The 143,265-nt window shown below is 45.9% G+C and overlaps 2 protein-coding genes and 2 long non-coding RNA genes across 11 annotated transcripts in view; 1 reads left to right on the top strand and 3 right to left on the bottom strand.

Annotated features, from left to right (window-relative positions):
* Positions 1 to 36,889: 36,889 nt before the first annotated feature.
* On the bottom strand, positions 36,890 to 106,098 carry LOC134508478 (uncharacterized). 3 transcript variants are annotated; one of them, XR_010069061.1, is made up of 10 exons: positions 105,836 to 106,098; positions 103,747 to 104,269; positions 76,841 to 76,915; positions 74,692 to 74,945; positions 73,123 to 73,372; positions 71,424 to 71,631; positions 46,843 to 46,947; positions 45,355 to 45,433; positions 42,279 to 42,402; positions 36,890 to 39,839 (listed from the first exon to the last, which is right to left on the bottom strand). It is a non-coding gene; the product is annotated as an uncharacterized LOC134508478 (long non-coding RNA). The 3 variants fall into 3 exon arrangements; XR_010069062.1 differs by having other exon boundaries at positions 36,890 to 39,708; XR_010069063.1 differs by lacking the exons at positions 103,747 to 104,269; positions 105,836 to 106,098 and adding an exon at positions 77,019 to 77,360 and having other exon boundaries at positions 76,841 to 76,919.
* On the bottom strand, positions 89,674 to 102,427 carry LOC134508479 (uncharacterized). The gene is made up of 3 exons (XR_010069064.1): positions 101,487 to 102,427; positions 99,390 to 99,435; positions 89,674 to 92,669 (listed from the first exon to the last, which is right to left on the bottom strand). It is a non-coding gene; the product is annotated as an uncharacterized LOC134508479 (long non-coding RNA).
* A 1,544-nt stretch (positions 106,099 to 107,642) lies between the features above and the next one.
* On the top strand, positions 107,643 to 119,830 carry NR2F1 (nuclear receptor subfamily 2 group F member 1). 5 transcript variants are annotated; one of them, XM_063320183.1, is made up of 4 exons: positions 107,643 to 108,495; positions 111,651 to 112,178; positions 117,269 to 117,456; positions 117,541 to 119,830. In XM_063320183.1, the coding sequence occupies exons 1-4, from the start codon at positions 108,042 to 108,044 to the stop codon at positions 117,547 to 117,549; spliced, it is 1,179 nt and encodes a 392-aa protein (XP_063176253.1). In that variant the 5' UTR covers positions 107,643 to 108,041; the 3' UTR covers positions 117,550 to 119,830. The 5 variants fall into 5 exon arrangements, with proteins under 5 accessions (XP_063176253.1, XP_063176252.1, XP_063176257.1 ...); XM_063320187.1 differs by lacking the exon at positions 107,643 to 108,495 and adding exons at positions 108,545 to 110,018; positions 110,578 to 110,692 and having other exon boundaries at positions 117,269 to 119,830; XM_063320182.1 differs by having other exon boundaries at positions 107,645 to 108,495; positions 117,269 to 119,830.
* Positions 119,831 to 141,426: 21,596 nt separating this feature from the next.
* Positions 141,427 to 143,265, bottom strand: part of ARB2A (ARB2 cotranscriptional regulator A) — a 272,034-nt gene continuing 270,195 nt past the window's right edge. Inside the window, exon 11 of one of the 2 annotated variants that reach the window (XM_063320923.1) lies at positions 141,427 to 143,265. This exon is cut by the window's right edge and continues 159 nt beyond it. The gene's annotated coding sequence lies outside the window, so the exon portion shown is untranslated. The other variant, XM_063320921.1, reaches the window with a different exon arrangement.

The raw sequence follows: 143,265 nt of genomic DNA, 5'->3' as shown, positions 1-143,265 counted from the left end.
GAAGCAACAGCATACACTGTGAAACACAGACTGTAAATATAAGCAGTGAACTCAGGCAGAGGTTGAACGTATGAAACAAATGCCGCATGATTTGGAATTCTCCCCAATTTAGCAAATAAAAGTAGTAATAATTTCCAAAGAAATACAAGAACATGTATATCAAAACTGAACTAGTGGTGTTTTGGCATGTGGGCCATAAAACTGTTATAAAGCAAGGTAATGGAGTCTCAAACTAACATCCCATACCTAAAAGCCTCGCAGGACCTACAGGATGATTTTTGGAGTACTTTCTGGTCTTTCATAGGTCCCTGAGTCTTTTTACCTCCCAGAAACACAATTGTGAGTCGTTTATATTTCTGCTTAATGTTATTCTGAATATACACAGAGGCAGTACTACTCAGAATGAGAGAACATCTTAAGATATTATGTTGTTACTGCATTATATTTTTCTTAGGTTACCAAGTGCTCTTTTAGAAAATGTTCTAAATAATTATGCTTCATTTTGCAAAATAAAAATAGCATCTTGCTTTCAGTTGCTATGATTTCTTTCAAGAGAAGAAGCTGTTTTGTAGTAGTCGGTGAACAAAGAGCTTTGCAGGTGAGCTGATTACTCTCTTACTTAATTTTTAAGATGTGCTTCTACCAGCCCTGGACTGACGTGCTAAAAACCACTGGCCTGGTTATGCCCAAATCTCACTGACAAATGACCTGAAATTGTATACCAAAATAATGCCGCACACCGTAGGATGCCTCTTCTTGGAGGTTCTTGCATTTTGTAGGGTTTGGCACTGAAACGCTCTTTTCCTGGCAAATTTGCTATGGTCTCATAGGGTAGATTTGGGGGGGTCTGGCTGCCACTAAGCTGCAGATTCTGCAAACAACTGTGTTGGAAGAGTTTCCCATAGCACAGTGCAATGTGTAGTACGTGCCCTGTAGATTTGCCTAATTGTGTGTCTTACCTGTGTGTCCCACACCTCTCTGGTGCCCGGTCCTTTATACTATCCTCCTGTGAAGTCCAAAAAGACTTCCCTGATTCTCAGTGGTCTGCCTGGGACTGTCGAGGAAGAATGCCTTACAAATTAAGCTGTCCCTTGTGCAATTTCTCCTTTGCTAACAACTCGAGACTCTATGTCAGATATGGTTCCTGCTTGCTAGTGCTAGTATTTTCTCTAAGGAAAGCAGGTTTGGATACCTAAGCCAGGTACCTCACTTGGCTTCCAACAGGCAGGCTTCAAAAAAGGTGAAATTTTAATCTCTATAATTATTGATTTAATTTAAGGTGATGCATTTGACTAAATTACAGACGAAGCTTGCAGCAGGATAACTTCGGTACTTCATCTTTGGTGATGGAAGCCTTTAACATTAAATGACATGGTTTGTAAACTGAAAATTGATCCTTATTTTATACCATGCAGTGCGCAAAGAGAACCATTTGGCTACCAGGTAAAATTTACCTCTGTAAGCTAGGTGGAACTTGTTTTTTCCCTAATCCTTGTTTATGCTAGACTTTTGAGGATTACTCGTTAAAACGCATGCTTCCTTTGGAAACACGAGAGTTTTATTTGTCATTGAGCATCACTTCTCCAAGAATCTGTTGAGGGAATTTTTCCCTGGACCACCTGAAATACAGAACAAGGCACTCAAAAACCTGCAGCAGCACTTTTAAACCCGAGCTATTCTTGTTTTCTCGGCGCTAACACAAAGTTGTGCTGAGGAAGATCTAAAACAAAGGGATAGCTTAAAAATATTCTCAAGCATGAGACATGGAACTGAATGCACTTAAAAAGAAATGAATCACAGAGCAAAACTCCTGCCTACATTTCTCAGCCTAGGAAAGTTACTGTGATTCAATTCCTATTCTACAAGCTGGCTCAGCTCTGACCTTGACCCCTTTATCTGAAGCTTTAAGAAGTGAATGCATCTAGAGTGGATGTGGCTTTCTGCTGGCCTGGTAAATTAGACATAACCCCCCAAAATATATTCAGGCACATATTTAGATAGATGCAGAAACAGACAGATGGCTGTAACTTAGCCTATGATCAAAAAGAAAAAAAGAAACACTCTCAAAAAAAAAAAAAATTTGTTAACAATTTCTTCCCCACTATTATTTCTAGCAAATTCTTATTCTATACATTCAGTATTCCACAATCTTCAAATATGATTACAATTTATTAATAATTAATTGATTCTTAATTCTTTTGCGTCTTCTGGCATTCATAATATCCTGAACAATAATGATATAATCGTGGCCTGGAAGCAAAGAAGACAATCTCTAATTAAAAAATGTTTTATTTTAAATTTTAAAACTATCATTTCTTCAAATGAGAGATCTTTGCTCACTGCTGAAGACACTCCATGGTAGCACGCGTTATTTTTAATCAAGCTACCCCTTTATAGTTGCATGATAATCTTCCGGCTCTTACACCGTGAAAAAGGACCATAACATCAGCATTTAGAGGCTGCGCTTTGTCTTCATTTATACGTTTCACCTTTGAATATTTACTTGACAGCCTACTTGAATTCAAATATACCTGCAGTTGGGGAAAATAAAGTGTGCCATATAACTCAAGCCAGCCATGATTTGTGGAAAATTTACATGAGCAGATTGACATAATTTATGTTCCAAGTTTAACCCGGAGTCAAGAAACAGCAGGTATGAGTCACCCACTATTTGCCTGCGTGTGGTAATGCTCAGCGCAGAAGACATGATCCCAGAAGGAGTTTTCTCTTTTGATGTTGCTTTTTGACCTCGCGGAGTGTGTGAAACTAAATCCTTTATAAAATACGGCGAATCTATAAAGACTTCTGAGTGTATTTTATATGTGTCCAGTTGGTGTTTGACAAGCAGACTATATTTCCCTCCCTGTTTAAAAACTGCTGAAAGAGCTTACACAACGGAAACTCCGTTGGAGGGGAGCACATCACCCTGTCAAGGTCTGTGTGTATATATTAAGAAAGAAGGCAGCTTTCTGGCAAAAAGTCCCTATTCTCCGCCAGTCCTTCTGTTAACTTTTAAGCGGACACCCCTGGTAGAGCAGAGCAAACCCCACGCGCAGCAGGGGATGGACGACCATAGGCACTGCCTTCTGAGTTGACCGTTCTCCAAGTGATACAAGTATCACTTAGGACATGAGGGTTTCCAAAACCATCTCCTTGTGCCCTGTTATCGTACGTGTTCCTGTCAATGACCATGGCAGCAAGCATTTAAAAGGAAACAGGCAACTTTCAAGATTAATTGTTAATTAATACCCACATCCTAGATACTTTTAGCAATTTTTTGTTGTCTTTCTTTCGCTTTTCCTCCCCATGAAACCATTGATAGCGTGATGTCAGTGATGACAACCAATGCCAGGCCGAGTTTGTATTTTTACCTCAATTATGGTGCATTTTTAATTATTATTTCTACGTTGAGGAGTGTCAAACACACAATCTGGCGTCATACTTGCAGAAGTGTTTTTGAAAGGCGGTAAGGCTTTTGAAACGGGATGCCTAAATATGAATTTAGATGGCTATTTTCGACATGCAAATTTGGGAAGCAGTGGCGGGAGGCGGGGTATGTATTCTCCTCACAGTGCACAAGCTCAGCCAGCTCAAGGAGCAGAGGAGATGGGGATTACCAAAGTGCATAAGGAATCAGAGGAGGAAGATTATTCATATGCCTATAGACTTGTAATAAGTAAGTACAGCCTGTTCCTGTTTAAAAAGAAGAATCAGTTCATCTTTCCTTTTTTTTTTTCTTTTTTTTTTTTTCCCCTGGATGTGTTTGTGAAAATCATAATGTGGGTAATGTCACTGCCGACACAATGCCGGCATCACTCTTTTGTGAGTTCTTCAGACCCAAAGGCACATTAGCATTTCAGTATGTTGCATTCAGATTAGATCTGCAGAATTATTTCTTATTACAGTGCACTAACTAAAGTATCGCCTTGGAGTTTTGAATCCTCCGAACTCGCGGGCTGTTGGCACACCCTGACCATTTGCTGCTCTGACTTTCATTTTCCACCGCGAGCTGCGCTCACTTAAGTGCTGCCAAGGTTCTTCAAAGCGTCTGAATGAAACTCTTCATAAAACAAACAAAAAATCCATTACCAGCCGCCACCAAATGCTGAGGGCTTGACAAACAGCCAACCTGGAAACCTGGAGGAGGTTCGCCGGGCCGAAGAGCGGCTCCTGCGAAGGTCCTTGCTTACTTTAGTGACGTCCCTGCGCGCTGCGGCATCACCCGTTTGGAAGCCCGGGATCAACCTGGCTGCTAATTAAAGTAGAGCATCAATCCTGTGTGTTTTAGGAGGGATTTGTAAATCCTCGAGCTGTCAGCCCGCTCAAGATCTGAATGCATTATTATAATGATGTTTCAAGTTGTGTTGCCTGAGTCAGCCGCCTTGGCCCATCCGAGCTGCTGCTCCGCGCGGCTCCGGCTTAGAGGCACTTGCCACGGAAAGGCTCAGCAGCAGTTGCTCTTATCGCAGCATGCCCCAGCAGTAGTCACCCACCGCAGCCGCTCTGCTGAAAATTGAAGAGAGGAGCCCTGCGATAGGCAAGTCAGAATAAATTTTATATGTATTTAAAGCTGAAATTACAAACCCTCACATACATATGCAGAACCGTAAGATATTGACTAAGTAGATTAGTATTGGAAAGCGCCTTAATAAAAGAAATCTTTGGCAACTTATGTCGAGATGCTGCAGAAACCCACAGGGGTTAAAAACTTTTTAAAATTATTATTTAATAAGAAGACTGTAGCCTTTCCGAAGCAAGTACTCCCTCCTCACAAGACACACGGCTTCATCCATTTGGTTTTCACAATAACGCGGGCCTTCCCCTACACAAGGCTGTGTTAGTAACAGCTGGAATTGGGCAGTTTTTAGCAGCAGGACTAACTGGATGGCCACTGGTCTCCATCACTGTTAATGTTAAGGTTTCTTAATGTTAACTGATGCTGATGTTCAGTTTTGGGCTTCATGGCGCTGCAGTCTTGGCTCTGAAGCTGCAGCTGGTTTTCTCTTCCTGAAACGTAGAGGTGTTGGAGGCATCCCACCTTTCAAGCACGTTCAAGTTTACATCATTACCTGGCTGGAACTGGGCAGTTCTTAGCAGCAGGACTAACTGGGTGGCCACTGGTCTCCACTGTGTTTGCAAACACGCATTTCTTGGTCAGTACCAGGCTGTGCACGGGGTTGCCATCTTCCCTCTTGCTCGTTTAAGTCCAGGTGCCTCTCTGATTCCTCTTGTAGCACCACTACCTCACTCAGCTTGCAGACCCTGAAATATTGCCATAACACCATCTTTACCACGGGCCCTGCAGAAATGAGGTGGCCAAGTTTGGTCTTTGGGTAGGTAACGATGTAAACCTGAAGGTGGTTGAAAGATGGGACGCCTCCGATGCCTCTGGTTTTCGGGAAGAAAAAAACTGCCGCAGCTCCAGCCCCAAGACTGCAGCCCCATGAAACCCAAACCTGAACATTAGCAGCAGTTAGGGCTAGGGCAAGTCAACGCAATTTAAGTTTAATGGATGCTTCTATCTATCTCCCTGGTCTGCCATTGTGCAAAACCAAACTGCAGCAGGCTGAAGCAGAATAAAAAGCCAAGTCCCCCTTGCTGTATGCACAGCGCGAGCCTCCTTGAAGGTGGTAGGACTAATGGAGTGCGTAAGGTGAACAGAATGTAGCGCAAATATTTTGCTTTGCGTTACTTGCAAATACCATGTCATGAAAGGGGAATTTCACACCTCACATATTAATATCGTAGCCAAGAAATAAGAAATACATTTGCCTTCAGCAGACTCAGTTTTCCCAGTTGCTGGTTCAGCTGAATCTCCCCTAGAACAATATTTATATAGGCCCTACAGATGAAGAAATGTCTTATCCAGTCCGGATGTATGAATTTCAAGATGCCTTCAATACCCAAATCAAGCTGTGTGTCTTCACAAAGAAAACTATACTATTTATGATGGCATATATGTGGAATTTAAGGAACCTAGAGATTTGTATGAGGAAGTGAAATGTTGGTAACACCTCTTTTGGTCCTAGAAAGACGGATTGTATGCACAACAGATGTCTTTTCTGTGAAACATTGTTCAAAGGGGTATTGTACTACCGGTCCCTGTTCGGTTGCCTCCAGCTATCATCCTGGTGAACAGGAGAGAGGGCTGAGACGCAACTCAAGCATGTACACACCAGTACCAGATAAGTATTAATGGCACCAAACCTTCCTTCCGCGCCATGCAAAAAATAAGTGGTTTTATCACGTTATTTTAATAGGAAATTATCAATGACATTTGGGTTTGGGCTGTGCTAGGTAAGACACTGACATGCCCACACTCTCACATTTTCTTCCATACATTTTTCTTTTTTTTTTAAGATGTCACAAAAAATGATGTGTGTGTCAGAAAGTGGTTTTATCCTCATCCCCCAGAGATAAAAGAATTAAACCTTCCTTTAAGCACCAATGAAATCTGAAAGTGTAGGAAGAGAGATCCATTTGCTAAGAGTATATTTTCCATGTCAAAAGTTGTGTTAAAAAAATGTATGTATGTATATATTCAGCCCCACAAACCTTTGCAGATTTTTGTTACCCTGCAGTACATTGAAATATTAACAGAAATTGCCGCTGTCATTATTTCCTGTTAAAATGCTGTAAGGATGCTCATTCTCCTGGTGTTTTAGTGAACAGCAGAAGATTCTCCTCCTGGAAAGGAAAACGATTCTGTTTAGTTCTGTTAGTGTCCTAAGGGAATCATGCATAATATTCATTTCTTCTGGGAGACTTTTTAGATGCAAAAGGCCGGGCCTTGGCCACTGGGCAGTGATAGAGGGGCAGCACCGAGTCCAAGTGCCGTGTTTTATGCCACTTGCTACAGTAAAAGCATTTTTTTTTTGCCTGTAGAGCAGCTATTACACGCTGTAGAGAGTATAGAGACATACAAAGCTCTCTAGCTTACTTCCTGACACTCCTCCCTTCCATTTCAGCCTTTTTCAAATTGTTTTGATGAAAACCTATTTTATCCTGCTTGCAATTTTTGCAATTTTCCATACTTGAGAAGGGGCACTAGAGAATGAAATCCTACCAGGTTCATCTACAGATCAGGTACAATATTATGAGCTTCCTCATAATATTTTAATATTGACCTGGAACACACATTTCTGGGCAAGATTTTTCTCCTCTTAATACCTAAATTATTTCATCTCTTTTTGAACCTTTATGTAAAAATGTGAGGGTTTTAAAGTACTTTGCTGATTCCCTGAATGCAGGTCCCTGGAACTAGTAGTATTCGGCAGCCTTTCCTGGTAAGTGGCAATTTCCAGCACTGAACAATTTGTGATATAATTCCGGGCTGAAAGCAACCTCTACTGCCTGAGTCAACATAAAAATTTGACTGATAACACTTATTAAAAGGTAAATTGTCTGGGACTTAATTATATAATGTCTGTCTTTCCTCTTCCTGTTTGCTGTCAATTGTAATATGCTGAATTGTAAGGTTAGTGGGGTTTTTTTAAGTCCACTTTGAGGCTTTTGTAGTTTTTCTCATATTTATGCTAGCCTTTTCCCTTAATTATCTGTAAATTATTATTCTTGGCGAGGCTGCACTTTTCCATCATGAACTGTTTACCTTCCAAACAGGCTTTGCTTCCTCCTTATCTGTGCTGGCTCGTTGATACTTCCTACTCCAGCAGCTCTTTTCCTCCCCGCGTATTGTGCACGGACCTTCTCCTCCTCGCCAGCCATATCCTCACCTTCACAGCTCACTTCTCTCTCTCTTTCTCTCTCTTTTTCTGAATAACAGGCCATTTCCTCTCTCATTTCCTCCCACAGAAGATGTTTTTGGTCCCGTTCCCAAAAAAATCTCTGGCATTAAATAATGCCCATTCCTGTCTTTCCAGTGGGCAGGCTTCCAGATGTGCCTCATCTGGCCAGCAATCTGGGGGCAGGTCCGGCTCAGTACATCACGTTCACCGCTCGGTTGGCATTCCTGGCATCCCTGGGCAGTGGGGACAGGGCTGGTGGTGCTCGTCCCCTCCCAGTGACGGGCTCTCTGGTTCGTGTTTTCAAATCAATCGCAAGAAGTCTGTTGTGCTACAATATGAAACCAGGGCTTCCTCTTTTTTTTTTTTTTTTATTGCAAGTGAAAAGGCTATTAAACTGGGAAGGAAAGTGCTGACTCAGCTATATTTGCCCAGCTAAAATACATTTCTCAATTTATTGAATGGTAAATGTATTATCCAATTACCTTCATATCCTTAACAAAGTTACAGGTCACTTGGAAATAAGTTCAATGATTCTGGACAAAACCAAAAAGATCTCTGAAGTGGAGCATTCCTCATAGATAGAGCTAAAGGAGATTGTCTTTGAAAGCATATAACTTTGAAAGAAATTGTGTTTGCTCTGCTTCCTATTGTTTTAAGAAGCTCTGTTTTGGCTTTCATTTAAATGGCCGAAAGGAATAAATATTTCCTAAAAAGGAATTAGATAAAGTATTGTTTTTCTGAATTCTGATTTTGAATTTTTGTTTAAATGGCCATCTCACAGAAAGCATTTATGTTTTTTCTCTACTGATTTAAATTTGCTAATATATTTAATAATACTAATAGACAGTGACTAGGTAAATTAGCAAATAAAGAAAGCAAGGATCTCACACAGCGTAAAATGCACCTTTAACTTGACTGAAATGTTACTTACAGCGTTAAGCTGTTTTGATCTTCACCTTCAGGATGCCGACAACTGGAAGACTTGAGTGTATGAATAAATTATCATCAGGTAGACTTTTCTGTGAACTTCCAGTGCAGCAACAACTCCATCACAACTACGTCTGTACATGCTCGGAATAAAACACAGGGTGATTTGAGTTGGTTCTTCCCCAGAAAAAAAAAAAAAAAAAGGAACCCTTGACCCTCCCATTTACTGTTGGGTAAAGTTGGAGATCCAGTGGGAAAGTTTAGCACCAAGGGCAAGAGGTCCCATTGTGGAACACCATGCCCCTAAACTAAAGCCTTTCTGAGGAATAATGCAGTTTTAATGGTACCAAGAATTTGTAAAGAAATGTGCTGATAAAAGAGTAAGTTCATTAGGAGTTTGAGTCAGCTTCTACTATGCTAAAGGACAGGGGCGTTTTTTTGAGAAATGTTGTACTTCCGTCATATGGCCAGTGGGCTCTGCCCTCCAAGTCGTTAGGCACTGAATTAATTAATATTTCCTGGAATGAGACTTGGTCCTCAAATACCTTCAGAACATGGCTGCTTTAACTGAAAAAACAATTTTCAGATATCCCAATTAACGAGAGACCTGAGGTTAAAGCTCATTTACCAGATCTTACAATGTTTAAGTCTGAGTTGCAAGCAGCTCATTTTAATAGATAATGGAGAAACAAAGTCTGGTCAGGAGGCCAGCTTTGATCCTAGGCTAACTCAGACGAGTTGCACCCTCGTAAAACCAGGACAGCAGCAAGGTGCATCAGAGTCAGAGCCCGTGTTTCCATCAAACATCTTTTTAATTGAAAGAAGGGTTATTAAGCATTGGAACAGGCTGCTCAGGGAAGAGGTTGAGGCACCATCCCTGGAAGTATTTAAAAGACAGGTAGACATAGTGCTTAGAGATATAGCATAGTGATGGTTTTCGTCAGAGTTAGGTTGATGGTTGGACTCAGCAATCTGAAAGGTCCCTTCCAACCCTTCCAACCAAGCAATTCTATGATTCTACGATTCTAAGAGAAATGGCATATCAAAACAACATGAGTTCTGATGAGTGCTGGGTTCATGTTTCACCACCTGTTTTCTCACAGACAACACAGATTACCTTGTGTAGGTTTCTTTTTCTCCCCACAGTTTTGACAGTATCCTTCCCATGCATAAACCTTAGAACCAGCCTGAGAGCACTGAAACTCTATAGACAAACTTGCTCTAGAAGTGGGTCAGATTTGGGCCCATATTTTTTCCCCAACAGGGCATCCTACACTTTGCCAGGTGTAACGGCTAAGAAATAAACTAAGCAGAATCTCAGCAGGTTTGTACAGGCCAGCTGATATATTCATGCTGGCTCTGTGTTTAAATCTTGAACGAGGAAATATGTCTGGTGACATTTTTAAAAAATTATGAATATTTTTCCATCATTTTTCTGGCTTGCAAATTGCACTGAGGACCTTTACATCTGGATCTCCCATTACTTTTCTAATTCTTCCTGAAGACCTGGGTTTGAGGTCTTCGAGATATTCACGTGGCTTTAGCGAAGAAGTTGGTTTCACAAAGACTGCATAAAGTCCACCAGTGCCTACTGTGTCCCATTATTTCTAGGTGGATTTTGACCTCTTTTCTTTTTGTTCATAAGCAGCATTATGTAAAACAAATTATTTAGCATTGCAGATACTAGAATCACTTTTAAGCAGTGCCTTCACTTTCAAAACATGGTTTTTTTGGATGCTCAGTTAGTTACCTCAGCATATTTAGAAGGGTCTAAGCTAACTACCTAACTTACAAATTGAGAGGCAGTGATTTGCTTATACTTGTAAAAAACTTCTATCAGCATCATTTCCCATAGGAATAGTTAAAATGAGACAACTTCTGTGAAGTTATTTTCCACCTCTGCTTTCTGATTACATACAGGTCTAGTGTTCTGGCTGCTGTACTCACCTCTCTGAAAAACCTTGCCCTTGCTTTTGTTTTACACTTTCTAGGGCTGGATGCACTCATTTTAAGCATACTGGCCTCTATCTACTGCTAAAGAAGAGTGTTTGTGTCTCAGCAGCTGTTTAAACACGTATTTAATCTGTAAAATTCTGCATATCAGCCTTTTCTCTGTGACTCCTCCCCCTTTTTCCCTTATGCATTTAATATCCTCTCCTTTAAAGACTGTCAGATTCTACAAGCTGTTGGTGAGGAGAGGAAAGAGAGAAAGAGAGACCTTAAGACCTTATCCAAAATCTCTGAACAAGTTCTTTGAAGCTCCTTCTGTCATTTCAAGCCTATTCCTTCAACATGAGGTACCACCTACTCTTCAAGTCTACTATTGCTGCCTGCCTTCTCCAAATTACCCACCACGTCATTATTTCCCACCACTTGCTCATTGCCCCTAGATGTCCTTGCACCTATTGCCCTGTGCAGATTCAGGTCCCAATGGACTCGCAAACTTCACAGCATAGGAGGTTAAGAAGGATGGTGCCGACTCAAGCCATGTGCCATTCCTTCTCCAAGAGCAGCCAGAGTCCTACAGAAAGAGTCTAGCAGAGTATGGAGGGGCATCCTTCACGGAGTACACACAGAATCCAGCCTCCAGAATCACCTGGGTGACTCTGAGACCTGCATATTTCAACTTTGAATAGACATTATCAAGTCAATCCCCAGCAATTTTATCAAATTCTTCTCTGGCTTCTATTATACCCTTGGACTTCACAACACTCTGTGGCAACGAATTCCACAATTTTGTGATAAAGATGAATAATGTATAATTCAGATGCTTGAGTAGTTCCACTTTAACTAATAGTTTAACTATTCTTCCTTTTTCCTCCCACACAAACAATTCAAAAACTTTCACAGTAACATTTTTACAAATATAATTCCAAAGCATTATCACCACTCTTCTATGTGTCATCAAAACAAATCTTTTTTTTGATCCTCTTCAATGTACAAATTACACACAAAAAACATTTCTTTGTGTGAAATGTCGTAGGAAAAAATATATTTTAAAACTTTATTGGGCAATTTAAAAAGGGAAAATCCAAAGACAATAACCTAATGTTTTGGAGGACACATCTGTTTTCCTGTGCTCTAATTCAAGTGTCTCATTCAGATGTTTTTATCCCCATGACAGAGAGAAGATGCAAGAGTGGTTGTAGGGAAATACCTGGCTGTGTGGCAGTCCCACACACTTTGAGCAGTTCCATATGTAAGATCCAAGTTCTCATGATGCCAACACAAACCAACGGCTTTCAAGAGTTAGTCTAAAAATGAAAGGTTTGTGCAGGAGCCAGTGATGCATAGAAAACAACAAAACAGTAAGTAATCCCCATTATTACATTTCTAATTCTGGTATCTGCCATACCTCCTACTCTCAACAAAGGGGGATAAATCCATTATACATAAACCATCTGAAAAGGACAGAAAGGAAGAACACTGCCCGCTGACATTAAGGATGCATGAGAACAGGAGACAGATGAAATTGTCTGCTCAGGCCTTGATAGCGGCAAGACAGCCAAAGTTTCATGGAGTCTCAGAAATAGACAATTTACCTTGACAGTAGCTTCTACAAAATTCTAGGTTGTTTCTACACAATTCTGGGTTTAAGTCACGTCCTATAACATGCCGATTTTCTCTGCTTTTAGGCATTTTTATTTAATGTTATTGTACATGTTCTTACATTTAAAAGTTTTCTTCCTTTTTTGATCCATTGGTCTTTGTGCAGCACTGAACTGCAAGCAGTTTTGCATAAGGATGGGATGTTCTCTGGTTGCTGTAAGTTTTCTCCATTGCAGTTTCACTGGCAGGCCACTTCTTTACCTTAAGAGATTGACCGCCTCTGCACCATTTATTGATGTATACGCGTTTGTACTTTCTGTTCTGGAGTCCAGATCCTCTGCATCTGGTTCTTTATGCTTCATAAAGCAAATAAGAGTTTTGCCACTGACTCTGGGGAGAACGTGATCAATCATAGAACCATGGAATCATAGAATCATGTTATACCAGGTTGGAAGGGACCTCAAGGATCACTTGGTCCAACCTTTCTTGGCAAAAGCACAGTTTAGACAAGATCAAGATTTAATTAGTTTTCCCTCTAATATAATTGATCTTTTCAGTCTCCCCTCATACTGCCACATCATATCTTCCCAAATTTCTCATTATTCTCACCACAGCTTTGTTTCATTTAGCTACCTCTGTGATTAGTAGGAAAAAAAAAACATTTATATCTTGTGGGTGTTCAATAATTCAACATCAGCTGTTTTTCTGGAAGTATTATCACTTTGCTTTTATTTTGATCTTTGTCTGAACCCCTTTCCGAGATATTTTGGTGTTTTATTATCATAATTTTAGAGAGGAGAAACTCAGGCGCAGAAGAGTTATATGATTGATCCGAAGTTTCTCTGCAAGTCAGCAAATCAAATAGAAACAAATCCACTGCATCAGACTTACATCTTCTCTTATCTTTTAGAAACAGGACTAAGTTTCCTCAAATATTTTTTTCCTCCCACTTTATGGATAATAGGCACAAATGACATAGTTGGCAAAATCAACTAAGTTAATTTACAATTATGTACTAACCAAACCGACCTCTGACACTGGACTTTTTCTCCTCCCACCAAATGCACAGCGAGTTTTACCCCATGGCACTGTAGCAGCAAGGAATTGTGATGGAAGAAACCTGTCCTCTAATTTCAGGGTACCTTAAAAAAAATCAAGGAGTGTATTATGCCTTTTCGTGCACAAAGATGTGCACAAAACTTTTGTCTTTAGACTGCGTGTATCTTTTCAGTCTTAAAATTTAGAAAAGACGTATAATGTGGGCTTGGGGCAGGAGGTAATGAAGTGCTTGGATTGTGGTGGAATCATTTTCCTTATCACCAACTACAGAGTCACTCCATTAGTTAGCTGCCAGCAGGTCCAATCATGCTAAATCCATGTGTATTAATGGATTTGGAGTAAAGGGTCAGGAATGACAGAAATTCAGATTTCCTCTCTCCTACCCCCTCAGTGATTAGTGTGGATTTAGCACCTGCAAAAACACCCTTAGCTTTACACCAGCATGTCTCGGAGGACAGCGTGGCACAAAACGTGGGCAAGAAAAATTGCTTGGCCGTTTTGAACGGAATATGATTTCCAGGAGCATTATGCAGCTTATTGAAGTTTTCCTCTTTAGTTTTGCTCACAAATAGAGCAAATACAGCAAAAGAGGTAATAAGCAGCATCTGCTTGGCAGTTCTGCCACAGCTCTCTCCGCGGTGACAGACAACACCTGATAAACGTGTGGCTGATGGCACCATAATTGGGTACCAGCGCTGGTAGCAGCCATGGGATGCAACGAGTGGGAGCACAAAGCACGAGCCCTGGGAAATGGGACTAAGCTGTTCGTGATAAATCCACTGCACAGAAGAATTTGAAAGTATGCATGTAACTAAATATATTTTTAATCAAACCCCAGATGTTGTTCAGTATGGTCCAGGATTACAGCATGTTACAGATTCATTGACTTGGCCTCCATCCAGCGCCTGAGACAGCAGTGCCTGAGCACCGGTACGGGTAATCACGGACTTGGTTTCTCCTAAAAGGGGTTTGCTCCAGCTACAGTTCATAAAATTTCTACCAACGTGAGTTACTACCACCAGTATCTCAGATTTGGGACTAAATCCAAAAAAACCAAAATGTGTGATCATTGTTCTCTTTTAAACCACAGCCAGAGGAGAGGTGGTTTTCCCTCCTGTCTCTGCAATAGCTTGGCGATGGGGAGAGCCCACCCCATGTGAAATCTATCTTCTGCCCCTCGTGTTCAAAGCCCTCCTCCCTGAAAAAGTGCCTTATCTACCATACAAACCCTATTCAGAATATTTTCCTCCCTTCTTATTGGAGCAGGCCCATCACTGAGAATAAAATTCATCAAACGAGAGAGTTAGAGGCAAAGTGTGACAAAGAAAGCAAAGAGGAGAAATTAGAGACAGCCAAAAGAAGCTCACCCATTAGGAAGCTGTCTGGAAAGGATCCTGGTTCTGTCCCTCCTGTAAGGAGAATTTATTTCGTTTACATGAAACAGTTTGGGGATTACTATAACATAAGCATGAAATTGGCTCCAAGCTCCTCATCACTGTAAGAGCTGAGGAACTTGTGGGCAAAAATGAAAGCAAAATATTAGTCTCATTAGGAAAACATAACAAAGCAGTTACAATCAGATGCATCTAGCTTCAGCTGAACCGTTGGCGTCAATTTTGGGACAATCAGTTTGGATTTACGCACAAAGCTTAAATTGTAGATTTGCTGATTATGAGAGAATTGTAAACACAAATACAGAGAGATGTTGGTGGGCCACCAAAACACCTGTTCACCTCCTCACATTGTATTTTTTCAATTTATTGTGGTTCGTCAATCAGATCTTCACGGGTAGCTGCAATGGAGAGAGGAAAACTGCAAAAGGAAAGGGGAAGGAGAGGAAAGAAGCAGCATGCTGATAAATGCATTTTTATGGAAGACAAGAAACGATTATTTGAAAAGTCTTACAGTAGGATGCAATGCAATGGACTATGGATTACTGGGAAGGGAAATGGAAAGAGCAGTTAGGCGAGAATAAAGTAAAAAGGTTTGTAAACACCTCAAGTGCATCCCCAAAGTAGGACCAGCTATGATTATTCTATTTCTGTCTAACCTGCCCTTATGACCTCACCGTGTCATGGCTGTAGTATCTTCCCATAACCATCCTCCAAAAATACGGCCTCTTCCCAGTATCCAGACTGATTTCACCTTTCTGCAGCTGAAGCCAATAACTAATTGTTCTACCCTCTGTGTTCAGGAAAGACAAATCTCTTTGCTCTTTTGCACCAGGCTTTTCAGTAGAGGACGACTGTGACAGCGTCCCTTGGCAGTCCTCATTTCTACGGCCTGAACACCCTCGGTTCAGGGCTTCTTCATGGTTCGTGTTTCCCCAACCTTGTTCTTGCTCCTCTCCTCTGGACTTTCTCCAAAGGCCCTCAGTCACGTAGTGTCTGAAATGAGATAAAGGACGACAGCAGAAGCTTCATGAACGGCTTCATGGGAGGGAGCCCAGATATTTAAATCATTGGGTCACTCTCTGAAACCCAGCCTCCAAAGATTTGAGGTTCACTCATTACAATTCATGACAGAAAACTGAAAGGCTGAAGATAGAAAGCATTTATATGCCTGTGTATGTTCTGTCTGATACGCAACATACAGCTGTTCTGTTTTATGTCTGAAATAAGGGGAGAATCATCACAGAAGTACTCCCAGCAAGCATAATGAATTCCCTGACACAGTGGTGTTTTTTTTCCCTGACAAATAGGAATTTACTAAAAGATTGTTTATCAGTCTAAAAGAAAAAAAAAAAAGTCTAATTAATCTTACCAACACAAAAAGTCATCATGTTTGCATGAACTTTGCCAAGTCTGAATGGAACTACTGGTCCATAAAACCAGTTTAGCTGTTCAACAGAGGCCAGTTTAGGACTTTACACAGAGAAGCGTTGCCATGAAGGTAGACCTGAAGCAACAGAGTCCTCTGTCGCTGCTGCCTGTTAACTTTGCAGTCTGCTCTTCTTTGCTATCTATTTATTATTTACATGATCTGGATGGTCTCTTCTGAAGATCTTTGTGATAGTCTTTGTGACTTCTACCTCCTTAGAGAATTGTTTATCCATATTTTCTTCTCACATGTTGTGACTGGCTCTGCTTTCATAAGGTTATCTTTCATTTCAGAGACACAAATTTTCTGGTGTGCTTATTTCTGTGAAAAGCAAAACATGAAAAGTTCTTCTAAGCTGATGGCCCTTTCTTTGTGTAAAAAAATCCACCACAGTTGTTACTTTGTGTATCAAAAGGCTTTGATTTTAGTATAGTAACATAGGCACTGTCACCCAGTACAGAAGGGAAATTTAAAATTAAAGCACAAAAAGTAATATGGGCCCAAACCACCAGTGCAATGAAGCTTTCTTGCACTGAGCACAATTCCACTAAAGGTACAGTTGTTCTTGTTTAACTCAGTTTAGGAGGTATTATTTTGAGTGTAGTTAAACTATTATCACCTAAATTCAAATTAAGGTTCTCCGTACTGCAGAATTTTTAAGTGTGTGTCCATCCCACTTCAGGATAGCATTCAGTTCTAAGTACGTGTTTGAGTTTGAGTCTGCTTTGTCAAAGAGGTGGTTAACTCATGGACGCGTTTAAACTGAGGTTCAGTCCTGGCACTTCACGGAATAACAATGTGAAAATTTACAGGCTGAAACAAATCCCATGGAGTTTTAGTAGAAAATTTTCTCTTGACATCACTGTCTTGAGAAATCCTTTATGCACCTAAATATAGTCCCAAAGAGGTGGAAAGATAGCGATAGCTGATGAACATTATTTTCCAAACGCTAGTTTTCTTGTTTCAAATATAGATGTGCTATTGTTTCAGCCACTATCAAATCTGTGTTTTCCATCGTGATAGCATTAAGTGTTAATGTGGGAATAGTTAAAGGAACCACTTTTGTTTCCACAATTAGAAAGTTCCCAAAGGCAGATATAATCACTGTGGTCTTTTGGGGACTGATGTTGGAAACTAGTGAGGTCTGTGGCTTCTCTTGAAGTTGGACTCACAATATTGCAATATATCATAGCCAATTTATTCTTTTAACATCCTCCGAGATTCAGGAGAAGTTTTCTAAACACTGAAAACAGTAAGTAAAATTTCATTCCTAAAGTCTCTCTCATTGAAAATGATTTCCAGGAGTGTGGAAAACAGTGCACTTATTCCCACCAACAAATGAGCATATTTCTCTACTCATCATTTGAATATCTGAATATGTGAGTATGTAAGTGTCTGAGTACGAACCTCAAAATTCTGGGGTTTTAGGAAAAAGTTTTTGCGAGGCAATCAATCAAATACTTTGGGAGATTTTTTTCTTCTTTTTTCCTTGTTCCTAGGTGGCATGAAGAAGAAAAGGTGTGTGACAATTAATAACAAAGCAGAGAGCGAAAAGTTGTTTAAAACTGTTTAAAAACTTTAAAAAGTGGTTTAGAACGGGCTCTTTTGGCCCTGGTTTCCTGCTCAGCTGCAGAGCAGGAGCAGGTAGGTTCTTCCGCACTCGCAGACCGGTCCTTCCTGGAGCGTCCACTCCTTAACGGGGTGTCAGTCTCTCTTAATGAGTGAGATCTGAATGTACAATCCAAGCTCAGTTGACCCTTGGCTTCCCTCGCCATTAAACCATTCAGTTTCATGAAGTAGTGGTGGCTTTGAAACGTGTACCGCTGATCTTCGGGGACAGGGGAGAGCTCGTCAAACTCATTGCACTCGACAGCCTATTCTAATCGGAAAGTTGAAACGGAGTCTTGCCGCTGAATTGAAAAGTCTGTAAATTGCTGTCTAACAACACACAAATAAATAGACATATAAATAACTGATTTCTTCAGGCCCTCCAGTAAATCACTAACATGCCTTAATTTAATTTGCATGCTACTTTTCAGACTTCTCTTGATGAACCTCATCACAGACCGGGATTAAAAGGGACTGTTGGCAGAAGAGGGGAAAAAAAAAAAAAAAGGTTTCTTCAAGCAACTCAAAATGCAGGAAAAAATCTTGAAGTTTCATATCTGCAAGGTATGGCTGGTACTCGTGCGATGCTAAATCCAGCTGAAATAAGAGGCGCTCCTGAAAGTTTATTACCACTAAATGTTCTTTAAAAGCACGGGCTTATTACGTCAAGAGGCAGAAGAGGTGGAGATTAAATGAGGCATGTGGTCTCCTGGGTCTCCGAAGTTGAAGGGAAATGCCCTCATCCCATCAACCACCACCAGCAAAATACACCCACACAGAAAAAGAGGCTTTTTATTCTTGAGGTAAATATAGATCCAGTTTTCTCTTCATTGTTCAAAATGTGGGGGATTTTATAGCTTAGTGCTAGACAAGCTCAATACCTGACTGAAATAACCTTAGAGAAAGATACATATTGAGGGCTGAATTCAGACTGCTCTGTGAAAGTACATCTGTTTTATATGAGACACACAATCTGTCTCATTCCAACCTGCATTTCTGGGTCACTTGAGACATTTAAACTGCACTTATAATTAACAGCTATTTTTAAACAGCGAAAAAATAGAGCACTGGTAAGGTACAAAAGCATTAAAATTGCCCCAGTTTTGCTTTTCAATAGGACACACCACTGCAATATGCTTCAAGATCAAAGAGAGCTCAGAAAAAAGAGACAGGCCGATCAGTGGGGATAAATTGTTCCCATTATGATGGTGTAAGAATAGGGTTCTTTCAATTGAAACAATTTAATAACCACATTCATTACATTGGTGTCCACTTGGTTTTATCTGAGCAGTTTTTGCATAACTGGGGAGCAAGTTCAATTGAGCTTATTCTCTAGAAATTAAGATGTGCAGGGTTTGACATTCAGAAATTAGGCACTAATAGTCGGCAAAGCAGTTGTCTTGAGATTCCCCCTGGATGTAGCTGGATCTGCCTACCACTAATTATGTCAAATGCAAATGTATTCTCTAAAAGACACACCAAAAAATTTCATTAGCTCGTTTCCAGACAGCTAAGGTTATACCAGAGCAATGACAGCTATCAGAGCACAATCTTTTCCGCGTTTATAACGTCACTTTCACAAAAGCAGAAGTCAGGCAAGTGCAACGCTGCTGTTTGTAAACTTTTCCCCCCACCATCGACAGCAGAAGTGCTTTGAAGGGCCAGCCTTTAACAACCCTAAGCAAAACAACCGATGTCTCCAGGGTGACATTTCCAGCAACATTTTTATAAGGAACAGGAGAGTCATTGATAGATTTCCTTCTTCCTCCCAGTGCTGACTTCAGCAGCAGGCGCCCGTCTTTCGGCGGGGAGGAGAACGCCCCGCCAGCCGCCCAGGCTGAGGCTGATTGAGTTTACCTGTTCTCAGCCGTGCAGCAGAGCGCGATGCACGGGGAATATTGAAATATTGAAACACGACAAGAGTATTAAGAATGAATTGGCACAAATACTCGTGAGAAGAACCGAATCCAGCACTTGCGGAGGATGTATAAAGCCCACCTTATCTCCATTGCTGCCCGCTGACCTCACTGGTAAATTTAAGAGATGTTTTCCAGCATCCACAGGGTCTTTTCTTGTTTTCTTGCTGCTGCCAAACCAGGGAAGAGTAAAGGACTGCTCAAGCATGCGTTGGGTGGCAACTGCATAATAGCAGCTTTTCTTCCCTCTCCTTCTATCCCCTTCTTTTTTATCCAAAGACAAAGTGTAAAAACTGCAAAGTTACCCTTGCCTCGGTGAAAGCTTTGAAATGGATGGCTTTTCCAGAAGCAACAGTGCTTCTCTTCCTTGGCTATTTCCCCAGATGGGATTTGCAATATAAAACCATACATGGATCCGATATTGAGGAAAGGGAATAGACTTGTACAAATCACGGGGAAGATAAATACGCCATATAGATCAATAAATAAAAGCTAGTCCCCAAAAAATCAAACTCCGGCATTCCGGGCCAATTAAGATGTTATTTACTGCTTACGTGATTGCTAGTTTGACGGTCTCCTTATTCATTTTTACACTATAGGCATTTGTTTTGTTGAAAGATATATAACTGATTTGTAAATAGAAAATGATATAGATAGATTTTATGTCTCATAAAACTGTTAATCTGTGCTCCATATTAAATATATACTGTAGTATTTTTTTGTATTTAGACACAGCTCTAGTATAATTAAAATAAAGTATGCTGGCTTTATTTTTTCAGTAAGTCGTTTCCAAGCGTAGAGCTCAAATAACGGTGCAACTGCAGCATGAAATGTGGTTATAATAGCCTGAGACCACATTTCCTGAAACTAAAACATGGGAGATAATAGTGTGAAGGTACAAATTAAATGCAAATAAAACAGATTCCCCATTGTTGCTAATCCCCGGATTGGATTTCAGTGAGGAAATTAGCTGTAATATTTAACCTCTTTGTATAGTAATCATTGACATATTATCAGTTACATTTTCAGAGTTTACATAGGAATTATTGCACAGGAATTCGAGAAAGCTGCGCATCCACCTTTTACACCCTGAATGGACCCATTCTATAGTAAACAATATAACGACTTCTAACAGAGAGGCAGTCAGTCAGTTGTGATAAAAATAAATAAATAAATAAATAAATATGGATGGTAATGGATATGCATTTGGCTGCTATCAGTTGACTTTCTAGATGTATCCTAACTTAGACCTTGTCTTACATTAAATAAAGGTGCGCTGGTGCAACTGCTATTTTAAAATTAACTTATCAGTTTAATAACCTTATTAAGAACACATTTATTTAGATAAAAATTTAACAAAACTTAGTAATTAACCAAGTTCAGAAGTTAATATAAACCCAGAATAAATTTATTTAACAGTCCACGTGGAGCATTTGCATCATTTTAATGAAATAAATGCAAAATAAATTAGGTAAATGGATGCACATTTTATATAGGGCCAGCACTGTAATATTTGAGGAAAGCATCAGGATGTTTAAGAGTGTTACTCTGGTCTCTTGGAGATTTCATTTAGAACAACTTACATTAGAAAATACTTTACTTATGGCATTGCAGAACCACGTGATGTGATAAATTTGTAGCGTAGCTCGTGACTGTGAGTGGTTTGATGTACGGTTGGAAAATACGCTCCAGGGAACTGGGCAAATCGCTTTAGAGCGCCCCGTGTCAGACATCTACGTACTAACATTTGAATGGGCAATTTTTTTCCTGTGGCCTTTCAAATGGAATTACACAGCAAAAAATACTACAGGTTGCACTTTTCTTGCTTATGAACAAATCTCTATTTCATTTTTCCTGGTTGCTAGGTGTTTCCCGACTTTTTTTTTTGTGGTGGTTAGGTCATGTCTATGAAGTTCTGAAGTTTGACTTTGACCTGTTGCTCCAGCTCCGACATGTAGGCTCAGTTCTCACATTCTTAGGCTACAGGTGAGAGGTGAATCTCGCAAATAAGTGTTTCACCCTTAGCCGAACTAGTGCAAAAGCACATGAAATACTGCAAGATCTCATTAGAGTGAAGAAAATATTCTTAGAAGCATTTTAGTGAAAATTTTTCCATTCTGTTTCTCTCCTCTTCCTTGACACGCTAAAGATCCTAGATGATTAGGAGCTTAGTGAATTATCCAGTGTCATGTTTCCTCTGACAGAGAAGAAGGAATCTGGTCTAAATCCGCTAAAGTCAGTGTCTGCTGCCCTCGGTGTGATCAGACAACTCAAGACATCTGCCTCAGTTCATCTGAATATCGCAGTGTGAACTTTGGTAACTGAGAACAGGCAGTGACTGATAGATCCCCTTGCACTTCTCTTTTACACCACTCCGCGTTGTATTGTCTGCACAAACGCGGAGGCAGCTGCCTTGCAAGCTTTAGGTTAGGTCCCACAAAACAGACCTTGTCACATGAGCTGTGGCACAATGTGGCCATGATTATAGGCTTTGACTGACTACAAGATGTTGCCAAGGTTAATTAAGTGTCCCCCCCCCACTTCTGTTTCAGAAGGTTTTTACTCCAAATGTGGTGCGGATTTCACCATGCAAAAATATCTGTTTGAACTGCCTCTAAAATACAACGAGACTTTCATTTTTGGCCTTTCATCCGGAAAGAACAGCTAACACTATCATCTGAGGTAGGCAGGTGACATACAGAATGATAAATAAAAGCTACTCCTGAAACATCAAGCACTGGCATTCCAGGACATTAAAGATATTATTTGTTGCTCAAATGATTGCTAGCTAGAGCTTCCCTCTGACTTGCAAACCTACTGCAAGACCTTCCCAAGAAAATCACCGTATCAATGATGCCATTGTTATTCATATGAAGAAAATTCCCCACAGATAGATGAAAGCATGTGAATCCTGCACACAGTGAAAGCAGAAATAGTGGTTTAGCCGAAGAAAATGGCAGTGCCCAAACAAACAGGGTGTTCTCCTCCCTGAGGAAACGTATCTCAGCAGTCCCAGTGCCAGCCAAGATGACAAAGGAAGGACAAGGCTCGGGTCTACCCCAGGGATGCATGGCTCAGTCTCCTTGTCAGCTTGCTGTCAAAAGCTTCTCATACACCAGGACAGGTCCCAGACCACTTTGATGACAGAAATCTGTTAAATCACATGGTTCTAAAGTCTCCGTTCTGCTCCTCCACCCGTCTCGGTTTCTGACCGTGCTTGTGGGTCTGGCCCCGCTCCAGGGCTGCCCCATGAACTTCCAGCCCACAATCAAATTACCCACAAGCAGCCGACAGCAGAGGAGTGTTAGTCCTCGGTGCCATTGCCTCTCAGAAAAATTTCCCTTGCAATGGGTGTATCCGCACATTTTGGTCTTTTACCCAGATTCCAGTATACCCAGTAACCTTCAGGTTCACAAGGTGGATGCCAATGTGTCCTCTTCTTTCTTCTCACTCACCTCTTCCTTCCATAGGAGAGGATGCACCGTGCTTTTTACCGCTACTTTCATAGAGTGGTTTCTACAACCTGTTGTGGTGGGTTGTGTTCATGGACTTTTTTTTTAGATAGTGGTAATCATTTACACATTATTTCTATTCTGTGTGGTTGGTGCAATTGGTTAGAGAAGTATGGTTTTTTACATATTCTTTTATACCATCCTTTATAAATAAGCAGCCAAGTAGCCTGCGAAGTAGCAAGTGAAGTGGTTTTGAGTCAATTCAAGCCTAATCTTGCATTTTTACGGCAAATGATCTTGTGAGGCTGAAACTAGTCCATTTGCTGTGAGTGTTGCTTGACTTGGCTGAGAGAGGAAAAGAAGGTGAAGGGATCGTGGGCAAAACCAGTGATCCAGAAGTGATCCAGAAGTGATCCAGAAATAAATGGGAGCACATCTGGCAGCTGACTTGGATATTAACAAGTCAATGGGCTTATTGTGGGCTGGGAAAGCACCTGCCACATGCATTATTTGGATGTACCTGACCACGACGAGGTACAAGTACAAACAGTTTCTCGCTCTCTTTCTAGGTTCACAATCTCTTCCATACCCTTACCAATTCAGCTGCAATTAGCTAATGAGTTCAAAACTTATCAGGACATGTACACAGGCTTTCCATGACCAAAAAAGCTCTGTTTCTTGGAATCCACAGTAGAAAAAAAGCAACAAGAGGGATATTCTTACCAAATTGCCTTTATTTTTATAGGCAGCTGTGGCAGGGATAGAGGCAGGCTGCATCTCCAGCTCTCACAGAGGAGATTATACCAACCAGCCTCAACTTTACAGCCAACAGAAACTTTGTTTTAAAAGTCTGTGATTGGAGTTTCGGACTTGTAGCAAAGAGCTGTGTCATCGCATCCCGAAAGCCCAAGGAAAGTCGGTCTAAGTCACCTGACAATATATAAAAGCTAAATAAAGCTATAGTGTATACATATATAGTATATATAAATAAATGAAGTAATATATATTAAACACAAAATAAAAGTTTTGAATTTTTTTCTTTTAATTTTTTTTTTCCTTTTTTTTTTCTTCATCTTTTACTTCTGCCTCACTATCAAAGGCTACAAGTACCTCAGAACAAAGCTTTTCAATATTATTACTCGTCGTACCAAACTGACATGGACTTGAATCTCATTATCCTGACACATTGCTCTGCTGAACACGAGGGAGTTTGGCATTTGGATTGTCACCAACCTAGGGACAGAGGTTGTGAATGGAAATGTCCTCTTCACCACGCAATGTCAGCTTTGATGTTGTGGCTGTTCGATTTCTGTTTTATTTCTATATGATTTTGAACGGCTTTCAATGATAATTTGAAGACAGACTTGTCTACCTAAACCTAAATTATAGTGTCTTAATTTTTTCAAATGCCGTTAACATTATTCTTTTAGTTCAGTCCTGGTTTTGCAAAGCATTCGCAAGCCTTCTGCAAGGGAAAAGGTTTAACAAGGACAACAAATCCCCCAGGGAGGAAGAGTCACTTATGCAGCTTTCCACTGACCATGCTCCCTGCCTACTTGTAAGGGAAGTGTTTTTCAGGGAATAAGGGTGGAAAACAGCTATCCCAGCAGAGTAGAGGAATATGAACCAAAAAGACTGTCTGTGCATATAGGTACAGGGTTAAAAAAATAACGTTCTCTCGTATTTTAGAGCTTTGAGATGTCCAAACTGTACACTTCACTGTGGGACGAAGGATAGCCAAGCTAGTTTTTAGTGGAATAATTAATGAACCATCAACAGCCTATTCCCAGCAGCACCAACTAAGAAAAAACAGACTTGGCCAAGGTCCTTCCCACCCACGGCTCGTTGGAAGGGGCTTTACACCACATGGACCTGCAGGAGGATATCCTTAGAGCTTGTCTGCACTCCAGCTTAGACCCTGTCAAGCTTGTGTACCTCCAAGCCCTGCTGCAGTCTCCTGTAAATTAGGTGTGCGTGTTCCTTGCCCGGGGGGTGAATCCAGCCCTTTCAGAAAAGAGAAAAATGGGACAAAACAACATCCGTGCAAAAAGTTGAACCTGTGTGAACAAGTGAAAAGGCAATCGAGCAAGCATCAAGGCTTTGGTCACACAAAAAATCAGTTTCTGAGTTTTCATTTGTCACAAATAAATCTGCCGTACCTGAAACTCACTCTCTTTTTTCTTTTTCTGCCTTACATAGCTGCTTCCCCAGAAGGAGAAGACCTTCCAGTGGGGAACCAAAAATCAGTGACAATTCTGTGCATGCTTCAAAAATATTTACCTCCATTTTGGCCAAATATTTATGTATAAATAATGAGGGGACAAAGAATTCCTGCTGCCATAGCACTGAAATTCATGGAAAATATGTGACTGTAATTAGCTGTGCTGAAATACATGACTACGGTCAAGCTGCTTCCTATCCTTGCCTTCCTCTTCGGTGTTTGCACCTTTTGCATCTCCCCAGCACACAGCAAAGCAGGCCAGTCTGAGGTCTTCGAATTCGTGATTATCCATTCATTTTCATTTCAGAGCTCCAGGGTATCTACAAGCCCTTGGTTGTAGATACAGCTCTGAGTTTCCCATCAAAACCCTGTTCAGGCCAAAAAGCAGAAGGAAGTGGGGTTTGTAAAGAGGAGGAGGCATGCTATAAGGACAGGAGGACCATGTAGGATATCTTAATGACCCATTTCTCCCTCCTCCCATCAGACCTTTCCTGCTCCTGCTACAAGATCTACTAATTGGCCATGCAGAAAGCTAGGAATAACTAAGCCTGAATGCAGAAGACTGGAAAGCGTCATTAGGACTAAGTTCATCTCACTCCTTTGTTTCTTCAACTCTTATGCCTGTATTGGCAGTCTCATACAAAATGATCACTCACTTCTGGCCTTGTCCCTCCTTTGTTTCCTCTCGCAAGTTGGACACACTTTTTCTCTGTACAGTGGGTGCTTTTAAATTTCACAGTCCAAAACCTTCAGTATCTAGAAATCGGATAGCCCTCGTTCTTCCTGACCTCTCAATAGTCTCACCACCCATACATTATTTCAGTGTAGTTAAGTTTTCCACTGATTCTAGCATAAATTTGTGCAATACATTTTTAAAACCTTCTCCTTCTTCTGCTGTTTTATCTCTTTTGCTATGCCAAGGTTTGAAGCAGAGTGCTAAGAAGCATGACACCACTCCAGTGAAGCCTTCAGTTGTAAACTGAAGAGGTTTCTGAAGGGTAAATCATGGGGTTACCAGCTCTGCCAGCAACCCTGTGTTTAAGACTTAGTATGTAGAGTCAGTGCCAAAATGGTTAGCATTTTGCAAAACTGAGTTGTAGCCCAGTTGTTAGGAAAGCGTCCGCTACTTCACTTCATATCATTGATCAACCATAGATTTGCCAGTCTGGAAGCCATCCTGAAGGCATTTCTGTCTTGGTAGACCCCGGGAGACAGCTGCTCTGGCACTGCTGCTGTAGTACTGCCTACCACGACTGTGGCAAGGTTATACCTTCAGGAAAGGTTGTACCTTTGCTCTGAGAAGGTGCCAAGACCACAAATTATCGTCCAGGTGTCTTGTGGATCAAAGTTACTGAACACCTATCCATCGATCTCAAGAAGAGACAATGTTAGGCACTCTGTCTTAGAATCGGTGCAAAATAATCTCAAGGCCTGGGATAAATAGTTTTTTTGGTGGCATTCAATCATGAGGCTTTTAATGGAACTAGATAGAAGTGATATTGAACATACAATGCCAGACAGGCCACTGCATACGTGTTGTCACTATATCCGTGCATGTTGTATATGGGCATCTGGATACTGTACGTACTGTACTGTACGTAATTGTACTGTAATTTTTCTCTTATCAGTGCTCATTTTAGGTGGAAACACTCACTAATTTACATGGTAGACATGGGTTTTACTCCATTAGGTGGTTTAATCTGCCGAGATTGACTCACTCATATGCTGCAGTTTTTCTACCATTATGGACTCTTGGTATTAGCAGCTTTGGATCATTGGTCACTGCAGTTAATAGATAGATACCTATTCTTTAAGTTAGCGTTCAGAAACTTCTCCTTTTCAGAGCACTTTAAACCAAATTTCAGTTTTATAAGCTTTTTTTATTTGTTTAATTAACTTAAGAGTTGTTTTCAATAAAGCATTTTACAGGTGCCATTGTATAACAAAGTTGTTTAAGAGTATGGGAAAAATGCAGTACAAGAGAAATGCAAATCTGCATAAGCCTCATTGTGATTTAACCCTTTTAGAGCTGAGTATAGCATAAAGGGCTTGACTTTTTTTTTTCCCCCCTGCAAATGCATATAGACTGCACACAGACTGAACCCCTCGCTTACACCACAGCCTTGGCAATAATGTGTTCAGTTAATCTGCACAATGTAGAGTCATCCCCTCAAAAAAGTAATTCACTTCTTTAAAAACTAGGAGGAAAATAAATATGGTGCAGTAAAATTGTTGAGTAGAGGAATCTATCTGGACATTTCACAAAACATTTCATTATGCTGATAATTCCCAGAAGTGCTCTCAAGAGTGCTTTAAACTGAGGATTACTGCACTGGATCTGATGGACTTTTTTTGTAGCCCCTTTAAAAGGCAGTGAACCGTTTTTCTATTTTATTTAAATAATGCCCCTTAAAATGGATTTTTAGAGGTATAATAACTCCTTAAGAGTCAGTTATGCTAAACAGTTTCTCTTGATAGAAATGTTGTAAAACTCGTTAACTGCACAATTTCAGATGCCGGCTTGGTGAACACTAACTGACATGTGAATGGCCAGAGTTTGTAAAATAAATTGAAATAGTTGTTGTATCACACAGCTAGCAATGCACAAGCTGTAGGCCACAAGGGGCTCAAACCTGACAGAAAATTACTTCAAGATGAATGAAAAGTGCTTGTTTCTCTTTATTAGTTTTTAGAGAACAATGAAAATGTTGAATTGTTTACAGAAGGGTTGATTAAATGTGGTCAGTAGGGCCATGTCCCTACTGCTAACTGTTAGCCTTCCCAGCCCCCAGCCCCTTCCCTCCACCCCATGCATCTTCTTATAGACTATTATGGTCACACATCTGTGTGTGAAATGTGCTCATTTTGACATTCCTCTGCTGCTCTGAGCTGTTGAGGCCTTTGTTAGGTAAAACACTGTTGTCAAGCCTAACAAGCAGGTCATGCAATTTGCTGGACACTGCAGCAGAGAATAGCCTTGCTATGAATTGCTTCGGCATCTAACAATGCTCGGTTCAATATCGAAATACATATGTATTTCTTTCCCTTTGTTCAGCCCTGGTACTTTCAATATTTTGAAGAAATACATATTTTGCATTTGGGAGGGGCGTTGGGGGGGGGAACAAAACCAAAATGTGTTTGACATCACAGCACACTGTTTGGTTTATTCTTTTGTTGTTAAATTTATTACGATGGGAGGGGGGAAAAGAGACTTTAGCTGTCCTTTTGTGGCCTAAATTCACTTTCTACATGGTACTAAAGGCACAAAGAGGAGATGCATCGTGCCGTACCACATTCTACCAGATTATTTGGTCTGCTTTCAAAGCGATTCAAATTAAGGCCACTTTAGGAGAAGTGGTATTTGCACAAGATGGCAACAACAGAAAACATCCCTTTGAGGCAGTGACTTTAAAAACAACTTCTTAAAGATCAGGTTCATTTAGGAGCAATCAGGAGAGTTAAAACCGCTGGATATGTTACTATGGCTGTTGAACAAAATTGTCTTCTTTTTTTTCTCACCACCCTGTTCCACAGCCTTCATCCCTTCCCCCTCTTCCCCAGAAGAAAAATCAGCCACTAATGTGCAAGGGTTTGAATGCTATTTGTGGCAATCTGTCACTTTACATAGTGTTCCGCCCTGATGTGAAAGCAGGATTTTCTTTTTTTTCTATCTATCTGCAGAACATGCTTTTCCAGGCCTATTATGTGTATAAACAATGGCATATGTAATTACCTTTCTGGGGTGGCAATTATTTCTCTGCATCAACAACTGAAGTTAGGGCAATCCATCCCGCTGCCCCCCACCTCCAAATAAAGGATAGCCTAAATATCAAAAAAAAAAATAAAATCCCAAAACATTTGGGGATCAAATCAAGGCTGCTTGTGTCAGCCTGGGAAGGGACAGATACTATCACTGCAGCCTTTAAATGTCAGCATGATCTTTTTTTCCCTAGCAGTAATTGCTTTACATTTTGTTTCAGATTGAGTCATTTCAACCTTTGCCTACCAGCCAGTTTTTGCACCCCACCTCCTTACGCTGAAAACTTTTGCACTTTTGCTAGGGCGGATTTCCTTGGCAATTCTGTGGGTAAGGAAAATACCATACCTGTCATGTCAAAGCTGTTGGAGGGTGCGAAATGCTGACTTTCTTGTCTTGCTTGAAGCTAGGAGAGGTTACGCAGGGTGGTGGGTTGAGAGAGAGAGAGACGAAGGAGAGTTTTTCTTTTCTTTCTCCCATTACGTGGCCATCTTGCTGCGTGTGATTACAGCCCTGTGTTACTGAGGAACACCCATGCCTTCAGCTGGGCATCCACCGACTGATCTGTCATCGTTTCACTCTATCTGACAATTTAACCTACCCCAAGATTTCCACTATTGCTTTAAATCAAGGGTCTGACCCTACAAAGAGTTATGGCTTGGTCTGGGCTGAGAGTTTAGGTCAGATTACCCCAGACCGCTTAGCGACATTGCCCGAGGACGGTCCCATTCCAGCCCTGGGAATGGGAAGCATCCGACCCTGGGATGCTTCTTGCTGCCTCCGGGGAGAGCTGTGCGTGGGTAGAGCTGGCACGGGGACCAGAGCCCCAGTGGGTCCCGGTAGCCAGGAACTGTAGCTCATGTAATTCAGGCTCGTTAGAGCAGTCTCATGGTTAAGCAAAATACGGGTGCAGATACTGCCCAACCATATGTTGACAAAAGCAGTCTAAACTACCTTTTGTACCTGGATGTTGGGTCTAAAATTAAAGTCGTACAGTTGCTATGTCGTAAAGTCACGAAGTTGCTACGCGCACTTCTTTTTCAGTGTACATGAAAAATAAATTTACAAAATGCGAAGACTCTTTATCCGGGAACAACATATGCTTATAAATAAAAGGGTGTCTTGCATCCTTTCTCAAATAGGTTTAAGTGAGGACTTTCCTGTCTTAAATACACGCTTAATTCTCAGGAGTTAGGGCCAAACTGATGTTGATTCTTGCAAGGTCCTTTTGCTCCTGACAGCGTTGTCGTCAGTGTACCTAATAAGGTGCTCCTAATGCAGAAGTGGTTAAGTGAAAGGTGTTTTAACGACGGTTCCTTCATTCTCTTCCACATCCTATGCGCTGGGAGGCTAGCCGGTTCCCTGTCCTGCTTGAATGCCTTCCATGTGTCAAGTGCTTGTACAAATTGAAGGATGAAGGGAGGAACAGGACCAAGAAGGCGCATAAACAAAGCATAAACTCAAAGCCTCAGAGCAGTGTCCACTTGCTTATCTCATATATACAGGCATTCTATTGTTCACGAAGGTGTTAACTGGCACGCATCCTAGTTTTCTATTTATCTGTCAGAAAAGGCACTGCACGGATAGAGGAAAGCTGATGAACAGGTTAAAAATTTCCTTTCCTTCCTTTCTCCTCTCCAGTTCCTCCGCTGAAGGGATGGTGAGCAGCAAACATACGTAGTTAAACGCATTCTCCAGTCCAGGGACAACACCAGCATATTAATTGAACCAAATGCTGCAAGTAGCTTTCCCAAATTTATATCTGCTGGTGATGTCAACAGAGGGGAATAAGAATTAGTAGAAGTCTTTGGGTTTTGTCTGCCTGGTAATGGATAAAGAGAAATGAAAAGCTCCTACAAAATGGAAATCACAAACAGCTCTGCTGGGGAACACAAACACAGCTTTGAAACCTTTCTTTCTTTTGCTTTCAATAGCCGCGAACATAAATCACACAAGCCAAGCCAGGGGAAATATTATCCTGCCACCAGGATCTGTCTCTAACTCTCTTCCTCGCCAGTTTGAGTAGGTGGTTTTGGAGTTACCCCAAGTGCCGATTCCATCGTTGCTGAGAGTGTTAATGAGCTTTCTCCACAAGAAAACATTTTCCTTTGTCTCAGAGACAGTTCCGAGGGCCGTGCTCACCTCTGTGTCTGTGCAAATCGTGTCTTTATAAGGTCTGTTAATGGAAAGGGGGGAAAGGGTATGCCGTGAGTTTGCGGCATCACCCTAAGGTCGTGGTACTCTAAGCTGGTGTTACTTTACAGCTAATCTCCAATTCCAGCTTTCCTTTTCTACACCTCCTTTCCTACAAGGATCCACTTTGCTTGCGTAAATCAAGACCCTAGCCTCAACACACAATGGAAAAGTATTAATATACTTGTTTTCAGGTGAAAACACTGAAATGGAGAAAAAAGAAAATAACGTCCTCATCAAGAATACCAGAAAAATTGTTGCTAAAGCTGTAAATAGAACCACAGGCCCAGACTGCAACTAAATAGATCCCCTCCTTCTCTGTTTCATGCTTTTTTGGGTCAGGAATAATACCTAAAAGCAGCTGAGTTATACTGCTCATATACATTTAGTTAGACCTGTTTGCAGGGTCAGGAAACAGCTGTGAAGCCATCCTTCCCAGCAAAAATTTGTAAAAAAAAAAAAAAAAAATATTAATTTTGTTCTGCCTTGTTTTTTTGCTAAAAAATTTGATAAGAGAAAGAAAAAAACAAGCTCTTGGAGACTGGAGGAGCTTGGGTCCTGCCCGGCATGTTGTTTATTCTGAAACCCAACTGGGAACTTCAGGTTACGTCCCAGCTGACACAATCACTACTGAACTTTTTAACAGAAACGTCAGTCTGGTCGGGAGCTTTGTGTGCGCTACACAGCATTGTTAGCAGTCCTGGGTGAGGATGTGATGACTTCATCTTCCCTAATCCACCCCCCAAAATTGGGAGTGGCTCCAGGATTTTTTAGGTAGTGATGTTTTTTTCCCGGTTAAAGTACAATTACGAGGTTTTGTTTAGTGAATAGAGTAAATACAGTTTCTCACCCATTTTTACAGTTTGGGCTTCCAGAAAGCACCACAGATGACAGTAAAGCTGCCTTTCAGCAAGACACCAAGACTTCTCCTATTACGAAGCCCATAATAAGCACAGACATCTCACTGCTTTTATTTCAGCTCAGAGTATGTCCAGTTTGGCAGTCACTGAATTCAATCGTATCTGTTCAGACGATGGGTTTTGACGAACTGCATAAACCTGTCATTAAGGGGAGGACAGGTTATAGTCACTACTCAGGATGTCGCAGCTTTCATCCTTGTTTATTGCAGATGGGATAATGTAGCACAAGCAGAGGCAGAGAAGATGAAACTAAGGTTAGTTAAACACCGAGGTACTTTGTGATTAAAAAGAGTGATAGCGTCACGCCAACAGTTCAAAGGTTCAGCGTAAATATTGTTCATCTGTTTGGCTTTTCAGTTGTGACACTGGTTAGTGGAAAGATACCAAACTTCCATGTAAGACAAACTCTGATTTTACAGGGGAAAGCCACACACGTAAAAGTGGCCTCCGTTCCCTGATACGACAACAATTAAAAATTTAAACCTTTGACCTCTGTAAACATTTTTATTTCTGGTTTCCTTTGCCTGTGACCTGCAGGTGCTTTATGTCTTTCCACGGCCCTGTTACTCCAGTTTTCTTATCGGCAATCACTTACACAGTAATTCAAATCCAATTTCAATATTGACTAGTCGGTTGCAAGCTCTGTGTCAAACGCTGGTGCCCTAACGTGTTGTTTCCATTAAGAACTTAGGAAACATTAAGACTTAGGAAAGGGAAAGGAAAAAATATCTAGCAAGTGATGGCAGCGAGTCAGTTATGCTTGTGTTGCATGGTCCTCTGAGCTCACGTTAAACTCATATTGCTCCCGGTACTTAAACGGGAACATTTCTATTAAAAATTAAAACAGGTAAGGAGTGTCTACAGTCCACAACATAAATTTTATTATTTTTTTTCTCAGTCTGGCAGCAGATCACAGCTTTGTCCATCTGCGCAGAGCATGTGTCCCTCCTTGAATGATTCACCAGCATTCGCTAGGCCAACACTAATTAGCCTTCTTTGGGACCAGTCTTTACCGGCCTTTGCAGGAAAGCCCTGGATGACTCACGGAGGTCACTTGGACCCAGCGTTCAGCCAGCTGCGAGGATGGTGCCTGGAGGAGCTGCTTTGGTGATGCTACACAATGGTGCTTTACTTCGAGCAAGGGACCAGCCCTGACCAGGTCAAACTCAGAACCAAATACGTGATGATACGAGTGCACGGATGCCACTGGAGGGACATAAGGGATGAATTTTTACCCCTAAAGTTCAGCATCACTGCCAGCATGGCCTTAGCAGGACGATAAAGTGTCTCCAGTCAAATCCCTGTGTTGTGAGCTCTTGGACACGGAGAACAGATGTCTTGGTCCTGTGTTTGTACGGCACAGAGGGATGTTGGCCGCCGGCTGCCACACCGTGTTCCATTTCAAATATTTAAAGTAGCAGATGAACCCCCACTACTGAGTTTGCCAGTACTGCAGAGAGTTAACTGCTGACAACAGTCTACAGTCCATAATTAGGAACCTGTTCCACTGATGGCCTTAATTTCTGCTGTGGGGAGTAGCCAGGGTAAAGATCCACCACATCACCAGATTTTCTCCCTGCTTTTTTCTGTAGCTTTTTTTTTTGGTAAGGCAGACACTCTTGACTATCAGAGTTTACTCTGTGAGTTGGTGGGTGTACTCCTCTCTTCTGCTCTTGCAATCATTTTCCACCTCCCCAGAGGTGCCTTCAAAGAGAACATCCTTCTGCTTCTACATTACACGCCTCCTGGTGAACACTCTCTGGTGTGGATTTGAGGGATTTTGCGGGTATTTTCTTCTGCTTGCTCCCATTTTGGTTTGATGTGGGGGTTAAAAAAGAAGACTGTTCAGTCAGAAGATGACCAATGTACGGAAAACATCTCATGTTCTTGTGTTTAGTAGCATCAATGAAAGGAAAAAATGGTATGTCTTGTGTGCAACTGCTTGACAGGTGGCTAAGAAAATAACCTAATGCACTGATATCACTGGTAAAGAGAAATAATTGATTCTGTCAGGTTTGCAAAAAGTAGTCTGCTTTCCTTTCTACATGGGTATTTATCAGTGACCACCCAGGTTATTTGTGTGTCACTGATCTCACCTGAAAACACTGGATTCGTTCTTCTGCATCTGCAATTAAAATGCATTTATATTCATAATAACATGGGAAAAAATCAATCATCTGATTGATCTGGATTTTGTATGTATGTACACCAGATGGCCTGGCTGATGTTGTTAGGACAGGCTGACTTCCCTAAATTCCTGGACTACGGTTCTGCTACCTGTGAGGCAAATGCCACTCTCACTTTTGGAAGTCCTTGTGTGAAAGACAGCAGAACTCTGTCACTTTTCAAAGAGATTCTGTAATTAAACTTTATGTGTACCCAGAAAGCAGTACCTTTCTTCTTATATGAAAGTTCAGGTCCTCGTGGCATCTTATCATGATAGGCATTAAGAAAAATATACCAATATTGTGAGACCACAGCAAGCGCTTAGGTCTGTAGCTTTCCTGTTATCTGTCCCACTGATGTTTTAAAGACCTGTTCATCTGAAGTGAATCTGGGTGTAGCACCAGACAAATAAATATCCAGGACAATTTTTTGGATTATTTGAGTAGACAGCCTAGTAAACTGTGCTGCATCCTAAGGTTCGACATAGAATCATAGAATCACAGACTGGTTTGGGTTGGAGGGGACCTTAAAGGCCACCCAGTGCCAACCCCTGCCCTGGGCAGGGACACCTCCCACCAGCCCAGGTTGCTCCAAGCCCCGGCCAACCTGGCCTTGAACCCCTCCAGGGATGGGGCAGCCACAGCTTCTCTGGGCACCCTGGGCCAGGGGCTCACCCCCCTCACAGCAAACAATTTCTGCCTCACATCTCATCTCAATCAACAAGCAAATTTTAAAATCAAAATTATGAAGGAAGCAGTGATAATAATTGGTCACCCATTTGTCTGTCAGAGAAGACCTCCAGTCTCACCCATCTTTTTATTCTTTACTAAAAATGTACCCGGTGTCTCCACCGTCCCCAGATGCCATTTCCAGTTTACGAGGGCAGGGTTGGCGTCTCCTTCAGATACTGAAGTTGTGCCTAATTTTGTCCGGGGAGCAACCTGGACCCCTTGCAGATCTCCCTGCAACGCCACCAGCTCTGCCATACCCTGCGCAGCTCCCGGCATTGCTGCCCCGTCAATCCGCTCCTCGTCATGGGCGGGATGCTCAGCGTCCCGCTGACACCAGAAGCCGCAAAAACATCCTGGTGACAGCGATGGCTCGGCAGACGTGAGTGCTTTGCAGAGGATGAAAAAAAAAAAAGCAATTCTATTTAAGAAAATAACCGTTCATAATTGGGCCTCTGTCACTTTAAATTTTAATGGTAATAGTAGTACTGGAACTTTAAATTACAGCTTTCAGTGTCTTCACGCTGAATCTCTCAATTACTCTTCGTACCTCCCTTCCCGGCGCACGTGCACCGTGACATTGATATCGCCGCTCAAATCAAAATCCACGCCCAGGGGCCGGGCTGCGTGGGACGCCGCGCACGGGTCCTGCCTGCCTCCATCGCCAGTAACCGGTGTGCGGGGAGGCGTCACTCCCAGGCCTGGGCAAATCCTGGTAAGCCTCGTGCGAAAAAAAAAAAAAAAAAAAAATTAAAAATTTGCACATTTTTGTCACCCAGACGGTGTGCAGCCCACGCGCTCTCTCCCCGCGGGGTGGGCTGGGGGATGCCCCTGCAGGCACAGCCTTCGGTGCAAGGGGAGGCAGCCCCGGGAGAGGCGAGGCAACAAGTCAATAGTGAGTTTTGCGACTATTATGGGGGTGGCTGCTGAGGTTGCCCTTGCAGCCAGAGACAGCGAGGCGATCGGTGTCCCACAGCTGGGATGCGGCAGGAGCATAGGGAAAGGTTTTCCTCCAAAGACGGCAAAACCATATACAGAGCAACCCAAGAGAATTAGGGAAAAAAAAGGAAGAAGGGAGAAATTTTCAGGTGCGTTGCATTCCATGGCAGATTAAGTCCGTATTATGCATTTTGGCTGTCGTTACTGCAAGCTCTGTTCCATTATTTAACCGGCCGTCATGGTATTTGCGCATACCTGGTGCCCAGCCCCTTCACCAGCAGCCCCAGCCCTTAACCTAGAGACAAGCACGACGCTGGCGAGGGAAACGCTCAGCGCCGTGCGACCTGAAAATACGCTTTTAAACTCTAGAAGGGTAAAGGGGCTCGAAAACTATTGCCGCAAAACAGGTTGTGCGAGTAACCAGCTCTGAAAACTGCATGGGATTGCTGGTGAGGGAGCAGACAAATTTTGTGCCGGTTCCACCCTTGGCCAATGGGAGGTAGAGGTGGCTGAGCCTGCAGTTTACAATAAGTAGGACCACTTTGTCCTTCCAGTAACCCCCTCCAGATAACTGGAAATCTGCATACGATAGCTTAAAAGCGGCTCAGACAGGGCTCCTATCTATTCCCACTCCTAGCCTGGATGAAAAGCGCGAGGATGGAGGTCACATAAACTCACTCTGTTCGTGCAGTTCAGAGCTATTTGCATAATCCAAGCTTTCATTTTAAAACAAATTAAGTGCCTGGCACTTTATGGTTGTGAAGAAACCTCCCCGAGGTGTGAGTGAAGTACGGAGCCACTGAAAGCAAAGTCCACCCCGGGTCGAGTGGGAAATGGCAGTGCAGAGGAATGAATGCTTCATAATGTAAACAGAAGTGCAAGAGACGGGAAATTTTTCACATTTTATTAAATCAGACTTTTACAGTAGTTGTTGAAAGCAAAAAACACTGAATTATATTTAGATAATCGTTCCATAAATAATGTGTGTTTTCACAGCAGTCACAAAGTCTGGAATTTATGTGCTAATTACGGACCCCAAATCATCTCTGCACAGATTTGCAATTAAAACTGAAATATTTTCATATACAATGTGAGCCCTGTATTCATAGCAACAGCTAAGAGACATGCTGGTTACAGTTTGCTCAGTAAATCTGAATATTTTATGTTTGAACACAATTGTTTCACTATTGTTGTCCTTACGTTCGGTATTTCAAAAGCTGAAAGAGTTTAAATCCGAGTGCCACATTGCAGACTGCTATTCCTTTTAGAAAAAAATATTCTCTATATAGTAATGTATATACTGCAACAATCTAAGGGAACAAACGATCATTGAAAGACATAGAGAAAGCAAAATTCCTGTGTATGGTTATCTTCTTAATAAATATTGTAAAAACACATACTTTTAAGACCCTGCAGTGACAGCAAAGTGCAGGAAGAATGCAAAATTAGGGAGAACGTTGAATAATTCAGTAGCTTGTTATGTGATTAGATCCGATTGGCCCACGCTAAGATGCTGCCCATAAAAATGATTTCCCATGGTAGCATTGGTCTAGGGGTGGGGGGTTTATGATGTCCATAAAATGGAAGAACAAGGCTTACTGGAACTAATAATATCATGGCTGCGCAGAATGATTGATGATCTTTAAAAAGGCCCAGATTGGTTTCATCTTTCTTCAGATTTTATCACTCACTCTTTCTTAGTCACGTGCAATCACTGAGGCCAAGAGAGGTAACAAGTGTTTGATGTATGATACTTGAGCCACTTTTGTCAGAACTGCATTTATTTTAAACTGCTCTTGTATTTGATACTCCCAACATGTAGATGTTCTTTATGTTTATTTTTTCTCCAGCTGATGAGAACAGGCACTCCTGGGGTTGGGTCAAGAGGTAAACCAAGCTCGTGTTAGAGCCGCGGTGCCAAAAATCGCAGTAAAAATTAAACAGATCCTCCTTCCTTGCACGGGGACCGTTTCCATTACTGATTAAATGGATAAAGAGCTGCGCGGGGCTGACATCTTCTTGGGAGAACCTCATATCCTTTATTATTTGCAGTACGCACACACCTTTCAGAATGCTACTTACGCTTCTTGGAATATATTACCCGTTTCAATTTACTCTATCCTTCGCAATCTGCAGAGAGCCACAAAAGCTCCTTTTATGTCAGAAGAAATTTCAGATGAATAGGGGAAAAAATACTTAATTTAGCCAATTGGGAAAAAAAGGGTCATTTCCACTTGTTTCTGCAAGCTTACACATCTCCTCAAATACGACAAATCAAGCCAGATATCTTAATCATTTGTTGGAAACATCCTTATCAGTAACTTATTCGCAAAGACTGCAGATGTGTGAGCTGAAAAATGTTTGGCAGGGTCCCAAAGGGAAAAGAAAGAGTATTAAAGGGTTGATCAAACAGCAATATGTTGGAGTCCTGCTTATTTGGAGAACTTTCCGTTATCCCCGCTTGTTCTAGTTGGAAAAACAACAGATAAATCAGCAGGATGTCAGGTTTCTGAGACCCATCGCTGATGCAGATGTTTATGTTTGCATGCGTGGGTGTGATGACAAGACCGTAGGCGTACCTGTGCCACACCTGTGTGCTTCTGCACGGCCCCGCATACGGACACGCGGGTCCTCTCGCTCGCGATGATGCTGTCTCCTGTGGAGTTTAATGGTTTTCTGTTTTTGACAATTTAAGCACTGTCTCAACACTGTTTAACGAAATCAAAAGCGGGCCTTGGCAATTAATTTCTGCCGTCAATAGTATTCTCAAACTGGGCAACTCCCCTTGGAACGGGGAGCCGTAACAGCAAAGCCCGTGCGAGTGAAAGAGCAAGACAATTCATTAGACGACTCTGCAGCAGCTAAAAGTGGCGGGGGATGTCAGCCCGTGCTCCGGTGCTTCAATACTAATGAGAGTCATTGCATATTCATAACCCTAAATACAGTCAGCTTCTGATAAAAACTTTTGTCATCGAAGCTTCACAGCAAGAGCAAAGCATCGCACTCCTGGTGTCGTGGCACTTCCACCAAGCCAGCGCAAGAGCAAGATTGATTGTTTTGCAACGCAGGCTGACAGGGAACTAAGAGATACTGCCCCAAGGGTCCCGAAACTAAGCTTAGTTTGATTACAAGGCTCCAAGTAATCAAAGAAACAAAAGAGAGGGGGGGAAATGGGGAGAAGAATGTTGTTTTGTCTTGTTGGTGTGTTTCGGGCTTGGGTTTTTTTATTATTTTTTAAAGATAAAGGAGGCTCTAAAGATGTAGCTTTCTTTATTGAGTGTTGAGAGTAATTATCTGTTAGGCGTTTAAAACAGTTCATATCAATTTTTATCACGGAGGAAGAAGACCGGCAGGCGCTAGCAAACTTGTTCCCATGTTGTAGGAACACTGCTGCATGTCTTAATAGATACAAATCTCTAAAACTGTATGAAGTTTCACGTCAATATGAATAGCAAAGATTAGTGAACTCAACCTGTCAGATATTAAAATCAGCTCTGCCAAGTGTTGCGCTACCCAGAATTCACTTCTTGCGGGTTCCTTTTCGTTTTTGTTGTCAGCTCCGTCTTCTTCTCATCATTGTTGCTATTTTTATTATTAGTTTTGAGAAACTACCCATCTACTTTGCTGGCAGTCAAATCCTGAAGGTGCACAGCTCTGCTAGCCTTTGACCTTGCAATACCTGTCTGCTGGGGCAGCTGTTAGCATCCCCTGGAGTCAAAGAAGAGAAATGTGTGTTTCAGCACCCACTTTGAAAAAAGCCTTGAGCATTTTCTCACTCATAATGATGTCTTCAGCTGGAATGCCAGCACATTTCCACATCTTTTTGACAGGCAAGCAGACTATAAAATATACATAAAATTAAATAAAACAGGACATTAACACAAAGGTTTCAAAATCTGATTACAGTGCAGGGTTGGATTTTTTTTTTTATTTTTTTTTTTCAGCAATTATAAAACTGTGCGTTTGGGGGGTAAAAAAAAAAAAACCTGCGGGGCTCAAGAGAAATCATGAAGGATTAAGGATGGGGAGGTTTCTCTAAACTGTTAAATATCTCAGTCACATGTATACAGGCTTTGAAAATAGAGAAATCTTGTAGTTATGATTGATTGAGGTAACTGATTATCCACAGATATTTTAAGTGTTGAGACATTAAATTGTCAGCCATATCAGTTTGATTGCAGTAAAACATGAAAACATTGACTTTTGTCTAGTTAGAGAAATTTATTTTTCCCAGAATGACAATCCTTTAAGTAGAAACCAGGCAGCTTGCCAGCTCTCCATGTCATACATTGAAGTTTGCAAATGCAACCCATATTTTCAAATGTTTTTCAAGGTTCAGTGAATGGTGCATAGGTCTTTGGCAAATAGTCTTGTAATAAACAGATTTCCGTACACTGCTTCAATCTTCCTTAAGCCTGGTGTAGACTAGTATTTATTCATTACGAATAAATGAATGGCATAGACGGTGGCTTGAATTCAAGGTGTATACGTATTCAGAGCTCTTCACTTATGTAAAACATCTCTCTAAAAGAAACAGTAACCCTCCTTGGACTGAAGCTATAGGAACAAGTTTGATTAATATGTTTTACAAGCCTGAAGTAAATGCTCATCATAGCTGTCAGCAGGCTGACAGCTTTCAAAAAAGAGCCTTTGTTCCCGGAATGAGTAATTTGTGTGATCTTCTTTAAGATACCACACTCAAAACCTTAGAGGGAGAAGGTGTTACATTCAAGCGAATTCTACCCAGAATGTGATTGCTGTTAAGTCTGCTTTGTATTCCCGATCCTTGATATGCACACAGTATTTGACAGGGTAGCGACTTTTTTTTATTATTATTATTTGTTGCTCTTGCTTGTCAGAACACCACTGCTTTCTCGTTAGGCAGAGGTGTACTCAACGAGTTTTGTACCTACACGCACGGGAGAGCCACCATTACCCGATGCCCTGCATCCTTTTTGTGCTTGCTTGTGGATTAATAGGACATAGAGAATTACAGGACACCTTGGAATTTACATTTGGTTGACTGAAAGCGCAAGGAAGGAGGCCGAAACTTGGAAGACCACAGAGAGGGGACTGAGCCGTACCTTGAGAAGCAAAGGGGACAACTCTTCCCTCTTTTCTGGGGCGTTAAACATTTTCTCCTGGCTGGAGTGGTAACACCTCTGCCACAAAGAATTAGGCAGTGGCACGTTGTGCCTCCAGCGTTAACGAGCGAGTACCTCAAGAACATGTCAACTGATGAAAAATAAAACTGAGGTTACCCATTAGTGTGGGAAAATATTTCCTTCCTGACCTCTTCAGGCAAAAAGGTTACTGTACAGCACAAAGCATTAGGTTTGATTACTTTTAGCTAGACAAAATTTGCACTCGGTTGCATGATTTTGAAGTTGGAAAAGAGCATTTGGCTTAAACAGACCCATATTTATCTGTTTGTATGTGTAGCTACAGTGAATAATAACAGTGAACTAGTCCAACCCTTTTAAAAAATCCAGTCAAAATGTTTGATGTTGGTGCTGGATTCCAGTTTGATTTCAAGAGAGATAGAGGAATTATTCTTTATTTCTTTCCTTCCTTGTACCCTTCCATTTTTGTTCTGCGGGTCTGCGTAGAGCAGAGATGTTCTTTGCCATTTGCCTACCTCCATTCAACTAGTTCTCTCTTTTCCAGACTTCAGGTAATTCCAAGGTAAGTCAGTCTCAGACTGAGGTCCAGCCATTTACTTTGCAATCCGACATGCTAAATAAAACCTATGTCCAAGGCATGCCACCCCAGTGACAAAGGTGTCCTTCCCAAAGTGAGGTGAACGAACCTGGATGTGCTCCTACACCCAACAGGATGTGGGTAGTATGGCAATATGACACTGATGCCTGTATTATTAACAGGTTTAGAGCACACCAAAAAAAAAACCTTATTTAATTGCTGATTCAGTTATTGCTATTCTTTGAAATATGGGACTGCCTGAACTCAAGCTAGCTCCCTGCTCCTCACAAGCAGATCATGCGTGGGTCTCCACTGGCACTATCGACATCCTTGTAGGCTCTGTAGTCTGCTCCCACAGAACAAATCAGGAGAGTCAGGCTTAGTATCGGGAGCAGACAGAGCTTCAGCTTGCGCACAGACAGACAGAGAGGTCCCCGTGCAGTCTGTGACCCTACAAGGAGTTGGCAGAGACCATCAGAGCTGGACAACCATCTCAGTTGCCCCAACAGTTTCCACGGGCCAAATTAGTATGACAGCCCCTCAAAGCAACTCATTGACTTATTATAGCTGGCTCTTACCTTCTCCTTCCCAGTCAGCTGTATGGACACATCCAGAGTAAGACAGCAGAGGTGATTATCCATCCTCACCATTTGCTCGTACAATTTTAATTCACCTTCATGCTGAGGGGAGGAGATCGACGCACTACAAAAAATAAAATAATACCCAGTTTAATCCAAGGTAGGAGTCCATTCCTTCCTGCACAACAATTTATTTCCTTAAACACTCTATTTAGCTTATCCTTATCATAAGATTTTGGAAAGTCCAGAGGTTTCTTATTCCTTGCTCACCTTTACCTGTTTTGCCCTAATTCAGCTCCTGTTAGCAGAAGCAGAGTTGTTTTGGTTCTTATTCTCCTCCAAGTCCTACATTATCATCTCATTAGAAGAACTCAACAGTTTTCCCAGCACCAAAATGAGTCTCAAATTTCACACTATTTTTTAAAAGAAGCTCAAACCCCCAAAGTTAACAGTATTAGTGCCTTTAATCACTAAGAAGGGGGATGGGGGGGTGTTATATATTAATTACTATCTTAAAAAGACAATGCATATTCCCGTCTATACATATGGTACTCAATAATTTTCTCGATTCAGAATTCTGGAGGGAGATCATTCAGTCCTGGTAATTTGCTATTACTGAATTCCTCAAATTGCTCCATCGTTTTCATGCCATACATCAGCCTGTTAAGGCCACATTTTTATTTCCTGTGAAAAGTGACCTTGGAATAGAATTCGGAAACAAAAATACATTAAAAGAGTGGGGGAGCTGATTCACTAGAAAAAAGTTAAGTTCTTAGTATTGGTAAGTGTTGACAATGAGGAGATGTAATAAACATCTATAAATATTTGAGGGCTTTTAACAGTAATCATGGAGAAAAAAAATACTGACTTTGACATTAAAATATTTATCCTGATGTATCTGTCTTATTGGAGAAAATGGGCTCAGTATTTCAGATGCTGTAGTATGGTAATTGGTGTTAACTTTAAATCTTTAATCAAAACCACTGTAAGAGAGTCAACTGAGATAATGGGGTGAAAATATGAAAAAGAAAATAGCGGGTGATGTCTGGAAATTTTATTTGAAAACATAATCCGCTGAATTATGCTACCACATCCCAGATTAATTTGCAGATTCCCCATTAACTAGATAAAACTCCAGTGAAACGTATGGTCAGAAACAGCCTTCCTTTGACATGGCGATTAATGAAGTGGAGAAAGGAAGAAACGAAGGAATAGAGAAATTCAACATCCGACCTGGCTGTCCCCTCGCTTTAGCACGTGGTACTGTCTATACGTGTACTACTTGCACTGGTAATTAATTTCATAATATGATATCTGTTCTAGAGATCTCTGGCTATTTTTATTTCTTGTAGCTTCTTTGATCTTTTATTCTTAACTGCTCCTGGCCTGTCAGTGTATGCGCTAATCTATTTACGTTACCTGGCAAAGTTTCAAGTCTGAAATTTCTTTGAGTTCTTGAGGTCCCGCCTTAACTTTATACTTTCCTAAACTCAAATTAAAACAAATAAAGCTGAAGCAGGAGCGTTTCCAACTGCTTCAAGGGAAACATGAACGCCTAGGAGTTACGACCACTTACTCCACATGAATGGACCTCAGTTGGTTTAAAAACTGAAAGTTCCACGGAAAGGTGGACCCAAATGAGATTAAGTAATCACTGTTAAATCTGTGGTAGACCCATGTAATAGTTTCAAGTGTATTGATTGCAGATTTATTTCCTATTTCATTATTTGCACTCGTATACCTTGTATTTTGATGACACCAAGCTGAGTGATGCAGTTGACACACCTGAGGGATGGGACACCATCCAGAGGGACCGGGACAGGCTCAAGAAGTGGGCCTGGGTGAAGCTCATGAGGTTCAACAAGGTCAAGTGCAGGGTCCTGCACCTGGGTCAGGTCCCCCCGCTATCAATACGGGCTGCAGGATGAAGGGATGGAGAGCAGGCTTGCCAAGAAACACTTGGGGGTACTAGGAGGTGAAAAGCCGGACATGAGCTGTCAGTGTGCCATCACAGCCCAGAACCCCCCCGCAGCCTGGGCTGCATCCCCAGCAGCGTGGGCAGCAGGGCGAGGGGGGGATTCTGCCCCTCTGCCCCGCTCTGTAAGACCCCCCTGCAGTGCTGCCTCCAGCCCTGGGGCACCAACAGCAGAAGGACACGGAGCTGTTGGAGCAGGGCCAGAGGAGGCCCCGGAGATGCTGGGAGGGCTGGAGCCCCCCTGCTGTGGGGACAGGCTGAGAGAGCTGGGGGGGTTCAGCCTGGAGAAGAGAAGGCTCCGGGGAGACCTTCTTGTGGCCTTTCAGTGCTTAAAGGGGGCTTATATGAAAGACGGGGACAAACTTCTTAGCAGAACCTGTTGTGATAGGACAAGGGGTAATGGTTCTAAACTAAAAGAAGCTAGATTCAGACTAGATATAAGAAGTGTTTTATGCAGAGGGTGGTGAAGCACTGTCCCAGGCTGCCGAGAGAGGTGGGAGGTGCACCATGCCTGGAAACATTCCAGGTCAGGTTGGACGGGTCTCTGAACAACCTGGTCTGGTTGAAGATGTCCCTGCTCATTGCAGGGGCTTGGACTACATAACCTTTAAATGTCCCTTCCCACTGAAACTATTCTATGATTTTATCATTCTATGATTTTATCATTGTATGATTCTATATTTTATTATTTAGTTAAGGAAATGCCTTGTGCTACCATCATTTCCTCTACTTGTCATGACCTAATGTTAACCAGCTGGTGCTGTGAAAGTGTTGATCACTACCGAATAGCATACTTCTCATTTAAATAAGCATTGGCAAAAGGCCACGCTTTTGATTAATAGTCCTAAAGAGTTTTCCTTCTCAACTTCAGCTGGTCCACAGCGAGACATAACGTAACTTGCAGATCAGATCCCTCCTGAGTGGAGGAATCCACTTAGGGATCCTTTACTGCGGGTAATACCAAACCTGCAGCAGTGTCTGCACTGGTGCTGCCTGTGTCCCCAGCAAGTTTGGTCTCATTTCATTAAAATGGGTTTGGTCAATGTTTCAGAAGGATGTGTTTGAGTTTGCAACATTTTTTTATCCATCGGGTTTCCTTACCTCGTGCCTGGGAAGAAAGCAGCTGCCTACTCTCTGCTCATTTTGCTCTTGAACTCCGTAGGGTCGCAAACGTGGTCACCTAAAGGTATACAAGGAGTAGAGAGTTTCTATGGCCCTCATCTTATTTTGTGTGGCCACTCAATGACTGTTGTCTGACCCTGCGTTATCTCATGGTAATAGGACAAACTGTCAGTCTCTCATAGAAGATGCATGCTCAACAAAGATGAAAAAAATACTATGGACATTTCCCACAGGTTCTCTGGTTTCCACCGCTTAACAATTCTTTTTTTCTGTCTTTGAAAATGCAAATTGGCATCATTACATTTGGAAGGTATAAATTTAATTAATTTTTTATTTTGAAAAGAAATCAAGATTAAATAGTCTCTGAATTTAATCTTTTTGTCTTTCCCTGGATTTTCAGCAAGAAGTTAATGCTAACACTGAAACAAATAACATATTTCAGTACTTTCTTACCTATACCACTTTCAGTTATTTTTCCACCTTAAACATTATCACTGGTGTTAATTCTGTATTTTAAAAATTAAAGCATCCAGTGCATCAGAGAGGATAAATATTGCAGGTTTTAAAGCACAAAGAGGAATTTGGAAAAAAAAGAGAAAGCCAAGGTGGTGTATTTTTAATTCCTGTGGGATACTTGGATTTTAGGTGTAAAGCTGAGGGAATTATTCTCTCTCATAAACATTTCCTGAGTTAGTACTTTGGAATTCTGGCACATTCTTTTAGGTCTTTTGCTATTATTATTGTACTAATTGTGTGTGCAAACACATTAAATAAACTCACTGAGAACAATTTTCAGAAATAAAAATGTCTTCTTTTTTAATTTTTTTTTTTTCCTGTTCCAGACTTCATAGCTGGCCCCAGAAAATCATACAAGCCTTTCCCAGAGCCAAAACTCAGCCTCCCCTTTCCTTTGTCTCTGGTGTAACCTTTGCTGAAACAGCCAATTGATTAATATTTTCTTTGCTATCATTTTGTGCCTGCAACCAGTAGAGTGGCCCAGCAAACGGAGCAGGTAGACATGTAATCCAGTTATCGACTGGCACCGGGAATTAACCATTTGCTAATAGATGGGTTGTTCATATGGCACTTTATATTTAGTTTGTATTTTTGCAAAGTAAATATTTATACACATTGTTCATCTAATTTGGCTCATGTCTGTGTGTGTGTGAAATGTATGAAGGTTATTTATGGTCTGTGTCAAAAGGTTATGAACAAATTGAATTTATGGAGAGGGATCACCATTCCCTTGTGATCAGAGCAGTAGTTGTTTTTCAAGTGTCTCTAGAAAAAATAGCCTGTTTGGTGGTCACCAAAACCAACGGCTCTTATGTTTCTGGCAGTGGTTCTTTAAACTAAGCGAGGTTATCCGGCACTAACAGAAACTAGGAGATGTTGCAACATCAGTAATTAAGGGGAAGAAAGCTACCACAAGTTGCAGCACCACGCGTGAGCAGTGTTTCCACTTACCGGAGACAATCACCTGGAAATCTGCAGGTCTGTCCTTATCGTCTTGTTCTGCTGCAAGGAGCTCTTCATGGCTGGATGCGGCGTCCTACAATAAATGCTCCGATGCTGACATTTTGAGAGAGAGAGAGAGAGAGAAGTATTTGGTTCAGTAAGAGTCCTCCTCCTTCTGGGCCAATCCCTGGAGCGCATCCTTGAGCCAGGTAGAAGAGTTGTTGAGTAACACACAAAGTCACCTAACAGCACAACACAACGTTGGTTCCTGCAATTAATATAATCATCAATCTAAGGCAGAAAAGTAATAATTTTCTTCCACTCCTTTGGTATGCCAGGAAAACCACAGCGCCTCAGCAGACTACCAAACGCCATTGTAATGACTGATATTCATCAATGGAAGGAAATATGAATGTTAGAAATAACTGTACTTGTTGTACTAGATGTCTGGAAAGATAATCTTTGCCAAGGCGTGCACAAAGCCTTTTCTGCTTTTCCAGCCCATTCCAATAACTTTTTCTATATATTTGCATTAAATCATATTCTTCTACACTTCATGACTGGTCAAACGTGTTAAATCCATTTTCATATTAAAAGTTGCTTGCAAAGAAGTATCAGCATGTTTCCTCTGTATTTTTCTTACTAAATATTAGCAAGACTTCTGTAGGACGTGCTAGCAGCCTCTTGGTTTGTTACTGCAATTCTTGTTTATTAAATGTATTAAAATGCAGAAGAAAATTATCTATTTCAAAAATCCTTGTTAATTGTCATTTATTTAGGATTTTAACAGGGTTTCAACATTTTGCTATCAAAATTCTGGTGCTTCATTATATTTTGATATATGTATTTTTGCATAAATTCTGAAATTAAGTTAGAATGATTCCTATTCTTTTATGATCAAGACACATGCTTTTAACTAGCCCGTAACCTCATCTATTGCACAGCAATTACAGACGGTGCAACAGTTCAGTGTATTTACATAAGCTGATCAGACACAGTAAACAATCAGCAAAAAGTTTAATAACGCCAGATTAAATCTTGAAGTTATTAATTCATTTTTAGTCAGAACTTAACATGTATAAACATTCGGGGGAGTGATTGCAAAGAGTAGGTGATGACCTCAAGATTTCATCCAGCACTAATAGATTTAGTCTGAGGTTTCTTCTTTGCTGTTAGACACTAAACGATCCCATCATCAATTAATCTGAATGTTTGCTTTAATATAGTTCTTTTATGACTGAAGTTTGAAGATATTTCCTTGAACTAGAGATATTTTAGTGGTTTAATCTCATAATAAGTATTAAACATAACTTGACAATATAGATTATCAGACTGAATGGTTTTAATAAACTTAGAGTTAATTTGCTGAAAAATTATAATTACTTCTTTTTTAATCAGAGCTTGAGTTCATGAAGGGGGGAAATTAACTTTCTACATATGGCGAAATCCCTGTTTCTCCAATTCAGAGAAAATTCCTCTTCAGTGTAGTCTTGCCTGAGTGAGGGATGAATAGGGATTTGACTGTGGTAAATATAGTTCCCAGAAAAATTATGTCTTTTCCCAGTGTTACTATCAAGACAGTTACTATTCAACATTGTGCTTCGTTCTAAATTGGCTTTGCTGAAGCACGCTAATGTTTATAAACTATCAGTACCCAATTTGTCCTATTTGTAAAGAATGGGGCAAAAACACTTCCTGGTTATTATAAGTCAGTTTCTTTTTTTTTTTTTTTTAATTTTCCAAAGGTTATGACACCAGACTGTTTGTACCTCAGGTACCAGATGCATAAATGAACAAAATAGGAAAAGCAGGATTTTTTTTACTCTGAAGTTTATGCGACAAATTATTATTCAAGAGCAGAGATCTTCCATTGAAGAGTCTCCGAGACAAGAAATGTGATTTGATGCCAGGTCAAAAGAGTTGCTCATCAGAAGGCCCCAAGGATAATTTTTCTGACAGAAAACCTAAATTTATTTGAGGACTAGTGTCTATCACCATCTATTACATTTATCCCAGAGCTTTACGTGGAGGAATTTTTTCACAGAAAGCCATTAGTGATTTATATTATGAATATGAGTTTGATTATGATTAAAAATCTGTTTTCTTGTCTTTTTTGTTTCGGGGTTTTTTTTTAGCATATGAGGAGTAGATAAAGTCCATACTTGGTTATTTAACTCCGCTTACTCTAACGAGTAAGCCTGCAGACTGCAGGTGGATTGCAGAGGGGTTTTGGCAGGGTATTCAACATATTGAGAAAACCCATTTTTCCTGCTAATATTTTCCATTCTAAGTCAGTCTCACGCCAACGTTTGTGGTGACTGTCACAAAAATGCAGGGAATAGGCTGATGAGAGATCCTTTAGAAATCAAACCATACGAAGAATTTTATTAAAGTGCATTGTATACTGAGTCCAGTTCTCTATTGTTCCTCCCGTTACACAGCCGCTGCAATGTGGGTTTGAAATTACCAAAGCTGAACTTTGGTAATTTCTATGTCAACACGGTTATAATGAGTAATGGCTATGTCAACATGGGCAGCTTATCCCACGCTCCAACCCCAAACTGCTCACAACCCCACCCAGATGTCTCTCGGACCCTTAAAATGTGAAACTGATGTTTGAGCTCTGGCCCTCTGGGAGCCTTGGCTGGTCCTCAAGATCCGAGCCCTTGTGCTCTGCGTGGCATCCCCTGGCTGTCAAAAATTGCCAGGACTCAACGTCCAACTGAAGCAAGTCAACTGCCATTGCTGGGAGATGACGAATTGCCATTCCTTCTGGACAAAGAGATAAACTGTGTGCAAAAACAGCCCTCCCCTGGCATTGAACTGCCCCCTGCCCCTTCTTTCCATGGCTCGCAGCTGGCATAGGCAGCAGACGAAACTGCATTTAGATAGCGCACTGTTCACGAAAATTAAGTCCACGTTCTATAACAGTACTTCAGATTAATATTTTCCTTTTCCTAAAAGCCTGTCGTTTTAAAGTACCTCATATATATGTATATATGTAGAAGAGATCATATACATATATAATCTCCATGACTTAAAGTAAGAAATCGTATATATACATATATATGTGTGCATGCCTGTGTATGATCCCTCCTAATTTAAAGGACTATATGAAAGGCTTGTCAGCCTTTTGCTGCAGAGACAGCAGTGGGAGAGAAAGTGGCTTTTTAACACCTGGAATCTCACCCGCCATCTGGAGAGGCTCAACGCACCCACCGGAGATGTAAGGTTTGGACACAAATTTCTGGGGTGTGATCCCAGACCTCCAGCTCAATCAGTTAGAGGCATGTTGTGTAGTTTTAGCCAGCGTTTTACACCCATTTGGCATCGGTACGAACGCCTACGCAAGGTGCGGAGCAGTAGAGAATTAGTCCCACTGACCTTAATAAAAACCCGTGGAGGGGAAAAAAAAATTAATAGTTCGTTTGTGGAGCCCTAAGATAAGTAAGTTTTTTATAACTTAAAGATGTTCCGGGACGTGCCAGTATAAAACAAAAGAGCTCCAGTACAGAGAAGAGGAAAGTATACAACGCAAATAAAAACATATGGAGACTTTTAGAAACAAGCTCGAATTTGTCTTCTACAAACCCCCAAGCAGACGCTCCCCTGTCCTTCCCGCGGCTCGCGAGGAAAGGGTGGTTCTGGGTTTCCTCTCCAGATGGAGAGCTCAGCGGCGTATTCCCATTCCAGCACTTCTTCCAAAACTGCCGCGTTATCCCGCTTAGATCTCTAACACCTGCTACAAAATACTTCACACTTGTTCTGTCTCGCTCGAGGTAGAGGGAGGCAAAAAGGGCACCGGCACCATCAAAGGTTGTGCCCAATGCTGCAACTGATGCTTCCACAGTCCCCACTGCTCTTGCTTTGCTTGTGGATGGGTGTTTGTGTCACGGACACCATCCAAGGAACAGCGGCATCAGTACAGGTGCTGACAGCTCAAATTCGGTGTAAACGGAAGGACCCGTGGGATTCCTCTGGCCAGCCCTTCTTTTATGATTTTCTCTTTCACAATACGTGATGTTTTGGAGATGGAGTACTGCTGCTGTTGCACGCACATAGCCTGTGGCAATCGGTGATGAGGAAGCTTTTCCAAGCCTCACACAAGGAAATACATTAAAAATGTAAACCATGCTATCTGTCACATATTTGTGTGTTCAGGTGGCTTATTGGGATGTAGCCTATTGTGACACCACAAAATCTATTACATACATCTGTGGTTGTTTAATGTCATACAGCTTTCATTAAACATGTGTTGGCCGAGGTTCTCCTGTCTTGGTTCATGTAGAACACAAGTCTCAGTCTAGATCTTTCTTTGACCTACTCCTTGTCAAGAGTGGAAGAACCTGGAAGCTGTTTTAACCCACTTCAATTAACGGGGTCTCCAAAGGCCTATGGACAAGCTTGGAGTTGCCACAGCTTTATGTCTGTCCATGCGGGGACAAAACCAAGTGCTCCAGAAAGGTTCACCTTCAAAATATTGTGTGACAGAAAAGAAAGGGGCGTTACAGATGTTGAATATGCTGTCTGAGACCGTCCTCTGTGGACTGACCTCCACTGTGAGCACAGGTGGGAACACTGCAAGAGCAATGCAAAGGGTCTGGAGTGCCCCTTACATGCAACCTCGTTATCTTGAGCCATTAATTCAAGTATAAATTACAGTAACCAGTTTGGAGTGGAATAGTATGGGATGGAATGGAATGGGATGGAATGGAATGGAATGGAATGGAATGGAATGGAATGGAATGGAATGGAACGGAACAGAATAGATTTCACTTGGAAGGGACCTACAACAACCATCTAGTCCAACTGCCTGACCACTTCAGGACTGACCAAAAGTTAAAGCATGTTATTAAGGGCATTGTCCAAATGCCTCTGAAACACTGACAGGCTTGGGGCATTGATCACCTCAATAGGAAGCCTGTTCCAGTGCTTGACCACCGTCTTAGTAAAGAAATGCTTCCTAATGTCCAGTCTGAACCTGCCCTGACACAGCTTTGAACTGTTCCCGCGCATCCTGACCCTGGACCCCAGGCAGAAGACAGCAGCACCTCTATCTCCTCTTCACCTCCTCGGGAAGTTGTAGAGAGCAATGAGATCACCTCTCAGCCTCCTTCTCTCCAAACTAGACAAACCCAGTGTCCTCAGTCACTCCATGCCTTCCATCTCTTTCACCAGCTCTGTTGCCCAGCTTGGGGTATTCTGCATGGAGATCAGGGTCCAAGCTGCAATGCATGTGGTCTGTCTCAAACCAGTAGACCTATCACAACTGTAGACCAAGGAGGACCGTATTGGAGCTTGCCATCTCTTGTTGGCAGCCCCGTATCTATCTGTCCAAGGGTGGCTCCTTAAAAACGGACATTGACTTACTTACAGGGCCACAACAAAGTTGCTCTAAAGGTCAAGGATAAAGATGCAGTGTTGGATGTGATATGGTAACAGTTAATAATAGATCAAATAAAATAAAACAAGTTGGCCTCTTTTGCTGTCCAAAACTAACTTGGCCTCCTTTGCCCTCCAAAACTGAGACAATTGTTGGCAATAGATTCACCATACTAAGGCACAAATTTCCCAAAGGAGCCCAAGGGCCGTGCTCCTGCCTGCTATTCATGATGACCTGTACAATGACCTGTCACGTAGATTGGAGCAGCCACACAGCTGCCTGCCGCTCTCCGTGTCGGTGAGCACCACGTCCATCCTGGTGGCAGTTACTTACAGATGTCAGTGACGAGGAGTGGGTCCACCACAACTACGGATTAGCCTTCTGCATCCCAAAGTGAGGGTCACCTTCTCTACTCAGGGGTGAAAAAACACTGACGTGGACACGGAAGGTATTTTAGGATGCATGAGATAAGCACTTTAACCAAATAACACTGATTTGGGGAAATTAAACTCCGATATCGCTCCAATTTTCCTGAAAGATGGCTGTTTCCACATTAACTGTTTCTAGATATTGAACAAACCTTTATCCCATAAGAAATGTAATTAGTGTTACATTTTTCTACCCACTGTCACATGGAGCAATACAAAAACATGAACTGGTGTACCTTTTTTACATTAGATTTTTCAGTACTTCCAACACCCTACAGAAATTCTACTCACACAGTACAAAAAATTTCAAACAATGGTAATAGAGGGGGGAAAAAAAATCTGGTTTTCTTTTTTTTTTTCTAACTTGGTGTTAACTTAATGATATGTGACATTGCTATCAGTGCAGCGCAATAAAAATGAAATGGTACCCAATGTGCACAGACACTATGGAAATTTCAAATGACAACAGCAACAACAAAAATTATACTTTCCCTTTCCTTTCGTATGCCCTTTGCATTAACGTAAGGATATGTGACTTTGCTATCCATGCACTGCAATAAAAATGAAATTGGTGGCCAATGTGCCCAGACAGAGCCTTCAAATAAAACAAAAATAAAATTATACTCCTTTGCATCATGTAAAGGATACAGGACGCAAGGCACAAATTTCACTTTGCTGCCACATCACAAATAATATGCCAGCTGAGAACCTATATTTCTTTCTCATCATGAGGGAGAAAAAAAATGTACTTTGGAACAATATTTTTTTTTAATTTCTCTTCATTTTATAAACACTAAAAAACGTGTTTTAAAACAGTTTCTTATATTGGACTCATATTGTGTTTATACATTTCCTAAATGAATGCTTTTTTGGTAACATGTTTGTGTCTAACGTTACTCATATAAATAAAAATATACAGTCATTTTATGGGATAATAGGCAAACAGACATCTGCATGCAACATTTCCCTCATTAGATGTTATCATGTTAGCATATTTTTATGACTTTGCTGCAAAATACAATGTGCTGATTTGAAACCTTCTTAAATATAACTTATTATGTATGTTAACAACCCAAATGCTGTAGTTATGCTTGGAGAATTGTTTAATAAAGGAGTAGTTAACACTGCCGTAGCGCGAGGCGGTGTGACCTGGAGGAAGACGCCGGCGCCGGCGGCGGGAGCAAGAGCAGCAGCTCCTCGTCTGTGATTACTGAACTGATGATGGTCCACCAGTCCCTTCTTCACGACGAAGGGGCAGCCGGCTGGCTGTCCTCATTTGCAGCTGCTAAACCACGCTGCAAATAATTAGGCATGTATTAGATGCCTTAGCGTTATTTTTTCCACTTAGTAGTTTTCATCATTAACACAGGTTTTATCGAAAATAGCTGGCAGCAGGGAGAGTTGCCCAGAAGACCATAGGTTTTGAGAAAATGCTTCAAAACAACAACAGTGAGTGAAAAGCAGTGGTCTGGAGGGCTCAGTGTAAGGAACTTCCCCAATTTAATGGGGGCGGCTCCGTCTTTGGATGCTGCAAAGCGGTTGCTGTAATGGTTTAACGTGAGCACGACCATCACGGCTAAAAACCCTTCTTGGAAAAGGAGGAAGGGACGAAGAGTTCATCCACTGGCAACACCAGGCCAAGGAGCCAACAGCACATGAGCAGATGAGGGTATCTGCTGGTTTCAATTACACCGGGACGCATACAGCCAACAAAGCAGAAATCGAGGAGTCAGATGGGTTGATAATCTGGCCACAAAAACACACAAATGCACAAATGCTCGATCGCTGTCGCATCACGCTATGAAAGTACCAGGCAAGCCAAGCCGCCAAGAGCAGAAAGTAGTGAGGGAGAGATTTACGCGCTGGTCAGTCTGAGCAAAGCGTCTGCTCTGCTTTGAATGCGTTTTAAGGCTTTCTTCGCCGTGATTGTAAGAACAGAATGAATCCTCCAAACCATTAGTGCTTTCAGCTGGGTTTGATCAAATTGTTACACCCTCCATGCCCGGGCTCTGAAAGATGAATACATAATTGAGAAATTCTCTCTTCTAAAATATTTCTTAAATCCAACAACAAAAGGGTTTAATCAGAAAGTTACTCCCTTTTCAGGGATAGTTCTGCCATAGCTGTTTGGATGAAATGAGTGGAAATCGGAGCTACAGTCATTTAAATAATCTGTTAAAAAGCTATTACGTTTCCCTAATGCTAGTCATTTTTAAATGGTTCTTGGTTTGATTCATGAACAATACATGAACAGTACATGATTCACATGGGCAATTTTTATTAAGCACTTATACCAAAAAGAATGTCAGACCTGGTGAAATCCATTGTATATTGCAGCATTTTCATATATATTTTATTTTTTTTAAATAGCATGCATTAAGGTTCAACTTCTCATAGACCAAAGTTGACAGGGAAGTTGGGCCTGCCGCAGAAGATCAAGGAGCCAACAGAGGCTGAAAGATATTATATAGATAATTGTAAAGATCTTGCTGTACTTCAAGTGCTTTTGAAGTTCTGTAATGACTTTTTGCTATCAGACACTGTCAGGTTTAATTGAAGTCAAGGCTTGCTACTTAATCATGAGATCCATAAGTGTGTAAATATTAGTGCTGCTGCTAAGCAATGAATCGCCTTAGTATTAATTAGGAAAAAAAATACTTTGCACCGATTTAAGGGCACACAGTGGGCTGCCCTGAGAGGCACGTTAGTATATTTGCAGGGAGGATCATGCAACTTCAGGGAACTGGGAGGATCTATTGTTAGTTCCGTTTCCAACTGACTTAGTCCGGGGCTTGGGTAAGTTACTTGCCCTCCATACGACTGTTTCTCGGTTGTCCAAGCTGTAAGGTATGGGTTAGATAACTTATTACCCACCTGACTGGGATACTGCAAAGACTTAAAAATTTCACCATAATCTGAAAATTTCCTGTAGTTTACACTGTTCAAATATTCCTATAGTTTGAAGTCCAGCGTAGTGCGTAATGTGTGAGGATAAAGGCAGTGACCTAAGGTTTTACAACCCTGGTGGCAAATGTACCCGTACTTCCTATGCACAGCCAATGTGGGGATGATTTTAAAAGAAGAGTTATTGCTAATTGCCATTTTGAAACAAACAATATATTGCCAGTTGAGCAATATGATCAAAATCCAAAGCATTGTTTCTGCTGTGTTATAAAAGAAGTTGGATTATGCAATTTGGTGCCAAAGTGACTTAGATCTGCTTAAAGAGTTCTAAATTATGGTAAGCATTTAAACTGATAAGCAGAGATTTAATGTGGGCCACAATAGGATTAATGAATAAATATCAGGGTCTTATGTTACCTATTTACAACGACATTTAGAAGTAGCACTACAGCTGTGAGTTATACTCGGGGTACGCTTCATACTGGCAGTGAAGTGAAGTGCCTACAAAACCTCTTGCTTGAGCTGAGGAGCTCCCCGGACACAATTTTTCAGTTTTACAGATCATCTCATTAAAGTTCATCCACTTTTCAAAGTTTTGTGGAAACCTTAACACACTCTTTAGCACATGGCACTCATACAACTCTACTACCCGCCACATACCAAAGAGATGCCCTGGGGGAAAACAAATGGTGTGGCTAGGGATGCTAGGCAAAGTGTGCTTCTAGGACACATTAAATTTTAACGTGTCCCAGTTGTACTCCATTTTGGGAAATGATGCTTCTCTTATTGTCGAGTTACTCAGGCCCATAATCAGGTCCCTAATATGTTCAACAAAGCATCAGGATACATGAAATATCTTACCAGATAATCCTCTTTGGAATCCACAGTTCAGTTATTAAGTATTCCTTTCACTAATCTCTGTAATCCTCTGTTGATATAGGTCAGTAAAACAGTGGCTAAACCCCATATGATAAAACTAAGTCTAGATTTTTAAATCATTCATTTTACGGTTTTTATTATATTTTTCTCAGCTGTTCTTACTCCTGAAGGGATGTGACCAGGGCTACAGATGTGGCACATGGCAGCTCCCAGAAACCATGGGGAAGGTCTTTACACCAGTACGGCAGCCAAGAGTCCAGATCCACCAGCAAACTCGAGACGTATTCAGAAAATGCATGCGGAAGTCAAGACTGGGACTATGTGCTGTTTGATAGCTGAGATGACATTAGCTCACTGGTGTTCGCAGCCACTGGATTAGCAATCAGTGTTAAATCTTCACATGCAATGAAAGTTAACAATGCTGGTTTTATATTGTCCCCAAAAAAATCATCGAGTCTGTTTTCTCCTTTTGATTACAGTTCATTTAAGGGAAGAACGTTACTGCATGCTTTGAAAATGTTTTATGTGTCTTTGGCTGATAGAACACACAAAACGTTTGAATAGGCCCATTTATTTGAGCAGACGTATTAAATAATACTTTAAATGTGAACATGCGTGTCGTAAATTTTGTAGTCTCTTTAAAGTAGGATAAATCTGTGTATTTAAAATAGTCTTTCTTCAAAGCCATCTTTTTCTTTTTTTTTTTTTTCAAACAGTCATAAAGGAAACTCTGATTTGTGCTGCATGAACAATGCCAGCATCATCATTTTAATGTTATCCATATGGGCTTCTAATAATAGATAAGAGACTACATTTGTATTGTATGTCTTAGAGACATTTAAAATCTTGATAAGGAAAGGCTGATTTCATTGGCCCCACAGTTAAAGGAAAGCAGACCCTAATTAAAAGAATTCTGTTCTGAATTAACTAGTTTGACATGTGCTAATTGACAGTTCCTGTGAAATGGTTCTAATTAAAGTCAATATGTCTTTTTCAATTAAAAGGAAATTAAGAATATACTAATATACATTAACAACTTAATCTGCCTTCAATATCCCATACATCAGCTGCTTTTCTTCTAATGTTATTGGAGAACCATCTGACATGCATCTTCTACTGTTTGGTTATGGTATCTCATTATTACTCAACAAGAACGCAGGCAGTGGTGGATATCCCCTGGAGCAAGGCGAGAACTTGCCTGTGCTCCCTGCATGCAATTCCTTATCTCTTGCCCCATAGAAGGTAAAATCACCTTTCCACACATAAGAAAAAAAGACTTTTCTCATGACCAGAAACATCTCCTTATTAATTGCACACCAGGGCAAGTATTGGCAATTAGTCGGTGGATAGAAACTTTTAATAGAAGCCTTAGAAGTAACGGTGCACTGCTCAACTGTTCTTTCATTATTTGGCCCAAGGAAAGGCAGGGTTTTGACTTTTGGGAGACATCTCTCATGCTCTGTTTCAGAAGTAAATGCAGGGCAGAGTTCTCTGGTGGGAATGCTTTTAATTGTATATACAAGAAGAAAATGGAAAACATGCCTGCTTGGTAGAGCAGTGCTGAAAACCATCCCATTGTTGTTGCTGGAAATGTGACGTGGCTGTTTATAGCCGCAAAATTAAGTATTCAAATGTGCAGTTGACTTTTTGCTACCAATTCCTACTGCTACTGACTTTACTAACTAAAAAAGCTCCGTTAAAAATACCAGCCCCGTGCCGATAACATCACTATCTTGAACGTATGGTGAACTGTGCAGAAGATTAACATCTGCTTATGTGAACTTTGCCATTGATTTCTCATAGTTTTTATTTTCTTCTTTGGAAAATAATAATGAAAAACAGTTTCAGGGAGAGGAGAGTCACCAGGGGAACAAGCGGAGTAATTGACTTAAAAGGTAATTAGATAGCTGCTTTAAAAAAAAACTGCCTCATATAGGCTGTTAAGAACACAATCTCACTTCTATTATAAATTTCGTATTTCAAGGAACACTACTTCAGCTATGAATATTCACTCTGCTGAATTTATCATAAAGAGAATATATTATCTAGCCAGATTTTACCAAAGCTTGGCTTGGCTCCAGCAGTCTCTATTTTTTTCAAGTGACTCTTTTAAATCATAACAAAAACATGTTATCTTTTTTTCAGGAAGACGAAAATTCAGCAAATAATCAGTTACCTGTGACATTATGAGACAAATTAAGGGACAGAGAATAGATTTTTGTGGCTCCAGAAACTGAACCAGAAGGCTGCTGAGCATGCCGCTAAGATGCATATAAAATGCTCTGGGAGGATTTGGGAGTTGTGGTGAGGTGTTATTTTTTATTTTTGTTTGAGCTTGTTGGTTTTCCTGGTATTTGTTGAAATTTATATTCAGTTTAAGCAACAAATATCCAAAATATTTCATACTATTGAAATAGAAATGACCACGTTGTTTATTATGATCTGGTTCTGTTTAACAGAAAGAACACAGCCAGGTTTTCAGGACTGTGCGACCAGATTTCATATAGGCAGCTACTTAATTTTTGCAAAAGCAAATGTCAACAAAAGGTTTAAAACTTTGTCCCAACGCATCTACGATGCATCTTAAAATGCCCCATCTCAAAGCTAAAAACAACTCTCTTGACCAGCCCTCTTAAAACGCTACAGACCACCTACACGAAGGTTTGGACCTAGCAAGATACTTGGGATGAGCATCTCGATTCTCAGCCTGGACGAAGCTTTTTGGCTAAACATTATGAGACCAAGGGCTTCAGAAAGTTTCTTACCCCTCACTTGTGCTGCTGGTGGGTCCCTGTGATTCTAAAGGAAGATTTTAGAGGGCGAAAGAATTCAGAAAACCTGAGATTAAGAAAAGGAGCAGCTGAGATACTGACCTTGAAAAGTGGCTGTTTGGTTCTGCCAAATGGAGTGAAATGCCCAGCTCCCGGTGAGGACCTGGGATAAAGGGCCTGATGTGTTATTTCAATACAAAAACTCTCTTTGACCAAACCAGGTGTTAAACCAATCAGGTCCTAGAGACATCCTTGTCCGAAGGAAAAATAGTCGTACTTTCTCAACAGAAACTCAAATCGTACCTTAATTTTTTTCTTTTATCTTAAATGCAGAAGCTCCCACAGCAAAGCAGACTGGACTTTTTGATGCCGTATCTTTGTATCCATCGTAATCTTTTAATATCCCATTATATAAGCTGGGGACAGGATTTTCGAAGATCACTTATGTGCGTGCCTAGGACTGTATATGACTCACAGACCCCACTCTTTTCTCAGCATCAGATTTTTAACCATTGCCTCAGTGTGGTGCGGGTACAGACACACCGCTGAAGATGTTAAACATGTCCCTAGATTAGTAAATAAACAAATCTCTGGGAGACGGCAGAAATTCTGACTACTTGTATTCATTAAAATTCTATGGTACTTTGCACAAGAGGAATGCTAATCCCAGAGTCTAAACCAAGACCCACTCCCACAGGCCCTTAAAATGTACTTAAAATAGAGTAAGGCTACTTGCAAGGTTCGGTTTCTGGACCGAGGTGACTGCAGCCCAACAGTCTTCTGCCTGTCCTAAATGCTGCTTGTTTTTCCACTGGCTGCATTATTCTTTCCTCCCTCACCTCCTTCCACTGTGGCTTTGCTGTAAACTGCTAGGAAATTATTTCATATATTCCACACTTCAGCTGCATTTCACGCACAAGTGAGGGGACGAGGATAATGGTATGTGAAGCACTCAGAAAATTATTTTCCTCTTATTCCCCTTGCTAAGCCTGTTTCAGTATTTCAACTCCTTGGTTCAAAAGTGGGGAGAGAGGGGGAAAGAAGATGGAGCATAATTTAAAAAAACAGTTGGCTTGAATCTGAAAACACTTATGGATGAGTTTAGCTTGACTCATAAAGGTAGTCATATCGATTTGAAAAAGCCAGTTTGCTGGGGCATGTCACTGTAGTACCTTTCCAGGACACCTAAGAATCTTCTCTTAGTGACAGCTTTTGCAGTGATGTTGGTGCTGGTGGCTCTGGATTACTCCTTGCTCACACAGGTAGTCTCAAAAGTCAGGAAGCAGGTAGGAAGAGAAACTTCTTGTCCGTGTAAGGATCCTGCTTTATATAAATACTTCTCTATCAAATGAGGACTATCAATACTCTCAAGGAAAAGAAAAAGAAAAAAAAAAAAAAAAAGAAAAAAAATCACTGCATGAATCAGAGTAGTAAACTTGTGAATTACCTTCCTATGGATGAAGGTCTAGGTGCTTTTCAGTGGAGTCTGACAGCCCTGAAAGTCAAAAACACAATAAGACAAGGGGCGGGGCGGGGGGGGAAGCAAACAGTTCCTAGGAACCTTCCAGAATGCAGCTATCTTTGTCTTTGTATAAATAATTAGTGAAGCAGTCTTTCTGTTTATATCCAGCCTAGCTAGATAGAGCTGTTTGTGTGGGGAAAGAACTGCTGTGTTCTTGATGCAAGCCAAGCACATCCTATAAATTCTGGAGTCCAAGAAAAAATTTATCTTGGCAACAGGTCTGCTCGAGAAATCAGCATGTGGGACACGGGATGCTGTGGTCCATGTAAAAACCTCTGGTTAGCAAGTTTTTCCTCCTCAAGCATCTGTCCTTCTTGCCACTCTTCCTTCTTCCCCCCTCCCCTTTCACAGCACTTACTGTAGGCAGTCACATTTTCCTAGCCGTGAATGCTGCACGAGTTATACATCCTCCTAATACATACATTATGGAATGCGTTTGTTTTTGCTGTTAGAACAGATAAACATATTTTCAACATGGATGTGCTCATGAGCTGAAAAACAAAGTCATGTGGGGTGTTTTTAATATCTTGTTGGCTTCGCTATTGAGAGCATTTGGCCCCAGGCAGCCTTCATTTACATACCATGCCCCACATCTTTTCTATTATTGTTAATTGAATATTCACATTTCAGCGTTCCTGATCTTGACCCCTATTTGTTTCACACATTCTTTTGTACTCGGTGGCATTAATTTTTCTGGCATTATTGTTAATATCACCATGCAAATAATTATTTTGTTAAAGCCATCCCTTTCATTGACAGGAGAAAGGACTTAAAATCAGTAGCGTGTGTGTCTCCCGCTATTTCATACAGACAGGTAGAATAGTACAGAAAATAACCATGGCTAAGGAGGCGTACTAGATTCCATTTTAAGCTCCTACATTTAAGTATTCAAATTTTTCTAACCTTTGCTTTAAAACCTTCACATCTGGGGCTAAGTTTTGTGGTCTTCACCTTTGCTCCAAGGTGTCTCTTTTAAGTGAAAGCAAGAAGTTAATTAGAAGGATACGCCTTTTTATCAACCGCAACAAAAGTTTCATCCAAAACAACTGGCTGCAGAGAGTTGAAATATGGCACGGAGCAACTTTACAAGAATCTTTACTTCCGCTACAGCAGAGAAATCTAGCTTGAACTGTGCCTTGATCCAGATTTTGACGGCTGTATTCAGATCACATTGAGCGCACAGCCAGGGAAGACTGTGCCGAACACGTGCGGGGGGTGGTGAGACAGCTGCCGAATGGAAAATGGGCAGAAGTGGTTACAGGTCAGGGAGACAGTACCTGTCTTGATTACCCTCCGCAGCGTGCTCGAAGGATCAGAAGAGCTCCTTGTAAATGCAGCAAGGAGCAATCCCACTGGGATGCCCTTCAGAGTGTTCTGCAGCTCCTGGGAGGTATCCAAATGACCATCCAAAGTAAGGCGATGGATTGGATTCATAATACCTAGAACAATGGTTTATTCAACCTTTGCCCAACCTTCGTGGGCAGCAATGTGACTTTTCATGAGTCAAGGAGATGCAGAAAGCATTCAATTCTCCATGGGTTCATTCTGAGGCCTTCCAGACCTGCTCTAATCCAGACAACTAGCCGTAGACAGGCAGCACACCAGCGTTACTTCATGAGCCGAGAGACTCTGAATCCCCAAAGCAAAGTTTTTCTTCTAGGTCCTCCACATCCTCCAACATTTTTGCTTACACTCGGGGAAGGTGTATTTAAAAACTGAAACTGTAGGTGCATATGGACTTCATGACAGTTGGTAACCGACCAAGCTTACACTGGTGTTCGCGCTTTGGAAAATAGTGATCAGATAAAGTCACTAAAGTTCATCTCATGCACGATATGACAGGACGCTTTTATTCATGTCAAGCCCCAGTCTTCCTGCTTGTAATGCATGCCTGACTTGTCATACCAATGCACACCGACGGAACAGGGCTCACGTAGGTGCTTCCATCTATCCGTATGCCATATATTAAGGGAGTGAGATGTCTGATACATCTATAAAAAGAGAACATGCTGAAGTGCTGCAGAGAACAGTGAATGTGCCAGGGTCCACTAAAAGTATATGAAAAGTACCCTGTAGAGAGTACTCATACTTCCGATCACAGGTAATATTAAAATGGATAGCAGTGAAAGCAGACTGGTGCTGTAAAGCTCTCTAAAACATGTAGGTGCCTTTGTTCCGCTGTCACAGCAATTGCACCTCTGGCTAATGGTCTGGTAAATTTTTTGGGTGGCTGATTTAGCTTCCACACCCGTGACACCCAGAAAGGAGACCATGGTGGTGACCGAGACAGGAAAAATAGGCTGTAGATTTCAGGCACAGCTCAGTCTGTTCTGGAAGTCGAGGGGAGAGTTTCCACGGACTTCGAAGGGTGTTGGCTCAGCACCCACCGCACTGCGAGAGCAGGTCCCTGTGCAGCCAGACCCAGCCTACAAGTACCAATATCTCCAAATCTAAAACTAGAAATCCCATCTCCAGCACCGAAGTATAGCTGTTTTATGAGGTCACATCCATCTTTGTGCAAACTGAGCAGCATTCATGGAAACTGAATACTTCTGAAAATGGGTACCTACCGCCTGTGGCAGCACGTACACAAGCAAGTTTGGAAACTTCAGCATAAGGCAGCAAAGACAAAGGAAAAAAGACATACAAGAATTCAAGGGGAAGAATGGGTGTGCTGAAAGGATCACCTTTTCTGTAGGCATTGCCATTCTGCTGGCATAGTCCACCTCACGTATACTAAATACTGCTCGTTTTCCAACCTTTGTGAGATATTTATCTGCCTTCTTAGAGCTGTGGGAATACTGTAAGAATACACTGTTTTGGTGGAGAAACACCACACATCTATGAAGCTAAAAGTTAATATAATCTCAAAGACATCGGATTAAATGTTGCAGTGGAGCTTCATCATGTTCTTGTTTGGGTAGCTGAGTTAACTATTATGGCCTTGATCCATGAAATGCCTTCCCAAGCCAAAAAAGCAGCCCACTGACATCAGACTGTCTATGCACAGATCAGATTGCAAGACTGGAGCCCTGAAGTGGTCCTAAAACCAGGCCAGACGATGGTCTTACGTGAGACTTCTGACTCAGCCCAGTTGAAACCAATGGGGCCATTGGATGAAAAAAAAAAATTATTCACAAATGAGAATGAGGAATTTCCAGTCTGACCTTTCACGTTCCACATGGTTTGTGTATACGCTTATCAAAAATGCAATGTAATTTTATATTTTATAGTTTGAATCATGTAGAATCAGCATAATTTATGCAGGATCCCACATGCCTGTTAAGTAGTCAGAATGCTTTTCATGAAGAGGAAGCGTATATAAAGACAGATCTGAGATATCTATATGTGTATGCGTGCAGCGAGCAGATCAAATTTACTGAGAATAACTTACTGGAAAGAAACTCTCTAGCTGTGACATTTTACACCAGTTTTCAGAACACAAGAGGACAATTTTTATACGTATCAATAATTAAGACGGTTTTTGAAATTCATTTCGTCCCTTTTCCTGTTTTTTTGGGTAAACACGAAATTACAGTTTGCTGCGATGACGGGGAAGCGTTATCCTGCGGTTTCTGAAAGGCCAGGCTCAGCGACGTAAAGCAACACGGGAGCTTGTAGACGAGTTATGTTTGGGAGCGTGCGGTGAGCCGAGTGTGTGCCGGGAATGCCGAAGCAGGAACTGGCTGGGGTTGCAGCAGAGAGATGTTATGTCGTGTTTGTGTTTGAGGTGAGCCCTCCCAGCCCTTCCATTGCCACGGCCGTGACTAAAACACCTCCTTCTTGAGGCGAAGGCACGGTGTGCCCGCTCCGCAGGTAGCTGCCAGCCTTTCAGCCAGCTGGTTTGCAAGTTGAGAGAGGTTTTTGCCCTGCTTCCAGAATGTTTTTGCAGGTTTTTGCCCTGCTTTCAGCATGTGGGCGAAAGATCATGCTCTGGCAAATTGAACTGGAATGAAAACCAAGTCTTTTCTCTGTGTTTATATTATAGCTTCCTCCTTATCTCTGCATATACCGCACAAGTGACAGCTCCCAGATCTGGGATAGCCCTCGTGTCGAAGTTTTGTTTCTCACAAGGGACATGCTTGCATGTTTTGTTCTTGTTTCTTGAGAAAGGATCTACTTATTGCCCATGTGTTTAAAGTGTGCATGTCCATATATTCAATATTTCATATATTGAATATCATATATTCAGGCAAGAGCCAATGTACATTCATTGACGAAACATAAATCCCACTCTACAGAGTCTATGGAAAACATCTGCAGATTTTAATTAAACTCGTGCATTGCGACCAGGGCTACAGCCAAAATCTTATAAAGAGTGGTGAAAAAGCAGCAGACAGAGGTGTAGAGCAGAGCTATAGCCTAACAAATTAAAACGTCCTAAAAGCCTATATACAAAGCACATGCATGAGCAATTGCATTAGTACAGCCCAAATTGTACACGATGAAGAAAGCTCTCAGGGTTTTTGAAGAACAACGTTTTCAATCCTTTGCCAACATGTTGTCTGCAAATATCTCTATTTATTTTATGTACCTGCTATTTGGCATGGGATGATCTGCACAAATTATGTTGGCAAGAAAAAAAATAAAGGAATCAAGCTCAAAAAGTAATACTGATCTCCAATTAATTTTTAAGATTTGCACCAAACAAAATGGCAAAGTAATGAAGCAGAGCACAATGTTTTAGCTTCAGTGCTAAAATATGGATGCATGTGAAGTGTACGTTGTTATTATTATAGGGAGTCTTGTGATCCTTCTCTGTGTTTCTCTTTGCAGCCATAAGATGAGGGGGTGATCACCAGTGGGAAATGAACAGTCACTGCAGTATCGGATTGGGCTGGAATCTGTCATACTTGGAAACCAGTGCGAATAGCGTGGTCCTACACCCAGAATAAGAAAGGAACGTTAAAGTTCTGATTGGGTAAAATGATCCCCAGATAAGAATAAAGCAAGACCACACAGTTCTTGACATGCATTTAAATGTATTTCGACATTTCACATAGCTTAAGGTTCTATGTCCTATTAAAAATTTGCCGGTTTGGTTTTGTTTGTTTAAAAAAAAAAAAAGCTAGATTTTAAGAAAATAGCTGGATATTTGTGAATTGCTCAGGACTCTCCCTCAACATTCACTGATTTATTAGCAGTGATTAACAGTAAATCCAGTCTTACAAAGCCATGGTCCTCAGGAACTCAGTCCTTTGTATTGTACGGCCTTTGTTGTAAGTTGGGAGAAGGCACAGCCCTTTCCAGAATGCACCACACAAAAACAAGCCTTAGCACAATTAATTTTAGGTCAATACATTAACTACCTTTTCACTGATACCAGATTTGAGCTAGGATAACATGTATTAGTACAGGAAGAGGTTGTAATTGTTTAATTTGGAAAAAATAATTATACTTGATTGAGATACAGTTCTTTCAAAAGAGGTTAATGATATATTCCCTTTTCCCCCCCCCCTCCAAAGTGGCAAATTACAGAGTCGATTAATCAAAGCATAACTTAGGGTCACCTTGACACATACTTTTCTGTCAGCCTTGTTGATGTCAACAGATGCTACGAGTGCCTGCAGACCACCAGGTGATGCACAAGGCAGGTCAGAGATAAGCATTTTACTCTAAATTCCCTGTATGGTGTTGGCTGTTGGAGTGATAATTGTTCTTTGTGATCCTGTCACACAATAGACTTTCTAGCCAGGGCTAACCTTTCTTGTAAGGAAACCACAGTTTTAGCAACACTGGTTGACCACTTACCTCTTTATACGCCCTGTGTGGCCGTGTTGATTTGAGCCATTCTTGACCTCAGCTGCTTGAGACAAAGGACATGATGTCCAAATGAAGAAATTAGCAAATTTTGCTTGGAAAGCTTCCCCCACTTGCATCAAAGCAAAGTTTGCACCTGGCACCAACAGGGCCATAATTTCGCCTGGATTTGCCATTATTGACCTTTCCAGTGCTGTATGTTGATGCGCAGAAACAGTTAAAGTTATGTTTTCTCCTCAGAACGCATGTGCATATGGAAAAACACAGTTTGGTCATTTCCTACATACATTTATTAACCTTTGGCCACAAGTAAGGAACCTAAAAGAAGCTAGAAAGCATCCCAGCAAGTGTAGTATCTCTCCTCAGCCTCATCATAATATACCGAGCCCAGCCTAGTTTCTCGCCTTAGCATTCTTAGTACACCTAGTCCAGTCCTTTGGCAGAATTTCTAAGGATTTTCAGGAATACAGGATCAAGCTGTTCCCTGCAGCCTAAGGCCTTGTGCTGTCTCTCTCAGCTACTGTCATACATGAAATGATATCACAACCTTTTGAAACTTTTTCATGTCTTTTGGGAGATACGTAGGTACTTCCATAAAATGTTATAAAACTTACCTTTGTTTGACAGGGACGTTGTTTTATCCTGCTTATAGAAATATCTAGCTGTAAAAAATAAGCGGGACTCAACTCACTCACCTTTCACTGCCTAAAATTTAGTTTCTCTCATCTAGAAATATTTATTTCCCTACGTGAATATAAAAGGGCAGGAAACAAAGAGCAATACAGCAGAGTTGGTGTCTTGATTTCAGGTTGGGTACTCAACCAGCCCCTCTCTGCCTGAAAGAGATTTCCCCAGCTGGGCAGGATTAGCACAATGCATTGTAGGTGTCTCTCCTTTTCTCATTGCCATTTTGAAATGTTAATTTTTTTTCAAAGGTTTCAGGTGTAGAAGGCTTAGAATTAGAGAGCACTTTGGGAGATACAAGACAAGGGATGATCTACCTTCTACAATGTGTCTTGCTTCATGAAGAGGATGGAGGGAAGAAGGGTCACCATGGACCACGGCTCCTCTTTGGCCTTACAGCCTTGTGCGAGAAAGAGAGATGAAATCTGGAATGGAGGTTCACATCCTAACAATTTGATCAGTATGGAAGAGTGGGCTAAGGACAACCCTTGCTTTATTCTCTCAGCATCTTTAGGACCTCTCTGGAAACCAAAGTGACCAAGATTCCTCTTGGTCTGTTTTTCGAGACCTGTTCATCCCAAACCATTCATGTCTGTTTGTGCAAACCAACAAAGCTGTTGCCACCACATAGGGACCACACGTAAATTATATTCTGTACTCCCGGCATCAAGGTTGAAAAAATATTTTCACTCTTTCTCAACCAAAAAAAAAGTAATCCATCATTCATTAAAAAGTACCTGCTACAAATTACTTAGTTATAGGTTCCCTCCACAATATCTTTACTTGTGAATGTTTTAGAAGCAGAACCAGATTTTCAAAAAAGTCTAGGGGGATAAAAAATATATAAAGTAACCTAATTTTACAGTGTCTGGGGAAATCCTTAGCCCTGAGTTGATGCCTGTCTCTGCTCTGCCGCAACTCAGATCTGTACGTGTCTCCCTGAAGCTGACATCCAACCCTGTGTCTCCAAGAATGCGTAGCGCTGTCTTCCATGTTGACGCAGTTTTATAACTGACTCGGGGATTAGGACTGATCCGCTGATGTTTTGGGTGAATGACTGAACTATCAGTTTATGCAAAGCCTGGATGTATTCCCAAGCCGTCCCACCCTGCCTCGTTCCCTCTCACTTTCTGCCCCAGCTCACAAAAATATGGTCTCAGAGAAATCAAGCTGGTCTGGGACAAAGATGGAAAAGTCACCCAGAAAGGTGACCGCAGGCCTGGCTCCCAGGACTGCCCATGGACCAGCTCCAACCTTTTACTCCCGCAGCAAAACTACTAAATTACTCTGGTGGGCGAGGATCCGCTCCATCTGCAGCAGTTTTATGAAACTCTAGTACTGGAGAACATTTAATCAGTTGCATGCACTTACACACATAGGTTAATAAAGGAGGACAGATGAAGAGCCAGGCTGTAAATCAATGGCAGAGTTTGATTGATCTCTCTCACAGGAATATTGGCCACCTCTGCCGCTGGGATGCAAGCAGGGAGGTTCGCCCTGGGTGCTCACCCAGAAGTACATTTCACTGATCTGGGGGGAAAGGAGGGAAGCAGGGGGGAAAGGTCCTTTCTCACAGAGTTTTGCTTTGGCAGACAATTGTGGAAAACTATTAAAAGTGTCCTGTCAAAATATCCGAGTCCTACATTCACAGCAACAAGGCATATCCAACTGCATGTACAGGAAACCCTCCCTCACTCCATTCAGGCAAAAAATGGATGGGTTTTTTGCCAAGAAAATTGCAGGGAACGATGGGTTGTAGGCAACTAAAAATTTAGAAAACCATGAAGCATCAGGAAGTTATGGCCTGAAACTTTCTGATTTCCTCACCATGGTTAATGGTATCTGTATGGTTTTCCACACCTTTTTCCTCAGATTATTCAGAGTAGCGCTTCCATTGACAAAGTCACTAAGTGCCACGCAGGCCAACAGGCAACTTGAGGGCAAACAGCAAAACCTATCTTTTCTCATAAGCTTGCACGGGAGCATTTGAAATGTTGCTGCCTTTTTGTTGGGATGACTTTTGACTTCGCTGGTCTCAAGCGAGGGACACTACAAGTGTTATTAACAACAAGAGCAACAACAACACAGTCGCCTCTGAAGCAAAGGCGGTTCATGGTTCCACTACTGCTTATTTTACAAGAAGCTTGTTAATGGTTTTATTCATCATGCACTTTGGGCAAAAGGATAAATGCACACTTGTTTATAGGAAAAGTCAATCTCTGTCTATAATAGCTTGTATTTCACACACACAGAGACACACACATCAGAAAACAGCACGTATCTATGCTCAGTAACAACAACAACAATGGAAAAAATACTCATTTTGGAGGTAATCCAACCATTTCAAGCCGAGTTTCTTCATTCACTTCATTCTACCCAACTCATCCACAACACAGCCCCACTAACTCTAAGGGGACTGACTCTGCCGTAGGTGGGAGCAGCCCGCACACCGCGCTCCCCAGCCGCAGACACGGCCGCAACTGCGCCTGTCCCCAACAGACGTCAGGCTGACACCGGCTCAGCACACCAAAACTCACTGTATTCGTCAGAGTGAAGACCCAAGTACTTTTTAAGGCTTTTTTCGTGGCATAAGGATTATTCTTCCCGTCGGCACTTCTCACCTATGGGTCTCCTCTCTCTAGTTAACAGCAGGTGAGCCCCGCTCCTTAGGTGAGATGCTCAGCCTTCCAAAATGTTTATTTGCTTTCTCTGATTTTTGTTCCCCCAACTTCAAACTTGCTCAGTGAAAATAATGGACAGAGATCTGAAATGGAATAAGTAATTGCTTGATAGCTCCTTGCTAACTCTTTAAAGTGCTGTGCAGCTGCTGATGTATGTTTGTGCTGGCATCGCGGAGTGGAGCCCTGGGAATAAGGAATCCGATTTCAGAGAAACAAGAGCCAGCTTCAAAGAAATGAGCAACTCTCCCCAGCTGATAGAACTTTTGCTGAAGGAAAACAACAATGAAGTAAGAAACACGCCAGCAATATCTCCTGTTACTCCTCTGCAATCCTTTTCAAAACTTTCTTCTCATTTATCTGATTATGCACTTCCGTTTCTAAATTCTCCCTTGTGGTGGTTTTACCTTTTCTGTTAGTTTAGGTGTTTGATTGTAGATTTCGGTGTGAGACCACATTACTTCAAAGTGCATTATATTAGTTATTAAAGCCGGGGGGGGGAAACCTCCTGTAATTCCAATATATCCTTGGAGGTCTCTCCTGAATGGGAAACCAATTTGAGGTCTATTAGACAACTTTCTTTTTTTTAATATAAATTAAAGGGGTATTATCCTCTAATAATGAGCTAGTCCAGAGTTTTTGTTCACTGATGCTGTGGTATTTAAATATTACAGCTAATCTAGTTTGATCGTATTTAGCCAGGAATGAGCTGGTTGAAATAAACACTTTGGCCACCGAAGTATGTGCTCGGCATTTCACTAAAAGGCTGAAAAAAGCAGGGTGCAAGAGGGTGTGTTGAAAACTTAAATATTTTAAACTTTACTTTTGCAAACAAACAGGAGGGAAAGAAGAAGTCTTTGCATGGTCCAGCCCTCCTCCCATTTCACCTAATGCTGATTTGGCAGCTTACTTTAGGAAGAGTAAGTCCAGTTCCTTGCAGCTCCAGATCTAGTCACTCCTATGGTGAAAATTCACGGACTAAACAAAATCGATACACCTACACCAGTTACATCATTCCGATTTACACCAGCAGAAAAGCTGTTTGCAAGCAAACCTCTCAATGCACATTATTGACGTGCGATAACATCTCTGCCTTTCACTTGCAGAAGATTTTTCTTTTTTCTCTTAACTTTCCGAGCACAATTTCCTGACACTAATAGGTTGGGATATTTCCGTGGGAAGGCTCTGTGAAAGTTGTTCTTTAAGCAGGGAGAGAGCAGCACCGGTTTGTTTAGTTATTCTGAGTGTATGATGGATGAAATGTCAGAAATAATTCCACAGGCTGCTGATGTCTAATCCCAGGGGACAAATGCCTGCATTTGAAACCCCACTGCAGGTTTAATTTGCCCAAATGAATCCCCGTTGCAACACCTTTTGTTACTTTTGCAAACAGTAATAAAGTAATGCTGACAAATTGTAAACCAAGAGCAAAGGGACTCTGGAATTATTAAATATCACCCACAACTAAATGTATCTGGTAAATCTGTATCGGTAGAAAAAGCTTTAACTAGGAAATACTTTCTCTAGTCCCGATCACTTAAGGCATTGAACATTTTTGAACTGCAAAAACTTTAGCGGTACCTGAGGAGACTCGGGAGCCCAGTCGATGCTTAACCCATAAAGATGGTGGGATTGTTTCTCTGAATTTCAGAATGTGAGACGGTGGCACTGGCAGCAAGGTGAGACCTTTCTATGCTTTCACAGCAGCAAAACAACATATTCAGCCCAAACCGGAGGACCAGGTGGTCTTCCCGCTCCTAGGGTCACATTCAGGGGCTAGAAGGACAGCCTTCCTCAGTGGCCAGAGGGACCAGCCAAAAGAGATCAGAGAGAAAAGAAAATATATAAATTTGAATGCAATTATGATTGTACATTTGAGGCCCACTCCCACAGACAGTAAATAACTGCTAACTTAATATAATCTAAGAGTTAGTCTTCTCTTAACTTCTACAGCCTCCCAGAGACTAAAAACAATTATAAAACCTTGACGGTTATTTTAAGATCTACCTGTCCTTATTTATTTCCTAATAACTGAGCCCAAAGAAAGGAAGAAGAACCCAGACCCAATTTTCAGAAATGCTCTCTGATTTTCCAGACGCCACTGCGCACCTATAACCCACCGGGTGGAAAAAGACAGGTTTAACCTCAGCCCGCACGAAATGCACATGGGGAGAATTTGGTAGCCGTCTGTTTCTCTCACTGCATTATTGGCACACAACTACTCTGTAAGGACCTTTTCTGTCAGCCCGCTCCCACTGAAAGTAAGAGCAGACTTACAGTGGGAAATCAGCCCCTCACTGTTGTGCATTGACTCTTATGGAAAGGGCTCCGACATCTTCATTCCTAGATGGGTGGTCAGATTGTGCTTCTCCCTCTCCTTATTCACCAGGGCTGAATTTCACTTAGAGTGCAACAGCGCCAGTTTAAGAAGTATGCAAATATCATGTAAGTTTGCAAAATCACTATTCCTTGTACGCAATATAACAGCTGCTTCCCTGGAACAGCAGTAATGCAGAAGAGTGTACTGTATTTTTGCCATCCTCTTTTTGTTTTCTTTTTTCTGTAAGGATGGTGCATAAAGAACCTGGATAACAAGAGAGGTGCTTCACAAGGTCCTTGACTAGACAGAAGTTGGTACACAGGATTCACTTGGTATTAAGAGACACACTAGATTATAAGAGGGTTTGAGATCATATTCTACCCGCTGTAGCTTATGGGTATTTTTGTTATGCATATGGATGTCTAATCCTTTTTGAATCCTACTAATCTCTTGGCCTAAGTTATACCTAGTAGCAATAAGTTCAACAGGTTAATTACAGCTTTTGTTTAAAAAAGAAAGAGGGGTGGGGGGTGAAATCTTCCTTTGATTACATTCCCCCCTGCTTTCTGCTTCATTAAAATTTGTTTCTTGAGTGGATAAACAGAATAACCTGTTTTACCTACTCGGTATGATTCATTATCTTGAATAGTGCTAATATATTCCTTCTTACTCATTTTTGCCAATTGAAAAGTCCCAATCTCTTCAATTTCAATTCATACCACAACCTGTACATTTTATATTTTCATACTTGTACTTTTGAACTGATGCCGTGAAATGCCGAAGTTAAGAGTCAATAGCCTTGGTGACTATTAAGCAGGTATTCTTTATTGCAGCACTGGACGTGCAGGGGATTGCTCCACCTAATGTGCGCGCCGACTGATTTAGATGTACAGTTTAAACACATACTAAGTATGCATATTCACTAGTTTTCCAATAAATGATTACTTTATACTTTTATACTTGCCTTTTTGCAAGGCACGGTCCATGTTGTGTGGGTCAGCAGAAAGCAGTGAAACGATGCCACTGTGTCATCCCACTCCCCAGACTGTGTGCTCTGACATGAAACAGTCTTTAAATAAAAGACAGAAACAATCCTGGGAGCAGAGACTGGAACAGAAAGGATGCCCTGAGCCCTGGAGCCGTGCTCCCTTTCATCTTCGCTCGCTGGCCCGGTGAATCCTGAATCCTCCTCTTGACCACAGCCGTTTCCCTAAAGGGTGGGAAACACGGGTTTGAGCCGCCCGGGGCAGAAGGGGAAATGGGACCCACGTGTCCCTCTTCCTCTGTGACTGCTCTGACAATAAGGCTATTGCATTACATCAAGGAGGCAGGCACTATTGCTTTCTATCTCCTCTTCCCAAAGTATTTTAACAGAAAACAGTGATTCCCTTCTCAGCTCATTGGGAAACAAAGGAAAAAAGAATATAAGACCTACACTCATGAGGCTGTTGGGCTACCAAGTGAATAGATGCTTCTGTCAGCTGTTTTGAACCCAATTTGAGGTGCTGGGTTGGAAGCACAGGCTACTCATTCAGCATTTTGGATTGCTGGCCAGGAGCCAGCTGCAGCAATATCAGCCTTGGAGGCACTTCGGTCCAAGATCACCTTGGTGTCTTCAGAAGTCTGCGACCCAGAGCATGCCTGTCTCACACACCTGATGGGCTGAACCGTCTCCTGGACATCCCTGTCTGCTTCACCAGCAATAGAAGCAGTCTACTTCAGAAAAGGATGAAATTACGTAAAAATCCCATAATTCTGCGGGTTTCAAGGCAGTAGAGACAATCAAAGCCACAAAATCAAATTTGAGACCCTAGCAAGGACATACAGACCTGACTTTCCTTTTTTATATCGTTGGTTTGATGCAGTTTGGGTGCCACCAACATAGTTTTTAATCTGAGCATTTTCTGCTCACAGTGGAGCCTCTGCAGTTAGCTTTGCCTGACCATATTGCAGTTTAGCAGGAAATAAGACATACTTGTTTCATTTATTTGGCATGTAGAGTTCGGTTGTAACTATTTGTAATACTTCAACGCTTATTGCTAAACATTATGGCATATGTTTTGTTGGAGCGATGGCTTCGCAGGGAAACAGGTCGTATTACCTCATTCTTCGCTGCTGATGTCATCAGCCATGATAGCAATTTCACTGAGAAGATACAGTAAATGTGACAGGAACTTCTCAAACCATATCAAAACACCGCCACATCAAGCGAGGTAACACGTCTCTGGCAGTGGCTATCAACCAGTGTTTTGGATGACCCAAAGTTGTTTCCAAAACATCTCCCTCAGAAGCATAACTCTACAAACACCAAGAGAATTGGCTTTAGCTGAGTATTTATTCAGCTTTGTAGAGTTCTGCTGAATTCCAGTCCCCTTTTCTGATTTTATTTATGTTTTTAGTTGGACTTAATGTGCGTTTAGAGGAGTTAACTGGTCTGTGTCCTCACCTAGCTGGGAAGACCAAGCCCAAAAACAGGGTTTGGCGTTCAGTTGGAGGAACTGCATTGTGGCACCTGGGGAGCAGATTTACCTTTGTGCCTGCTATTGATGCTGCAAGCTGGGCAGGTGGGCAACAGCTCCTCTTTGTCACTCCTAAGGCATGCTGGTCTTGGCATCTGTGCAAAAAATCTGTGAATCGGGGTCTCTGCTGCTCTGCTTGAAAAGTAGAACAGAGGTTTGTTGTTCAGTGAAGAAGCTGTTGATCCTAAGTTCAATGTTTATACGCTAAACATCTTCGGTTGCCCCTCGTTGTTTCCAGTGACTTTTTTACACAAGGTGGAACTCCTTCCGTAGCAATGATGATCGATAAAGGCACGTTAGAAGAAAAGATGTGAGGAAATGAGTGTTAGACAGTTTGTTCTCGGCTTGCAGAGTTCTGTAAACTCCCACTGCTCCTATGTCTTCAAAGTCCCTTGCAAATGCTAAATAACTGTCACCCTGAGGTTATTTTTCCTATTGCTCTGAAATATTGGTTAGGAGTTGATTATTGCCCACCTCACAAAGGCACATCACTTAAGGCTTTAGCTACAAGCAGGCATGGTTTAAAATGCCTGATGGCATGGTCTGGAAGCCCAGCTACACTAAGGCTCTCGCAGCACAAGCTCTGGAGAAGCTGCTCCAGGGTTGGTAGCAGCAGGTGATCCTCAAGCATCTCCCTCGTGGGGAGTGAGGTGCTTTGGACCGTCTCAGGAGCACGGCCAGCATGTGTGCCAGAGTCAGGAGGAGTCAGACTTGTGGAGCACTTGAATCCCATCCCTGCACTCGGCTCATAATGCTTTCATGAAAAGTATGTTAAAAATGTCACTAGTGTTTAAATTTAACAAGCTCCATCACTTTCTAATGGTGCCATGCCTATGAATTACAGCATTAGTACTGCAACTATTACTTGCAAGGTTTACAAGCACATTATCTTTATTTTTCTTGTAATTACCCACAAATCTCCACTACCCTGGAGAACATAATCTACTGCAGAGTACTTCCTAATGGGACTTGTGTGCCAGAAAGGAAAATGCTTCTACAGCAGCAGAGAGCTGTGCTTTACTGTGAAGAAGACCACAATTGCAAATTAATCCTTTGAGTACCCCTGACATAACGTACAGATCCAGCAGAGCAAATAAATCTCATGTAGCTGACAAGCACTGCATTAGAGACCTCAACCCTGGCAACTGCTGGGGCCCCTTTCTGTTGATGACCATAAAGGACCAAGGGAACCCGTGGGCAACTTGAAGGAGGAATAACCACTTGCCCCCAGGTTCATCCGGAGCAGTTGGCTTGCTCCAGTCATCCTTGGGAAGTGCTATATATCTCCAAGGGATTGTTAATGAGGCATTTCGGATCCTGTAAGGACCCATAAAGTCAAAATATGCCGTTCAGTCACCCCATTGAAGGCACAGGCTAGCTTGACCCAAAAACTGGAGTCAAATTCTTCCGCGTTCCGACGCTGATATATTTCATCTCTTCACACTAAAAAAATGAACTAGAAAGAGATGCAAATTTTTATGATGCTAAGCATTTCGTTCACTTTCTTTCATAATATGCACCATGTCCTAGTACTTCAATACAAGTGCGACATATGCTGTTAGGTGGGCCCATTAATTACGGTATCTCACTAGACCTTTAAAATGAAAGCTACTGCCTCTGGTGGTTTAGGTGGAACAGAGATATATAACCTCCTAAAATATCTGCAGTAGCCCCAAGTTAACAGCCAGTATTTTTTAATCCTTTTAGTTATATTAATACCCCATTTTTTTCTGGAATGGAGTTTGCCAATATAATTTGCAATTATTACTTTGCATAATAAATTCATCATTTTGAGCTCCTGACTCTGAAAAGCAAATCACTCTGAATATATTATCCGTGGGAAATGAATTTGTTTGTGTGTTTCACCCAGATATATACAAAATATTCCTCCTCCTGGGGTGGAAGGGAAGGGTGGGATAGATTTTAATAAGACAGAAGAAGAATCGAGACAATTTTTGTAATAAAATCCTGCCTAAGCCGAGCTCTCGCAGTAACAAATCCCCTGGCAGGAGGCCTGTCGGTGGACTGTGTCCAAGACCTCAGCCTGAACGGCAGCCAGGGGCTCTGCAGAACAAGCCCAACGCGGCTTATCACCTTTCCCCTCTGACTCCTCACCCCGCTCAGGACCTCGGGCCAGAGCTGCTTCCCCCATCGCTCACCAGCAGCCCCTTTCTTCCCAGGGACCTGCGTCCGACGACGCATCCAGGTTGCCTGACCCCATCTCGTTGCTTTTCCTGCCTGCGAGACAGAAAGCAGGAAGGTCAGACGGGCTGGCAGTGGCAACGGGTCGCCAAACTGTCAGGCCGCGCTTAATCCACCGCCTACCGTAAACCCTACCTCAAGTTCTAGCGTGTAAAGGCGTCGGTAAGCCATAGCGGCTGAGTCCCGCACTCATCGGCTTGGTGCCACGTAGCGATGGATGTGGGTTTTTCCTGTTTACCTCCGCCTCACAAGTTAATTTCGGGAGCTGTGCTTTCCCTTTATTCTTCCCGAGGTTTAAAACTGCGCCGGCAGCTTCGTGCGCATTCTTTCCCTTATTAGTTCAGTTCCCAGGCTGACATTTTTGTCTCTGCTATAATTTTCATTTAAGCTAACAACTTACTTGCTGGGCTGCTCATTTGAGTCAATAGTCATGAGGGTTTGCCGAGAACGCTAGCCAGGAGGCAATTGCTTGATGTTGTTTTGTCGCTGCTGTTGTTTCAGAAAAAGAATATAATAATAATTAGAAACAGTGAGTCAGTGCGGGCGCTCTGGTGGTCAGATATCATTTCTTTCATGTTAACGCGAAACCACACAATGACTTTTATGGTGTATCAACATATTCTGCGGGTTGTATCCTGCAACGATTTGCAGGTCTTGCTATTTCATTTACTTAACTGCTGTTATGTGGAGTGAAAACTGGGGAAGAATTCGACCTTTTTAGCTCTATAAGCATTTCACGAGGAGCCTTAGAAATCTTTCCTATTCCTGTTCTAATTCCATCGCTTATTAAATGTTTGTATTCGGGCTTTTAATCTGACTTGATAAAATTATCCATGTGTCTTTTCTTCCCATCGATACCTTGGCACGGCAGACGGGCAGATCAGGGTACAACAGCAAGATCTTGAGTTGCACACAACGTTCATCTGCCGCTGTGCAGACCAGCGACGGTATGTGAATACAGCGTTCAGTAAGTGCATGAGAAAATATTTTTATTAGGTTTTTCTTTTTTTTGAGAGTCACAATGGACTACAGTCAGTTTTTCTTTTTTTTTTTTTTTTGTCCTTAAGAAATAAGACTGCCGCTTCCATATGTGATATTAAAAAGCTACTACCCCCGTATCTTTTACTTCTGTAGTCAATGCCGAGATCTCAGCCAAGGGCACAGACTAGGCATTTGCATGTCAAGATGAAAATAATCCATTTTGATCCTCTATAGAAAATGTGGTAATAGTGGAAGAAGCTCAGAAAACATTACCCATCTCTCTGTGCCATGGGAGTCTTGAGGGAATAGCATTCCAGAGAGGGGTGTGATGCTGCAGTGCAGTGCTGCCTAAAATGCTGGGAAGAGCACAAAGAGGAATTCAGACACAACAGAAGTTATCCTGACAAAAATTGCATCTATGCTGATGGGAAGGAGGGAGGGAGGGAGGAAAAAAAAAAAAAAAAAAAAGACAGAAAAAGAACTGCTGAAATAAAGGCTGGCTTCATCCCATCTAGTGGTAGCGTTTAACTGAGATGTCTAAACTCGGGGTGTTTGAGATGTCTAAACCAGGGATGTTTTGACCGTAGCTATTCAGTGGGGAGAGAGAGGATCACGAGATATTTATTAATGGTAGATGGCTTGAAATAAAACCAAGATTAAAACCAGATACTGAAGAGATCAATTTATATGTAGATTTGCAGCTGGGTATGCACTGCTGTGTTTGGCCATCAGATCTCTGCTTTTAAAACGTGTTACGTAGCCTGGGTGGACCTGGCTGGGGAGCATGCTTCTCAAGCCAAGCAGTGTGTGTGCCCATATGCCATAATACTCTTTTTTTGTGCCCTGGAGACAGACGCATTTCTCCATGGGGAGGACCACAGCCTCCACTGAAGCCCTGCAGAGCTCCTGCTTTCCAGAGCGGAGAGGCACGTCCAGCCTGAGGAGGCATCAGCGCGTACGACAGGCAGGGCTTCTGCCGGGAGACGCACCGGGAAGTGGGTTGTGTGAGAGCATCATCTTCATCCACCTCCTCACCTGTGGATATTTGTGGCTGGAAGAGTAACTTAGCCTTCAGCTCATTACAGGAGATGTTTAATTGCAGCCTTTGGCTGGGCCAGTGCAACAGGACAATCAGATTTTGAACCTGCACCGCTCTCCTGAGCCAGTTCCCCACAGGGCTCTCCTCAAGACTCAACACCAACTCTAGACTCCGGTCTTCACGGCCACCGCCGTCAACTGATGTCAGCTTCAAACACCGTATAGATAACGGGTACAGGTTGTGAAGTCCAAACATATACAAAGATCAAGTTGCAGGAACCCAGAAAGTGAAGCAGTAAAGAGAGAAGCAGCAATCGCTTCAGTCAAACCCTCATTTTGTACTGCCTCGTGTCTCCTCAGACCGTCAGCCTTTCCAGCTGAGGCCCTGCTACGCCTGCACATCGGCAAACGTCAACAATCCCGGTTTTAAACTTGGCCTATCAAGTTATCTATCAAGTGCCGGAGGAAATGCTCCCACACAGCTCCCTCCCACCCGAACAGCCAGCGCGCAGCGCCGGGTGCTCCTTCCTCACTTTCAGGTCCTGAGGAGATAAAAAGTCCCGCTGGACAGAAAAGAAAGAAAAAGCAACAAGAGGCCTGCAATTGGAAAAAGCAAGTAATAGGAAGTAAAAATTATGGAAGATAATGTGCAAGAAATCCACAAGTTTAGTAAGAAGTCTGTTGCAGACTAATTTTTAAATGGAAAAGTATTTGTGTGTATTAATGGGGTAACAATGCCGATGGACAGATATTGGGATTTATGTTTTTTGTTACCCTTTGGTTGCAATCCCCCTCATTTTAAACGTGCTCTTTATTTACTGCTAGGACCTTCAGAGCAAGCATACCCGATCTGTAGGGCTGAAATATGGGAGCCAGGAAAATTACTCTGTCTCTCTTTTTGCCTCTGTTAATCCTCAAGGATTCCTCTTACCAAACTCTCATTTCTTTTCTTATTCTTCTCCAGAGAGGAACTTCTCCCATGCTCTTCTTCCTCGGCTCACCTGAGAATTACCCAGGGTCCTAAGTGTTAAGATTGAGATCTTTTCTGCAGCAAAATCCTATTTAAATCTCCTGGATATTTGGTAGGAGGCAAAAGACTCAAAATCTGCAAAAATAATATGTGCTAAAATTTGCGGAAGGAATAAAATTAATGCATATGCCATGGCACTACCCTGTACTACTTCCCATCTGGGAGGAAAGAAATAGGCATTTCAGCTTAATAATATGCATGGTTCTCCCATTAGATTCCAGAATCTCTTAATGTAGATACACATCATTTTCTGGATATCAACAAACCACTTGAAGTATTATTTATACTCAAGGCTAGAATGATTGCCATGAGAATAATTGTGTAAAGGCTGGAATAGGAAAACAAAATTAACATTGCTGAATGGTATTCAGGCCTCAGTGATTTGGCAAACTTAGCAAAGATCACATGTCAGTTAAATGACAGATATGAGCCGTTGCAAAAAATATAGTGGTATTTCTTGAAAATATCTGATAGAGTAAAGGTTAATGTTATTAACATTCTGCTTGGTATGTAGTTGGTGTGAATGCAATATGTTCTTCATGATTTCTGTTTTCAAATATCAATGATACTTGATTTTTTTATTAATAGTGTGTAAGGATGTATTGATTTTTTTTCTTTGTAAAAATAATTAAAGCTGTTAAGCTTGGAAGAAAAAGATCTAAACAGATTAAATCCCAGCCTACATAACTGAGCCTACAAAACTAATGCTGCCATCAGTCATTGCAGTATTTTATTCTCCTTGGTTAAATTCAAATTCACTTTATGTTTTCCTCTCCGGGGTTTAAGCTGCTTTTTCCCAGTCGGCCTCTCCCCAGCTTCGCTGGGACGTTTTAGATCCCCCTTTGTACCCTGAACCAGTGCAAATCTTGTGAAACCAACACACATTCCAGAGAAAAAGGTGGTGTGCACCATCCTCCCAGCACCCATGGTTCATGGGCTGATTTATCCTGCTCTTCTTAAGGCTGCCATGCAGATTGCTTTAATTCCCAAACGATGCTTGTATAACTGTAAGGAATTCACGTGCAAGTGACATGCATGTGATAACCTCTCCGACATCGGTCATGTGGGTCAATCTGTCTTTACCAGGCTGCCTTGGTCCGTCTTTTAAACAAAAGCACCCACCCTCCTTCACCCCTTCCTGGTAGCTCAAGTCCTGCACCCTGCTTTTCACTCGCTTTCCTGCCTGTCTTCTCCCCAGTCTCAGTTTCATAGGCAATGGTTTCCTCTCACACACCCAGGAGGGAACTGCAAAGGGTGCCATAATTTCCATAAGTACTGATGACTCCAGAAATTCCTCCAGCATGCGAGCGTCTCCGGTTACTCATGCAGGGTTTCAGGAACACAAGTAAAAATATCTTGCCTGGTTTCCAGATATGTTTGAGCTATGCTCCTCTTACAAAGAGGTGGTGAGCTGGGAACATCGCATGTAAAGCCCTCTGCATGGTGAGGAAGAGGGAGATGGCCACCGAGAAGAAAGTGGTCACCAGAAAAGCTGCAACAATCAACTCCCAACCGATACTTCAGAGCAGTAGGAAAAATAACCTAGCAAAATTCATGCCACGCTGACAATTAGTGAGCTATAAACAAATGTAAGGACAAGGGGAGGATGCTGGGAAGGCCCACGCTCAACGTCCTAAACCAAAAGCATCAAAACGATTGATGCCTCAGCGCCGCTCAATGCATCGCTTGGGACAATGATCCCAACCCATGGGACACAGGCGTGCTGGAGGCTGACCTGGTGTTCCCGGGCACGTCAGGGGACACAGCGCTCTCAGACGCTTGAGGTGACACTTGGGCAGGCTTTCCCGTGGCCTTTCATGTTGCTCACCTTCGCCTGACAACGAGCAATGTGCAGTCTGTTGATCCGTAACGAGCACTTTTTACCCTTCGTGTTTGACCACATTACAAGGGGTGCCGTTGCACATCCCTTCCGTGGAAGATAGGCACGCGGCACAAAGGTAAGTGAATTTTCTATTCGAACCACTCCTTCAGCTTCTGACCCACCACCTCCTCCATTCTGACCAATCTCTTAATCCACTTGATTTTAAAACTACGCGGGCTTTGATTTTACCCCTTGCTCACCCTTTAAATCTCATTTCTTATCCCCTAACTCAATTAACACAGCTTAGTTAAAATTGTTACAAACATCTTTTGGGGGATTATCCCCTTAATCATAATTTTAAAATGAATGGAATATTCAATAATCTGTACTCATGATGTAATCAGAAATTAAAAAAAAAAATCCTATGAAAGCTATTTAATAATATTCTAAACTACTCAGCATTTAATTAAGGTTATTAGAACATTAGAAATGAGATAGAAAGATGAATAAGGAATAAATCTGAAGTCTTTAACCATTGTTTTTAAAATGAATGACCACATTAAGGTCTTCCCAAAACTAAAGTGGTAATACATCTTTTCTCCCACAAGATCCTGCTTTAGAAACGTGCTTCTGTGTTTGGGAGGGGAAAGGGAGGGGATTAAAGTCTTTGAAATTGTTCTATAAATAATGTGAACCCACTGAGTATCAGCCTGTCCCTTCACCGGAGCCAAAATAAGCACCCAAACACCAGGATCGCCTCCCTGAGCAGAAGAAAAATCCCTCCCCCTTTGCAAAACCGGGGGCTGCGTTGAGGACGTTGCGCATGGAAGATGCACTGTGTCGGCACCCATATCGGGGGACATCGCGTACCCCATGCCGCAGAGCCATCGATATATCGTGTACCCACAGCACCCCGGCCGTCCTGGCCACATCTGACATGCAGATGCGAGGCATAAATGCCATTTATAGAGGTTTCCACCTCGGGACACTCACACAGATTTCGAGCAGCCTCAGTCTGGTCTTCTTTTTTTTCTTTTCTTTTTTTTTTTTTTTTTAGTTTTTTTTAAATTTTGCTTCCCTGTAGCCCTTCGAAGGCGAAACGCACCTCGCGCTAAACCTACTCTAGGGGGATTTGGGATCTGATTGTGCATTTGTTCTACAAATAACTCCCACCCCAGTCTGCCAGTCATTCCCCTGCATAATTTCCACAAAAGCCTGAGGGAGTTTTTCGTGCAAGAGGACTTGAGGGTCAAGCGCACTTTAGAGGAGATTAATTTTACTTTTTTCCTTTTTTTTTCCTTTTTTTCTTTTTCCCCCCAAAGTAAACTTAAACAGCTTTAAAACTGTTCGGCCTTCCCAAGCTGAGATCAGAGCCCGGCACAAAAGGGTGAGTTGTGGCCCTGGGTTGTGGCATCTGAGGGTCATTTTTGGCGAGGAAAAGGACCGCTGACTGCTCTAAGCCCCCGTGCCGGGCTGTCCCCAAGGTCCGTGCCCGCAGACCCAGGGTCTGAGGCTCTTAAAATAATTTCCGCGAAGTCAAATGCTCAAAAGCTATGTCATCGCAGCGGATCGCACTCTGAGAATAGCAGGAAGGAATTACATTGCACGCTGTTAAAATGTTAGCAACCACATTTCATTTTTGAAAAGGCAATTTATTTGTCCTGAAATAAAGAGTTGATTATATCTCTTATTACTGTTACAAGAACTTGATATATCACAAAGTGGAAGAGTTACAACATGTACCAACTCTCAACCAGGAAAAATGAACCTGATTCATAATTCACTTTGAGAATGTCTAGTTAGTCAATCAAGTGATTTGTAATCATAAAGGCTGCCAGGAATTGAATGAATAATGGACCGTACTAAAATCCTCGGATTTTCTAGTATTCTTATTTCATTATGTGACTTTTATTGCTATTTCTGATAGTTGTCTCTCTTTCAGCAGAACAAATTAAACTATTCATATTTACTGGAAGGAATATATTTGACTGTTTAATGCGCATAATGAATACACAAATGGAGTGACCACCCTACGTAACAACCGAATGTGAGGTTTTTCTCCACAGAAGCTAAACCTTTAGGACGCGGAGCTTGGATAGAAACGGTCTTTCCCTCTACACCACCCCACCCCCCCGCCTCTGTTTTTCCTCTTGAAAGGATTTTTGGGGTAATCAATCCTAGCATACATCATATTGTTACAGTACATTTTCTCGAGTTGTTTTATAACTATGGAAATGACATAATTCACACAGCGTGGCATCTGTTAAAGAGCAACTGCCTCACCCTCTTTCTGTAGCTGAGAAGCATCTCTGCACCGTATGATTATCTAATAAGATGTGACCTCCAGTTCTGCATTTTTACTGGTAATCTGGCAGAATCAGATAGATAGCTGTAGACAGAACTGGAAACAAGAAACAACCACCCTAAATATGAAATTGTGCAGACGCTGTAGCTTAATATGTGTTAATTGTATTCAAAAGTGCAGATTTTTAATGTTTGGTTCCTTTTTCTTTCTCAGACTTTTGCTGCAAAACAAAACTTTTAAACCCCACAGCCAGCACTGCGCAGAAAGTCCCTTAATTGCAGATTTCTATTACACTGAAATTTTAACCCATTGTTTGCTATATTATTTATCATTATCTCGTGAGTTTCTAAGTATATGTTTTTGATATCCTCACAACTGAATCAGAAATGTGATTTTTGAATGATCGACGCACCCACGCCGTGAGCTACTTTATTCTTGGCATTTCCCCCTACCTACAGAGCAGGTCCTTGGACAGATTCTTATTTACATTTATACTGGTGTAATTTTATTTTGCATGGGGCCAGGGGGATGTATGGCAAAGAAAGAAGTGTTAAGTGATGAAATTAAATTTATTATATATTTTGGTGATATTTTAGCCAGAAGGATTTTAAGGATTTTACTGGCCCTTTATATGCCATCCAGATGTGAGGTTTAGACTTTCCCATTAAAACCAAAGGTTGTGACTTCATTAAAAAAGTAGACAGCACATGGACAAGGCTTCACCTAGCAGTGAAGCACAACCAGTCCGGGACCAGAATGCGGCAAGGGGAAAACAGTTATTTCAGGAGGCTTTGGATCAAGCTCGCAAATAAACCTGAATTTAGAAAAACAGGATGTAGTTAGCCAAACTGGAATACAGCCAGGATGCTGCTCCTACTGCTACAGGCGTTCTCATGCTATTTTATAACGATCGCAAGGGATCGCCACCTGCATTTTACACCTTCTCTAAAGCTGTTGTCATTTCAAAGGGATAATATCAAATCAGATGTAAACTACAATGGAAGTGTAACCGGTTGCAAAACTCATGTCTTGGGACATTTTTTTACTTCCAGTAAAAACACAGCATTCTGAACTTAAATCTGTGGAAATGCTCGTAGCCCAGGCAGGGTGCCACTGTGTCAGTGAATGAGAAAGGAAATCCGAAAACTGAAACGGCAAAAAGTGACCAGATAATTTTGTCTGTATTAATGAAGATGAGAAAAATGACAAAAAGCATAATAAAATACCGAAACACTTTTGTCTTTACCATTCAAATGCTAGGGAAAATCCCCAAAATATTGCTCAGAAGACAAAACACAGTTTTGATCGAGAAGTATCACAGTTAATTTCAACGCCATTTTCTGCCTGCTATCGTCATTTTAGAAAATGGCTTAGAACGGCCAAAAAATAAAATGCACAAGGTCAAAATGTAGCGTTAGTCCAGTATGCTGCATTGACTGGATATACACCCAGTGTTTTTCCCAACTAAAGCCACTGTCCATGTTTCTAGCTGAAGGGGGACCACAGCAGTTGGTCAACAAGGTTCATGTTGAGCTCTCTAGAAAAGGATGTCCAACAGGGATCATTTTCCAGTCATGAGCTCTTGCAGATGTCTTGTAGTTGTCATGTTAAAAATCAGTGGATCTGGGGATGAGGTTGCTGTGATTCCCTTCCACGGCTACCAACACGCACATACGGTTGGTTTACTAGTGATGGTCTTCTTGGTATCCTGGAATACAGCAAAGCTGAAAAGCTCCTCAGAGCCAGAACTGTATTTCTTTGACACTGTTTAACATAGTGTAAATTGAAATAAATGACTGGTGCGGCTAATTTTAATAGCTATGTAAAGCACTGGAACTATGTAGGATCCCCCCATTTTTAATACATTGCCTGTGATCATCGTAATGAGGCACTAGTGTGGTAAGCCATGTACTTTTAACTTTTTACTCACTTGGAAAAAAATGAAGTATCAACACAGCAATGGCTGTAAAATCTGATGCGAGAAATCCCCGCTCATTCATGTGGTGTTTTCATTCATGCCGTTTGTGGACAAGCAGAAATTTGTTATTATTAAACACCGACTTCTAGCTAAACAAATAGATTTAATTATGCTATACTTTCCATGTTTTTGCAAACTACAGAACTTTGATCTTCGATACAGCAGCACATACAGCAGGGAGGTGAATTTTACTGCTGCTGGTATAAAAGGCCCATAATAGCAGAGGTTAATGGGTGGGCAAGAGACCATACTTCCTTTCCAAATACTGTTCGGAAGTGCGTGAGCGTTTAACCACTTGAATGCCATTTCACACATTAAGCAACCTCAAATGCCTAGGTGAATTAAAAACAAATTAATTCCTGGCAAAGTTGCAATTAGCCCTCAGTGGACTTTCACCACACCCACAACATACCAGCTGTTGCTTATCCTTGTCTGCCTCGATGGAAAAAACCAAATTATTTACCAAGAAAACACGATTCTGGAGAAGTGATGTTGCCCAGTTTTTGGGTAGCTTGATGTGAAAATTTTTTTTCTAGGGGCCCTCATCTGGCCCTTTGAGCTGAATGACCTAGAGGTGAGCTGTGAGCAACGGGACGGATGCCCTCCAGCTCCTCGCCTCCAGCTTTCACGTGCCCAGCAGCTCTCTGCCTACCCTCGCATACTGCTGCGAGTGCATGGCCCTCAGCAACACCAGAAAAAAGAGCTGCTCCCCGCTGCTGAACACACCAAAAATAAACTGTGTCAGAGGTCTGACGGAGTGTTTACCTTTTCAGTCAGGATCTTCCCTTTAATACTATCCAGAAGTTGGGCTCAGGGCCTAGTAATTGTCTTATACAAAATATATATAAAGAGGTGGATCCAGGCTTAGCAAGAGGCAAATCCCCGTTGTGCCCATCAGAGGAGGCTGCTCTGTTTCTCTTCCCCGCGGGTCTGTTTTTCCCTATACCCGTCGATCCGGGCTGACCAAAGCCAATATTTGCATCTTCCAGAACTGCAGGGTTTCGGTGCTGCAGCAGCTCAGAGCGAAGTCCAAGACCCTCACGATTTGTCAGCAAGCAGGGTTAAACACAGCCAAAAATACCTTGTTTTAACCTGACTGAAAGATTTTATTTTAAAACAGCTGCTCTCGCCTTTGTCTTGCTTCTTTTATTAATATGAACTTGAAGTGATGGTTAATATTTCAGGACTGCTCTAGCAAAGCGTTTTGATGCTCCCCAGTTTAAAGGGATGGTGAAATTGATATATTCCTCAGAAACAATCTTCTGCCAAATCATCATTTTCTTTGGAAACTGCCCTGTAGGATAATTTTCGGCCAGTTCACAGCTTGGCCAGTTACCAGTACACTGTCTCTGCACCACCGCATGTGCCGTAGCTCCTTCTGCTGGACCTTTTAATGTTGGATAGAGGATTTCGAGAATCAGGCAGATCCAGCATGAGCTGCTGGGTCAGGGAACTACCATCAGAAATCTGCTTTGGGTGAAAACCTTGACCCTTTAAAAGACAGGGCTTACCACTCCACTGAGCAGTGTTTGTGCCTGCAGCCCCACCACAGGGACCACCCACCTGCCCGGACACTTAGCCCTGCAATACGTGTGCTGGCCACGACAATGCTCAGCTCAGCTGACAGGGTTTCATGTTAATAATCATAGACGCATGGAGTTGCCCAGGTTGGAAGGGACCTTTCAGATTGTTGAGTCCAACCATCAACCCAACACTGACAAAAACCATCACTAACCCATGTCCCTCAGCACCACGTCTGCCCAGCTTTTAAATACCTCCTGGGATGGTGACTCAACCCTTGTCTCTGACCTCCACACCCTTTCAAGCTGAGCCTGGATTCACGGGTCTGGAATGTCACCAGATGCCTCCCCTGGCCGGTACCACACAGGAGTGTGTTTTTAGCCATTTAAGGACCATTTGGCTTGGTTGTTGCAAGTTGCGGTTTTGGTAGTCCCTCTGCCCAAGGGGACTGGGGTCCACTTTTTCTGTTCCCTGGTGCCCCAGCAGGAAGCTCTGTCTCTATCTCTAGCAGGCTGCCTCTGCCCTCAGCAGCTGCTCTGGACACGGTCTGTGCCTCCCCAGAAGAACATGAACGTGTAACTTGCTGCAGCCCACCAAGACCAACAACCACCCAAAACGTTGCATGCAAGACCTTGCCCTCCAGCCACACACATGTCCCAGAGGGACAATTAATCAAAGTCTAATATTTTCGGTAGTGCACGGCTCTGTTCTATTCTGTGTGCTAACATGGACTGGGTATGACAGTCTCCAGGGGACACATCTCTCTGCAAGCTTTTCTCAGATAGTTCATCTCCTTGGTACAGGCCCCAGCCACAGCAGGGTGGTGTAAAAAGGCACCGGCTCCATCTCATCACGTGTTTGCTCTTCATCCAACCACCTTCAGCAGGCACCTAGCGCTGGCTGAAGGCTCCGTATGGGTGACCACGGGCCACGCTGCTGGTCAATGTCCCCTTCAGGCCACCCTGGGTGGCACACAGGCTCCAACCGAGTTTGTTCTGGGGGACGCACCTCTCCCCTTTCTTCCTATGGGGTGCTTGGGAGCCCACAGCACAGCCATTCCTCCTACCAGCAAGGGCTGGAAAGTTCAATATTTGACATCCAAATATTTGGGTGGATCGGGCTCCAAGAAACCATTACTGTTTAATATACAGGCTTAAACAATAAGCATTTATTTTCATTTATACAACTAAAATAAGTCTGTTTTCAGAAATGCACTGAACCCGCTGTTACATCTGTGGAATTCCTGTGTTATGAGAAGACTTAGACTAACACGAAAATAGGGTGTGATCAGAGTCAAGCCCTGTGTTTGTACCTCATCCAGCAAACCCTAGGACACAATCAACCTGTGTTTTCATAGCATGAAGTTTTCGTATTTTAATGGGAAGAAAGTTTGACAAACATACTGTTCGCCCCTGTTTCTTCTTTTTTCTCAGGTAAGGGGGTAAGGAAGGAAAATCTTGAGTGGAGTCTCTTCCAAATTAGCAAAGTGGGAATAGATATGCTAATGTACAGCCAGTGAGGATCCCATGGGGACTCAAAACCTCATGCGGGCAGAGCCGAAGCAATGCTCTGCTGTGTGCAAATCCAGCGTTGGCATGGGTCTGTGTTTTGCCCGAAGACGAGCCGATCCCAGGGTCACAGCTGGAAATTGTGTGTGGTCTGTGTGCAGCAGAACCTCGGGGTGAAGCATGCGGATTTCAGCTCATCTGCACTGTGGATGCCAGAAACAGGAACCGAGTTTTTAAAAGAGTGTCTTAGCAGAGCACAAATGGCTTTTTCCAGCTCTAGTCTGTTTTGCTCCCTGGTGGGGAGCGCTTCTTCACACAAACTTCTCCCGATCGATAGAGTGACAGCCCTAATGTATAGTTAGTGTATGTGTGAGGGTCATACAGCTGTCCCTTCAGTAGACATTAATCCTACATCCAGAACTATGCGAGAGGTTAATGTTTGCTAATCTAACAGACTCTGTTTCTCTCCAGTCCTGCAGGGATGAAAGGATGTGAGCTTCACTTAAGCTTTTTAAGTTTGGTCTGTGATGGATTCTGCCTGTTTTATTGCGAACGGGAGGGATGGGGGTGGAAATCTGTCTCCGCTCCTCGCCCAGACTTTCCAAGCCAAGAATATTGTTATCATTTATTTACCAAGAGCAAAACTTTCCTCAGTGCCTGGCGGAGGAGCAGAAGGATTCTCCTGTGCCAGCTGAAAAGGCGCAGGGAGGAGGAAGGGGCAGAGGGGATTGGGAGCGTGGTTTGCTGCCAGGCAGGACGAGCCCCGCGTTCAGAGCCAAGCCTCCCTGGGGCTCGGCTGCCCGGGCAGGAAAAATGTGAACGCTTGTTGCCTTTTGTGCCTTTCCTTTCAAAGTGGCTGGACAGTGGAAAACCATCAGGAGAGCAGGAATGCTGGGCAAAACGAGCCTGTGTTATGCCAGAAAGGGGGGGGGTCCCTGTTACAGCAGAGAAGCCTTTGAAGGGAAGATCGCAGCATTCCCCAGGACACCAGCGTTTTCCAGGCTGCCGTGCCTGGAGGCAGCCACCCTTGTCTCACTGCAGGCTAACCCACGCCACAGGCTTTCCCCGGACAACGCAGGGATTTCTAGGGATTCCCGGGAGCAAACACATAACCCTCTTTATGACTACTATTACAGCACCTTCAAAAATCGCATTAGGTGGAGAAGGGAAAAGTTAGACTCTGCACACCACAGAGGGATCTCACGCAAGTAAATACAAGAACATTGCTTAGGCAGGGCAAAGCGTATTTTCTGGCATGATATAAAGGAAATCATGCTGTGACCCAAGGACTGGTACTTGGATTCGACCTGAAATTACAGTAAATTAAAATAGGAAGTAGCAGGCTAACATCCTCCCGGAGAGCAGGGAAAAAGAAAATATAATAGGGCTGTAACTTCAGAATATCCTGGGTTTGCAATGCAGTGGATCTGTGGTATCCAGTACGATAAATTTACCTTCCCTTTGAAAGTAGCTATTGAGCTACTCTCATCGCAAGGCAGATACAGAGGTGAAATAAATGCTTCTCTACCCTCGCTGCTATCTAAAAGTGCTGTTTCGGCACGGCGCAGCTTTACAGAAGCCTGAGCTGGAAAGACATTAGCACATGACAACATCACTTTTTACTATAGGACTAATTGCACCTAAAGTTTAACTCGAGAACACTAAATCAATACAATTTTTTTAGCACTGCATTGTGGAAACAAATAGATTAGCACGGTTGACCCATGTCTGCTGTCGGTAAAGTGGGTCTGAAAAGAGCGGTTTTGTGGGCAGAAGAGGCTACCTACGGCGTGGGATCTCCTCGCCTTCCCTCGCCCTCCCACAACCTGCACCCCAAGGGGTGCCCGGCTCCCTTTTCCCACCACATCCCAGTGCTTCAAGGCCTGGTTATCCTGAAAGGGTGCAGACGGATTGGTCTGGGAGGGTCCACCCCCACGTCAGACGGGTGGCTCCGGGAGCTGACACAAACTGCATTTCTTCTCACTACCCCAGACAGGCAGATGGATCGATAATAGATTAGCTATAGGCGGCCCCGCGATTTTAAGAAAGAATGAACTGTGAGGTTTACTCAGTCCTTCTGTGATTCCTACCCCTCTTGTTGAGCATGAACAAAACATTTCTCCCCGACTGTCAAATGCCCACCCTTCACATGCAACTGCTTGTTGAAATTGCTCTTCAGGTTAAGCACACACACACCCCCCCAGGACTCTGCAACCTTTTTTTTTTGTAAAAGAGGAGTGGGGAGAGGAGAGAAGGTGGGCTCGCTTTAAGAATCAGTGGATTTACAGCACAACAAGGGAAAAACTTCTTTATGGCTTTCCTGGGACTTCAGGATTTTGTGTTTCTATTTTTACAAGAATGGGCTGATTTGTCTTAGGCTATTACTGTCTATTACTGCTGGAAGTCCCGGGGAAAGGTGGGAAGCAGAGAATTCTGGCAATCTGCCTAAAGAGAAATCAATGAAACAAATTAATCCTTCGCAGGCTGCAATGACACAGTAATCCATCATTCAGAGCTGCTTTTATACACCAAATCAGAGAGCAGAGGAAAGAGCCCTGGGGGACATCACAGACAACAACTTACAGCAACACTGGGAAAATACTAAGGAATCAGTTTATTTAAAGAGGATAGATTTCAGTTGATTGCCTATTTCGTTTTATAGAGATTTTTCTTCCACAGTGCTGCGAAGCTCTGGGCGGATGGCTCTATCTGCTGAACGCTGGCTCCCTGGATCCCCTCCGTGGGTTTACAGGAGGGCTGGAGGAGGAAAATTCGGGGGGGGGAGGGCAGGGGGAGGGGGTGGGAAATGAGTCTTTTTACCCGTGGTGGGCCAGTGGCTGATACTGGCTTTTGGAGGCGAGGAGGGAGGGGATGCTCCCAGAAGCCCCCTGCGGGCTTTGCAGAATCGGGACCTTCGGGCACCGGCTCCGTGGATCCGTCCCCCCCCCTCCCCCCCATCCTCACACACCCCCTGCGGTCACCTTTTGGGGAAACCCACTCAGCGGGAGCGGGGGGGGGAACGGATTTAAAACCATCGGGCCGTGCTTAAAAGTCACCTGGTGGTCCCCAGAGGGCTGGGCGGGGGGAGGCGAGCGAAGGGGCTTTTCGGGAGCATCCCCCGGGATGACCCCCTCCTTCCCCCGCCGGGACACCCCCGCGGCTGCGGGTTCTGCCCGCCCGCACAGAGCCCTGCCGAAAGCCGGGGAGGGGGCGAGGGGGGGATATCGGGCAGGAATGAGGGAACACGCTGGAAATCAGCGCGAAACGCCCGAAAACAGCAAAGCTGCCGCAACACGGACAGCGGGGTGCCATCAGGAGGCTTGGTTTATTTTATTTTTTTTACTCCCCCCCGTCTCTCCTCCGTCCCCCCGCTCTAAGGGCAAAAGGGGTAATTTTGGTAGCCCGCTTGCGTGTTGGTTTCGCCACCCTGGCACTTGGGAGGCATGTTTTCTTCTGGCTTTCCCCTACTTTGAAGAGATGGATAACGTAAGGACCTGGTGGTGCTGCTGGGGTCAGGAGAAGTATGCTAATTGGGGAGCCTAATTGCTTCAAGCAGTCATGCCTCTAAACATGGAGAGCGCCGTTGATGGAGTCAGTCTGTTCCTAATAAAATGAAGAAGCACTGAATTAAATTCCCAAGAAAGGGACTATAAAAGTTTCCACAGTGTAACTAAATGACTTCACCTATACTATTACCCCTCAGATGACATCTTGAAAGAAGGCAGACTCAATACAGCCTCCATATTCATAAATTGGCCGTGCTTAGGCCAGTAAATCTGGACTGATTTAAAAAGGCTTTTTCATCCTCCCAATCAAATGAAGTCATTGTTAATTAGATGTTTTCTGTTAACAATGTCGCTATTCCCTGAGTTACCTGCTCACACATTTAGTGAACTTCTTACAGCATATGGATCAGCAGATTTTTTTTTTTTTTTTTTTTTTTTTTTTTGCCGTGTCAGGCTGGAAGGTGGTTTCCCTCTTGTAACTCTCCTTTTCGGGGCAAATACCATTCATTCTGCTCCTGGCGGGATAAATGCCGCCTCTGGATGTTTTTAGAGGTCATTAATGTCCCTGGTGGGGCTGTGCGAAGGGGCAGCCTGGTTGTTTTCCTTGTTTTCCTGTTTTCTCTCCGGGAAAAGCCTGTCGGGGATCCCCATTGAGATGGCAAGCACTCCCGGACAGCCCAGGCGGGTTTCGGGGTGCCGATCGCCCGCAGCGGGTCACCGGAGCCCGCTTGACCTGCTTGGGACACCCGCCGAGAGGGGCACAGGCTTGCAGACAAGCGTGCGGCAGAGGGGAAAAAAGAAAAAGAAAAAGAAAAAAAAAAGATAGCATGCTCAAACTTCCCCCGGTAGCTCGGGATGTTTGCAAACAAAAGAAAACCCGCAGCTCCGGCTCCTCGGGCTCTCCCCCCTCGCAGTGAGAGGCATCTCGGGGCGCGTTTCGCTCAGTTTAAGTGTTTTTATGAGGTAGATGTTTTCTGCCCCTGGGAGGACCCTCGGGGATGCGACTTTTCCTCGCGTCCCCGCCAGCATCACCGGCGGGTCTCGGCGCTCGGTGAGCCCGCAGCGAAGCCCAGGCGTGATGAGAAGGCGGCGGGCGGCTTCCCACAGGTCGCGACGGGACAGGAGGTGTCCCCGGCGCGGAGGTGCGCGGTTGCTTACGCGGGTCTGCAGCGGGTCGCGGGAGGAGCCCGGAGATGCGCTGGGGAACACTCGGTTGAGCAGTCCCTTCCCCAGTCTGGCGGGAGGGAGCAGGGAAGGAAGCAGTCCTGCTTAATTAGGTATAGCAGGTGGGTTGGTGTGTTTTCTGTTGGGCTTTTTTTTTGTTTTGGTTTGGTTTTTTTTGCCAAGTGCTTTGCACCTAGACCGCTGACCTCTTCAGATTCCCGCCCCACCACCACCCCCCCCCGCAATCCTTTGTGCCATTTAAGCCCGTCTTCATCCTACTTAGACAGATTCAGCCGTGTGCTTCATGTGTCTCCCTCCCGCAATTGGCTCCAAATAAACGGATCACGAATGTAAAACTATCCCCCCAAGACATATGACTAAGAATTGTCAAGGAGACTTTGGTCCACTATCCATGTCTATTATGCCAGTCACTCATCATGATCCCTTGTGGTGTGTCATACGTCATCATGACACTGATCCATGACACAGTTTAATGCTATTCGGGGATGCTCCGGCATCGCACCAGCCGCCTGCCTCCACCCTGCACCTTTGTAACTCGCCGCAAACGCATCCCCGGCATCCTCGCCAATGGACCACCGCACGGCTTAAATTAAAAGCCACCATCCCAGGCGCTCTCCGGCCAAAAAGCGCGCTGCTCGGGGTTTCTAGCTGTTTCCCCGTTTAGGGGTTGTTTTTCCTGTCCTCCCCGCCTCGTTTTTCGCCTCGGGTCCCTCAGCGCTCCCAACCTCGGGCTGAAGGGCAGCCCCTGGACATGTCGGGGGGGGAGAGGGGGGGTGTCTCTGCGTGTTGCCGTGCGCTACACCCCGCGTTAGGCATTCAGTTCTCCTGACAAGACACCTAAAGAGATGCCCGTCCACACATGCTCTCGTTATTCCGCGCCTGGGCGAAAGGCAGCACCTCCGCGCCGGGTGCACGCAGGGGAGGCCAGCAGAGAGCGGTGGGGGAGGGGGGGCGGGGAGGGGGGGACGGGACAAGGACACCAGCCCGCCCCTTTCTGCCCCTCCGTGGGTCGTTAGCGTGGGGAGGGGACCCGCGGTCGGTGGCGGGGTCTCGGGGCCACCGTCCGACCCGCAGTTGGAGCATCATCCTGCGGGCTCCGGGCGAGGGTCTGCGGGGGGGAGGCAGACAATAGCGGCGGCTGTAACACCTGCGATCTATCACGGCGATGAAATATGTACAGTAATGTGGAGTAATTGCTCTTTCCGCTTCCAGAGGGAGCTCAAAGCTGGAAAATCAAGGTTAGAGTCTTCCAAACTGTAAACAATTTCCACAGGGCACATCCAAAGCGCACGCAGATAGACAGGGAGACAGACAGAGAGAGAGAGAGAGAGAGTTCCCCGTTTGTCTCAGAAGGGACTTTAAGATTCATTTAACATCGTGCGAAGGAGGGATAAAGACTCTGTCAACGTGTATTAATCTGTTGAGCTGCAGCACGGAACTGAGAAACTTTCACCTGTGCGCAGCGGGGAGAAACCCGAGGCAGGGTATGAGGGGAGCGGGGACACGGGGGCTGATGTACGGCCGGATCAGCGCCGCAATAATTAATTCACTGCAGACCACAGGGTTCCTTTAGTAGGTACATAAACTGCGGCTGTAAAGGGCGACGTGCTTGTGCGCACCTTCGCGCCGGGATCTCCCACGGCAGCGGGTCAGCGCCCGTGTCCCGCCTACCTGCGGGATTTCGGAGTTGGGTCTCGGGTGGCTCACCCGAGAGCCAGGTTGCGGGGTGGGATGAGGGTGGGCACACACCCACCTTTCCCTGCACCCACCTTCCCCCGCAAGTTTTCCCGCCGCTTAACTCTGCGCGCATCTGTATGGCATGTTTTATTGAGTGCGGGTAATCCCACCCGGCGGTTCACAGTTCGGTAACGGCTGACACTAAAAAAAAAAAATTTAATGCTGACTCGGGAAGTGGCGCGCACGCTAATTAGGAGGTTCGTCGAGGAGTAGGGACCCCTGGAAGAGCGGCTGGGATTTGGGTCTGGGGAGAGACGGTGCTTCCACGCTGCGCTGAGCTCGGCCGGTGCCCAACAGGTCAAAAAACATCCTCATCCTCCACCCCATGACACCCCCCCACCCGTGCCACCCACTCACTTTGCCCAACCTGAGCACACCCACTCACTCACTCACACGCCGTCCCTGTATCCCGCTCCGGTCCCCTGCAGCTTCCCTGCTCCGCATCTCCTCCCCCCCACCACCCCCCCGAAGCCTCTCTCTGCCCCGCCGCCCCCCGTCTCCATCCTCGTCACCCCCCGGCTCGGCTGCCAGGACCCCGAGGAGTGTCACAACCTGCGTATAAATCACCGGGAACAAGCCGCAGGTTCGTTTCCTTCGGGGAAAAATAAACAAGTAAAAATAAATAAATGAACCCAGCTTTATTGCTCTTTTAGCAGAGAGATGGCATGTCTCCGCTTATAAAAAGCGGGGGGGGGGGGGGGGGGGGGGAGAAGACAGTACATTAAAGAGTCACCACCGTCTCCCTGACAAGTCATTACGCCTTTATCCCCCACCAATTAACCACACCTCACGGGGCTGCGGCTAACAGCTAAATTGGGCTGAAAACTAAGGGATCCCCTCGAGTCCCGGCGTGTGCCCGGGATGGGGAGGTCCCTTCGGGCAGCCCCCCGGGAGCGGGGACGGGCGGCCGAGCAGCATCTTCTGACCAGGGATGCTCCTTCAGAGCGCGGTCAAAACTTTCTTATTTATTCTTTTTTTTTTTTTTTTTTTTTCCCCTAAACACCTAACCTCGCGGTGGAGCCCTGATCCATAGCACAGTCCAGCAAACAATTCTGTTTATCTCCTTTACAATAGCAATTTTATGCGGTACAATGCGACATATACAGCAATGAATATGCATAGAGAGCTGCGAGGGAACACGAATGCGTACGGTAAAATGCCACCTTCCCTACCTGTCCCTTTTCTTAGCTAGTTCGAACAAAAGGCACCCCGGATGCTTTTTGTGGCACTGAATTAATTCCAAATATTTGGTACACAAACTTAGCGAGCCTAAAGGAGATTAATTTTCCAGAGTAATCCAATTAAAAGATTTCTAAACTAATCTTTTTGCAAAAAAAAAAAAAAAAATAGTGCAAGGCTAAAGAGGAAACTCGTTTTTATGACAGTGATTTATTGCACCAGTTTGGTCTATAGAAAGAGGCTTTCCTTGCTTGGAGATGACCACTTTCTTCCCCCCCGCCGCACCCGAGGTTGCAAATATACCCTAGCATACATGTGGCTGAATCTGTTTATTTTATTTTATTGTTATTTTCTGGAAAGACTATCATCCGGGCGCGAATCTCTCCCTTAACGCGCCAAGGAAGGGAGTTTAGTCGCTTACAAGTACCCTAGACTTTTTAAAGTGCTAATAGATTTATGGTCTCTTTTCCGACGCCCATCCAGAGTAATTAGCACATATGTTCTAAATAGATGATAGTTTTGTGAGCAATAAAGCAATTACCCATCGCTGGAGCTGACAGTTCCTCCAACTAAACTCCAACCAGCAGCTAATTGGAAAAGTCATTTCAGCTCCATTGTCTGCAATTAGTCCTGCTAAACTATTACACCCAAACTACCTGGTTTGAGGTTTATTTATTCATTTCTATTTGCATTTACAAACGTTTACCAAGTCACGCTTAACTTTTCCAGGCGACGGGCGTCTCTGGGGCTGGGTTTTGGGGTGGGTTTGTTGTTTGTTTTTTGTTGGGGTTTTTTTTCTCCTTTCGCATCCAGGAGAGCCACGCTCCCATCTTGGCGCTGCTGGAGGGCTCAGCGGTTCACAAACATGTGTCCCCTTTGCTGAGCCGGGGTGATAAAACCCTATTTTCCCCACCAGAGCAGCCAAGCGGGCGGGCGAGGGCGGTGGGGAGGAAGGAGAAGGGTGATCCTGCTAAGAAAAGAAAAAAAAAAAAAAAAAGAAAAAAAAAACTAATTCCCCTTCCACCCGAGCTCCGCATTTAGGGACAGCCTGAATAACAACCCCCCCCAGCACCCTAAGTCGCTGGAGGAGCCCATGTGTGTCCCCCATCCAGCCCTGCCTGGGGACACGGTGCCCCCCTGCCTCTTCCCGTGGCATCGCAGGACGGGGAAAGGTCTGTGGGGTCGGGGGACCCCTTTTCTGTCATCCCCCCCCCGAAACTGCCTCCTCCTCCTCCAGGGTGAAAAAATTAAACAAGGCGGTGGGGGCTGAGGACTTGTGCACAGTGAGTGGAAAAAATGTGTTAAACATCAGTTTGACGCCCCACCGGAGCTTCAAAATATACACCGGCTGGATTCCTTCTACTTAATTTAATCTTTATTGGACTGGGTCTCTTCTCGTCATCTATTCACTAGAAGTCCCAGCAAAACGTACCACTGGAGAGAAGAGGGGAGGTGGGAGGGGGGGTGCGAAGGAGAGGGCTGTTTAGCCCTTCATTTGAACCGCAGACTTTAGCAGGTATTTAGCAGGGAGGCACTCCAAGGAGTTTGAAGTAGGTCTCTTAAGTCAAGACTTCTGGCCAGGGCTTGAGCTGGTCCTGGAGTGGAAAAGATTTGTGTGTTGGGATGGGAACTTGTAGCCTTAGCAACAAAGTAGTCACTTGAAGGAATTTACAGCGAAAGCATCCCAGACTGAGAAAGAAACGCCAATTTCTGAGCGGCGAGGAGGGAAGAGATAGTGCCCTGGCTTGAGCCTCTAGAACAAAGCTTTTTCTATTTGCCAGCGGCCCCCAGTTTTGTCCGCCTCTCTTTTCCCTTTCTTCCTTTTTTTTTTTCCTGCTTCAGCCTCCAAAAAAAAAAAAAAAACAAAAAAAAAAAAACAAAAAACACAAACCACCAACCTTGGCAAAATGACCCCAAAAAAACCCACGGGCACCGCCGCCAGCGCACCGCCCGGGCTCGGGCAACTGGCAAAGCGGAGTCGGTTGCCCACCCAAGGGATGGATGTAGCCCCCTTCCAAAAGCCACCCTCTGCTCGGCGGCCGGGGCTGCCTCTTAGCCCTGGCACCCTCGATAACTGCAAATTACCAAAATCCCGGTGTCTGACGGTGAGAGGCAAAATCACGTCGGGCCGCCCCTCCGCGCTGCGCGTCCGAGCATCGCCCCACGGGAAGGCTCCTTTTACTGGCCGGGCGCTGACAGGGGGGTCTCTGGGGCTCTGGTTGCCCCCCCAGACCCCCCCGGCCCCGGGCAGGGGGTACCCTGCCCCTCGGGGTGCGCGGGGGTCGCGCCTGTGCCTCCGCGGGCGCGCAGGGTGCGCGCAGGGCAGGCGCCCACGCGGGTCCGTGGGTGCGCGCACCCACGGACACGCACCCCTCCGGCCAGGCAAAAGCGATTTCGTTGCTCCCGGAGCACACACACACCCACACCCTTTTTTTTTTTTTTCCTTTTTTTTTCTTTTTTCTTTTTCCATTACGAGCGATTAGATGGTGTCTATTCAAAGTTGCTGATCCAGAGAGAAAATAGGAGTAGATAAAAGGAGATTTCAAGTGACCTCCTCGTCCCTTTCACACCAACCTGAGTCCCAGAATAGCCAAGGATCAACTCGGACAAAAGCCCTTTCCTTTTCCCTTTCAGCTTCAGAAGATTCAGTGCAAGGGGTTAACAATAAAACATATAACTCTAGACCCGTTTGGTAGGATCAGGCAATTTTGTATACCTTATTAATGACACCGTTGGATATGCCCGGGCTTCACCCCTAGAAACTTGTGAATAAAAAAAAAAATAAATAAAAAAAAAAAGAAGAAGGGAAAAAAAAAGCCTTCGCGTGGTAAAATACATAGCAGTCATTTAGAGCTTTTGTGTTGGGCTGGAGCGATTTGCTGTGTTTATTCTGTTTCGTTTAAACTTTATCTAAAGCGCATCCCCGTCCTCCACAGACCGAGAGAATACGCTGTAATAAACATATCTTACTCCTGACAGTTTAAGTGAAAATGCTAAGGTTTATTACTCAGATCAACTTCTGATGAGGTAAATATGATTATGTCGCTACTGTTGTTACCAGCCGCACTGCTGCATTTCCCCCAGCAAAATACTTTTGCGCCGTTTTATCGCGGATGCTGGGGAGAAAGTGACATTAAATACTTAAACGTCTTGGAGACGGTCTCTGGTCTGCGGAAAGTCCAGCTCGAATCCAGTCCTGACGGACTAATCCCCGCAGTAAAAGAAATGGGATCTCTGACAGGTAACTATTAAGGAAATGATTATATACCGCCGTCGATGGCGTTGTCAGGACAATCTCGCAACTTTCAAACTCGTTTCCAAACGTCAGCTCTCCATCAAAAGCTCCAGCCCAATTGCGAATCATAAATAACACCAAATTCATCCCTAACAGAAGCCGGGGGTTTAAAATACAGTCAGAGGTGTTTCAACGCAAAGCCTCGTGTTAATGGCTTTTGTACACTTTTGTTTCTCTTGGCTTCGGCGCTGGGATCACCGCAGCTTTATTTGTGCCGAAAGTAAATATTTGGTCCTGGCTTCACCAGTGTGTTGAAAATGATTCCCAGATTTGCCTTATATAGGAAGGTTTGATTTGCATCAAGAGGTCATCAATTTATTTTCCTGGAGCTGTACTTGGGGACTGCCATGCTCCTTTATGCTCCGAGACAAGTGGCCTTCGGTTTGGGTGCTTTCTCTCCCCTCCCCACGCAGACGTGGGTTTGTTGTTTGGTTTGGGATTTTTTAGGTGTAGTTTGGTTTGGGTTTTTTTTACTCCCAGGCACATATTTAATTTTTTTTTCCCCTTCCCCCCCCCCCCCCATTCTTTTTTTTTTGCTTTAAATTTAAGAAAAAAATGCAGGCTTTCGGATGCTCAGGCGTTTCTGTTTGGATGGATGGCGAGCGCAAAGTTGTGATTCAGCGCCCTGCTTTCGGGTTGGCACCGGAGCCCGGTACTTTTGAGCGCTAACAAATGACAAACCCCGGCTCGGCGCGGCCCCGCTGCCGGGGAGGCTGCGGGGACGGCAGATTGCCTTCCCGAGGGGGTGGCGGGGGGGGGGGAATGGGGAGGGGGGGCCGCTGTCACGCCGCTTTTTTGCCAATCCCGTCTAAAATAATTCCAGGGAAGCAGGCGGCGTGCGCGGAGGGGAAGGGCGGTCGCCCCCCTGGGTTAAGCACAGGCGGAGGGCGAGGAGCTTGAGGGGGGAGGGGAGGCGACACCCTCCCGTGGTAGGGGGGAAACCCTCCCCGGGTGTCGTGGGACCCGCTGGGATGTGCAAGACCCCCGGACAAGGCGGGGATGTCGGCCGCGACCCCAGGAGGTTGTTTCGGAGTGGGAAGGGGAAAGAGTTCGCTCCCACCAGTGTTTCTTTTTTTTAAAAAAAAAAAAAAAAAAAAAATGAGGCAGGATATGCGTGATGGAGGGGCCCGGGGCATGTGCGGGGGCAGAGGAGGGGGGGGCTAAGCAGGGAAAGGTGGAGGCCCCTCTTTGCCAAGGCCAGCCGCCTTCGGTGGGATGCAGGGAAACGGCCTGGGCGATGGAGACAGGGATACCTGGAGGGGAGCGGGGGCATGCCCGCCCGGGAGGCTCTGGGGTGGGGGGGAGGCTCGGTGTCCACCCCCCGGCACCGGATTTCTTTTTAGAAAGCGGTGGGGGTCGGCACAAAGCCTCCCCCCACCACCACCACCCCCCGCCCCGGAGTGCAGGTCCCGCAGGGCGGCTGCGGGCAGCAGCGAGCGAGCAGCCCCGACCTACCCGGCGGGGCCAGCCCGACTCTCCCCCTACCCCCCCTCGGATGCCCAGGGTGATGCAACTCACCGGAGACCCCCTTTCCCAGGGGAGGGGGCCACCGCTTCCCCTCGTAAAGCACCACCTCCCGCCCGCACATCTTGTGTTCCGCTCCTCAAAGAACTTGGTTGTCTTTCAGGTCTGTCCCTGGGGTGGGGGGTGGGGGGAGACGGAACGGGACGGGACAGGGAGATGGGGAGGGAAAAGGTGAAAAATAAAAATAAAGGAGGGGAGGGGAAAAAGGGCAAAAGAAGAAAAAGGCCTGGGAGGAAAGGCCCCAGCACCGCTAATGGGAAACGAGGCCTGGCTGGGCACCGGCAGCTGCCGAGGCCTGGCCCGGCAGCGGGGGCGGCGGGGGACAACAGGGCCGGGACGCACGATGAGGGCTGGGGGGGTCCCGGTGCGACTGGTCACATCCCCTTTGTAGCCGGCCCGGCCCGGGAAAAGGGCCGCCCCGACGTAGGGGGGGAAGAGAAGGGGGGCAGTGGCGGGGACCCCGATGCGACCCTCTGGTTTTACAGCCTTGAAGGTGTCCGCCGGGCAGAGCAGGGGACGGCTAAAAATGCTAAAAATGGGGAGCCAGAGGGACATTTTTGCACGTCAGAGCTGCTCGCTGCACCCTGTGACAGCAGCCTGGCATTTATTGTCCTCCATCTACCCCACTCACTACATGCGCGTGTGCATGAATATATATATATATACACACACACACATGTATATAAGTACATCCGTGCATGTCTGAGTGTATTTTTGTACATATATATATTGCCTTGTGGAGCTTGGCAGGTGAAGCAGGCGCTTAACATTTGTTTTGGAAAATGCAGGCTACGGATCTCAGCTCCCGGCTTACAGGCAGCCCTGCCACTTCCGAAATAATAATAAATAATAACAATAAATACCACCGATTGGATTTTATATTCTACCCTACACCCCCCTCACCTCCCACCCCGCCAGAAATAGGGTGTAGAAGTTGTCACCACTAAGCTCCAGAAGAACTTTTCCTTTCCGGAGGGGTCGAGAGGGCTGCAGAGGAGAGAGGAGCCACCGCCGTCCCGGGTTGGGTTACACCGGGTGGGGGAAGAAAGAGAGATACAGAAAGGAGGGGGAAAAGGAAAAGGGGAAAAAAAAAAAAAAAAAAAAAAGGTTCTAAATCCTCCCCAAACTGTGCCCCCTTCAGCTCCTAGCCAGGACCCCGGCCTGAGGAAAGCGGGGTCCGGGGCGACGGACGGAAAATTAAGTCTGAGCAAGTCCCCAGCGCCGTCTCCCCTGCCCGTTCCAGATCTGCAGAGGTTAAAAAGCAATCAAAGCTCGTTTCCCAATTAAATGTGAGTTGTGACCATTTCCAAGTGTCCCTGTAATTTGTCGGGGAGAGGAAATGCCTCCTGCCGAGTGAACTGTGCTTTAACCTGGCCAGCTGAGGCATGAGGCCACTTTTACTGATGGATGCCCTCCGTCCCGGCTCCTTGTTCCCCGGGCTCCTGCACAACAACAGGACGCCGCGGTCGGGATTTTCCACGGGACTCCCGCAAACTTCACCGGCCCTTCCCCGCATCGTCTCTTTTTTGTTTTTTTTTTTTTTGTTTTTTTTTTTTTTTAAAAAAACAAAACAAAACAAACAACAAACCACATTTAATAGTCGCTTATCCCTCAGCACGCAGCAAATGCAAACCGCCAAGCGTTTGCAGCCAGGCGAGGGGAGAAAATACCTCCCCGCCGCACACACACACACATACACACCCCTTACTCAAACCAGCGCAATTTGAGCGGGTTTGGGCTTCCTCCTGATTGCGGTTGCGCCCAGCCAGGCTGGGAAGCATCTGATTGCTGCCCCTTAAATCTGTTGACACTATCACCCAGATAAACAGGCTGCACATCGATCTTTTCATTAGGTGATCAAATAACAAACAGAGCAGGTGAAAGAGGAGAGCCGGAGGATGCTGGCACTTCCCCCACCGCTGCCGGCGCTGGAAGTTGTGCTCGAACACGCGTGGGTCATCTCTGAGAGACACGCGTGTTACCTTAACGAGGGAGGGGGGGATGCAGTGGAAATACCCCCACACGGTTCTCTAGGGGGGAAAGGTTGGGGCGGGGGGAGAAAATCTCGGGGCAAAATGAGGGCTCCCTCCGCCCAAATAACGGGACGCCGGGGAGAGGGGGGTTGGGGGGGGAGCAGCCCTGGGGAGGAGGGGGGGGGGGGGGGGGGGGAGGTTGGGGAAGGTCTCCCCCCGCCAAGTGCCGCGGCCCCGCTCCCCTCCCTCCGCCCCGAAAGCCCGAGGATAGAAGCGGCGACTTGCCTGGGGTGTCCCGGGGTGTCCCGGGGAGCCGGGGCCGGCGCAGCCCGGGCGGAGGAGCCGGGCGGCGGCTGCTGGGTCCGTCCACCTTCTCCCAGGCTTTCCGCCTCTCTCTGTGTCTGTGTCTCTGTCTCTCTCTCTCTCTCTCTCTCCCTCTCTCTCCGTGCCTCGCTCTGCCTCTTTTACTCTCTGTCTCTTCACAGTCTGGGGAGTAAAATCTGGATGATATACATACCGAGCTTGCTTTTTTTGTCCGATTTAATCTTATTCGTTTCACCTTTTCACTGACCAAGAGGCAGGACCGAGAGTTTATTTGGAAAGAGGGAGAGAGAGGAAAGGAGCCCACTGTTGCATAGTCAATAACATCCTTTTTATCAATGCAATATACAATAGAGACGGCTTGGCCCAGGGACTCATTGAAAATCTCTTCATTATTTCGGGACAAAATCAAGCGTTTATTCTGATCTCAGAAATGATGAAGGATTCTCCTCTCCAGCCGGCTCCCAGCCTCAGATTTCAGAGCTGACAGAGAAAGAAAAAAAAAAAAAATGCGATCACGATACATCAAAGTTGAGGGCTTTTTTTTTTTTTGGTTTTAATGAAAGCAACATCTCTTTACAAAAAATAATAACAATAAAACTTTTGTCATGTATTTCATCCCCTTTCCTCCCGCAGGTTTTTCCCCCGGCTTCCAATCTGATTGTAAACTTTTACAGGAGCTGAGAGGAGGGTAGGGTGTCGAGTTGTTTTGGGTTTTTTTTGGTTGGGGTTTTTTGGGGGTTTTGGGGTTTGGTTTTTTTACAGTTTGTTTCCTCTTTGTCACGCACAGTCTTTTCGACCCAAAGCCAATTTCAGACCTCTGTCTGAAGAGGGAGGTTTCCGGGAAGGCAGCCTTGTGAGAAAGGAAGGACAGAAATTGGAAAGAAGGGGGTTCTGCTCCCCGGTGAGGTTTTCTATTAAAAATAAAGAAGGGAAAGATGAGGGGGAAAAAAGGAGTAAAATAATAAAAGACGGGGGTGTGAAAGGCCGCAGACAGGCAGGGTGGGGGAGCCCCCCCGGCTCCCCCGGGCCGGCGGCTCCTGCCCGCTAGATGGCAGCCGGCGCCAGCGATTCCTGCGCCGCGCCGGGGCCGGGGCCGCGGAGGAGCGCGGAGAGGCGCGGAGCGGGGCGGAGGGGCTCGGAGCGGGGCCACCGCGCCGTGTGTTCCCCGCGCATCCCACCCGCAGCTCACTTTGGGGAGGGGGGGGTCGGGGGGGAGCACTGCCCGCAGCGTGGTTGGGGTTGTTCTGGCCCTAAAAAAAAAAAAAAATTAAAGGAGGGGGGTGGGGGGGTGGTTTCCCACGCGGGAAGGCCAGCGGGGCGGTAGGAGGAGGGTGGGCATGTTAGGTGAGGAAAAAGGGGTGAGGGCCCGGCTGCCAAAATAGCCCAAAGTGGAACGGGAGCGGGTAGAGGTGTAAATGTGTGCGCGGACACGAGTGTGTGCGTGCGGGGGGTGTGTGTGGGGGGGGGGGGTGCGCGCACACGCACGCCTGCTCCTCCGCGCAGCGAGCGCGTTTTCTTCTCCATCATTAAAACCCCCGGAATGGCTTTTGGAATCGTGAAGGGAGAGAGAAATCCCGGGTTCAGACGTGGAGGAAAGTGGGGGGGGGGGGGGAGGGGGGGGAAGAAAAAAAAAAAGAAAAAAAAAACACCAACAACTTTTCACGGGGAGCCCACATCGTTCCCTTTTAATTTCCCCTTTCCGCCTATCGCAATGCATCCTCCTCTGTCGATGTGTGTGCGGGGGGGGGGAGAGAGAGAGAGAGACCGTAGACGACCCATACTAATCAGGTCTCAAAGTAAATAGCAGCGCAGGGCGATCTCAATGTAAATTGTGCTTGTCAGAAGAATCCCCTCTCCCTCCCTCCTTCTCTCTACCCTCCCTCCCTCCCTCCCTCCCTCATTCCCCCCCTCCTCCCCTCCCTTCCCCATCCCAGTCAGTAGGTAGCGGAGAATATAAAAAAAAAAAAAAAAAAAAAAAAAAAGGGGGGGGGGGAGGGGGGGGAGCGCTGGGGGGGCAACCAATGGAGTGAAGGAGGCTTGGCTAACCTTAGCCTCCCATTTTCTCTCCCCCCAATTCAGGGCTCTGACCAGTCAGTCGCCTTTGATTATCAGTTGCCAGCAGCCCTTCTCTTGGCTCCTTGACACGAGCTCCATATAAGGCAGCGATCTCCATAGAAACGTGTCAGTTTCAATAGTAGTGTCAAAGTTCACTATATACAGACATTCGCGCAGATCCCCCTTTCGGAAACATTGCTCTGCTAGGCTTCCCGTTTAAACGCATTCATTTTTTGGGTCTCTCTCTCTCTCTCTCTCTCTCCCTCTCTCTCTCCCCCTCTCTCTCTCTCTCTCCCCTTTCTTGCATATTCTATTAGTTGTGTGCTTCCCCCCCCCCTTCATCTCCCTCTTCTCCTTCCTTTTCTTCTTTTTTCCACCCTTCCTCCTTGTGTCTTTCGCTTCATTCCTGCAGGAGAAGAGAAGAAGAGAGAGGTGAAACTAAAAAAAAAAAAAAAATCTCGGAAAGAAAGAAAAAAGGGGAAAAAGCAGAGAGAGAGAGACGGGGGAAAAAAAAAAAAAGCCCGGAGAGAGAGAGAGAGAACGCGTTCACATCTTAATACCGTTATTATTTTGACTATTCTTGCCTATTTTTTTATTTTGGGGGAGGGCTTCACTTCTGGCTGATGAGTTTTTACCCGAAATACTTTTTTTAGGCAAACAAACAAAAAAAAAAGAACCTTTTTGGGGGCGATTTCCACCGATTTTTTTTTTCTTATTTTTTTTTTTTCCTCGCAACCGACATCGTGCGCTCTCACAGAAGAAGAAGAAGAAGGAAGGGGCAAGAAAGAGGAAAAGAAGAGGATTTATTTACCCGACCTACTTTGGATCTCTCTTTTTCCTGCGCGTGTCATTATTATTCCCGTTCTCTATTTTTACACTTCGCCGTGAATTCGTCTCCTCTGCGAATTTAGTCACATCCGATTTTTTTTTTTTTTGGCGAATTTTTTTTTCCTTTTTTTTTTTTTTTTTTTAAAAAAAAAAGGGGGGGGGGGAGAGAGAGCGCGAGCGAGCGAGAGAGACAGAGAGCGAGAGAGAGCAGCTCGGGAGAGAAAGAGCAGCGACCGGCAACCTCCTCCTCCTCCTCCTCCTCCGCCGCCGCGACAGGAGATCAAACTGCCTCAGCTCCCCGCCCGCCTCCGCCGCGCTCCCCGGCTCCGCCGCCCTGCATGGCTGACGGCGCCCTGCCCTGGACCTGGCCCCCGGACACCTCCATGCCCTGATCGCCGGCCGACGGCTCCTCTCTCCACCTCCCGCCTCCCCGAGAGCCCGCACCGGCGGCACCGGCTGCGGCGGCGGCAGCGGGAGCAGCCTCCGCGGGAGCGGCCGGGCCCCGGCGGCGGCGAGCGGCGAGCGGCGACCTCCTCCTCCTCCTCTTCCTTCCCCTCCTCCTCCTCCTCCTCCTCCTCCTCCTCCCTCTCCTCCTCCTCCTCCTCCTCCTCCTCGGCGGCGCGGCGGCTTCCTCTATGCCCGCGCATCCTCCGCGCTCGTAGCGCCCGCACCGCGTGTGCCTGCGCCCGCCTGCGCGTCTGCGTGTGCGCGAGTGGGGAAGCGGTGTGCCGGGCGGCGTGCACGCGTGTCTGCCTGCCTGTGCGGGTCCGGCGCGGTACTCTCCTGAATGCCTCTCCCGACAGCCTTGTTCGCCGTTTCTGATTTTGCAACTTGAAGTGGTCGGCGGGGGGGGGGGGGGGAAGGCGCGGAGAGGAGAGGCGGCGAGAGCCGGAGAGAGCGGGAGCGGAGGGGGGAAGCGACCAGGCGGGGGTATTTTAAAGAAGGGGGGGGGGGGGGAGCGCAGGAAAGGGAAGGGAAGGAAAGGGAAAGGGAAGGGAGGAAGAGGAAAGGGGGGGAAGGAAAGGAGAAAAAAAAAAAAGAGAGAGAGAGAGAGAGGGAGAAAATCCTCCGTCGCCCCCTCCCCCTCCCTAAAAAAAAAAAAAAAAAAAATTAGCGAGAGGAGGGGGGCTCGCGGCGAAAAATAAATAAAATAAAGAAAACGGCAGGAGCGGCTCCAGCCGGCAGCAGCGGCGGCAGCAGGGCAGCGGCGGCGGCGGCAGCCGAGGCGGAGGCAGGCGGCAGGCAGGCTCCCCCCGCTCCCCGCTCGCCCCCGGCGCCCGGCCGGCCGCCCCCCGCCCGCCCCCCGCCTCTCTCCCCGGCAGCCCGCAGCGAGACGCGCCGCTCCCCAGCACTTTTTTGGGCCCGAGATATGGCAATGGTAGTTAGCAGCTGGCGAGATCCGCAGGAAGACGTGGCCGGGGGCACCCCGAGCGGCCCCAACCCCACCGCCGCCCAGCCGGCCCGGGAGCAACCGCCCCAGCAGCAGCAAGGGGGCTCGGCCGCCCCGCACACCCCGCAGACCCCCAGCCAACCGGGACCCCCCTCCACGCCGGGCACGGCCGGGGACAAGGGAGCGGGCCAGCAGGGCTCGGGGCAGAGCCAGCAGCACATCGAGTGCGTGGTGTGCGGGGACAAGTCCAGCGGCAAGCACTACGGCCAGTTCACCTGCGAGGGCTGCAAAAGTTTCTTCAAGAGGAGCGTCCGCAGGAACTTAACTTACACATGCCGCGCCAACAGGAACTGTCCCATCGACCAGCACCACCGCAACCAGTGCCAGTACTGCCGCCTCAAGAAGTGCCTCAAAGTGGGCATGAGGCGGGAAGGTGAATATTTCTATCCCTACTTATTGCTATTTTAACCAGCGCTGCCTCTTCCCCCCGCGGCGGTGCGGGCGTGCGTGTGCCAGGGCTCTCCCCTCTGTCTCTGTCTCCCTGCCTTGTGCATACGCGCACACACCTATATGCATATACATATATATACACGCGCGCACACGCGCAGATATATGTGTATATATATATATATTTACGGCTCTCCGTGGCGATCTAGGTCTCTCTCCCTCTCTATTTCCATGCACACGTCAATCTCTCCCTCTGCCTGCACTCCATCTGGCAGCTTTGCGCCAGGTTTTGTTGTTATTGTGGATGGTGGTTGGTGGTGTTTTCTTTTGCTTTTCGGTTTGTGCCTCCTGCCCTCCCTCCCGCTCCTCCCCACCCCCTTCCCCGGCACCGCCGCGCTCGCCCCTTCCCCGCTCATTGTGCCCGGAATTTTACCATTATTACCGTTATTATTATTATTATTATTACTACTACTACTAGTACGATCGCTCGCTAAATATTTATCATTTAGCCGCTGTCTCCGCTCCCGCGCGCGTGTGAGTGTGTGTGTGTGCGTGTGCGTGTATTTGGATGTGGTTTTGTCTATTGTTGGCATGAGACCGGGGGGTGGGGGGAGATACATCTCTCTCCCGTACGAGATGTGCTTCCATTCAGCTTCCTTTTCCCCCCACCACCACCACCCCCCCCTTCCGCCCCATCATTTCTTTTTAAACCCGCAACACTTCTCGGTAGATCCATTTCCCAGCCTCATTCATTTTATTTCCCCCCACCCCGAAAGAAAGATGAAAGACGTGTAAGTAGGGAAGAAAAGAGGAAAGGGGGTGAAAAAGAGGAAAGGGCAGAAAAAGAAAAAAAAAGAGGGGGAAATGTACTACTCTATCTCCGCTTCCCTGTGCTTCCCGGTGCCCCGGAGTGTGCTTCTGTGCGAGATTTGGCCTTGTTTTCACTCCATGCGTTCAAAGGAAAGTTTGTGACTGAACCGGGTTTCTGTACTTCTGTCATTTCTTTTTTTTTTTTTTTAGCACGCTGCTCATTTTATTTCTTCATCAAACTCCACCCTCTCCTTAAAGCCTGCATACAAATCGCGATTTATAACCTATTTACCGGTCCTTCTCATTTTAGCAGAATCCGCAGCCTGCATCTGGCAGCGGGCTCCTCACCATTTCCAACTGCTCTGCTATTTATTTATTATTTTTTTCCTCCTCCTTTCCAAGAGTCGCTGTGGTTTTTCCTTGCGTTCAGGCTCATTCTCGCGTAGGAAGATTTCCTGCCCTCCTTTCTCCTCGAAATGTATTTTCTCGGTTTACAGTTAAAGTTTACCCTGTGACTGTCGTTAAAGATGTCTTAGAGTCACATCAGCGAAACAGTCAATTTTGCGGAGCGGGGATTACTACTGCCTTAATTGGTTTTAAAATTATATTTTATATGCCACAAGAAAAGGAATGAAGCTGCTCCAGATCTGAAAGAGCTCGCAAATATGACGACTTCATTGGTAGCTCCAGGGGCTGTTGGTAGGCGTCTGGGAGAGGGGAAGTGGGGGGGAGAGCCAAAAAAAAAAAAAAAAAAAAAAAGAAAAAGAGGGAGAGAGGAAAAAAAAACCAAGCCCAAGTTAGAATTGTGCTCGCAGTTAATTGAAAAATAACTGCCAAGTTTACAAGCAGATTGAAGAGGGGAGAGGTGGGCTGGAGGGCAGGAGGAGAGAGGTCCGGGCCGGGAGGCGAGGAGGGCTGGTTGAGGGGGGGGGAGGAAAGAGAAAGTTGAGAAAATGTGTGTCACGCCGGCGAGAGGAGTGATGTGGGTGTGCGTGTGTGTGTGTGTGTGTGTGTGTGTGTGTGTGTGAGGGTGTGCGGGGAGCCAGCCCGAGTGGCCGCATCTTCCCCTGAAGTTACCTTTGTTTACATGGCGTGCGGCTGCTCAGGCTGGCACTGATGGAGCCAAACACACGCATTACACACACTCTTTAAAAAAAAAAAAAAAAAAAAAAAAAAAAACAACTTTGGTCAGCTTTCGGGACTCGAGGCATGCTTACGCTCTGTGTGGAGATGGTTAATGAATCCAGTGTTTTTGCAGTTGCAAGCTTGTGCATTCACTGTGCAACGCTGACTGCAGGCTTTTGCAGTGGCAACAGCGCACCAAAGATATTAATTACACCGTCCCCTTTTTTTTCCACGAATGTTTGGCTATTGTAAGTTCGGACCTTTTTGTTTTATTTCACCCCTTCCCTTGATAATATTTAATCTTTCTCTTCCTTTTAGCAGGGAGAACTTTGCTGGGCGGGGGATGGGGGGGGGGGTCCTCTATGGAAAGCTGGTTCTGTGTAATAAAGTTAGCAATGGGGAGCTGGGGGGCTGCGACCTGTTCCAGCTTGAAGGGCAACGACGCGGTATTTTTGAAGAAGACGGACGCATTTATTTTTATGAATTATTTTATTTTATTTTTTTTTAAAAGCGACACAGCAGTTCACTTGTAAATCTCAGTGCTACCAGGGCAATCGGCTGGGATCCACAACAGAGCTTGGCTATATTTTTAACAGCTGGCTGTGATTTTTAACCCCACTTTCTCACCACCCGGAGGATTTCTTTGATTTTTCTTTTTTTTTCTTTTTTTTTTTTTTTTACGTGCGGGGCTGCCTTTTGTTGCGAGAGGGGCGGGGGGCCGGCGTGGGGGGGGGAGTGGGGGGTGGGATGGGGGGGTGCGGATTTGTCTTGTTTGCCTTGGCTTTTTTTTTTTTTTTTTTTTTTTTTGCTTTCTTTTTAATCTGTGTTTATTTTGTGAAGCCTGTCTGCATTTGTGGGGGGGGTGGAGGGATGTTGGGGCTTGGCTGCCGCTGGGCTGGGGCTGCCTGAGCAGGGGTCGGGGCCGATGCTGCCGGGGCAGGGGAGGGGGGGGTGGGGGCGATGCAGGTCGGCTGCAGCTGCCCGGCTCCGCATGCCTCTGTCTGTCCGTGTCTGTGCGTCTGCCGGGGGCGAAGCGGGGAGGATGGGGGGTGAGGATGGGGGGGAGGAAGGTTGGGGGGGGGTGGGGGGGGGGGAGAAGAGAAAGAAGCCCGGCATTGTCTCCGGCTGGCTGGCAGCGCCGCCGGGGCGATGCCTGCGATCCTCCTGGATGCACATTTCCTCTCCTTCTCTCCTTCTTTTTGTCAGCGGTTCAGCGAGGAAGGATGCCGCCCACCCAGCCCAACCCCGGCCAGTACGCCCTGACCAACGGCGACCCCCTGAACGGCCACTGCTATCTCTCGGGATACATCTCCCTGCTGCTGCGGGCCGAGCCCTACCCCACCTCCCGCTACGGCAGCCAGTGCATGCAACCCAACAACATCATGGGCATCGAGAACATCTGCGAGCTGGCCGCCCGCCTGCTCTTCAGCGCCGTCGAGTGGGCCCGCAACATCCCCTTCTTCCCCGACCTGCAGATCACCGACCAGGTGGCCTTGCTGCGGCTCACCTGGAGCGAGCTCTTCGTCCTCAACGCCGCCCAGTGCTCCATGCCCCTCCATGTGGCCCCGCTGCTGGCCGCCGCCGGCCTCCACGCCTCCCCCATGTCGGCCGACCGCGTCGTCGCCTTCATGGACCACATCCGCATCTTCCAGGAGCAGGTGGAGAAGCTGAAGGCGCTGCACGTCGATTCGGCCGAGTACAGCTGCCTGAAAGCCATCGTCCTCTTCACCTCAGGTGAGGGAGGGGGGGGGGGGGCGAGGGGGGAGAGAGGGAGTAAAAGGGGAAAAGCGGGGGAAGGGGGAGCGCCGTGAAAAAAAAAAAAAAAAAAAGGGGGGGGAAAAAAACAGCGGAAAAATGAAAAAAAAAAATAAAATTGAAATTTTTTTCTAAAGAAAAGAGGCGGAAGGCGGAGGTAGCGTGTACGGCCCGGGACAGGGATCGCCCTCCCCCTCAGGCTCCACCGATGCCCAGATAAGCACCGATGTCCAAATGAGCACTGATGCTCAGACAGGCCCCTTCCCCGCCCCCGCCAAAAAAAAAAAAAATACTAAAAAAAAACCTAAACACATAATATATATAAAATATCAAATTAAGTGGAGGCGGTGGAAACATGCATGTTAACAATTTTTCCCTGTGATAGATGGTTCGAATTAACTAGCGGGAAAGTGCATTAGCGTCGCCTTTGAAGTGCTCTGGTCGTAGCCTATAAGAATATAATACGTCTTCTATTATTGTAACCTGCGAGGGAGAAATTTATAAACATCAAAGGAGAACGATGTGGAGGAAATATAGGAAATAGAAACAAGGCGAGATAAGAGGCCTGGCGGTGTCATTTTTTAATTATTATTCTAATTATCGCCACGATGGGGCTAATTGCCACTTTTTCTGCTTGTTTGTTTTTCTTCCCCCCCCCTCCTTATCCCTCCCCCCTCCCCCACACTCTCCCTTATCCCCTTGCTCCTCTCTTGTCCCGGTTTCTCCCCCCTTTTCCAAACCGGTCTTCCCGGTTAGCGGTAACTAAATAGCTCCGATAAATCTGGCTTAAAACTAGGCCGAGGCAAAATTAAAAGCATTCCCGAACAAAGATGGCAAATCGTTCAAAGGCCTTGTTTAACAGTAAGCAGTTTATAATCCATCAATATATGTTGCCTTTCATGCATGAAAAATAGTATTTACATTGTATTAAAATGACTCCTAAATTTGCACAATATTGTAATGTAGCAAATGTAGTATTAATATCGATTTGAACATCAGATAATTTATTTAGACAGGAGTATCTAATTTGTATGCAGGGTGGTCGGAGACGTGTACTGTGACTGCCCCCTTTTACTTCCAGTGCAAATGCAGTCTCGCAGCCTTGGAGGGGAATATTTCTTTGCAGAGGATAAAGTGCAGATCTTAAAACAAATGGAAGATTTACTGAATAGCCGGCTCGACATTTTAATGTATTTTATCTTAATAAGTCTTCTTGATGGAAACATGTTTTTCAAAAGTGACAAAGAGACCTGCCGGCATTTATCAGGCTGATTTAACTCCCCAGCCTGCCCGCAGACTCGCAGACTTTCCCTTCCCATTCCTTTCAGGACGCTCCTCAATACACACGGACGGCCGGGGACAACCCTTTTGGATTTTTTAGTAGGAGTATTATTATTATTATTGCTATCAGTACTATCTTTTTTCGCTCAGACCCAACTTTGAGAGATTCTTCCCAAGCAGAGGTGGGGGGTGCTGGCCTGTGCCTCGGCCCTTCCGCCCACCAAAGGCCCCGGGAAGGCAATTGCCACAAATGGGAACAAATTTAGGGGGTATTTTATTTTACTTTACTTTATTTTATTTTCTCTCTCTTTCCTTCGTTACCCTCCCCCTCTCCCCCCTCACCTCCCCCCCTTTACCTTCCCCAAAAGATCGACCTTGGCTATAAACGCGGTCAGTGGCTTGAGAGGAGCCCTCTTTTCACGTACATTAGGGACAAATGCCGTAATTAAACGTTTGCGAGGGGAGAAGCCCCTTCCCACAACGGAGCGGAGCGTGAATGGGGCTGAGGAAGGGGAACAATAATATTATTTTGGAGCAGGATCGCACGGGGCACCTCAGAAAATGGAAATACAGCTGTCAGGAGTAATCTACCCCTTACCCCCATCCACACATTTCCACTTTTCACTAAACTTGTTTTGATTGCTTAGCCAGAGGGGAATTCATGGGAAGCCTTTCTCAAAGTCATCCAACTTTTAAACAAACTTTGACTGATGGAAAAGACATTTTTAGGCATATTGTCCTAAGTCCTTCGCTAAGGACTAAGTATTTAAAGCTGGCATGGGTTTCTCCTGTTGTGGTTTTTACTTTCGGGCTCCGGATAGCATGTATTTAATCCGTAAAATTCTGGACACCGTCCAACGACTGGGTCGTGACCCAAAACCTGCTTCTTTCTTGCCTGCTTTTTTCTTTTCCTTTTTTTTTTCCTCCTCTCCCTTCCCCCCCCCCCCCCCCCCAAACTTTAGAGTTATTAATTCCTACACCTACCTTTTCCTCGTCATAAACAAACGTTTCCAGGAAGGGACCGAGCCAGATAACATAAATCCAATAAATCTATTTGCAGAGCAATAAGAACTTTGATTTCTAGTTAGATGCCAGCTGATTACATCTATATTTTCTGAACACTAAACTCTTCTGAACGCGTAACATGAAATACATTCCCGCCACTACAAAGGGGGAAGGCTGGAGTGTGCTGAACAGTAATGGTTATTTATTTACATAATTTCTTTTCCATAGACTGCAGGAAGAAATATAGAGCTTTCCCTTATTGACACACTGCCATATAAAAAAAACAGTGAGGCACACACAGGATTTTCACATTAGCCCACTTTCTGAGATAGAATAATAATTCACCTCTGGTAAACACGGATTGCATTATTTCTCCCATGGATTGCACCTCTCCGGACTCCGTAATCTAATCGAGCTGTGCATCCCTTAATTATTATTAGTTTTAATCCCGTTCTGAGGGGAGAGTTAAGCCTTCCCACCGCCACCTTTAACGATGCGGAATAAAATCCCGGGTAAAGGCATATGCCAGACCATTTAAAATAATTAAAGCTCAATAGATATTACCGGCACGAGAAAATCCCGAGTGTTTGGAGGTCTGAGGAAAAACCCAAGGCGTTATTTTTCCCAAACCCCCCGCTCCCTCCCCAGGCTGCCGCAGCTTCCCCGTCCACATTGTCCAGTGACCTGCAGTTATAGGTGCACTTATCGTAAATATCTGATAAATATTTTACTAACCTTAAGGGTATGACATATGGGGCATAAAGAAAAAAGCCCTGCTAGGGTGTCAGTAAGACCCTTTCATATTGCATTGTTTGGAAGTTGAATAGGATCCTAATGCATAATGGGAAGATAATGCATGTAAAATAGCAAGATATATGTAAATATGGAGTGTGATTTGTGGCAATCAACATATGAACAGGCCTGTGTTTTTGATATATATTGCAAACAAGAACAGGCCCGAGCTTTTGATAGATATATATGTTGCAACCTGGTGCTTTAGATGTTGCAAAATATCCTTGCATTAGAGGTACAGTATGGATTAGCAGAGCAGCCTGGCTCAGATAATTGTATATCTGAGGGATGCCAAGTCCGCAGCTCAGGTCAAAGGTTCTCCTCCTCAGAAGTTCCTGAATTATGGCTTGTTTTATTTGTATTTTTGCTCGAGGCCATAGCATTGTAGATGAAGGTGTTCAGAAATCTTTGTAAAGCCAGTTCTTGATGCGGGAAGACTTAAAGTTCAAAAATGCAGTTGCGACACATTTTTACACATTTTTTTTTGTTATTTTATTTGGGGGGGGGGGGCTTTGAATAATTTGTTGTGTCCTTCCAGGGTCATAATTCTACATTCACAATTTTGTAATGTCCTTTTGGGGGCCATTAACATGCATTAATTCATATACGGATCTATATATTAGCAAAGTCTGGCTTTGATCTGTGTTAAACCGCACTGCCAGCTGACTGCCTCCCTCTGATCCTGATGTGTTTTGTTGTTGGGTTTGGTTGTGGGTTTTTTGGTCTTTTTTTTTTTTTTTTTTTTTTTAATATTTATTATTAATCTCCGAAACAATGTGAATGGTTGAAACCATCCGGGGCATACCCACCACTTTTCCACCACTGTAGTTTCCTGCGCAAGTCTTTCCCCGAGCAGCCCGTGGACAATTATCCCCTTTTTGGGGGCTCTGTCGCACGTAAATGTGCGTGTGTAAAGGCGCATATGCATCTATACCTCTCCTCGCGTATGTGTGCACACACGTACACACAGAATAATGCACCTCGCTACCAGCGCAGGGGTGTGAAGGGTTTTCTCCTCCCGGATTAATACGATTTTGCCCAGGTCGTACCGTTCTGCAAGGTGCCGGGGGGGTTGTTTCTGCCCGTATATATACGCGCCATAGGGACCTATAGGATCCTATAGATTCTCAGGCCGCATTTCGGGCAGGCTTCTCCCCCCACCCCCGCCGCAGCCGCCCCCAGCTTTGTGTCTGCGAGCTGCAGCCGCCGGCTCCGGCGACGAGACCGCACCGACCCCGCCGTTTTCCGCCGGATTTACCTCAAAAAAAAAAAAAAAAAAAAAAAAAAAAAAAAAGCGGGTCCGTTTTGCGGTGGCTGTCGGCGGGGTAGGGGCAGGGGGAGGGGGGGACGACCCCCCCTCTCCTCTCGGCATCCCCCGGCCGGCTCCCCGCCAGCCGCTGCGGGTCCCATCCCTGCCTGCCTCTGATGCGCAGCCATGTCAACAAACTCCCTCTGCCTCCCCCTGCGTGTGCGCGCCTCCGCTTCTTATCTTTATTATAGTTATTAGTATTATTGTTATTATTTTCCCCAATATCGCCCTTTTTTCCCTCCCCATCGTGCTGTTTGACGGAGGCTGGTCCCGCTGAAGGGCTGCCCGGAGTGTCCCGGGGGGGTGGATGAGGGGGTTGGGGGGGGGGTTGGGGTGTGATGGGGGCGCGTGGGGAGTCTGGGGGGTGCGGGCACCCCACCGCATCCCCCGCGGAAATACCCGCGGGCAGGTCGCGTTGTTTATTCGGCGGCGGTGCGGGATGGGGTGGGATGGGGGGGGGGGGGTTGGGGATGGGATGGGATGGGATGGGGGGGGAGGGGAGCGCCTTTAGGGGCGCCCCCCCATCCCGGCGGCGCTTTCCCCTTGCGCTTCCCCGCCACTAACCATCTCCCCCCCTCCCTCCCCTCCTTCCTCCTTCCACCTCCTCCTCTTCCTCTCCCCCCCCCCCCCGCGCCGCCGCCGTTCCGCGGCTGCCTCCGCGGGCGCGGATGCGGCGGGGCAGACGCCTGCGGCCTGTCGGATGCTGCGCACATCGAGAGCCTTCAGGAGAAGTCCCAGTGCGCGCTGGAGGAGTATGTGCGGAGCCAGTACCCCAACCAGCCCAGCCGCTTCGGCAAGCTGCTGCTGCGGCTGCCCTCCCTGCGCACCGTCTCCTCCTCCGTCATCGAGCAGCTTTTCTTCGTCCGCTTGGTAGGTAAAACCCCCATCGAAACCCTCATCAGGGATATGCTACTGTCGGGGAGCAGCTTCAACTGGCCTTACATGTCCATCCAGTGCTCCTAGAGCCCGGCCCGCACCCCCGGCAGAGAGGCGGCGGAGCGGCGGAGGCGGGAGCGCTCGCACCGAGGGGCAGTTCGGGGTGCGGGGGGGGCCCGGGAGGCGGACACCGAACAAAAGAAAGGGCCGAGGAAAGGCGCAGAGGTGTGGCCGTGGTGGGGGGAGAAGGACGGACCCGGCGTGGGTCCGCGGAGGTTCGGGATGTTGCGCTTTTTTGGTTGGTTTTGATTTTTTTTTTTTTAATTTTTTTTTTTTTTCGGAGAGGAGGAAAAAAGAAATAAATAATAATAATAAAAGAGACAAAAAAAGCAAAAAAAAATTTAAAAAATAATAAAAAAAAACAAACAAAAAAAATATGAGTATTGAGGGGATATTAATCAAACCTGAAGGGGATACTGGATCTTCCAGGATTTATTGTGGACTGTTGTTGATATATGCTGTACAGTAACAAACAAAACAAAACGCGTTGAAACTGAACTGAACCTTGTGTAGAATGAAAAAAAAAAAAGAAGAAAAAAAACAAAAAACAACCAACAAACGAGCAAACAGACAAACAAACAAAAATTCCACGCGCAAACACTTACCACGAGCATTGTTACTCATTTTGTAAAATATTAGTCTTTATTTTCATTTTTTGTAAAACTTAAAACATCGTATGCGCATAAAGGAAAAAGAAAAAAAAAAAGAAACGAGAATTAGGGGAAAATAACATTTTCCAAATAATTATAAAAAAAATTGTCCTGTGTCTATGTATCTATATCTGTTTTGTATTTTTTTCTGGTTCCAAACCAGGTTTCCTGTGATTCTATACTAATAATTTTTGATATAACCCTTTGCTTCTTATAATGAGTGCGATATATGTTGTCGAAGCTGTTCTTCAAGAATTAAAATTGAAGTGAGAATTTAAACAAAAATAAAAGGATTTAGCAAAAAAAAAAATCAACTTATCACCCCACAACCCATGAGTCTTGTTGCTTGAAACATGCCAACAGTTCACCAAAAAAAAAAAAAAACCCAACAAAAAACAAACAACCAAACAACAACAGAATCTCCCTGGATTTTTAACTCCTGTACTGGTGTCAAAAGGGAGAACTTGAAAAAATGCCTGTGAGGGGTAACAAAGTTGTGTAAACCACGTGATGTTCCAAAACTGACTTGACTGTGGAAGTTTAGGGCTGAGCTGTCAAGGCCTAGGAGGAGTGAGCAGGAGGCGCGGCGCCATGGTGATGATGATGATGATGATGCCGTAGGTGACCTTGCTTGGCTGGGGCTGCAGGGCAGACTCTCCATCGAGGCCGACGGGCCCCAACACGCCGGCCTACCCTTGTGTGGTTATTTTTTTGGAAGCACTTTTCCCCATCAGCTGGAGTTTCTGCCAAGTTCACACCTTGCTGCTTTGCTCTTAGACGCCATTGGCATGGATTGAAGTCGCCGTATGCCACCACTGCCGCCCGTGCAGCGGGAGGCATACTGTCGCCCTGACTCCTGCTTGCCGCTGGCATGGTGGCTTTCTGCTTTTGTGGGTTTGGGGTGGGGGGGTTGGTTTTTTGGGTTTGGTTTTTTTTTTTTTTGGCTTCTTCTCTCTTCTTTTCCACCCCAAAGGACTCGCAGACCCCGGCGTGTGCTCCGGCGCGCATGCCTTATTCTTGCTCTCAGCCAAAACATCCCGCTCGCTGTTTCTCCTCACTCCAGTCACTGCGCGTGGAGGCTATTCCCAGCCCATTAATATAGAAATCCAACTGGATGCTTGCTTGTTGGGTGGCGAGCCAGCGCGTTCCGTGCATGTTTGTGTGCCACGGCCACGCACAAAATGTGGGCCATGGCCCCCCACACCGTGGCCACCCACCGCAGGGGCCCGAGCTCTAGTGCCAAAAGCCCTGCTTCATTTTGGCTTGTCCTTTTTTGCAAAGAAAATTAAAAATCGTTGTTGTAATGGAGCTTCTTTGAAGGTAAAGGCTTCACAATGCTTCTAGCTGGTGGTGCAGATCTCTGTAACAGCTTTCAGTGCATTAATGTTTTATAGGATCTGAGACGGAGCTGTAAGAACACATACTACCAAGGGAGCTCTTTCTTAACGTATTAATAAAGCTGGATCTTTAAAAATAACATTCCCCCCCGCATGCAGACACCTCCTGTGCCCTCCAAACAAGCCTGGATGAGGCAGGCTTTTCAGTTTGTGGAGTCATGGGCAATGTTTTCCTTTTAATTTGCTGTCCTCCATACTCTCCTTCTCTCCCCTCTCTCCCTCTCTCTCTCCTCTTTTTTTTTTTTTTTTTTTTTTTTTTTTTGCATTAACAAGATCCTTCAATCCAACCCGCTTGGGGTTTTTAATATTCTAGGCGCAGCAGATCCGAGGCGAGAGCAGCTCTATACAGTAGGCACTTATAGCTGGATAATCAACATTGTGGGCAGATCCTCTATGGGGGTAGAGCCCATTTCAGGATGGAGAAGCGGCCTGTATTCATAGGTGCTGTGTGTGTTGGGGGCTGGGGGGGGAACGGATGATTTCAGACCTGGGCACACAAGGAGGGGAATTAGACACCCTCCCTTTTCTCACTCACATGGACGCTGCATAGGCGACAGCTTTGTTCCTGGCCCTGGTGGCCTTCCCAGGGCAGAGGGGGTCCAGCAGCCCCTCCGGGCTGCCAGCGGGGAGCGAGCGGGGATGCTCAGCCCCCGGGAGGTGCTGGAAGCAGCTCTTCAGCATTGCTTTTTGGTGGGATGGGTGACTGGGGACCCGGCTGGATTAAGCAGTTAAAACCAGAAACAAACAGAACAACAACAACAACAACAACAACAAAAAAGAACACCACAAAAAGCAACAACAACAACAAAAACATCACAAAACAAAAAAAACCAAAAAAATCCAACAAAACAGCAAAAAAAACCCAACATAAAAAAATAAACCAAACAAATGGGGATATCGGAAGAGAAAGACAGGTCTCAGTTTCTTCCAATGAGATGTAAATATATTCATTACAGTGTTATCCCACTGATGAAAACAGATAAACTTTTTCGTAGGTCAGAAACGTATTTTTCAATTAATTTTCATATTTATGAATAATAATAACCCACCGATTGCCAAGAAACTTGCAGGTGTAGAGGAGGTGTACGAGATGCACTTATTTCCATGTATGTGCCTAGAAAGAAGTGTTTCAATCCCTTATTAAACTTTGCTTATAAGATGGTATCGTGTTCTGAAGTGTTAACTACCCCAGTCTGCGTTTTGTCGGTGGATGTTTTCTTTTGCCACTCTCCAGCCTCTTGGGCACTCATACGGCGGCTAAAAATATTGTACGATCGCACCACCGAGTGCTATTTGCTGGGGGGAAAAAAAAAAAAAAAAAAGGAAAAAAGAAAGAAAAAAAATAATAATCTGTGAATGTGGAGAGGGGCCGGGGTCCCTCTGCAAGTTTCTGCTGACTTGTTAGCAAGCTACAATATACTGCTTTTAAACCAACTCCAGCTACATTTCTCCTGCCTTGTTGTCGCCGGGGGCCCGGGCGCTGCCGCCGGGGCCTCCGCGACCCCCCGAGCTCCTCAGGGGGGGCTCGGCAGGGTAGCCTCCTCCATCCCTTCATCCCTCCGTCCCTCCCTGCCGCGCAGGGCTCCGCGGCCCCTCCGTGGTCACCAACCGCTGCGGCTTCAAGGGAAGGCGGGGCGGGGCGGGTTGGGGGTGGGAAGCGGGGGTGGTGGTGGGATTTGGGAAGGGGGAGCGACCCTCCCACCCCAGCCCCGCGCAGGGGACCCGCTCAGGGCACGGCAGATACAAAGGGCCCCCCCACCTCTTAGCTCCTCGCTAACTAGCTTGCCTCCTCCCACCGCCCAATTAGGCCTTTTCTATATATTCAATCGAATAAATATTTGGAAATGCAGCTAAGTGGCAGGTTGAACCCCAGCTGAGGCGGGGGGTGGTGGTGGTGGGGTTGCCGGCAGTGGCAGGGGCAGCGCCGGGGGTCGCGTCCCCCACCTCCTCCCCGCAGCTCCTCCGGCTGCCCGGCGAGGGGAAGGGGCTGCAGCTGCCCCTTTCCTGGGGCTTCTTGACACCTGCACTCCCCGGTTGGGAGCTGGGGGGGACACACACAGCGTTTGGGGGGCTCTGCCTCCATCCACCCTCTTCACCTGCAGGGGAGTGGGCGAGGAGCCCACTCCTAGGTGTGGGGGAGGAATGGTAACCCCGACTTCCCGCGGACGCCTGGGAATTAGGTGGAATTGGGGGGCTGGGAGAGGGGTGTGGGGATGGGACTCGATGGCGAGTGGCCTGTCCCACCGGCACCGCTAAAAGCGACGGGCCCAGATGCAAAAGGCTCCTTCCCCGGGGGGGGTAGCGTGGAGGGTCCTGCGTGGGAAGCTCCGGCTCGGGGTCACCGGGCGGCAGCAGAAGTCACGCAAGAAAAAAGTCAATTCTGCGTTGCTTCACGTTGTTCGGCGCCCCACGCAAAGAGAGAAATGCATTTGATCCATCGGAAAGGGCTTAATAGACCCTCCGTGTTGGTTTGTTTTTTTTTTTTTTAAATTATTATTATTTTTATTTTGTTTTATTTTAAGTTAACCTGTGGGTATGGCAGCCGGGCGTCCCCTTCCCAACAGGCGGCAGATGTGCCTCGCTGCCGAGGGATGCCCTGTGCGGGAAGGTGGCCCTGGGTGGCCGGGACGGACCCTCCGACGGACGGACAGAGGGACGGGGGGGGAAAGGGGGGGTCAGGGCTTGCCGCAGCCGCCCCACCAGCGGTGTCCGGGCGCGCAGCCATTCATAGGCAATGCCCGCGGACGCATGTGCACGGCTATTACAGGCACTGTCGACATGCTTCCTCCGGTTTCATGGGGCATTTTGACTATTCAAAGGGTTAGTTTTTAAGTCTTGAAATAGCGAGTTTGGGATTCCCCACCACCCACCCACCCTCCCTTTTTTTTTTTTTTTTTTAAGACCCGTATCTTTACCCTGTCGGCTCTCCACTTTACTGGGAGAAACAGGAATCCATCCCCCCGCCCTTCCCCACTTTTTCTCCCGTTTCTTTCCATCTTGGGACTAATTTCATAAACGGCGTGACCTCCACGAATCGTGTCTATATATTTGTTTTAAAAGGCCCCCTTTCTAATTGGCTTCACAGTCACTGACTTTGACGTGAGGTTTTTTGTTGTTTTTTTTAGACACACTCCCCTTTTTGATCCTCAGTGGGTCGGAGCGGCTGAGTGTTCTGCAGTGATTACGAATGACAAATAAATACATTTCAGAAGCCACAACTCTCGGCTGCCGTGGGCAGACCCCTGGTCCGTCTTGCCCGGGTACCTTGCAAACCGGCGCCGGTGGCGTGGGGGATCCCTTTTACGACAAAGCGTTTTCGAGAGGAAAATAATAAAAAAAAGACAGAAGGAGGTATGGGAGAAGAGAAGGAAAAAAGGTTTAAAAAAAAAAAAAAAGAAAAAACCCAGAAGGATAAGAGAGGAGGTGAGCGAGAGGAGAGATCCGAGAGCACAAGTGGAAACTAATAAAACTCTTGTTAAAGTGCTTGCTCAGGATCCATGGCGTCACCAGGTCTTTTACTTAGGAAGCCAAAGAGTTTTATTCCTAAATGAGTTAAAGACCCATTTACCTCTGTCGTGTTCTATTCATCAAGCCACAAGTCGAGAGTCCCTAACATGAAACTATTTGTTTGCTTACACAACCAGCTGGGTGCAATTTCACGTCTGAGATATCTATCTGAAAGCGCCTCTCATTTATTATCCTTACTTGTCAGCGAATCCATTTTCCAACTTTTCCCCCCCCACACCCCCAAACCCCCCCCACCCCCTCCCTCCTCCTTCTTCTTTCATTGAAGGCTCCGGATTTAAATGCTCCCTTAAATATTTAAGCACCTACCCCTTCCCCCCTCTGATCACCTTCAGCGCGAAATAGCCGGGGAAGGAGGCTGGAACTGCAGAGATGGGGAAGGCGGCCACTGCCCAAGGTGACTCCCTTATCACAGCTCCTGCCCCTCTATCCCTCCCTCTCCCTTTCTCCCAAGGCCTGTCTGACAGTCTTTTGGGGGTGTTCCCTCCCTCTCTCCCTTTCTTTTTCAAGTGAGGGCATTCCGGCTGGACATCTTCCCACGGTTCCAAGGAGCAAGGTGCAGCCACCTGAAAAATAAAATGACATTATCCAGCTGTGGGGAAGGGTCGGAGACAGGAGGCACCCCCCCGCCCTGCCACTTTTCGTGGACGGAGGGGCAGGAGGGGGCGCAGGTTGCCCTCTCCGGGCCGATGTTGGCCGTCACCCGGATTCAAGGGCTTGTGTGCGGAGGGTGGTAGTGGTGTTATTCTGATGAAGGCTTGAGGAGGGATGTCAGGATCTCTTCTCCCACCCCCACGTGGCTTCCACTAGAAATACAAAGACAGTACGTGAAACGGGCCCGATCGGGTTGTAAACGTAATTGCGAGGAAAGAAAACAATTAACAAAAGGGACAGTGGGAAATTGTATCTCCCCTCCCTTCCCTTACCCCCAATTTTGAAAAATCAGGATAATGTGAGTAGTGTTTCAAAGCAGGACCGTCTGGCTGACAAGAGACTCACTGTTAGTAATCTCAATGATGGCTGTATAATAGTGTATATACATCTCCTTGTCTGCAGAACCCTCCATCAAGCTTAAAGCAATGGATCAAATCCAAAACTACAGGGTATAAAATATCCCCAGTTGTTTAAAAAAAAAAAAAAAAAAAAAAAGGAAAGGGAAGAAAGGATGGGGAAGGGCGGGGGGAGGCTCCTTGAAGGAGAAGCGGGATGGTGGCTGTAAGCTATCCTATTGTGTTGATTTAGGAAGACATTTGCCGCATATAACGTTTAAGGCTGGTCATATAATCGCTCGGCCAAATAAATACAGCACCGGCCAAAGCGTGGGGTCCCTGCGAGGAGGGAGAGGGGGGTACACGGGACGTGTTGAGGGGGGTGTCAGAGACCCCGCGGTTGTGCGTGTGCGTGTGCCGGGAGGCAGCCCAGGCTGCATCCCGCTCGCCGAGGGCTGATTAGCATTCCCCGGCAGCCCGCGGACCTGCGCTGACAACTAACAGAGATATCCAGCTCACCACCAGGCCTTCTCCTTTTGTCTGCAAACCCCCGCCAGCAGCCCCCAACCCCCGCGCCTCCGCTGACCCGCACCGCTGCCCGCCGCCCCCCCCCGCTTTCCCCCCCGTCCCGCACCTCCCCGCAGCCTTACTTTTATTTTTTTATATTTTTATATATATATATATAGAGTTAACTTTTTGTTCCCCTTCCCCTTTGGACACGGAAGTGGGGAGGGCTGCCCACGGCCCCCAGCGTCCCCACGCCCCTCGGGGTTCCCAGCAAGCCAGGGTTGCCCTCCCCCCGCCCCCCCCCCCCAGCCCCCCGCGGCCTTTTTTTTTTTTTTTCACTTTTCCAGAGAAACTATTTGCGCTGCGGCATCCGTGGATTCCTTCAACAGACACACGAGTCCCCCTGTTTGCTCTCCTTTTGTCTTCCCCCCCTCCCCCGGGCTGTTTTTTCGGGGGTGAGATATCCTTTGAAGCGCTGGACCTGCTCCGCGTAAAGAGCCGGTAAAGAAGGAGCTGGGACTTAAATCCACAGGCCAGAAAAGCGCTTTAAACTCCCAGTTTTGAGCCAGACTGCATTTCTGAGCGGCTGAAGAGCCACACAAACTTCCAGCAAAGTAGCTGCGGCTCCCTGAAGTGATAAATAAAACTGGTCAGGTACTTTCTTTTTTTTTTTTTCCAGAGCGCCATACAAATTGGTCCATGTTGACAGATGTTTGTCACTTAGTAACTTCTTTCCAAGTTTTTTCTTTTTTTTTTTTTTTTCCCCTCCCTCTCCCCTCCTCTAAGCCTTCTTCCGAGCTTGCTTTGTTGTTTTAAAATATGCATGTCTCTCAGGAATGCAAGTCACGAGTCCAAACTTCGTGTCCAACCTCCCACAAGAAATGATCCTTTTATAGGGAACCCGATATGTCTCAATCTGCACTTCACTCAAAGCCTCTGGATATAGGGCACTGGTCCCTGCTCAAAAATAACTCCGCTGAAACGCCTTTTCCACCTAAAAAATCCCCACGAATGACTCCCAGGGAAGAAATATAACTCCCATAATTAAAGGCGGCAGCGGTCAGAGGGGAATGCAGCCTGGAGGAAAAGAGAAAAAAAAAAAAAAAAGAAAAAGGAAAAAAAGGGTGGGGGGTGGAAGCAGAGAGCGAGAGAGTTTTTATTTCTGTGCTGGTTGCACTGGGCCGTCATTAGCAGCAGGTTTATCAAGACGAGCCTCTGGTGCAGCTCCGTGTGCGTGGGGAGAAGGCGACAGCCCGTGAGGAGCAGAGACGAGGAGGGATGAAGGAGCAGAGAAGAAGAGGAGGGATGAAGGAGCAGAGCCCAACTCCGAGAAAAAGAGTAAGTGACCCTCAGTACAATGCAGGAGCCAGGGGACCGCCGGGCTTTCAGTCGGCGGCCAAAGTTGGCTGGGGAGTGCGAACAATGGCCATGGGAATAGGGAGAGGAGCGGGACGGGACGGGGAGGGCGGGGGGGGAACACGGGGCGGGATGGGGGGGGAACACCGGGATACCCGGCGTGGGAGTGAGCCCCGGGGTCCCAGCGCTTCCCCGTGGGGAGCCCGGGCGGGGGGCGGCGGGGGATGGGGCCTGCCTCGGCTTATTTACGTGGAGGGGGGAAAAAAAAATAAATATGTAAGATTAAAAAAAAAAAAAATATGAGGAGAAAGGGAGAGGGAAGGAGGGAGGAAGGGAGGGGAGCGAGAGAAACTTCCCAAGTGATGAGAAACAGATGAGCTCCCGCCTGGGTCACGTTTGCTCCCCGGCCCTGATGTGAAGTGACGTCAGCAGTTGCATACCCTATCGTCGTCAGAGCAAGCGGGACGGGGAGAGGGGCCTTCCCTCTCCCTCCCCTCCCTCCTTACCCCCCCTCTCTGTCGGGACAAACTTCCACCAGGATTATGGAAAGCCGCGCCCGGGGAGCTCCTGGCCGCCGCGACACCTTTCCCTGCGTGAGCCGCCCCGTCCCCGCACCCCGGCATATGGGGAGCCCGCGGGCCCCTGCGCCTATAGGAGCTGATAAGGCACGAGTTTTCAGCAATATTTACAGCACCGCTTTTAATACGCACCAGATGGTTCGCGACGAGGCTGCCCCAGCCAGCGAGCTCCTCGGTTTTTACTCAGCAGCATTTTGTTACAATTATACTCCATGCTGAGATCAATTTTATTTGGTGACCTATTTTTTTTTTTTTTCCATATTTGCAGCATTTTATGTGAAATCACCACCAACAACCCCCCTTCCTCCTCGGCGGCCCCTTGGCACAGGGGCAGGGCTGGGAGAAGCAGGAGCATCTCTCCTCATTCCCAGTAATGAGACGCTCCTGCCCGTGTGTGTATGCATGTGTCCGCGGATAAATAATACATATGCGTATTTATTCATTATATTTGATCAATAACGCTCCTATTTGTTAAACCTCAATTGAGTGCGCTCTCCTGCCTGATAACAAACATCACAGGGCGATAAATATTGCATACGCTTAATTATTATGCCAATGCACTACGCCTCGCTCCTCTTAAGTACTCAAGCCCCTCGTAAAAACTCCTCGCAAACACGAACGTCTCTCGCAGATATTTCGCTGCGGAGAGGGAAAAACCCAGCCCCTTGAAGTCTCTGGGAATTCTTAAACATTGACAGGAGGAAACTGTGGCTAATACATTCCTGCGAGCTAAAACGCTCTGCTGCTAAGGAGAGGGAGAGAGCAAGAGAGCAATCCTTGCCTAGAAAACATCCCAGGGCTTTTAATCCAGTGCCCGGGATGTGTTAGCACGCCGTGCAGGAAAGCTACAGCCAGGATCGCGTTTTTCTCGTGGAGTTTTGCGACACCACCCCCCCCCCCGCTTTTTTTTCCTTTTTTTTTTTTTTTAAATGTACAGCAGAGAGCCTGGTTTCGGCATGGCTGTGTAAATAGCCAATTTACTCCTCTGCAGGTGTGTTCTCCCTACACAAACGCTTTCCCCACTTTTATAGGAACTCTTAAATTTTCTTTCTTTTTTTTTTTTTTTTTTTTTGCCTCTCCTGCTAGAATCACAGATGTTTATTTTATTGATATAACCTATACCTTGGTTATGCCGAGAATAATATGCCTCAACTAACAGTCATTTAGCAAATAATAGAGGCGCTCTGGATGCTTTCCAATGTTACACATGTACTTGGTCATAAAATGATATGTGAAAAAAATTAACATCTGCTTTCCTAAAATAAAGTGTTGCAAGTAGCTTTTTATGAATGCTTCCCTCATTTTAAAAAGAAATATGTAGAGATAAACTGGCATCCATATGTATAGCATATTTATAATGGTTTTAGGATTTGAAGGTAGCTATTCATTGCATAAGCCATTTAGAACTGACGTTTTAAAAGCTACTTAACCTCAGACATCCTTGAATCTTAAAGAAGGATTCCCAACGATATTATTTAAAGAGGAATTTGCTGTAATTTAATTGCATATCAAGGCGGAACTGTGCGCAGGCATGGCCCCGGATGCTGTGTTTAATACCGCTCGAACTCTGATTTTATTTACCTGCGTCCTCAACACACGTCCTGCCCTCTTCCCTTCCGACCAGATGCCCGGGAGGTGCGATCCAGCTCCCTCCTCGTTCTCCTGCCTCCGATCCCACCTTTGTCCCGGGGACGGAGGCGACGCTTCCCGGCGCTGCTCACACCCGGGCTATTTCACCGAGCTTTGTCCTTTTGTTTGGGGGGGGTAGGGGGGGGATCGGGATCTACAGCCACCCGTGTCTTTTTACCATTTCTGCAATAAAAAGGCCGGGCTCTTTCCCGCAGGAGCAGCCGGAACGTTTTGGTTTTTTGTTTTGTTTTGTTTTGTTTTTTTTGCAGATGTTTTCTGTGCCCAAAAAGACCCCCGCAGGCTTCCCCCCAGAAAGGGGCTCCGAGATGCTCCCCCCGCCTTGCCCAGAGAGAACCCAGATGCCAAAACCTACAGAGTCTGGTGGGGGGGACACATCCCTCACCCCCCCATCAGGAGACACCCAGCCGGGTCTGACCCGCGCAGGGAGATGCGGGGGGGAACACACGCGTCCCCGAGGCTGAGCCCGCGTGGGGTCAAGGCGTGATGGGGGGGGACACACCGAATCCCAGCCCCACCTTACGGCCCCCCAAGACGTAGGGTATCCGGGGGACCCTCCTCACTGCCCCCCAAAGCCTGGGGCCTACCTTGTCCTGTCTCACGAAACAGGGGTGGCAGGGGACGTGGGGAGCTGCCCCCCCCTCCCTCCCCCGGGCGTCCCTGTGCCCCCCAGTGTCTCTGTGCGCGGGGGGCAGAGCCGGCCGGCCTGCCCCGTGGTTGTGGGGAGAGAGGTTAAGAGAACGGCCCCTTTCTGAGTGACAGGGTGCTTTTTTTCTTCCTTTTTTTCCCTCTCTCTCTTTTTTTCCCCCCCTTTTCTTTTTTTTTTTTTTTTCTTTTTCCCCCAAAGGCCGACCAGAAAAACGCTGCTAACACGGGCAGGGGAATTTCCAGAGCTCCGCAGAGACCCCCTGCTATTTGCTTTGGTGAGGTAGTTTGTTTTCTCTGCCACCAAGGCTCGTCCAAGGAAATGCGGGCTTGGGGGACAGCAGGGAAAAGTCATGTACAATTTCTGGAGAGGAAAAAAAAAACAAACCACCCCAAACTCCTCATAACCCTGCCTGGGTTGGTAAAAATCATTAAAATATGTTAAGTGACATGAAGTTTGGATTTATGTGGACGCACCGGACAGAAAGTGGACAGAGCCAGCGGGGGAGAGTCACGCTTTAAGACAGGGGGTCTTTATTTAAAGATGGTGTATTTATGGGGAAAGAAAGGGAATATCTTACAAAGCTCTCACTATACCCCCGATAACAAAACCTGTCACATCTTTACTTCTTGCTAGAAAAGAGCGAATGTCCTCATTTGAACATCTCTAAAGTGATTATTAGATGCCTCTCTGAGAAATCAGTTTCTGAGACCGAGCCCGGAACACACACACAAAAAAAAAAAAAAAAAAAAAAAGGGAAGAAAAAAAAAGGAGAGAGAGATTTGTTCACACTGTGTCCATCTCTTATTTTACCTTCTCAATACCGCTGGAGTATCCCTCTGGCCGCACTCTCACTGAAGGACCTTTCGTTAGTACGAACAAGCCTTGCTTTAAAATAAAAGATTTGCACCAAGAGTGGAAAAAAAGAGGGAAGATTAAGAAATCCAGCTCACACTAAGAAAAAAATAAAAAATTATTATTTTTGCCCCCCCCTTCGAGGATGTGAGAACTTTTTTTTTTTTTTCCACCAGAGTGTGGAATGAAGGACACAAAGACAGTATATCAGTGAAAAGAAGAAAGTGGCCTTTTAATGAGAACTAAAGAAAACCAAAATGTAGATGAAGTGTACCGTAAAAGCTGCTTCAAAGTACAGTCTAATTCCCCTGAGTTCAGCCATCAGATAGATTTGGTAATTGGGAGTTTACTGCGCAGAGGTGAGGCAGTATGGTATGGATAACCCTGTATTTCTTCCCTTCAATAATTATAGATACGTTTCACGGACTGTCTTTGCACAGAGGCATGAGATACTAGAGACCTTTTACTCCTGCAAATGAAGGAAGAGCCACTCATCACCATAACAAAATAATAATAATAATAGTAAAAGAAAAAAGTACAAACCCACCCTACCTGCATGCTCCAAGTTAAAATGATTCCCCCCTTTTTTAATTGTGATCCTGGCTGCGAATGGACTCTAGCAGGGGCGATAACAGCATCAAGTCGCTGCTGCTACCTTTATTGGTGTTTGCTTCTCTGCCTGGCTTTCATTTTGTGTGTATTTTCTGACCTTCGCTTTTGCTGTACCACAAAAACTCCTCACAAGCAGCAGAGCGATAAATCCAACCAAAAATAAGACAGATTTCCTCATCGATGTGTAATAAAGTTAAAGGACATTGTTTTGTCAGACAAGCGCTAAGTAGAAAATAAATCTTTGGGTCTGGGGAAACAAAACGGAGTGCTGCTGGCATGTGTGTAAATTTACTTTTAAAAGCAATAAATCAATGTTAAATTAAACAGCTGGGCTCCCTATCTCGGAGGAGGTTTCAGGTTTAAGCGAACCTGGGCGGCGAGGTGCAGCAGGACACGGACTCGGGTGGGACCCCCCGGCCGCCCCCGCGACGGCCGCTCAGCCCCGGGAGCTGCTGCCGGACGGGGAGAGGGACGAGGGTTTCGCGGGGGGGGACCCCGGGAGCTGCCCCCCCCCCCCCCCCCCCCCCCGCCTCGGCCCGGCCCGGCCCGCGGTGAGGGTTGCCCGCCGAGCCCCCTCGCCCGCCCTGCGCCAGGGCTGGATATCGCGACCTGCCGAAAGAGCCCGATGCTGTGATTATCCGTCTGCGAATGTCCCCGTTTCTGCACCGCCGGGCAGAGGGGCATGGCACGCAGGCGGCCGCCGCACAGAGGGGAAGGAACCTGCGCTTTTTCGGGGGTCAGTCCCCATTTTCGGGGCGCTGAGGAGGGAGTGCGGGGGGAGCTGGGTGCACGTGGGCCACGGGACCCCCGGCGTTCCCCGCCCCATCTCGTCTGCGGTCTCTTTCCTCAGATGCTGAAAGAGGTGGGGAGGGAGAGGGTGAAGGGAGGAAAGGGGAAAGGGAAAAAGGAGGGGAGACAGGGGGAGAAGAGAGAGAGGAAAAGAGAAGGAGGGGAAGAGAGAAGAAAGGAAAGAAGGAAAGAGGGAAGGAAAGAGAGAAAGAGAAAAGAGAGAAAGAGAGGAAGAGAGAGAGAGGAAGAGAGGAAGAGAGAAAGAAAGCGAGAAAGAGAGAAAGAAAGAAAGAAAGAAAGAAAGAGAAAGAGAGAAAGAGAGAAAGAAAGAGAGAAAGAAAGAGAGAAAGAGAGAAAGAGAGAAAGAGAGAAAGAAAGAAAGAAAGAAAGAAAGAAAGAAAGAAAGAAAGAAAGAAAGAAAGAAAGAAAGAAAGAAAGAAAGAAAGAAAGAAAGAAAGAAAGAAAGAAAGAGAGGAAGAGAGGAAGAGAGAAAGAGAGAAAGAAAGAGAGAAAGAAAGAAAGAGAGAAAGAAAAAGAGAAAGAGAGAGAGAAAGAGAGAAAGAAAGAGAGACAGAAAGAGAGAAAGAAAGAAAGACAGAAAGAAAGACAGAAAGAAAGAGAGAAAGAGAGAAAGAAAGAGAGAAAGAAGAGAGAAGAAAGAGAGAAAGAGAGAAAGAAAGAGAGAAAGAGAGAAAGAGAGAAAGAGAGAAAGAGAGAAAGAAAGAAAGAAAGAAAGAAAGAAAGAAAGAAAGAAAGAAAGAAAGAAAGAAAGAAAGAAAGAAAGAAAGAAAGAAAGAAGAAAGAAAGAAAGAAAGAAAGAAAGAAAGAAAGAAAGAAAGAAAGAAAGAAAGAAAGAAAGAAAGAAAGAAAGAAAGAAAGAAAGAAAGAAAGAGACCTGCAGTAACATTTCAGCACGCTGATGTAGACACAACATGAATCAATAAGTTATTAACACCCCCAAACAACAAAAACAATATCGCAGAAGAGAAAACGGCGTGGTTTTCTGTTAGGAAATACCTGTACGTGATTGAAAATTTCGAAAATAACCCAGTAAAAATTTTTTTTGCCAATAAAGATATTTTAATACACAGGCGTGCATTGGTTTTTGCCATTTTCTTCCCAGCACCCGGGGCGACGGATGGGGCGAAGGGTCGGCAGTGGCTCCTCCGCATCCAGGAGCCCCTCGGATGCGCTTCGGGACCCGCTCCCCGCCGGCCCGCCGCCGCCTTGGTTGGGTTGTGTGGAAATAACGCGAAGACGACGCAGAAGCAATTTTTTTTCTCTTTTCTTTTTTTTTTTTTTTTTTTTTTTTTTTTTTTTTGTCCCTGGGATCCCTACAAGTCTCAGAAATAAAAGGTGACCCTTGACGGGACGAGAGCCGCAGCGGTCATTTAATACACCCTGCCTTTGTCTTGCTCTCTTTGAGAGGAGGATCTAAATACCCAGCAAAGTTTGTTCGCCTGTTTGTTTGTTTGTAGATAAGGGCATTTTCAGTTTCTAAGTTTCACCCAAGGCACTGCTGCTGCTATCAGGTAGCATTTAAAAGCAGCCTATTTGGTTCCCCCTTGGTGCCTTGACAAATCGCCTTGGCTCTTCGGGCGCACTCGCCCCGCACCCCCGATCGCGCCATGATAACACCCAGAAGAGGTTTTATTTTCTGTATTTCACATTTTTCCTGGCAGGCAGGAGCTGGGATGGCGAGTCCTGGAGGTGAACAGCCCGGTGGGCGCCGCTCGCCCCCTTCTTCCCCCCCCGGCCCCCTCCGCCCCCAGATCCGCATGTCGCGGAGCGTGGTCGCACAGAATTAATTTAAAAAAAAAAAAAACAAGATGGAGAAATAGATTATCCTAATAAACAGAAGAACAAACGAAGGACAAAGAGCGAAGCGGCCCCTTCGGAAGCCGAGCGGGGCTTCCCCCCGCGCCTCCCCCGGGCCCCGGCGGCTGCCGCTGGCCCTTCCGCACCCGCGGCCCGCTCCGCGCCCGCGCCACCGCGCCGCTTCCCGCCGCGGGGGCTAGATGGCGCTCGGCCACGCGGGACCGGCCGCGCCGCCGGCCCACGCCGCCGCGGACAGCACCGCGCCCGCGCAGCCCTCCGCGGAAAGACCCGCGGGGCGCAAGCGGGGCGGGAAGGAGGTGGGGGGGGAGACGGGCAGCGCCGCTGGGGGGGGGGGTTGCCCTCGTGTGAATGGGGGTGGTGGTGGGGTCCTGCACTCCCACGCGTGTCCTGAAGCACGCAGTGAGGCCCCTCAGGCCTGCCCGGCCCCCGCCCCAGCGGGCAGACCCGCGGAGATTTGCCGCGGGTGCGGTGGGAAAGGCTCCTGGGGTCTCGTTCCAAGCAGGAATATCAACACGTCAGCCTCCGTGTCACTCCGTCATTAACCCATCAAAACAATTATGATGCATTCAAAGTGCAAGTGCCATAAAATCAAACGCGGGCCTTTGATCTTTTCAGGGCTGTGAGACATTCTGTGTATTTTTTTTTATTTTTTTTTTCTCCAAGGCGAGTGTCAATACCCGAGGTAAAGATTGATAACGCTAAATCGCGGGGAGGGTGTTCTCCAAATTCACCCCTCGCCCTGTTCGGGCTCCAATTACAATCCTCCTATTTAGAGGCTGCACGTCCGTTTTGTGCAGAAGAAATTACCTTCTTGCAGGACAGACATTCAAAAAGTTGTTGTAGGAGATAAAACTAGCAGAGAGCGAATTCGGCTTTAGACCGTGGGTCTGCGGCATGCTCACCGCTAGCGCTGTCGCTGTCGTTATTACCGTTATTAATTGAACTGGGAGGCTGCTATCATTTGCATCGTTCCAGCGATACCTTGAGGAAAGTGGCCTATGGGATGGGGAAAAGTAATAGTAAACAGTGAATCACCAGACGCTGCCTCGCAGACAAGGCGGGATGGGGATGATGCTGAATTGCTCATTTGAACTCATTTTCTCAGAAACGTGGCAGCTCCTTTCTCAGTGGGATGAATCCGAAGGAGTTTGAGTGGCCTGATTGGTAAACTTTATTAGGGATTTTGGATCGGATTATTCGGATTTGGTGCCGTGGGATCTTTGTGGAGTCTCTCCCTCTCTCAATAGGTGTTAGGCTGTAACTAGGAGGCGCTGAAAACCTAAGGCGGAAAATTTACAACTTGATCAGCTCCAAACCACACACACCAAAAAAAAAAAAAAAATCTGCTACTGTTGCAAACATATGTTACGGATTAAGTTAAGCAAATGGCTCTAGTTTTGCAAGGTTGAAAGCTGATAATGAAAACTTACATGCTAAAGAGTTTGGCTTTTGTTCTAACTCCAGTTACTTCGACGCTAACAAATCCGCTAACATACCTTGCCGGGAAATAAAATAAATTAAAAAAAAAAAAAACAAAGAAAAACCCCCCAAAAAACCCCAAAAAACCCTCAAACCAACAAAACTGCATCTCGCTGGGAAGGGAGTCAGGACAATTGCCCTGCTGCCGGAGCTGTGCCTGCCCTGAGCTTTGAATTTCTCACCAGCTAATCTCGGCCAGGTATTCGTTTCAGGGAAGAAATAAGCGAGGGCTCGGTGCTTTCGCTGTTGCCAGCCCCCGCGGCCGGGGCTGAGCGAGGCTTGTCGCGGGGTGTCAAGCCGGAGAGGTCAGCACCCCGTTTCCCGAAGGACTGCCAACACCTTAGGAGTTTGGATTTGTTTTCCTTTCCCCTTTCCCTCTTTCCTCCGCAGCGCAAAACCCTCACGGCAGCGTGAGTGAGCGCTCCCTTCGCTGAGGAAGACCGGGAGGAAGGCTGCGTCCCAAGCTCCCCTCTGGAGTTTGGCCCCTCTTCTTGTCCCCCCAGCCCCCTTGTCCCCCCAGCCGAGGTCCCCGCTACTTTCCCCGAGCATCGCCGCTCGCTCCGGCGGCGCCGCATGTCGCGACACCGGCGACAGGACAAAACCCCGCCCGAAGTCAGGGCTGGTCCCCCCGAAGCCGCAGTGGTGGGGCCGACGGGAGACAGGATGGAGGATGGGTGAGCGGGCAGAGGGATGGGGAGGAGGACAACTCCCCCCTCCACGCGGAACCGGGAACGCGCAGGGGCTTTCCTCCCCCCGAGCGGGCAGCGTGAATGTGACATTGACAAATGGCCGAAAGACAGGAAAAGTCATTTCAAACGACTTTGAAGGGTTACAGGAAGAGAGGACGAGGAGAGCGCAGAGGAGGTCTCGGGACTCCTGCTCGGACTGGGGAAGATTTGTTTCTTTCTTTCCAAAGAGAAGGGAGGGGGGAAAGTCTCCAAAAAGGGAAATAAAATACATTTGCTCTATTCGAACGGGAAACTTTCTCTGCTCCCCAGGCGGACGGGAGCCCAGAGGGGAGAAAACGCTTTTGAACGACCTTTTCCTTCCCGCAGAGCGCGGCCGAGCGCTGCCAAGCGCGCAGAGATCCGCGTGAGAGCGGGGCCCCGGTCACGGCCGCGCACGGCGGCGGGGGACGCGGGGGGACGCGGAGAGGGCGGCCGGTGCCGCCGGCTCCACCGGCGTGGGGTGAGAGGCAGAGCCGCACCCGGTGCTGGGAAAGGAGACGGAGTTATATAATTCTATAAAAAAAAATTAATAAATCCGACCCCCCGAAACCCCCAAACCGCTCAAAACAACAGAAAACGCAACTAAATCTGTGCAGTCGGGGTCAAAATCCACAAAGTTGTGGCGGATCCTAACGAAACTCCAGCGCTTGCGTTTGCTCGCAAAGCGCTCGGAGAGCCCACGGCTCGCTGGAGTTATGGGGGTCCTTTTCTCCTCGGCCATGGTAAAGGCGCAAAGTGGAAGCCAGCTCTGCCTCCATTTACCCTTAAAATAAAAAATAATAAAAGTAAAAAAAAAATAAAAAAGAAAAAGACAAAGAGAAAAAAAAGGAAGGAAAAGAAATTGAAAGGAAAAATAAACCATTCTTGGTGAATATTCAACGCTTCAAAATATTTAAGCCTTCTGTTTCGTGTGCGTGTGACGAAGCCTTTGATGCGGGCGTCTTCCTCCGTGGCGAAGTCGCTGGGCGAAGCCCCCCGCGCTGTGGGGAGCCGGGGTGGGGGGCACAGCCAAAACGCCCCGCAGTCTCCCGCACGGCGGGGGTCGCACCATAGGTACCCCCGCTGCCTCCGCCGCGGCTCCCGGCCCCCGGGGAGCAGCCGGGCGACAGCCCGCACCCTCCGCCGAGGTCTGGGGGTGGTGGTGGGTTGAGTCAGTCCGGGGGGAGCAGGGGGTTACCCCAGGGAAGCCCACAAACCACAAGTGGGGGGGACATGATCAGCCGGGCGGCCCCGGGCCAGCCGCGGCGGCGGGACTGGGTGGCCGGGGGGCACGGAGCAAACGGATTCCTGGCCCCCGGCCCTTCCAGCCGGCCCCCGGGTGGGAAGGTGTCCCGGAGGGGTGCCCCAAGCCGCGTGGGCCCCACGGCGATCCTCTCCAGGGGCAGTGCCCGCACCCCGGTGCGCTGCGCTGGGGCCGGGGCAGAGGCGTTCGGTGTCTCCCCGCAGCGGGGCGGGGGGTCTTGCGCACGGGGACTGGGCCCCGCCGGGGTCGGGGGGAGCTGACCCAGCTCTGACACCCCCGGGAGAGCTCTGACAGCCCCCTGTTCGCGGGAGGCGAGCTGCACCAGGCGGTACGCACCGAGAAATCAACTTTTTTCCTCTTTTTTTTTTTTTTTTTTTTTCTTTTTTCTTCTCTCCCCATTCTCTTCTTCCCCTGCCTGGCCGCAGCGGGCGGTCCCCACACTCCTGGAAGGTGACCATCGGGGACGAGCGGTGCCTGGAGCGGGGGTGCATCGTGTGTGTCCCCCCACACCCCGGGGTGGGGCGGCGGGGGGGCACAGGGACCCGGCGGCGGCGGCGACGGCGGCGGCGCTGTCCATGGTGCTGGGCCCGCCCCGAGCGCCGCTGGGCCCCGCCGCCCCCGAGGAGGGGAGGGAGGGGGGGGCAAGAGGGAGGGGGGGTCCCAGAGCCCCTGGGAAGGGCGGCATCCCGCCCGGTGGTCCCTGTCCCCACCGGGAACGGTCTCCTGGCTTTGATCCCCACCGCCGAGTTCAGGGCGTGGGGGATCCCACGGGAAACGCGGCCCCCGTGTAGTTCTGGGGACAACCACCACTCCCCCCCCTACGCCGAAGAGAGGATGCACGCTAAGTTGGCAGAAACTACAAAGGAAATCATTAATAATCCACATAACCATAATAATAAAAAACATCTGAAGTGTACCTAGAGAGGTGCGTGTAGGGGAGATTCTCTCCCCCCCCAGCCAGCTCCCGGCCCAAGAATGAATCAAAGGCTGGATCTTAATTGAATTAGCGAAGAAACTCGGCGGGAGCGAAGGTGGAAGGGGACGGAGAAGCAGGGAAAAACTGGCGAAAGCCGCCGGCAAACTGGCAGCGCCCGGCTTGCCGCTCGCTGAGAGCCGCCAGATCAATATTTGCGAGTTCGGCGCAATGTTAGCGGCTTTCTCCGCAAAACGCGGGCGAGCAGGACCGGGCACAGTATTGGGGAGGACGTTATTTTTGTACCTGCGTGTTGCGGGGACACACGGAGGACCCTTCGCATCAAGGGCTTTGCTATAGAAAACAAAATATCTCGTCTGTTGGCGGGTCAAGCTCAGAAAGAGAAGGCGTGAAACGGTCCCGGGAGGAGGGGAGATGCGCGGGAGGGTTATTTATCTAATTGTGTCGGAGATAGCAGCTTTAAAGAAGGAGTTTGAAGGCAGAAGTCTGGAGACAGACCTTTGCCAGGCATTAGGGGATTAGGTAGGGCGTGAGTAAAGAGAAATGGAAACGACAAAAGGAGACGACCCAGGCCTTTCCTCAGAGGGGTCAGCTCTCTCCTGCGCCGCATTTAGTGGGAAATAAGTGATGCTATTGTCTCCGCCGGGATAAACCAGCCTGCAGAACCGTCCCCCGGAAACATTCATATTTACTTGACCCCGGCTGAGGGGTGCGGGGAGCGTGGGGGGTGGTATTTAAGTCGTTCGTTTCATCCCAGGGGATGCCTGGGAGCGGGGTCTCCCCGCGGGTCTCCTCTCCGGGTCTCCCCGGGACCCCGCGGTGGCAGCCAGACCAGGGCGGCGGAGACACTCTTGTCTCCCAGCGCTATTTTTCTTTCCCACTCGTGTTCCACCTTGCTCCCCGCACGGCGCGGGGGCGGCGGGAGGCTGGCGCCTGCCGGGAGCCGGCGTTTGGAAATCACTCAGGAGTCAAAACTTCCCCACGTAACTCCCGCAGGCGCGGCGGGTGCCAGTCTGTGCTGGATACCCACATCCCTCGGGGAAAGGCTTCTCGGGTCGATGTTAATGAAGGAAAAAAACCAAACCAAACCAAACCACTAAAAGCGATAGTATAGGAGAAAGTCTTCTCTCCCCTCCCGACTCGCAACCCACGCAGTGCCGTCCTTCCAAGGCGCTGCTCTGCCCGCCACGGGGTCAGGGGACCATCGCCGTCTATTTCACTTGGAAAAAAAAAAAAAAAAAAAGCCCCTTTATAAAAAAATTCCTCCTTCCCCAGAGCTGAGGAGACCCAAGCGCAAAGGCTGCAAACCGCGGGGGGCTTCCGCCCAGCAAGAGACCGGAGAAACCTTCGGGTTTCTGGGCAAAGTTAAACCTGGGTGGTGGCATGTCCCCCAGGACCTGCAGCTCACCTACACGTCTGAGAGGTCCTCCCGAAGTCTACGTGAACACTGTTTATTATTTTATTTTATTTTATTATTTTATTTTAAATCCACTCAAAGCAAGAGCTCAACATTTCCAGCAGTCCGGGTGCGGACGGAGGAGGAGGAGGAGGGGGATCTTCATCGCTGGTCCGTTCCCATCGCCAGGTCCCTTCCTCCTCATAACAAGGCGTTTTGATGGGAAGGGAAACTTGGAGTGTGTGTGTCATAACTGGAGCGTGCGGTTATTGTGCAACTGATGGACCAGAACAAATTCTGCATCTCGGGAGATGGTTTTCTTCGTATTTATGCCCAATATCTATATCTTTATACGGAGGGATGGGGGGAGCGCCCAACAGAAAGAATAAAACTGCTCTCGTAACGGGTGAAATGAAACCCACTGGTCACTGCGGGCTTGATGAGAGAGGGGGCGATTGTTTGCATTTTTCGCATTTGGCCACCTTTTTTTTTTTTTTTTTTTTTTTGCCACGATTTAAATGACAGTACTTAGGACGGCGAAATTTAGAGATGCAGTAAAGCTGCTTGTCTGAATCCACTTTGAAGTAATAATGCTAGTGGGTCTGAAATCCAGATCTACGAGCTAATCTCTAGTTTTGCCTTCAAACGGAATTCAGTTACAAAGAGCTTGGAAAGATTTTGCATCTATTCAAGAGGCACAAAATCTTTAATTTTCTGAGGAGCAAAAACTCCCCAAGAAACTTCATATAGCTCCTTAGGTTTTGCTTAGCATACGTGATAAAACATTGATTGTCGCAGTTTGGTGACCCATGAAATTTGGGGGTTAGTTTTCTCTTCAGACCAGAGCATATAATTATGCAAATAAAGAGCTGTCACTGATCTAGTGAAATACTCACAAACACATGCAATCCAAAATGGAACAGAAAAGTGAAAATTTGTGGTATTATGATGGTACAATGATAAATGACATCTCCTTCCAAGTTTCCCGAGAAGTACATTTTTCACACTTTGTCGAGTACGTCAACATAATGCGGGCAACACACACACACAGACACACACACACACACACGCACGCACACACGCACACACGCACACGTCCCTGCGAGATCCAGATACCCACGAATGTGTGCACAGACACACACACGCATCCCTCAACTCTGTAAGATGCAGCTCTACCCGGGTGTACGATGGATGTACACATTCTTGGCAGGTTATTTTTGGTTTGGCTGACTGGAGGACGGTGCAATATGTGGCTCCACGCAGTTTTATAGATGTGACACTTTTCATTTGTACTTCTGAATGAAATTCCTATGGGGTGGGGGTGGGGGGAGGAAAACACACAACAATTAGTGGTGTTTCTCGGGGACAGAGGAAAAATGCGCGTTCCCATGAAAAGCAGCAGCATCTTTTGACTGAGTCCGGGAGAATCACACCGCGATGACTGCAACCAGCGCATACCCATGTATGCACAATGCAGATGAGGGATTTCTTCGCTTTTTTTTTTTCCCCCCTCTCTCTCTATTTTTTTTTTTTTCCACAGCCCTGTTGTGTTTGGGGGTCACCGGCTGTTTCCCTCGCCCAACAATTTTTCCTGCTGCCCGCTCTTGGCGAGGAAACACCACTCTCGTTGGCCCACCGCTCCAGCGGCGGCAATTTCTGCTCGCACACCGGTTTGCAAACCTTTTGGGCAGGCGGGCCATGAGCCTCCGGGTCATGAGGAGCGGGGGGATTCTCCTGCAGATCCTATCCCAGGGTCAGTTTTGTTGTTTTGGGTTTGGTTTTTTTTGGGGGGGTTGTTTCCCCCCCCCCCCTTTTTTTTTTTTTTGGTCACTTTTGGACTCCCAGCCCCAAAGTTACCCACGGCACAGGCTGTCGCACGATGTCGGATGTCACGGAGCTTCCCCGTGATGGCACGGGAGGAGGCTGGTGTCAAGACACCACGGCGTGAGGGACCAGTGGCGTGCGTCCGCAAAAACACATCGATATCCCAAGGCATCGATTAAACCAGCACCCATCCCTCCCAGGTGTGTGCTCTAAGGGCTGACGCTGTTGTCACCTTTCCGTGCCACACGTGGAAAAAACCGTGTCCTCGCCGGGATGCTCCCACGCCTTCCTCCGCGACCCTTGGAGCGCTCCCCGCTTCCCGCAGCCCGCGCAGCCCCCGCGGGCGGGGATGCCGCCTCCCAGTGTCCCGCCCCCCCCCCCCCCAACCTTCCCCTCCGCCCGCTCCCCTCAAAAAAAGGTCCTTCTCCGCGAGGAACCGGTCGAACCCCTCTCGCAGGGTGAATTTTTGTACTCCGTGTTTAGGGTTAGCCAAAAGGGAGAGGGGACGGCGCTGCCTTGCGCGACTTCCCGCGGAAGGGTTGGGGGAGGGACCCTGGCCGGTGGGGCTGGACACGCAGCCCACTCCGCGGCACGGAGGACCCCGGCCCCATCTACCCTCGCCCCCCCCCCCCCCCCCCTTCCCCCCAAGCAGTCCTGCGTGGGCCGGGTCGCGGGGGAGGGGAGCTCTCACCTTTCCCCCCCTCCCCACACCAGGTCGGGGTCCTGTTTGCAAACAACACCCGCCCCCTCCCCCTCCCCCCACCCCCGGCGTGTTTTCCCAGGGCGGGGGGAGCTGCCGCTCCCCACCAGGGACCGCGGCTCCCGCGGAGCTGGGCGCGGGGGACACAAAGCGCGCAGGGAGGAAAGAAAAGAGCATCTTTATTTTTTGTTCAGCGCAAGCGGAGCAATGCCCGTGGCGAGGCCCCCCCCCCCCCCCCGTGCTTTACAGCCCCCTACAGAAGCGGTAACGCCAGCCGGGCCAGGGGCACGGTAAAGAAAAAGCCTTAAAAAAAAAAAAAAAAAAAAAAAGGGCAATCATTACAGTAGAAATTTTTGTACATTACGTTTCTCAGCGACACTTGAAAAAATAGATCCGTTCCCGCGACATTTGGCACCCCGGAGACTCCACCTCGTGTGTCCCGTCCCCCCCCTCCACCCTCTCCCGGAGCCCGGACGTCTCCCCCCCACAGCAACAGGTTGCTCTCCGGGAAGAAAAAACGCCGGGAGCGGATTTTGCGCTGTCCTCCGCGTAGGCACGGCCTGACCCCCACCCCCGCCCGGAGGCTGGCGGGGGGGAGGCGATGCTTGGAAAGGGAAGAGGTGGATGGAGCCGGGGGGGCGGCGGGGAAAGGAAACCCTGCCGCCCCTACGAGCAGGCAGGGATGGAGAGCCCCCCAACCGGAGGATTTCGCCCCAAACCCGGCCGTGCTTACCCCTGGCAGCCTCCCCACGGAGCGGGGTGCCCCGGCTACGGCATCACCTCGTTTTAACGCTCTCCCCCCCCCTCCATCCCCGGCCCCTAGCTGCGGGATGGGAAGCATTACACGGCGGGGGTGGTGGGACGGGGGTCCCAAACCCGTGTGTTCGAGTGTTGCCTCCTCGGCACTAACGGCATCAGAGGCGAGGCGGGCACGGCTACTGAAGAAGAGATGACTTTAATTTCGCATCATCAACACTAAAGGAGCTTAATTAGCGCGCTCGCTCGCCGGGCACGCTATCAGGCACATCTTGTCGCTTATCAGACGTTTTAGCGGAGAAAAGCCGCCGACAGCGACGGTGGTGGCTACAGCCACATCCCCCACCCCCGCCCCACGCGTGGCGAGGGGTCCCCATGCAGGGGGGGGCTGCGCCCCGCCGTCCCAGCGCCTGGGAAAGCGGCAATGAACCCGTAAGCTTCGGGAAAAAGGGGAATAACCACGGGATGGCAAGTCCTTACAAACCTGGCGTATGAAAACGGAAGCATCTTTCTTTGCATTTAAAAATAAACAGGAAAATGTGCAATGTGTCTCTCTTTTTTTTTTTTTTTTTTTTTTTTTGCTGTCATATTTCACAGTGTGATCCAGCCAGTTAGTGAATAGGCATTTTTTAAGTGGAGCTTTCAAAAGGAAGAGAAGATCTACAGATAATGCCATTGATCTGGCAGGAGGAGAAAATCTCTACAACAAAGGGGCCTTCCTATAAATCTGGACCAAACTGTGTGGACCCTCCTACCAGCAGAAAAAGAGAGTCAAGAGTTGATCCCACTTGGTCCCAGAGAAAGAGAAGGCTGCTGGGTGTAAAATCACAGGCTGGTTAGCACTTCTGAGTTGGAGTGGTCTTTCAGAAAAGAGTACTTCTTGTTTTGTTCTGTCTCAAAATAGAAGGAAGCAGCAAAAAATCCTGCAGGCGATAGGACCACGACGAAGCTGTTAAATTCTGGCATCGCCTTGGTGCAGGGCTATGTCAGGGCAATTAGAGCTGCACCATGCTGCACTGTGCAGTACCACTGTCAGCCTTAATCTGCGCGCTGATGGGCAGCACGAAATCCAAGTTACAGCCCACAGGAAGCACAACCAGTGAACCCATATTGCTTTGACAGTTGCACTCATCTAGAAATAATGCAAAACGCTATTTAGATGTATACATCACGACCCTGTGCTCTAGGAAGAAAACAATCTAATGAGGGGCTGGGAGACTGCTTGCAGAAACAAGCAGCGAAGAGCTTGGTGGTGGTGTTGGTTTGGGGTTTTTTTTATGTTTTGTTCCCCCC

This window comes from Chroicocephalus ridibundus, chromosome Z (assembly GCF_963924245.1).
Source record: "Chroicocephalus ridibundus chromosome Z, bChrRid1.1, whole genome shotgun sequence".
NCBI lineage: Eukaryota > Metazoa > Chordata > Aves > Charadriiformes > Laridae > Chroicocephalus > Chroicocephalus ridibundus.
The sequence above is the reverse complement of the archived record's forward strand: the minus strand, read 5'-3'. Positions and strand labels throughout refer to the sequence as shown.

Excerpts from the sequence above, each read along its gene's own strand:
- NR2F1 (XM_063320182.1), top strand. The coding sequence starts at position 108,042 with ATGGCAATGGTAGTTAGCAGCTGGCGAGATCCGCAGGAAGACGTGGCC. Across the intron at positions 108,496-111,650 it reads AGTGGGCATGAGGCGGGAAG|CGGTTCAGCGAGGAAGGATG; the intron begins GTGAATATTTCT and ends TCTTTTTGTCAG. Across the intron at positions 112,179-117,268 it reads CATCGTCCTCTTCACCTCAG|ACGCCTGCGGCCTGTCGGAT; the intron begins GTGAGGGAGGGG and ends GCGGCGGGGCAG.